The sequence below is a fragment of the Xyrauchen texanus genome, chromosome 21, assembly GCF_025860055.1.
Source record: "Xyrauchen texanus isolate HMW12.3.18 chromosome 21, RBS_HiC_50CHRs, whole genome shotgun sequence".
Classification (NCBI taxonomy): Eukaryota; Metazoa; Chordata; class Actinopteri; order Cypriniformes; family Catostomidae; genus Xyrauchen; species Xyrauchen texanus.
The window spans coordinates 23,567,795-23,695,015 of record NC_068296.1 but is presented as its reverse complement, the minus strand read 5'-3'; the positions used below and the strand labels follow the sequence as shown (position 1 = coordinate 23,695,015).

Sequence of the window (127,221 nt, the reverse complement as noted above, 5' to 3'; positions counted from 1 at the left end):
AAAAACAAATTTGAATAACTGCCTTAGAGTCACTAAAGACCCTAGATATGTAATAGGGTTGTTTTTTGCATTTCCATAAGTCATATGTTTATGATTATGTCATATCTCTCTAGAATTTACTCAGAATGGTGGCAAAAACAAAAAACATCCAGTGAGTGGCAGTTCTGCAGCTGGAAATGCCTTGTTGATGAGAGAGGTCAACGGTGAATGGCCAGACTGATTCAAGCTAACAGAAAAGCTTCGGTATCTCGGATAACCGCTCTGTACAATTGTAGTGAGCAGAATAGCTTCTCAGAATGCACAACACATCGAACCGTGAGGCGGATGAGCTACAACAGCAGAAGACTATGTTGTGCACTTTATTAGGACAGTGTTAATAAATAATAAAGTGCTCAGTGAGTGTATTGTATTCATACTAATGACTACTATATCAAGTTGATTTTCTGTGTGATAGTGGTGTACTATCAGAATTCCACATGCACATATAGAGTACATAGAGTATTATACATGCTACTCAAGGTGGTGCTGATTTGTCCGTAATTTACTTAATTTACATTTGACATGGCAATTTGATGAAGAAACAATGTGGAAGTAAACTACTGCAAGTGTAACACATGAACATGTGTATCTTATGTGTAGATTATGCATTATGTGTAGCTCAGTTTGTGTTTGACAGCCAGTTGTGTGGAAGTAATGAAACCTGTTCTTTACTTGTTGCATCATTTCTTTGATATACAGTATGAAAAATAAAACATCAAAATATATCAGCGTATATTATATTTTATTATTTTCAAATCGTCTTAATTTTTTGGATAATTCATATTATCTGCAGGGGCGAAAATTTCATCAACATGTTGGGGGGGACAATAAACATAACAATTCTCAAGAGCAATTTTTGAAGGGGACACCAAGGTTTTTTGTTGTTGTTGCCCCGTTTGCATTTGTATTATTTTATTTCTTAAACAATTATTTTAAGAATATATCATTATATTATTTACAATACACATATTTTAATTATATTTTAAGGGGGGACAACCCTCAGATGGGGGGGTCCTGACACCCCCGTAATTTCCGCCTATGATTATCTGGGCATTTTATACGTGTCATGTCTCAAATGACCCAAGTCTGTAACAATGTTTGGCGAAACACCCATGCATTAAAGGCCATATTTTGATCTCTCTCTCTCTCTCTGCAGGCGTGTATGAGTTTGTGTGATTTTGTGGTTACAGTGGAAATTCCAGAAAATAACCACACACTGTTAAAGCCAAGGCAAAATGTTTCATTCTTTCCATTACAGCATAAAAACAACTACCAATAATAAAGCTATTTGAAACAAGTTCCAGTTTTATATTACGAGCCATTTATGGCCAGAAATGACAAGAGACTGAGACCAAAACATTTGAACTTGTTGCCAGTGGCACACTTTTAATGAAACAATTATCAGAAATGATCTCCATCGAAGTTCAAAACATCCAGTGTGCTGTGAATGAGTGGTGTGATTATATTGGGAAATATTATAATTTATTTTAATTATAAGTACTTTTTTATATCATATTTTGTCATAATGATAGCTAAAGGCTCTGCGCAGTGTGCCGATTGCTTTAGGCTTACTTACCCGCCCTTGCTTCATCCTACAGTTGTATGCTACAGTACATCATCCTACGTTTGCAAAATGTCAATGAATTTCAGAGAAATGACCCAAGAGAAGCAGCTACTCTCATAACAGCTGTATAATTAATTCACAATGTGTCTGAGGTTGCTCAAGCAGCACAGACTTGAAACAAACCCATTGCGCAGAGGCAAAGATTGTATGTATAACTCATCCCATTCCATCTATATACTACCTCCTCCTAATTTCTAAATACAATTAGAAAACACAAGTGTGTGTGTGTGTGTGTGTGTGTGTGTGTGTGTGTGTGTGTGTGTGTGTGTGTGACGTCTGTGCAAAGTAGACTAATTTAGCATTTCCTCATAGCAACATTATTGCACCAACTGTAATTTGTTCAAGATACATACTAAAAAAATAATTGTAGTTAATAGGCATTTGGGAGAATAAAAGCTGAAAACTACTCACCTCAAAATCATAAGAACAATAATCTGCTTTGTAGGTTATATAACTGGTTGTACTGGTTGCATTATTCTCCGACCGTGTATTCAAGTGAGCATCCATTCTCAATCACAGCGCTTATCGGTCTGCGGTCTGAAGCTCAATCAAGGGTATCATCATATGTACAGATGCATTACGAACCTAATTTTTTTTCAGTGGTTGTTACATTAAATACATAAGAAAATAAAATGTATTGGGTGAGTTATTTGATTAATCGGAAATACAAACTAATGTTTCAGAAACACAATTTTAGCAATAAATCTGTTAAGGACTACATATAGGCTGGCTACCACTCCTGGAGATCAGGGCATGCTGAGTGACTCCAGCCAGGTCTCCTAAGCATCCAAATTGGCCCGGTTGCTACGGAGGGTAGAGTCACATGGGGTAACCTCCTTGTGATCGCTATAATGTGGTTCGATTTCAGAGGGGCACGTGGTGAGTTGTGCATGGATGCTGCAGTGGATGGCCTGAAGCCTCCGCACACGCTATCTCCACGGTAATGTGCTCAACAAGCCACGTGATAAGATGCATGGGTTGGTGGTCTCAGAAGCAGAGGCAGCTGAGATTCATCCTCCGCCACCCGGATTGAGGCGAATCACAATACCACCACGCGGACTTAGAGCACATTGGGATTTGGGCATTCCAAATTGGGAGAAAAAGTGGAGGAAAAAAAAGGACTACTTATAGGCTACAGGTAGACTATCCACAACATTCTCAGTGAGTCAACTGTGACTGTGTCTCGTTTTGGAAGGCATCGCCATCGAGGCTGTCTCGTTAAAGAAAAGCGAGTATGGCACTGTTAGGAACATTTTTGATCTAGTCGCGATCTCCAATTCCCCTGTCTCGTCTTTCTATGTTCGTGCCCAGTGAGGTGCAGTCGTGAGTCTTGAGTCTCTGGAGACTTTGCGAAGGAAGTAGAAAGAAAAACACGCAGTCGGTCTGTATTCAATCTACTCAATGTTTATTAGAGCAAACATGTCATTTATATTTTCATGAGACAATAAGCAGCCAATGGGAAAGCGGTAACAAGGCCTAGGGTCAAGGGGGAGAAAATGGATGTAGAGGCCATATACAGATGTTCCAGCCGTGATAATTTACGGTTGACCTTGTGGACGGGTGTGACCTAAATCAGATCACAGAAATAAGTATGCGGAACATGATAAAGAGGAAAAAACGGTCAGCAGTTGCTAAATATATTGACTCACTATCATGCCCACTGCAGCCTGCATCTGGGGTCAACTGAACACACATGGAAGGCCAGAAACACATACACAGAGCAGAACAGCATGTACAATTTCATATTTCTCACAGGCACTTCAAATGTGACCTTCTTTCATGGGAATTTGGAGGATGCATGAGGTGTATCCTTTGTGGGCACTCATAACCCACAATTCTTTGCTTCAACAGAAATGTCTAAACAATTATGCCAATTTGTCCATAAATAGGACTATGATGTTCAAATGCAAGTAATGTTAATTCCCAAGTTGAAGTAAATGGGTGCAGAGTACATTATATTTATTATTATATTAATATATAATTAAAATAATGTATTAGACTAAATGAACACCTGTAAAATCTATTTTCTTTTCTCTTTACATCGTTATAACTCTCCTAAAATGTACCTCATGCATTCTCTTCCAAAGGGACTTTATTCCCTTCTCACTCAAAGCGCTTGCACTTGCTAAAGTGTGGCGTGCTGTCATAGCAACCATGTTCCGTTCCGTTTATTGTCCACCATTACGGTCGATAGACATCCAGATATGGAGTGCAATGAATAAATGATAGCATTACTGTGCTAACAGGTGTATTTTTCCACATGTTTTGATATGACATTACTGAGTATAAAAAGGAACAGTGTTTTACCTGAACTGTCTGTGAGTGTGATGTTTTCAACTGTTTTCATGCTGTGATGCTACGATCAATTCTGCCGATGAAGAGTGTAATAATTAGATGAGACATATACAGTAGTGAGATGTTTTATCATGTTTGAAAATATGATTTTCCTCTTTCCTGCATTTTTCCTGCCTGCAATTTACTTTCTGAATTTGAAAACAAAATGCTTTGAATAGAAAGAACTGATTTTATGGAAAATGCATTTACCCACAACTTTTCCCCTTACAATTCCACTATTTGGAATAATAGGGCTGTAGTTATCAATAGGAATAAATAAATAATAAATATAGAGTTAGAACTGTTGTTTCTCTGCTTTCCTTGACAATTTGTAATTTGGAAGTACTTGAGAATAAGTGTAACAAACTTATCTATAAAGAGTTTAAGCGTATTATCACTAGTGATTTTCAGTGTTATTTTCTAGGAGATGTTGAAGTTTCAGAAAGGGATAAATCTTTCACCTTTAATTGTGCAATCCCTGTTGCTCCAATGGTCAAGGAAACTCGTTACAAAATCCTACTGAGGATTTATCCTGTACCTGTAGGTGATCTTTTACAGAAAATTTTCATTTTGAGGTTGATCCTTGTGTTTTCTGTGAAAGAACAGAGAAGTTCTTTCTTCCCTGAAACACTTGATCACTTTTTTTTTCAATGTGAATTTACTTCATAATTTTGGCTTGACGTATAACTGGATGTCAGTAAAATTTGAGACAATTCCTTCTATTGTTCTACAAGATATCCTCTTTTTTAAAAGCAGTTTAAATCCCCACATTTCTGATATTGTTAACATGGTACTATTGCAGGGAAAATATCATATTCATATACGTAAATGGACCCTCCTTTAATTTATTTCTCTGTGATTTTGTGAAATAATTCCAGAGCTTCAAATATTTAAAAAAAAAAAAGAAAATAGAAAGATTGAATCCTTATGTTTTTATTTATTTATATGTTTTATATTTATTGTTTTAGTGCACTCTTGTTTAGTGTTTTTATTTTATTTGATCCTATTCTGTCAGGAATCTTGCTCCTTCTTTATGTTTGTTCTTTGTGTGTTCACCCTGGTTATTGTGTGTTATGCTGTTGAATGTTCCCTGTTTTGTGATGTATAATTGCAATAAAATAAATAAATAAAAATCAACAGGATCAGTTGTTCAGTCAACACTAAAACATTTAATGTAGGTTATAGCATTTCGAAACAGAGATTATGTACATAAACTAACAATTATAAAGCTAGATTGAGCTTACTACACATTCATCTCCAGCAAAATAATTGAATTTTATCCGAAAAATGGCAGCATGTCTCATAGCCATAGTCCTGCAATGCACGAGCATCCTGCTGTCTGGACCTCCCCTGTTTCTGCAGTAAGTACATCATCTAGGTACAACAAACTCCTCAGGTTCTGACTAGACTCGATATATGCTTTAAAATAACCATAATTATCTACAGTTCTCAAAAAATTTCCAAATTTACAGATGTGATTGGGCTAATAGGCCACATAGTTTTACAGATTAGTCTGCTCAGTTTCTTCTTTGATGGATAAAGACTCAACAAAATAACTAAAATGCTTCAATATGTGATATTTGGCCATAATCCTCAAATGATAATCATTAATAGATAGGTGGGCAAGAACAATATTGCCTCTCTATAATTTTGTGGTCGTTTGTTCTCACGTTTTTGTCATTTTTAATGCTGCATTAGTACATAAATTATGTATTGTATACACTTAACCGGAAGTTCCGCCCACATCGCCCGCAAAGCGTCATGGGACTCTGGAATATTATGGATTAAAGCGATTGGAGAGAGTGGAATGAGGGGGGTGAGGGGGGTATACCGTGCGCGGTGTTGTCTGAGCCCCAGCACGATATTCTGTACACAGACGGAGTACAAGCAGCATTGTGAGAATTGCATGGTTGCACACTGTCCAAAGGGGCTTAGAGACGATAAAATAAGGGACTGCAGGACAAAATCTCAGTGCACATCTGCCTCTTTTTACAGCGTGTACGCTGGAAACGACCACCGATTTAGAATCTATGTGTTTCATCTAATAATCAGATGAAAGCCAAATGCCGATCATTTAATGCAACAACTGCCTGCAGAAATTTACATTCCAGAGAGGACGTGAACTGTTTCTTTATTTCCAAAAACTGCCCTATCCTAGTTTTACTTAGAACAAAACTGGATGGAGTTTTATGCATTTACAAGGTAAGGAAACATGATCATTATGATAATATGCATGTGTCATTTGTGTGTGCTATAACCTGTTGTGGTACTTGCATGGTTTTCAATCCATCATAGTCTCACCCCTTTTCCTCCTCTTTGTGTGTGTGTGTGTGTGTGTGTGTGTGTGAAGAAGATAGTCCCATATTGTGTAGCTAGAGTGGTCCCTGACCCGCATCATACATAGAGGCACTCAAGAGGGACTCATGGCTTGCCCCTTTGTGTCCAAGCTCATCTTATTTAAGTGAGGGTCTCATTCCACTCTGAACCCACCCTTACTGATCTGCCAGTGTTGCTTAGATACAGGAAAGAAGGAAGGGGTAGTATGGGATTTTCTTGGGGTTGATGTGACAGGGCAACCAAATCAAGTCTTTGTCTGGTCCCTATTCAGTTCAAAGTAAAGGCACAAATGAACTTCAAAAATGTGAGGGCAAACTCAATAAATGGAAATCAAATGACCAGAAAGATGACAAAATTGTATTACACATCCCATTCTTATTCCAAACTAACGGAGACATATATGTGATTCCAGTGAGAAGTTTCCCTTCCTTTCCCTTCCAGAGAGTTTTTAATCACTAGACCTAAACATATTGACCATGGCAAAGCTGGAATTTCAACATCACTTGTGTACATGAATGAACCATGTGCAGTAAATTGTTTCAGCCTGGCAGACCAAGAGTTCATAAATGATAGCAGACAAGCACTTTCCACTCCCTTTTCCGCAAAGTGCCTTTATGTGTTTAGATACATTATCATGTGCTTAATATGCTCTATACGTTTGATAAAACTAGATATAACATGCCCTAAAACTTTTTACCCTAAAAAATGTGCTTCATGTAGAAACTTCTCAATGAAATTGTTTGATTCAAGTCAAAACATATTATTTAAGGTGTCTAAATCACTACATTGATTACTAAGTAATTTTTAATGGTCAGGTAGAAGTAGCTCCGTAACGGGATAGATCACCCAAAAATGAAAATTCTCTCATCATTTACTCATTCTCATACCATCCCAGATGTGTATGACTTTCTATCTTCTGTAGAACACAAGGAAAGATTTTGAGAAGATATCTCAGCTCTGTTGGTCCTTGTAATGCAAGCTCCAAAAGGACATAAAGGCAGCCTAAAAGTAATCCATATGTCTCTTGTGGTTTAATCCATGTCTTCAGAAGTGCTATGATAGGTGTGGGTGAGAAACAGATCAATATTTAAGCCCTTTTTTACTATAAATTCTCCTTCCTGCCCAGTTGATGAGGCAGTATGCACAAAAAATGTGAATTGCCAAAAACAAAAGAAGAATGTGGAAATGGAGATCTCCACTTTCAGTTCACATTTTTTTAATGTTTTGTGCATTCCGCCACCTACTGGGCAGGAAGACGAATTTATAGTAAAAAAAAGACTTGAATATTGATCTGTTTCTCACCCACACCTATCATATCACCTCTGAAGATATGGATTTTACTCTGCCTTTATGTGCATTTTAGACATTCTGAGTTCTAGCCACCTTTCACTTGCATTGTATGGACGAACAGAGCTGAAATATTCTTCAACAAATCTTTGTGTTCAGCAGAAGAAAGAAAGTCATGCACACCCGAGATGTCATGAGGGGAGTAAATGATGAGAACATTTTCATTTTTGAGTGAACTATTCCTTTAAAGCAACAATTACATTTTTTATTTTTGTCTTAGTTTATTAATATGTTATATCAAGGCAACAACACAAAACATTTATATATTTTACGATTTTTCAAGTGCTGCAGATTTTTTTAGATTAACAATTAGATATGCAAGTATTGTGTCTCTAAATTAATGTGAGTTCCTTGATCATTTTTGTTTCATAACATTTTTATTTAAAATTTAATTTCCTAGAATTTGAATTGCATACAAGTAGCTATGAAACAACAGAAGGAACCTGGTAGAGCATGGGATTTTCTTTGTGTAACATTTAGACCATTTTGCTGTGCAATAACTGCCAATATAAGAGGCCTGTCAAAAAAAGATGTAACTGTAAAACAGTAAACACATCATTGATCAACTATGCGGCAACACAGGACACAAAGACATTAATTCTGGAATATGTAAGCACATAAATCATTGCTAATTATATGTGACATTCATTTACCATTTCTTAATTGGTTACACCCTTTTCAGTGACAGAATCGCAAAGGACATTTGCTGTTGGGTTTAATAGCATGGCTCTGGTTATATGACTCTTTTTCAGTCCACGATTTATTTGCAGAAATATCACATATCGTGGACAAGTAGTCATAATGAATCAGTTTTGTAGCTCAATGTGGATATTAACTCAACTTGAGCATTTAAATGAGAAGCTGTGGACTTCCTAAGGCATAATAGAGGACCATTTATTTCTTATACCAGCTGCAGCATCATTCACAGTGACTCTGAGGTGAAACCCTGTAATGAATAAATCATTGCATTGAATATTTTAATCACTGGATGTGTTGCAGGCATGTCCTTACTTTGAAATTACAATCTAAACATTTCAGAAGTCACTGAGGTGTAAATGAGGATACAAGATGAGAATATAGTTCATTGAAATTAATTTGAAAATTCCAAATGGAAGTCTGTTTGACAGATGTTCATCATCTTCTGTAACTTGGCTAACATAGCACCTGGGGAATTTCAGGAGCCAGGAGAAGTCCTGCTGAATTCGTCCTAACTAGGTTAAAACTCTATACAGATAGAGCATGCTGTTTACGAGTAACACGTGAGAGCTCTTAAATAGGTTACTCTATGGGAAATCTTTTCCAATCTGGCACTTAAACTGGTTGGTTCACAGTGCTCCAACAGCAGGGCCACCTGAAATGAAATTCGAGAGTAGAATATTTTACATTTAAATTTGATTCATATTCTTTATTTAGAGACCACATGGATTGTACAGAAATAACAAATAGGGCACCTTCACCAGAACACAGTAGAGCAGTTGTATATGAAGGTATGTAAACCTGTATGTGTGTGTGCACGTGTCCTCCTTTCCCTGCTCTCTGCTCCCAAACAGATGGAAGACTTGTCTTTCACAGAGATCAGATCAACTAAAATTTAATGGTTGCATATCAGTAATACATCAGAAATGTATTTCCTTAGTTCAGCCTACACTGTAAAAAGTGAAAATGTGCAGGGATCAGTTCAGAATTTTCATCTTTGAGTGAAATATTCCTCAATGGAACATATGAGAAAACACAGAACATTGTCTCAATGTAGATGTGGCAGGGCGGAGGGCGGGGCCGGGTCGTGATCATACACACCCGGTCCCATATTAGGCTAATCAAGCCTTCGAGAGGGATAAAGGTCGAGTACAGAGGATCGTGCGGGAGAGAGAGATCGTTAACGGACATGTCCGTCATATGTGTGTTTGAGTTTAAAATTAAACTATTATTTGTGTCATCAAGCCGGTTCTCGCCTCTTTCTGTACCTGCCAATTTGAAAAGGATACTGTAGAAAGAAAGAGGGAGTATGTAAGAGACAGGGATATGAGAGACGGCGTATCCCTCCTCCTTCCCGGGTTTCCGGCACCAGTGTAAAGTGATCAATGGAAAGGAGGAGGCTAGAAACGGCTTTTCAACATGAATAATATTTTAATAATAAACTGAAATGAAGGACAAACACACACATGACAGACTTGTCCGTTAACGATTTCTCTTTCCCGCACGATCCTCTGCAGTCGGCCTTTATCCCTCTCGAAGGCTTGATTAGCCTAATACAGGACCGGGTGTGTATGATCACGACCCGGCCCAGCCCTCCGCCCTGCCACAGTAGACAACCTTCTAACAACGTTGTGACAAGATGGTCAACATTTCTACATTGTTGCAATGTGAAGAACACCAAGCGAACAACGTTGCAATAGTAAAAATGGAACGTGGCAACAACATTGCCACAATGCTAATGTGTCTAGCTTGACCCTTAAAGTTACTTCTGCTGGTGTAAACAAATGTAGTCAGGTTTATTCAGTTGTATTAAATAATATTTGTGACTTAAATAAAATCAAGTAATTTATGTTACCACATAAAGCATATTTTTACCTAACAAAACATTTTACAATTAAGACAGGAAGTAAACATGGCACTCTTTGCTTTCCTCCCAAGCCCTCAGTATTTAAACACATTAGTTAGATTAGATTGCATTGTGATATTGAACTGTAACCTCCGTCATTTACTAATTGTATGTTAATCCAAATTAAATGTTAATGGAATAGCTCTAGGGCTTATTTTAATTTTGGAAATTGAAAGATTTAATAAAGGTATGGCAACCTTTCAATCCGTCATTGCAATGCTTTCATAACATCAAAACCTTCCTCTGTAGTGTGAGGATTTATCTGTAAACCCAGTGTGTGGTGGTGCATTTGCTGTGGCGTTTCAGAGCTCCATTGCCCCTGGTTTTCCTCTCGATCGATGGGCTCTGCGACAGGTCTTGGCACCAGGCCCCTGTCTAGGTGGCCTGAGAGGATCTCTAATGGATGAGCGAGCGAGGGAGAGGGACATTTTCGAACAGAGGAGAAGAAACATAGTGTCATGCTGAAAACGTGATGAAAAGCATAATAAAAAAGAGAACGGCACAGAAAGAATGACTAAGAGAATGGAGACATAGAATATGGGGTATAGTAGGCTGCAAAAGTGTCTTCTTTCTGTACCTGCCAATTTGAAAAGGATACTGTAGAAAGAAAGAGGGAGTAGGTAAGCGACAGGGATATGAGAGAGTTCTGCCACAGAAGCATTGATAATTCATGAAAATGCTACAGGGAAAAACTGAGGAGATGTTAGGCGTCAACTCGTTGCAAAGGAGACAAGGTCAGTAAGGTGTGAGGAGTGGCTCAAGAGTGGGTAGCTGAGGGCATGGTGACCTGTGTTTGATAAAATTTGATTTGTGGACTTGTAACTCAAATCCAAGGTCTCCTTTATTATTATTATTATTATTATTATTATTATTATTGTTGCAAAAATCCTTGTTAATCCTTAATCCCAGTCATTTTTCCATTATAAATATATAAGCATCTGTAGAACACATCCATTTTCCAGAGAATCAGAACTGCATAAGATATTAAGGCTTATTTTTGAAAAATGAATCTTGAATAGTCTGTTTTGTTTTATTCTAATGACAGATTTATTTCCCATTTGATTTAATCATAAAACCAAACGTGTTAGTTTATTTCTAATTTACTAAAAGCCTTTTTTTGGAGTGTTCGAATTGAGTCACTAAAGCTTGACCTGTCCTAATCCCTGAAAGTCCCTGAATAGGAACTTTTCAGAGAACAGTTTTAGAGCCTTGAGCTGTGATGGGGTCGCTGAGTCAGGCACTTGGGCAGCTGCAGCTGTTAAGAGCACCTAGGGTACACAAACTCATTTCTTGTGAAGCTATTTATGCAAGAATAAGACATTGTGGCTGTTAAATCCATTGGTGGTGTGCTTTAGTTTAGATTACAATGGTTTAATATAAACTGTTTTTCAGATTTTTCCTTTTTCCTTGTCACACTTCTAACTCCACTGACTGTTTCTCAGGGTAGTTTTGTTTTTGACATTCAGTTTCTGTAACATTCTGGCAGGCTGAAGACAGGAACAGATGGGAGATGAAGTAGCTGATGTGTGAACCCATGTGCAGATTCATTTACAGTGCTGATATCCAAAACATGAATCCAAAACAAACCAAACGATTTGAACCGGATAAACTGGACAAGGAAACAGGGTTACAATCAACAATCTCGACAAGGGACTAATGCAAACAAAAGGGCTTAAATACACTGACAAGTAGGGTTGCCATCTGTCCCATAAAATACGGGATCGTCCCGGATGTAAAGATAAAATTATGTGTCCCGTATCGAATCAATATGGGACGCGATTTATCCCGTATTTAAGCTGGTCAGATGGCGTCACGGTGAAATTGTTCCAGATCGCTAATTTAACATTGATATAAGTTGGAAAATGTGCCTATGGTGGGTAAAGGACCATCCAAAAAGTCTACAAATGGTGGTAAAACTGTGTATTTTTTTTCTATATAAATGTTCAGTAAGATGAAACAATATATGAATACAATCACTGAGTCATTGTGGCAGGGCGGAGGGCAAACCCGGGTCGTGATCCTACACACCCGGTCCCATATTAGGCTAAACAAGCCTTCGAGAGGGATAAAGGTCGACTGCAGAGGTCGTTAGAAAGGGTAAACAATTGTTATGAATAACGCATATTAACTGCATTTATTGCTAAAACTGTGGAGGATGTGGTTGGGTCCGTGACCCCCCACCCCCCATTGATGTGTCCCTTGTTTTAAAACTTAAAAAGTGGCAACCCTACTGACAAGGGAAATACCTGACAAAGACAACCAATGACAAGACTTCACTAATAATAAGATAATAAGACTACTAAACAGGAACCAATAACAAAACAGAACTGATAACAAATTAACAAGAAAATAAACCAGTGAAAACAAAACACATGAACATGAGTGAAACAGGATATCACAAGACTAGGGCAAGTGTTACATTTTCTGTTTACACAGTAAAAAATGTTAACCTGCAATTGTTACCTTAAGGAGCTACTGTATTTCTACCTGATCTAACCAACCAATTAGATTTGTCATTGTAACCTGATTAATTCAGGTTGATTCCAGTGTTTCCGACAGGATTTTGTGAGACTATGGGTTGTGGACTTCCAACCCTCTAGGGGGGTCTGGGGGGCATGCTCCCCCGTAAGAACATTTTGTGCATTTTAAAGTTAAATACGTTCATCTGGTGCACTTTGAGAGCATAATTAAGAGGCTAGTGTTGTGCTCTAGTAAACAATTTTGAAATCAATTGAATTGTGAGAAACAGCACCCCCAATTCTTCCCCATATACATATTTGATGCTCTTCACCCCCAGACAGCTGTTCATAAACAGAGCCAAGGCCTGCCTCGCCAAAAGTGATAGACTAAAATCTCCACTGGGGTTTGACGTCTCTTAAAATATTTTTTATGCTCATTCTGAAAAGCAGGGTACAAACTAGGGATGTCAGCTTCAGCTTTTATCAACATTACCTCTGACTGCTAACGATAGCTAGCTAGTGAAGCCGTAAGCAGTGTAACATTATGCCAATTAACCTAGTAATGTTAACGTTAATTTACGACGTTAATCATCATGATTCTAAATTCGGCAGTAATATTATCTTTCGCTCTTGTACACTGATGATGATAAATTGTGTGTGGAGTTGTGTATAAATGCAGTGGATACATTTAATGTTAGGTAACTTTACTTACCTCAACGATTTGTTGTCCAACGTTAGATGGATCCAGGAATACTCCAGTGTATGTGACCTCCAAAACATGACCTTTTATTTTATGTTATTATGAGACTGAGAAGTGCAAAAATATTTTAGATGAGAAGTGTAAAAATGTTTCGGTTCATTATGAGACCGTGGCGGGCCGCCAGTGTCAAGTCAATTAATGGGAAACACTGGATTCAGTGATGTTAAATATATATTTTGACTTGAATATAACCAGTTAATTTACATGTTACCATATGAAGCATATTTTTAGGTTAACATACTTGAAAGTTTTGGCTACAGATACAGAAAAGATATGAACATTTCCATCAATATTGCGCAGTAAAAATGCTACAATTGAACAAACGTTGACTTTTTGTTACAACACGTACCAATAGCAGTAATACTGTATCTTCGTAGGGGTATATGCTGTATATTGGGTGTGTTGTCTCAATGGAGCCTGCAATTAAACGTTCTACTAAAAATGTGTTTCATGTGATAACATCTAAATCAACTTCACTTAATAACATTATTTTATGGTTTCAGTAGTTTGCAAGTTGTAATCCTGTCATGAGGATTGGATAAACTTATTTGGCTCACTGTCCCTGGAGGAGGGTTTGAGGCCCGAGACTTGACCCAAACTCGAATACCCCCCACCTCGGACCTGTTGAGTTATTAATGAATAGATGGGAGGAGTTGGGGTGGTGGAGGGATGCTGGAGGAATCATCGCAGCATAGATGTAAGAAGCTGTTAATATATGCTTACTCTGGCAATGTGAAACATTGTTATGAAAATCCATTAAGTAAATATACAGTAAAAGTACTTTATACACTGAATAAGTTAGTTTAAATGTGAACTTTAAAATATTAAGTAAATTCTACATTTATTCTCAATTCAAGCACGTAAAAATGAGTACTGTAGCTTATAATTAAATATTATTTATGATTGTTTTATCTTTACAATTTTTCATCGATACCAATCCTAAAGTAGAAAACCTTGTCATATGTATTTGCTAATTTGAGTAAATTTCACTGTTCAAATAAATAAGTACATTTTATTGAACTTTTCAAAGCTGGTGTTCCCAGCATGCACCGGGCTTGCAGGTTTATACATCATTTTTATCGTTGATTGTGTTATGTTTGGTTGTTTTGTGAAGTCTGAAGTTAATTTTCTACTCAAAATTAGCTGTTTATGATAAAATATTATCTGTTGATTATTACCATCATCGTGTTTTGTACACCATGTGTTGAGGTATGCATGTTCAGCTATGGATTTTGTTTCTGTCACCATTAAAGTGAAGGGATATTGTCTAATAGACTATATAGTATGCATTAAGCTTTCCTGAGGATGGCTTCTGTGTGTCATGTGGTACAAGACTAAGTATGTTAAAAAAGCATTGAACTGTTAGTACACTTTTAAAACATGACTTAATTCAGTGCTACGTTGCTTGAGTAAAATGTACAAACAAAGAGTGAGATTTACTTGAGTATTTCAAGTAAACTTTACTTGAAGCCATCAGGAATTGTGTGTAGCTTTTACTTGGTCTGTTAAATTTGCTAGCCTTTCTGCATGGAAATTGTTTCCTAGTTTTTTTTTATTATTTAATTTTTTTTTTATAAACCCCACTCTAAAAATAAAATTTTCATTGCAAGTTGCAGGTTACCACTTTTTACACTGTGCAAATTTTTTTATGGGCTTGCCAAGGAAAATCCTTAAGTGCCTTTGAGGTCTGTGAATGTTCTTTTATACTCAGTACATTGATGGCCAGCACTACATAGCAGAAAATTGTGAGTGGTTTATCATAGTTTAACATAATAGACCAGCTTCCATGGGCTGAGCACAGAGGACCTGACTGGTGGCTTCTGCTGTGGATAGCTGTAGCCTGGTCTCTCAAGCAAGGCATGATGAAGGGTCAACAGTTGCCCCCAGGAGAACATGACTCAATGAAAGAGAGCATAATAACTCATTGCCCTTGGGCACTGATAGTTGAGCTGTGTATGTTGTTAACTGATTCAGTGCTTCCTCTGGGCAGTGTCCCAATTAGCACAGATTTGCCGGACATTCACTGAGCAAAAATAACAAGAATAAGTGTTTTGCAAGTGCAATGCAAACTTAGTCAAAAGCGATGCCATAAAATGGGCTTTTGTTTAAGTGAGACTATTGTCAATTTGGTGTGCAAGAATGATTTCTCTTAGATGAGAAGTTCACTTTTCTCATCTATTCCCAAGATAATTGTGACATTCAGGCAGAAACTTGTTTGGATGAGTCAGAATACACCTAAGGTTATATCTAGTTCTACTTTTATATTGGGTGCACAAGACAAATGGATTGTCCTTTTGAGAGGGTATTAAAAGAAGAAACAGCTGATCAAAAAGAATAATACAGAAATCAGAAAGCCTTTAATATCTGAGAAAACAAAGATGAATGAGCCTGAAGGCTAAATAAAATGAAAAGACTTAATTGAGGAAAAAACTGGTACTTCTGAATTTAATTAGAGATGTTGGCATTGTTTACTTGTTTTCCAGTGGTAGCATACCTGTCAACATTTCGGTACCAAAATCTAGGATACCTCTGAGTGGGAGGGGGGTGGTGGTGCTGGAAGGCTGAGGCATGCTAAATACATACAAATTGTGCCGTTTTGATTTAATATGCTGAGTAACGTCATTTTCCCCACCTTGTCCGATATTAAAATCAGTGCGACACACTTTGCAAAAGGTGTGCGCTTTGTTGATATGGCTTTCAGATATAAAATTAAATTCGTCCGTCAAGCTGTTGTTAAATGTACATGTATATTTAGTTTTTTTCACCGGAGCACCAGCTGAGTCTTCTCCTCCCATCTACCAGTGATGCTTGTTTCAACTTCTCGTGTCTACTGCGTAGATATCAACAGCACAACTGGGTTGTAGGTTGCCAGGTTGAAGTCACAAATGGGTTGAAATTTGTATGATGTGTCGATTGTGTGAGTAGGATGCATTTCATACAAGATCTGGCAACTGAACAACCTAATATATTTATGTAATTATTCATATGACGAGGTTTGGGCCATACAAATTATGGGAGATTCCCGGGAGAATTAACAAAACGGAGGGGGGGGGGAGTTAAATACAGGAGACTCCTGGGAAAAACAGGAGTGTTGACAGGTATGAGTGGTAGCCTCAAGGCAGAGATATGGGCCATCATTCATTGAGTTTGGGGCTTGAATTTCAAGGCTAAAAATAGTTTTTTTGTTTGTTTTGTTTTTGCCATTATTGTGACTGAGCAATGTCATTCATGTGACATTATGATGCAAACACTGGTGTAGGCACTGTGAAGTTTCTTCCATTTTGCAAATCATCTTCCACTTATGAAGTGAATTTATGTGAATTCTGCAACTATTGTCATGACCACAGTTATTATGTGGAAAATGATTTATTGGTTATGTATACTGGCACCAAAGACGTCAGAGCTTTTAATTTAAAGGAATATTGCGGGTTCAAGACAAGTTGAGCTCAGTCAACAACATTTGTGGCATAATGTTGATTACCATAAAAATTAATTAAGACTAATCTCTCCTTTTCTTTAAAAAATTTAATAAAAGCAAAAATCAAGGTTACAGTGAGGCACTTACACAGAAAGTTAATGGGGCCAATTTTTGAAAAGTTGAAAGGCAGACTTGTGAAGCTTATAATTTTATTAAAGCACTTAATTCATTCTTCTGTTAAAACTTTGTGTATTATTTGAGCTGTAAAGTAGTTTAAATCATTGTTTTTGCGGTGGACTGCTTTTCTAGGTGGAGGACCTTTTAAGTTTTTTTTTTACGTTGTCGTGGCAGCAAAGTTGTAAAATTGGATGTAACTATAATCAGAAAAGCTTCTGTAAGCAATTTTATCGCACTAAAATCATGTCTTGTGGCTTTTGAAACGGTAAGTATTTTAACATTTATGGAATGTCCCCATTCACTTCCATTTTAAGTGCCTCACTTTTAGTAATCCACTTTTTCAGATTTAGTTTAGATAATTGTTCCTTTGCTTGGCAATGAATGGTAAAAAATACTGCAACATTTTTTGGAAATACTACAATAAAAACATCCAATATTTTTGGCCCAATTCTCAAGAATGTACTATACTCATTAGATTTCGTAATTTAGACATCTGAACAAAGAATCTTTTGAGGCTTGTGACTGTGGAAAACACATCACACCAGAAAAGAACATCACACTGGAAGCAAATGTTTATTAAATTCAGTCAGCATTATGAATGTAAAAATATGACAACATAATCACACTTTTTTCCCAGGAGACACCTAACAAGCAATAATGTATCCAGCTTTAAAAGGGTTTAATCCATTAAACATGAAATTAAATTAAGCTTTTGGGCCAAACTCTTGAAAATTACTATTTTATGATTAGATTAATCCTCATCCGGGAGAGATTTAACCCTACAGTTACTGGACAGCCGTAATTTCCCCTCCCTGCTTTCAACTTATAGTAAGATAGACAGACAACATTCAATTTGAGCTGGTGAATTGGTGATAGCACACTGACCTGCAGCGAGTCAGAACGTTCAAGCCCACCCAGTAAGTGAATGTCTGCTCTTCTCTTTCTATTACATTTCCATTGCAGCCAGCTGTGAGGTTTAGTTGCCAAGGCAACACAGACACCCACTCTATAGTGTTCGGCTCACCCTTGCTGAGCAGGCACATTGGTAAAGACCTGCAAAAGCAACTGGACAGCAAAAGGGAAAAAGTAAGATAAGGTCAGTGGATGTTGAATTTTTCCTAGACCATTTATTTCTAAAGCATGAATTGTATGGAATGATTAAAAGGACTGTGAAAATGAGCACAGCGAGAGGAAGTTCTGTACAGGCACTTTTTGTGTGTCCGTAGCATGTTGTCATTAGATGTGTTGACCGAGAGAGAATAATGACCAATACGTGTCTCATTTGCCTGCTAGATGTTGTGGGTCGAGCATACTGTAACTGCTTTTGCTATTATGAATGGGAAGAATGGGAGTTGAGATTGGAGGGACGTAGGAGGATGGGATCATTGGTGAGGAAATTAAGCATGAGTATGAATAGAACCAACTGGGAACATCATTCAGCTTTAAGAGGATTTTGCATTTCAAGATTATATATATATGGCACACATCCACACATTTGTTTAGACAGTGCTATAAAAGGTAATGTCTGTGCATTTGTGTTTCACACAGATAACAATATTTATGAGATGTATATATATTTTTTTATATATATAATAAATATTTTGGAGAGCGCAAGATGCTTTTTTGAGGAACAAATTAAGATATTGTTTATTCAAAATAACCACTTCAGAAAAGGGGCATTTCATAACATGAAATATTCAATAAAAAATGAATTTCCATTGTGATTGGATCAGTCAGTGTGAGCCCACTTTGAACACATTTCTTAACAAATCTATTCACCACTTAAAAGGATAGTTCACCCAAAAATGTTCTCATCATTTACTCACCCTCATGCCATCCCAGATGTGTATGACTTTCTTTTTCTGCTGAACATAAACAACGATTTTTTAGAAGAATATTTCGGCTCTATTTGTCCATACAAGGAAAGTGAATGGTGACCAGACATTTGAAGATGCAAAGATTACATAAAGGCAGCATAAAAGTAATCCAGTGGTTAAATCCATATACTCACAAGTTACATGATAAGTGTGGGTGAGAAACAGATTAATATTTAAGTCCTTTTTTTTTTACTATAAATCTCCACTTTCACTTACAATTTTAAAATGTGAATGTGGAGATTTATAATAAAAAAGGACTTAAATAGTGATCTGTTTCTCACCCACACTTATCGTTTCTGAAGACATGGATTAAACCACTGGAGTCAAATGGATTACTTTTATGCTGCCTTTGTGTGATTTTTGGAGCTTCAAAATTCTGATCACCATTCACTTGAATTGTATGGACCTACAGAGTTGAGATATTATTTTTGTTCAGCAGAAGAAAGAAAGTCATACACATCTGAGATGGCATGAGGGTGAATAAATAATGATAATAATATATAATGATTTTTGGGTAAACTATCCCTTTAAGAAAAACAATGTGTTTTATGGGGGCCTTTAGCTCCTGCAACAGGGGTTTTTTTTTTTTTACCACAAATACTATCCTTTCACTTATTGAAAAGTTAAGTTATTAAAAAAACTTAATTTATTCACCTTGAAAAAACTGAAAATTACAAATAATTATTTTGTCTTAAAATACATTTGATAACTTAAGGGATTCTCAGTAGCTATTATCTATTTACAAAATGAAAAAAATATATATATATTAGATCAAATTACCTCAAAATAAAATGTATAGACATTGCACGTGATGACCTTGTGGATCAGTAATGTTTTACAGTATAGTGACATACAGGAATTAAGAAACTAAACACTTAAAAAACGAATAGGATAAAAATAAATAAATAAAGGAATATATATTATTAGCAATTATACATTGTAAAAGGTTAAATAAGACTAAAACAAGAGATAAAATTACATTTATAATTAATAGAAGCTATTAATATAATTTATTAAAGTGTGAATTGGACTATTTGGAAAACAAAATACTGGTAAGAGAAGCAAGCAGCCATATAAACACTGTATTAGAAAATTGACGCTATTAAATGGGAATTGTTGTAGCAAAATTAGATGATGGGTCCAGTGGCGTCTTTTGCCTTTTCATATTGTGTGTCTGAAAGATATCATCTTTTATCATCTTGAAACTTTTCAAACTCGTAGGCAAGGGTTTTGCTGCTGCCAGAGTAAATTAAATCTGGATATAATTTGTCCAAATTGAAAGGAAGGAGAGCATTATGCGATCTCGAGCAGCTCACCCACGCACACAATCACAATCTCCTGATTTAATCAGCCTCAGCAGCAGCAGTGAAAGCAGCAAGGACACCTGTTTGCTTGATTTCTCACAATAGTCCTCCAAAGCTATTGGCAACACAAGTACGGATGTTTAGCATTGCAATAGCTTTTACTGTCAAAAATGCCTGTGCATATTTGTTATAAACTTAAAATACAGTTAAGCTTGTTGTGATTTTTAAAAACATTTTAATCGGTTCTTCTACTATTTTACCAGGTCCAAATCTTCAGCTTTGGTAATTTACTCAGTAGATTAATGTGTACAGAGAATGTGTGTCTCTTTCAACAGAAATCTACAGTCAAAGTCTGGAAGAGGTGTTAGTGAGGCAAGCAGGGTGTGCTCGCCCTGTGGTCTGTGTGGGTCCTAACACCCCATTATACACTATACTGTGAAAAGGAACCATCTTTTGGATGAGACTTTAAACCGAGGTCCTGACCCTCTGTGGTCATTAAAAATTCCAGGGCAATTCTCAAAAAGCGTAGGGGTGTAACCCCAGTGTCCTGGCCAAATTCCCCCCATTGGCCCTTATCCATCATGGCCTCCTAATAGTCCCCATCCATTAATTGGCTGTTTCAGACCATCTCTCTCCTCTCCACTAATAGCTGGTGTGTGGTTAGCGTACTGGTGCACTATGGCTGCTGTCGCGTTGCACACTGGTGGAGGTTGAGGAGAGTCCCCTGTTTACTGTGTGGAGTGCTCTGAGTGTAATATCAAAAAAGCACTATATAAATGCAACATTCATTCATTCATTCATTCATTCATTCATTCATACATTCACACAAGAGAAATTCAAAGAAAGAAGCACTTCAACTTAGGTGCTTGCAAAAAATGTGTGTGAGAGACGGACTTCCATTAAGATTATGAAATGGAAGTCTTTGAACAAAAATGAGGGGAAAGAAGGTTTGAGAAATGAAATGAGAAAAGGAAAAATACAGATAGATGGCAGAAAAGAGAGAGTGTCTGCTTTATTAGAAGTGCTATTTTATAATGTACCACACACCAAAAAGATAAAATATTTAGTGCAATTAAAAACAAAAAGCTTGTTATTCCTCCTCATGGGGTGCTGTATAGAGAGTAGGCAGATAGAGCTTTAAGTCAACTTGTTTAATGCCTATTTTTATTGCTTTGTTCCTCAGTTTCTTTTATTTCTCAAAATGCTATATACAGTGGGGTCCACTAGTGAAAATCCCTTTATTCTGCATTCTTTTCTAATTTCTAAATTAATACAGTTCTAATTTAATGCAATTTCTTTTGGTGCACATTATATTGTCAACATAACAAAGTAAAAAGTTTAATTGAAAAATGGACAATGTTTTTCTTTGTATTTTATCCCCATTTTGCTTTTAATCACAGCATGCACTCAAGGTAGTTGAGCTTAACTACAAAGTTTGTGCAGAACCTGATGATCTGTTATCCCAGCATGATTTGAGCATCTTGTATGCTTTAATGCAGTGGTTCTCAACCTTTTTTTGATTAATTCCCCCCTACTTCAACCCCCCCCCCCCCCCCCCATACCCTCAATATTTGTATTATTTGCTTAATTTGCGATGCATTGCATAATTTTTTATTAATAAATTCAGCATGAATGTGAGACCAAACCTTGCATGTCTTGAATACAAGCAGATGGAGGGCTATATCTAGGGCCTATAAAATGAAAATGTGAAGGCAGAAACTAATAATAAAAGTTATATTGTTCATATATTTAGTTTTTACAGTAGTATTTGTAACAAGGCTGTAGTAAGCACATGGAAGCATGGATCTTCTTCACTACCATGGTTAGATAACATGATTTCTATTAAACTAAATTTGTCATTTTTGTAATATATATATATATATATATATATATATATATATAATTTGTAATGAAAATTTATTATATTCCCTCACTCCCCTAATGTAGCCTATGACAAATTGAATTGAGCTGAAGTACTGATATGTTAATATTTATTATCAATATATTTCTGCATATAGTACAGATATTGTTACTATAGCAAATTCAATGTTGGTGATTTAGAATTCGGTGCCGAATTCAAATGGTTTCCACTTCTTGCGCCTTGCTTCTCACTGATTCTCACAAAGCTTCATGTTTAAGAGCTCGAGACCGGTCTGCGAGTAAAAACGCACCTGCTTTGCACTCGTGCTGCTCTATCCATTGAGCAGTATCCATCTACAGATCCATAAAGTTGCATTAGCCCACTCCGTTGAGAATCCCTGCTTTAATGGATGCAAGGAAATCAGATTGTTGGTTTTTTTTTTCACAAAGAAGGTACAGCTTTTCTTTGTCTTAAAGATTTCTAATTCCTTTCAATATGGAATCAGAATTTTGTACCTCACTGTATGTTCGCCAGTGTGGTACATGGAAACAAGATAATATAAATGTTGAATCTGTTTTTTTTGTTTTCTTCTGCATTCCAAAGTTTAATTATTACTTGAATTTGGGTTCAAATGCATGAAGTCTTTTGAGAGTGAGACTTAATTAATTAGTATTTTAATTATGTATGGCGATATTGTGTGCCTTTTTTGTCATAGTGGTAAACAAATTATAATTGTGTTCCATTTTACAGTTTCACAATAGAAAAGTACTGTGCCTATTTTCTGACCATTTGAATGAGACCTAATCAGGTAAAGCATTAGCTTAGTATTTGGGCATAATAAAAAGGATCATCACAATTCTGATTTTTTTTTTTTTTTCAATTAAATAAAATAATGAACATTAATAACTATATCACTGTCTTTTTATGCAGTATGTAATTGTACTCTTGTCTCCCTGTAGTTTGGAAAGTCGCCTTGAATTAAATAGAGCAACTGTAGAAACCAACAGCTGGATGTCACCATGACTCTGATCCTGATGCACGTCACCCTCTCTGACTGACAGGTCTCTCTGGCAGCAAACTGGCAAAGGTGGACCAGCAGCAGCGTCCCATAAATTATAGATTTGGAGATTACAAAACGACAACAAGCCAGGGCACACAGCTTTGATGAAATCAGAGTTCCCCACCTGACCCACCTTACCAATTCAGTTAAGAGCTGTAATTGTGAATCTGGCTTAGGTACTGCGACAGAACGTGCATGTACTCCGCTACTGGACAGATGTTAGAAGGAAATCAGATGGAGTGCTGACATATTTTTGGTTGTGTTTTTCATAAATCCAGCTTCTTTTAGGTCATTACTTTCTAAAGCATTTCTCTCCTGAGACCACCCAAACCCTTTTTTTGTGCTTTCTATCGTTAAATACGTTTCTTAAATTTTTTTGTATTGAATTTTTATCCAGTTTTTATTATGCAGTGAGCTGGAAAGGGTCAAAGTGATCAAACTATCAAACCAACTTTTTGACTGTTAAATGTCCTAAATTGGAACGTACAGAGAGCGAAGAGCATTAAAGAGAGAACACTAAAGGCTGGATACCTACTGGATAAGTAAATACAGAGGATGAGAGTGGAGAGAATGTTTGGAAAGAGTTGTAGAATTTAAATGAAAGCTTTATTCAAGATGCGTAGAAAAGTCCTTAACCACAAGCCATCGAGGCAACTCCACCCTTTTCCTCCAGTGTCCGCAGAGTTTCATCTCGGCACAGTTGCTAGCTAGACGGAATGTACGGAAGCAGACAAACAGGATTACAGAGTCACACTCCAACAAACCTCAACTCATAGAGAACCGTAATGGCACAGGCACGGATGACAGCCTTGCTTGTCTGGCACTGAGATGTCAAAACCACAGAGGGGGCTATTCCTCCAACTGTCACTGCATGGAGAGTAGAACACATCACAAGTACGCCTACAAGCAGACAGATTTTTAGAGGTGAAAGACTGGTGTGTTTCAACTGTGGCAGTTCCAAGATGTACCAATCTGGAGGTGATCCCACTGGGTATCACGGAGAGAACTAAAATTGAGAGCTGTAAAAGGATCCACGGTAGACTTGTGACACATTGAAAGGAGGAGACTGACATATGGAGATAGCAGCAGTGGTGCTTCACAGACACTAGTTTTTGTGTGATTCACAGAAAGATTAAGTTGTTTTGTTTCTTTTGAAGCCTCTGTCTTCAAAGTCCAGACTCCAGACTGAGCAAGGTGGCAGGGGCAGGTTTATGGCAGTGGGGCGGGCGCATGCCGTCTGTGCCTCAGCAGCGAGAGGGACGCTTGGGGTTTGGCTTGGGTTGGGTCTGGGCTGCAGGGTCTCAGAGGACAGGCGAGCCGAGGCCCTGGGTACCAGCTGGAGCTGGAGCTATGGCTGTTGCTGCTGCAGGTGAACGAGGAGCTCGACGATGCTCCATGCGGGTCTGTGTGCTCTTGGGATCCCTGGCCCTCCTCTTTATCACCTCACTCTTTTTCTCCTTCTCACTGAGAGGAGGAGCTGGCCTGCCTTACCTGGAATCCATGGGATGGGAAGAGTCACACAGGGTTAAGCTTGTGCCCAGCTACACTGGTTCCCACCGGGTGAATCCTGCCGAGAGCACCCAACAGAAGACATGTGCCTGTGCGCGGTGTGTGGGCGACCCGGGTGTCTCCGACTGGTTCGATGAGAGCTATGACCCAGATGTCTTGCCTGTGTGGACACGGGACAACATTCAGCTGCCTTCAGATGTATATTACTGGTGGGTGGTAAGTAATCCCTTAGTAATACTCAATATTACTTTTAGCATTACATTGTGTCCACACCAGAAGCAGTAATGTGACATATAGAAATCTGATTTATGGCCATATATGAACTTATACAGTACTATGTGAAATTCTAAGGCACATAAAAAGTTTCTCAAAAACAATTGACTTAAGATGGCTATTTTATATCTTCTGCTTTAGTGTAATGAGCAGTGCAATGCATAAAATCAACCAGATATGTGCCAGGAGCTTCAGTTGATGTTCACATCAACCATCAGAATAGGGAAAAATTTGATCGTTTGTTTGATTGTTGGTGCCAGAATGGTTGGTTTGAGTATTTCTGTAGCTGCTGATCTCCTGGGATTTTCACACACAACAGTCTCTAGAATTTACTCCGAATGGTGCCAAAAACAAAAAACATACAGTGAGCGGCAGTTCTGCAGACGGAAACACATTGTTGATGAGAGAGGTCAATGGAGAATGGCCAGACTGGTTTGAGCAGACAGAAAGTCTACGGTAACTCAGATAATCACTCTGTACAATTGAAATGAGCAGAATAGAATCTCAGAATGCACAACACGCCGGACCTTGAGGCGGATGGGCTACAACAGCAGAAGACCACGTCGGGCACTTTATTAGGACCATAGTGTTTTTAATAAAGTGCTCAGTGAGTGTAGTTACAGTACACTTTTCAAATTCCACTATTATCTGGGGAAATAGGTTACTATATGAAAACAGCCCTTTTTGTAATATTTAGCTTTGATTATAGCGCGCATTCATCGTGGTATTGTTTCGACAACCTTATGCAACATCACATCATTTATTTCCATTCAGAGTTAATATATGTCCGAGATCTTGTATTGATGACGGGAGAGTTGAACCACTCTGAAAAGTCTTCTCCAGCACATACCAAAGACTTTCAATGGGGTTAAGGTCAGGACTGTATGGTGGCCAATTAATGTGTGAAAATGATTCCTCATGGTTCATGAAACACTCTTCACAAATTGATGAATCTTGGCATTGTTGTCTTGGTATATGCCCGTGCCGTCAGGGAAGAAAAAATCCATTGATGGGATAACCTGGTCATTCAGTACATTCAGGTAGTCAGCTGACTTTGTTTTATTGCCACATAATGTTTCTGAGCCTAGACCAGACCAAGCAAAGATACCCCAGATCATAACACTGACTCCAGAGGCTTGTACAGTGGGCACTATGCATGACGGGTGCATCACTTCATGGGCTTCCCTTCTTACCTTGATGTGCCCATCACTTTGGGATAGGGTAAATCTGGACTCATCAGACCACATGACCTTTTTCCATTGCTCCACAGTCTAATCTTTATGCTCCTTAGCAAATTGAAGTCGTTTTTTCCATTTGGCCTCACTAACTAAGTTCTCGTCACATTGTGCGTGTAAAAATGCTCTTACTCTCACTAATAAACATCACTGTGAGATCTACTGTTGATTTTTTTTTTTATGTGACTTCACCAAACCTTTTATTGTTCTCCGGTCACAATCATTCATCATTTTTCAGAATACATTTCTTCCACGAAGCTGACGGTTCACCACTATCCTTCCAGGTTTTAATAATGCGTTGGACAGTTCTTAACCCAATTCCAGTGATTTCAGCAATCGCCTTAGTTGTTTTCTTTGCTTGATGCAGGTCAATAATTTGCCCCTTTTGAAACATAGTAACATCTTTTCCACGACCACAAGATATGTTTTCTGACATGTTTGTTTAAGAAATGAGAAGCTACACGCCGCATCAGTTAGGGTTAAAAGAATTGTTGCCAGCTGAAACATATTAATCACTGCAATAATGATCCAATCATAGGCTCTTAAATATCTGGTTATTTAAATCCAATTCTTTTGGCCAGGCAGTGTATATTGCCTTGTATCAGATTTCTTAATTGTAAGGTGTCTTTCAATGTAAATCTGAGTTTTTGTCATAATCAAACATGACCTTGATAAGCAACAAATGGCAGGACATTTTGTCATTGTTTCACTTGGTTTCCATTTCTGTAGCATTGCTCTGGGTAGCCCGCCTACTGTGACATCTCATTTGTCCAAAATCCCACTCATAACTGTAAATTAATCATCAAATTTCTCTGACTGGCTGTGATTGTGTCACATTGTGCAACAGTATCATGCTCAGCTTGGATAGACAATTTGCTTATCCTTGTAAACATGTTTTGAACCTGGTTTGGGCAAAGTGTGAGGAATCCTTTTACTTGTGGTTGTGGTTATACTATTATTAGACTTTGTTGTGGTTAGATTTTATGAAATGCTTTTTGCTTCACATAGAACAATTTAAGTATACTTTTAAAATAAAATACACAAAGCACTTTGCAGTGGCTGTAAAATCATAGCATGTGAGATCCTGCTGTACTTTATTAAAAGAGACCTCAGTTTGGGGTGTGTCTCTCCTTTAAAAAATAAAGATTAGGGCTCTGCGAATGTGCTTATGCATCATATTTATGTGACAGGAAGCCAAGAGGCTGTTTTATTAAAGAGAATGTAAGTAATGTCTGAGGAAAAACTAAAACGAATGTGTCAGCTGAAAAGTGTATGTCTGTATTTCTGCCTCAGAGTGAGTTAAATCCAGAGAGGGTGCCTTAGTGTATCAAGCAATGGAAGTGGACAGATTTAAGGAAGAGGTTTGAGGGGATGGTTGCTAGATACAACCACGATGCTAGGGTGTTGTGAGTGGTTGCCTGACTGATCTGAGAGTCATTAGTGCATTGCTATGTGGTTGCTTGTTGATTCCTTACTGTCCCAAGTCAAAAGAGCCCATCCAACTCTCTATGATATTCTGGTCCCTAGATATGGTTCGGGTCCTTATTTCAATGTCTTTCAAAGCCTGTTTAATTTTCAACTGGGTGAAAGCTGATGTTGCTGTATTTCATCAACACTGAACCAAAGCAGAATCAGCACTGCCTTTGATACTAATGCTGAGGTGGGTCAGAGCAGACATAATTCAGTCTAGCTTTTATCCAGCTTTGCGTATTTACACAGAATTTTGAGGAAGCGCAGAGCAAAGCGACTGTGTAAAGACTCCTTTTAGGAACCTTGGTTAGACATTGTAATGCATGTATAGTTCTGCCCTGTGATTGGATGGTGTGGAAGAAACAGCACAAACTCTTATTATATTTCAGGACTTCTGCCAGGATGGAGTAAATAACGTCCACTAAATGAGCAAATGTAAAGTGCATTAGCGAAGTAGCACCAACCAAGAATTTGTTTTAATTAGACATACAAACACAATGGCTCCCTCCCTCGATTAGTCTTTGTGTACTGGACTTAGATGGGGCACAGAGTAAAATCACCAGCTGGCATTTGTACAGCCGGTGGGAACATCTGCCAAGAATTATTGAGTCCAGCAGAGAGCTTGTGAACTCTGCCAACCACTGGCTGAGGGGATAGTAAGAGGTAGATAGGAGGGAGATAAATAATAATAAATTATTCATAAATAATATTGTATGTTTATAATCTTATGATAAACACTTTTTTTTTTTTTGTTCTAACTTTGTAAACATGTAATTCTGCTTCTGTTCACTCAACCTCACTTTAAAAAGTCACATTTTATTCCACTAGGTGGTAGAAAGCACTAGATTTTTTTTTTTTCCTCATCACATTCCATCAAAATATACAGATCTGAAATTTAGGTGGCGCTCTGTAGGTGGTCCTCACAGATGTGCTCGTCCATAGACATAATATGTTATAATTTGTTCTTTCATTTAATATCTTAGTAAATGGTAGAAAATTGTAAAAATGTCTTATATATATATATATATATATATATATATATATATATATATATATATATATATATGTATATATATATATGTACACCTATTTAAATATATGTGTACCCACCCATTTTCTGGCTATGCCATTGCTTGACGAGCATGGTTTTCTTTGGTCTGTTTACGTATTTGCAACTGATACTGAAAAGTGATCTCAATACAGAGTTTGATTGCTTTTACACTAACGTGAGAATAGAACGATGATCTACTAACTGATCACTGACCCTAACCCCTAACCCTTTAATTTGTATTTTATGGTTAATGGTTAATTTTTGGTTATTAACCTGTGGCAGGGCGGAGGGCGGGGCCGGGTCGTGATCCTACACACCCGGTCCCGTATTAGGCTAATTGAGCCTCCGTGAGGGATAAGGGTCGACTGCAGAGGATCGTGCGGAGAGAGAGATCGTTTACGGACATGTCCGTCATGTGTGTGTTTGTGTTTTAGTTTATCATTAAACTATTATTTATATTGAAAAGCCGGTTCTCGCCTCCTCCTTTCCATTGATCACTTTACACACTCTTATCGAGTTTTTCAAATCAACAAATCCTATCTCCCTACTCTAAACCTAAACCAATACTGTCATAAAAAGCAAATGTTAGATGAAAAACAGATGAGGTTTTGGAGGTTAATGCTCTGTCGATTTTTAAATCAACAAAACCTACTTGCATACCCTAAGCCCTAAACCTACTGATTGTGTCATAAAAAGCAAATGTGAGAAGAAAAATGCAATTACTGAAGCAACCAGATTATTTTGTGGTGCTTTATAACACTTTTGGCTTTCGGGCAGTATTGCTTAAAATGCTCAAATACGCACATGTTTTTAGAATGTCTTTTTTTTTTTTTTTAGCAGAGAGCTTTGGTGGCTAATTGGCTGCCTGGATGTTTATTTTAGTATGCATATGTGCACAGGCAGGTGTGCAGATGGCTAAAAGTCAGAAGGTAACTGCCGAACATTATGTTAATTTCTTTCTTTCCCTCTCTCTTTTTCCCTCTCTCCCCATCCCTCTGGGCACCATGCAGATGTTGCAGCCTCAATTCAAACCCCACAATATCCAGCAAGTTCTACAGAAGCTATTCCAGGTAATTCCAGGCCGTTCCCCATATGGTTCGTGGGACCCTGCTCGCTGTCTACGCTGTGCCGTGGTGGGAAACTCGGGCAACCTTCGTGGGGCAGGTTATGGTCCAATGATTGATGGCCATGACTTCATCATGAGGTGAAAGAAAGTCTTGAAATTGTACTGGGAAAATAAAGTAGGGAAAGAAAATGGTCATTTGTGGTAGTGTTCCAAATTCATACAGCATTTCCACAGTCATTGAAAAACAGATATTCAGAAAGAGTGTTGGGTAAAAATTTCTCTATAAGACATGATGTATGTTTTATGAGCCAACAGTCCTTTAGAGTCAATTATGTTGCATTAATTAGGCAAACCAGTTCACAAATTGTTCCAAATGATTCTTTTGCACATTGATCTGAACCATAAGGATATTTAAAAATCCTTGAAGTCATATACATTCGTTGATGAAAATGTGTGGGAACCCAGTTCATATATGAGATTATATAAATGGTATATAAAAAAAATATTGAATCCGAATCTATTGTTGTTTTGAAACGGCTAAGAAACATGAATTAAATGCCCTTTTCTTCAGAATGAGTTTTATTTTCTGGGGTACAAGTCACCGTCAGAGATGGTTGATCGACATTTACAATTGCAGGTTTCAGTTGAATGAACATTGCAAAGGGCAAATTGTGCATATCGCAGCTAAAAGAAAGAAGTACAGTAATGACCTGGGGGAGACACCGAAGGATGGTGTATGTTTCGGTGAGATCAGAGACCGAGAAACCGAAAGAGATGAAGGCATAAATTGAGGTGCTATTTTTAGTGAAGCCTTTATTGATTCAGCTTAGAACTGTTAAAATAATCCCCGTCCTTCTCCGTATCCATCTCTTTGCCCTACAGCAGCTGTCTCTTTATTTGTGTTTAACTGCTGTCAGCTCTCATTTTGGCACTGTTTAATAGATGGGTTAAGTGCTCTCTCTCAGTCAAATGAAGTTGCGAAGACTGTTTATTGGTAAATTGAAATTCGTATTCATTGAAAACATTTCAATACAATATTTTAAATCAGCTAGCATCTTTGTGTTATACCCACTGCCATGCGGCAATGCTTTGGTATAGCATATTGGTGTGAATTTTTTATTAGGAATGAACACGTTCGGTACTGCTAAATGTAAATCATTTAATTTGTCATTCTCTATGCATTTGTTTTTTGCCATTTATTTCACTATTGATTTTGTGTTGAGTATAGTGGACATTTTTTAGACAAACAATGGGGTCCAAAAGTCTGAGACCACTAGTGAATGTTTCTATTTTGCATTTTTGTAACGTTATATAAACATTTGAAGACAAATAATATTATCAGCATAACAATTAGTGTGTCCCCCATTTACCTTAATGACCGAATGCACTCTAACTGGCATTACTTGTACAAAGGAATTAAAATAGAGCAGAATCTTACATATTTCTTCTTTTTTTTCATATTTTCCTGTTATTTATATATATATATATATATGTACCCAGAGAGTGCCAAGAACCTGGCGGCCAATGTTATATATATATATATATAATCCTGAAACAGTATTTCCAGGTTTAAATTGAAAAAAAAAAAAATCACATTTTCAATGCTGTCTCAGACTTTTGGACTCTACTGCATGTATATTATGTTGTTTCCAACTGTGCTAAATGCTACAAGAGAGCTGCCTTACTTGCAGTTTTATAAACAAAGTTTTCATTATAAATCTGAGGATTGTGCCATGTTCTTTGGTCAGTTTATTAGACATTGATGATATTGGGGGGCGACACTGGTTTGTTTTGAGATTTGATTGGTAAATCTTTTCCCTTGCTTTAAGAGAAGCTTTGAATCTTAAGAAGATAAAGAGAGAGATGCATGTACATTTGATTTTGTGCATTTAAATCTCTAGGACTATTAGATCTAAAGCGTTGTTAAATCCTGATGCCTGAGACACTTACATAAACATAATTTCTTAGAGATGTAAGGTACTGTAGTTCTCTGGGTTTGAGTGAATAGATGCAAAATATAGGTAGAGAATGAGAGCGTTTTGTTGAGAGAACATGAGTGGGTGAAATCTGACATTCATCAAAGCAACAGATGTATATTTTCGATAGAAAGCCATACATGAAGTTGAATGCCATTTTTCTATTGGTTCAGGGTTTGTTTCAGTGGAATGCATGTCATGCTCTCAGAACTTGTTTCCAAGAAGTGAGGGAATATGCTCACTGTCTAAATCACTCGGGGTCTGTGTGTTCCAGGATAAATCTGGCTCCTACTGTAGGCTATGAAGAAGATGCAGGCAGTCGAACCACACACCACTTCATGTACCCAGAGAGTGCCAAGAACCTGGCGGCCAATGTTAGCTTTGTGCTGGTGCCATTCAAGACTCTTGACCTATTGTGGATCACCAGTGCCCTCTCCACCGGCCAGATCCGCTTGTGAGAAGAGTAACACTGACACAAAGATGAAAGAAAAACAGCTACACATAGATTTTTTTCCTTACCCACAATCTCTCTCATCTTTTGTCACCTTGACGTGGTCAAAATTGCATAACTGGTGATTTGTTGTAGAGCAAATTTGGGCCCACATATAAGATTCTACCTTCTGAAATGCACACAGTGACAATGGCCATTTTTGTGAGTGTCAGTTGTGGGAGTGAATCCCCAATATTATCGTTCCATGCATGTACAGAATACAGAAGTTGCTCCTAAAACTGCAGTGGTTGACGGTGATAACTAGAGCATATCACTGGCGTCTCACAACTATTAAGGAGAAACATGGATGCCAACAGCTTAAAGGGAAAGTTCACCCAAAAATGAAAATTCTCTCATCATTTACATTTATGCATTTGGCAGATGCTTTTATCCAAAGCAACTTACAGTGCACTTATTACAGGGACAATCCCCCCGGAGCAACCTGGAGTTAAGTGCCTTGCTCAAGGACACAATGGTGGTGGCTGTGGGGTTTGAACCAGTGTCCTTCTGATTACAAGATTACCAGTTATGTGCTTAGACCACTACACCACCACCACTCCCATTTACTCACTCTCATGCCATTCCAGATGTGTATGACTTTATTTCTTCTGCAGAACATGAAGATTTCTTCATACATTTCTTGCTGAACACAAATGAAGATTTTTAGAAATAATCTCTGGAGGTTCATAAAATGAAAGTGAATGGTGGCCAGAACTTTGAAGCTCCAAATAGCACATAAAGGCAGCATAATATCCAGTGGTTAAATCTATATCTTCATAAGTGATATGGATTTAACCAATGGAATTGTGTGGATTAAGTTTTAATGCTGTCTTCGTGTTTTTTGGGACTTCAAAGTTCTGGCCACCATTTACTTGCATTGTATGGACCTACAGAGATTAGATATATTTCTAAAAATCTTAATTTGTGTTCATACACATCTTGGATGGCATGAGGGTGAGTAACTGATGAGAGATTTTTCATTTTTGAGGGAACTATTCCTTTAACCTGTTGGGTTCTAGATACAAACCAAAGTTATATTAGTGGCTGGCAGAGTTTTGTGTTTTATGCTGATTGGGATCACTGCTTTAACAAATAGTTAATATCAATTCAGTACACATTAATTTTTCACTTTATTTGGAATGCTTCCAATACGGTGCAGTCTTTAAATGTCAGTATTGCTTATATTTAACATATACTAAATAATAGGATTAAATCAAAATAATAATAGAAATACAATAATAGATACTGGATTTAATAATTCACTTTCAGTAGTGAATTCTGTTATAGAATGTCACTCTTGCAAATAACTGAACTCTTTGTGATACAGAATAGGATAGTGACAAACACAAAAGAGGAGTGGTAATTAAACATTCCTTCATTCTGTCCATAAACACACTGCAGTGTTCAACTATATTCTCCGCTTCACTAAGAAACATTTGAAAGTCAGTAACAGTTCAGCTCACAGGTCTTTAAGAAAAGAAAAATAGTAGTCTGAAATGGGAATACTTATTCTTCCTGTCTCACTCTTTCTCAGTACTTACGCTCCAGTGAAGCAGTTTCTGCGCGTGGACAAAGACAAGGTAATATATTGTATTCTCATCCCATCTCACACCTTAGTTTCCCCCAAAATAAAAACTTTTATCCACTCACCCTCATGTTGTTCCAAACCCTCTGTTGTACACAAATGATGTTAGGCAGAATGTTAGCCTCATTCACCATTCACTTTCATTGTATGGAAAAAAGATGCAATGAAAGTGAATGGTGACTAATATTGTGCCTAAGATTTCATTTTTTGTTCCACAGAAGAAAGTAATATGGCTTTGGAACAACATGAGGTTGAGTAAGTGATAACAGAAGTTGAATTTGTGTATTACCTGGGAACAATCTTGTATTAAATCTTTAACTGTGCCTCTGCAAATCTCCTCGTGTATTAAAGGATGTTAATTGGATCCTCATATAATGTCTTGTAGGTGCAGATCTTCAATCCAGCTTTCTTTAAATACATCCATGACCGGTGGACACGCCATCATGGCCGCTACCCTTCCACTGGCATGCTAGTCTTGTTCTTTGCTCTACATGTATGTGATGAGGTAAAATCCAAGGGCAGGATAGCACAATACACTCATATATTCCCAGTCCTTATATGCAAAGAAGTTATTAAATCAGTTTATTGATCCACGCATAATGAAAATGCTATATTTTTATTTTATGTCCTGTAACTGTTGGTCACCATTTCTTTCAAGTTTTTCACTATTTTTAATCTCCATTTTACACTCACTAGTTCATGGTCCTACAGCATGACCAATAAATTTTTTAAATATGTATTCTTTCTATTAATATTTGGTCATAAAAGTTGTTCCTATCTGGCAAAATGTTGTTGAAAATAATTTTAGATGTGCGTCACTGCAGGATGAACTACCTTCACGTACACTCACTGAACACTTTATTAGGAACACCTACTTATTCATGTGATTATCTAATCCGCCAATCATGTGGCAGCAGTGCAGTGCATAAAATCATGCAGATACGGGTCAGGCGCTTCAGTTAATGTTCACATCAACCATCAGAATGGGGAAATTTGAAGCATGGCATGATTGTTGGTGCCAGACGGGATGTTTTGAGTATTTCTGTAACTGCTGAACTCCTGGGATTTTCACGCACAACAGTCTCTAGAATTTACTCAGAATGGTGCCAGTAACAAAAAACAACCAGCGGCAATTCTGTGGACGAAAATGCCTTGTTGATGAGAGAGGTCAATGGAGAATGGCCAGACTGGTTTGAGCTGACAGAAAGGCTACGGTAACTCAGATAACCACTCTGTACAATTGAAGTGAGCAGAATAGAATCTCAGAATGCACAACATGTCGAACCTGAGGCAGATGGGCTACAACAGTAGAAGAACATGTCTGGAATGTATTTATCGTTTGTGAACGAATCTGTCTTTTTGAACTAATCTTTTAAGTGAACAAATCGTTCTCGTTTACCTTCATACTGTGACTCATATTTTTCGTTCATTGACGTCTCTCCCTTTCGAAGTCAATGAGCTCTGCTGCTTTTCATGCCTTTAAAGACTGACTATAGCATGTACCAATAGCATTCGTATACATGCTGTGAAGAAGCGTTTAACCCGCTGAATGACTATGCCCCTTCACTAAAATAGTCATTCATTTGAGTCTGAAGGAGATGAGAGGTGATTCGTGAACAAACTGAATATACTGGTAAGCTCATTTGCGAATGATTAGTGAATAAAGATCTGCTAAACGACTGTATGAGATGAGGCGTGTGGTTTGTTCAGTTCGGCATGAGTCAATAGCGTTCAGCAAGGAGAGACGGGTGAAATAAGTTTATACAGGTATACGAAAAACACAATCCCCAATTTTTTTATGTATAAAAATGACTGAAGATCATACTGTAAAAATAACATGAATTACAGATGGAAATGTTGTGCTTTGATGCACAGTATAAGATATTTAGGCTTTTCTTAAACTTTTTATTCATCTTATGAGAAGTATGTGTCTAGTAATAATTAAGCCCAGCATTTGACAAAACATAGGTAAAGTAAGACCTGCCATTTGTGGTTTAAAAACTCTATTTTTAAAGTGTCTTTGTACATTTGTACAGATACAAATTCCATCTATCTTCCTAATAAAGTGCTCAGTGAGTGTATGCAATGAAATTCAAAGTAAATATAATCCATACTTGACATTCATTAAAAATATCTTCCAGAGCTTGTTCGTCTGAATGAATTTCCAAGCTCTGTTATTAGTGGTGAATGTTTCTTGGTCTGTCCCCACAGGTGAATGTATTTGGTTTCGGAGCGGACAGCCGGGGAAACTGGCACCACTATTGGGAGCAGAACCGCTATTCTGGAGAGTTCCGTAAAACAGGTGTCCATGATGCAGACTACGAAGCCCAGATCATCGACAAGCTGTCCAAGGCTGGCAAGATCTCAGTCTTTCCTGGAAAATGAATATGGGTACCACTTGTGAAGAGACTGACCAAATGATGAACTAAAACAAACAAAACCACCCATTATCCACTTGACACATTCTGAGTACCTGTTCAGAGTGATCAAGAAGTGATTTTTCATGATCTTATTCCCATTCTGGGCTATCCCGATTGGACAGAAATCGGCAGCATTCCCCATGATGGGGTGGTTTTGAGAGGAGATACCACTAATTTCCGCTGTTCTACCGCAGGCCTACCTCAACCAGGAAAAGTAACTTGACTAGCAAGGGATGCCAATATCTCCTCACCACTAAAGAGCATGTTAGGTATATGTGTTGGGAATAGAATTAACTTGCATTTGACATTTGTTGATTAGTGATGACACAGGAAGTAAAATGCATCAGCCTGTTTGTCGGTTAGCTACTGTATGTGCTTAACGGCATGGCCGGGTAGATAAGTGAGACCAGCTGTATCATAGTACTCTTGTTGTCCTCTGTGGTTCATTAACTAAAAGCTTGGACACAGTGGTGGGTTGTTTCACTTCCGTTATATTATAATGCTCTGCACTGCAGCAGTTAATGCCTCACATCACCAGGTGCATGTGGCTGAGTGGAAGTTTACACGTTCCTACTGTTAAACCAAGCTTTTTGTCTTATTGAATAATTTATGCTTTGGTTGTTAGTGTTTATGAGATGATCATGCTAACAGTTTGCTATGACTCTGCATCACTATGCGCTAGCAGCAATCTGAACATGGATCACTTTTGCTAGTTATGTTGAGCAGGGGTGTAGATTCCAGGGGGGATGGGGGGGGGAGTAACCCCCCACCCCCAACACTAGAATGTTAACTGAACTGAAACCACTGACACAGTCTGATATGAACACATATGAACAAAATATTATGAAATATACGTGGCATAGATTTAGAAACATTCAGAATGATAAATCATGCTGTGGTGATTGTTCTAGAGATAGTAGAGCTTCAATAAAACAAAATGTAACTGTTAATATGCTGGAACAAAGGTTTTAGTGATGGAAAATGAAATGAATATCATATGGCAAAAGCATTGGATGTAGCTGCACTGCAAAAAATGATTTTCTAGACAAGTATTTTTGTCTTGTATTCCTGTCAAATTATCTAAACTTTCTTAAAACACGATTTATTTACTTGTCAAGCAAAATGGGATAAGATATTAAGTCTTGTTTTAAGATAAATCTAACTAAATTTAGTGAACTTTAGACTCAAAACAAGAAAAAAAATCTGCCAATGGGATAAGCAAAATAAACTTGTTTTCCTTTTAAATTAAGTTTATTTTGCTTACCACATTGGCAGATTTTTTTTCTTGTTTTGAGTCTAAAGTTCACTAAATTTAGTCAGATTTATCTTAAAACAAGACTTAATATCTTATCCCATTTTGCTTGACAAGTAAATAAATCGTGTTTTAAGAAAGTTTAGATAATTTGACAGGAATACAAGACAAAAATACTTGTCAAGAAAATCATTTTTTGCAGTGTGAAATGTAATAGATTTCATCTGTGAAGCCCAGTGCATTACATTTAGGGCAACTTATGTGTCTTGTCCTGCTACGTAATGTATCGCCATGTCAAATTCCTGGATATACATGTATAGCCTGTAGTATTTTACCTCGAGATACTCCTTTGCTGCTCTTTAGCCATTTACATCAAGGTAATCTTTTGACATTTCAGCACAAGAATTTGTTTTTTCTAGTATAGTTTGCTACATTTATAGAAGTTGAAGACGGAACAAAGCGTTAAGCAGAGAGAACTGTGACAACGCCAAATCCTAGTTCAAGTTTTTATTCAGGTGCCGTACACATACATGCTTGCGTGCCTTGTCCTTGCTTCTGGACACATTCTCTTTCCAGTGCACAGCTAACCTCATTAGAACATGCATAAACACGTGCTATCATTTCTTTTCCCCTTCAGTCTACTTACAGAGCATTTATTGACACGCAAACAAATCTTCACCCTAAAATAGGGCACAGATAGTCCAACAACCAGCTGTCCTCCACCCACACATGCTCTGAACATAATTCAGAGCTTCTCCTGGGCACCACCATCTCATCCTCATGTCTGTTCTATTTAGTGCTAAGCTGAGTGTCGTGCCTTTGGGATCAGGGAGGGAAAAGCTCTCTCACCTGAAGATCTTCCCCGCTTCTGATTTTAGAGCTACTTGCTTGCATTTGCGGTTGCTTTTGAAGTCCCCTGAAATCCTTAGAAAATCCAGACCCGTGGCACACGATGAAGCCAATAATGTTTTGATTTTATACACTTTATCAATAACACGTAATTGTTTTTTTGATGGTTACTAGTTGGATGAATCTGAACTGTGCAGTTAAGCCTGCAGTGGCTTTATTATATTTAAGCCTATTCTGAAGGATTACTATTGCGTGTTTCACAGTGAAATACTAATGTCACGGATGCACAGGATGACTGCCTTCTCCTAGGTAGAATTTTGAAATGTACAGATTGTCACAAAAGAGTTTTATCCCATAACAAATCTTACTTTTGTTAGAAATTTAGGTGGTGTTTGGAAAATTTGGATCAATTAAAATGAGTTGCATCTTGAAGTTCATTTGACTGTCTTGAACTAGAAGGTTCTCAAATGTACCATTCTTGCAAATGTATTCAGTAGAATTCAGTATTATTTGGCTTGGAGGGCTTTTGTTTCTAGGTTTTTTTTCCCACAAGAACATCATACTGCAGAAAGATATTTAGGAAGTCCTCAGACATTTTCTGAAAGAACTACATTATGTCCACCTACTTTCTCTTCATTTGTAAAGATCTGTGGTCAAATGGCATGATCTGATCTTTTCCATATTGGGATGACAGCTTCCAAGCCAGTAAAGACTTAAAAGGGATAGTTCACCCAAAATGTTTAATTCTCTCATCATTTACCTACCCTCATACATCACATATGCGCATGACTTTCTTCTGCTGCACACAAATATAGATTTTTAGAAAAATCTATCTCTGGCTCTGTAGGTCCATTCAATGCAAGTAAATGGTGGCCAGAATTTTTAAGCTCCAAAGAGCATATAAAAGGCAACATAACAGTAATCCATGATTCCAGTGGTTAAATCCATATCTTTAGAAGGGATATGATAGGCGTGGGTGAGAAACAGATCAATAGTAAAGTCCTTTTTCCACTATAAATTCTCCTCCCTGTCCAGCTGGTGATGATATGCACGAAAAATGCAAATAGCAAAAAACTAAAGAATGTGAAAGTGAATGTGGAGATTGACTGAACAGAGCAGAGCTAATTTTCAAAAAATCTTTGGGTTCAGCAGAAGACAGAAAGTCATACATATCTGTGAGTAAACGGTGAGAAAGTTTCTTTTGGGTCAACAATTCATTTAAATGCTGCGTATCTATCGCTTTTTGTGATCACATGATTCTCCTTCAGGATAGAGTTGTTATTGAGTGAGTGATGCAAGTTTAAGGCTTCAAAATCGATGACCCTTTCTCTTCTAAGAAAGAGCAGTGAAAGGCACAAACTAAAAAATTGAGAATAAACAAAAAATGAGGTAATGGTATTAAGATATTTCCCTTTAGAACAGAATTCCACTATCAAGTTAATTGATCTTGAATCCTGTTCCTAATGTGAAGGCACCCCCGAACAAAGCAGTATACTCTCATTACAGACTCTACATATCCTCACTGTGCCACTGTGTATGCTGTCATTAACTTCTCATTAGTGTTGATATAGTGACTATTTGGTCAGTGCTCTCTTCTTTTCCCAATCTCAGTCTCTGTGTTATTATGGACTGTTTTAATCTTTATGCTAAAAGAAATAAATACAGTTTAAAATGGTTTTGTCCTTTGTTGTGATTACATTGATTTTAAATTCATGTTGACTTTTTTTTCTCTTTAAATGTTCCTTTTAGATATTTTGACCTGCTAGTAGTGTTAACTGGATGGTGGACTAGTTCAAATGTAAGATGTCCACATGGTTAAGCACCTGTAAGAGTATTTACTACTGGAACCTCAACTTTCAACCATGTAATTGCTATGAATTTTCCAGTTGATTTTTTTAATTAATTTTAAGATTGCATTTACAAATTGCAATGAATAGCCTTTGAAAATATTTTAGAACTAGTCAAAAACACTAGAGTTCATTTGAAATGTGTACGATTTTTTACCATGACTTTCCAGGCCTGTAAAGGCACTGTCACCTATCACCATTGGAACAGTCTCTAGGTTGTGGCATACAACAAAGAATCCAACATACTGGATTTGATGAATCAATGAAGATGCATTTGCACAAGATACTGTGCGCAACTGAATTAACAGTTTGACATGCAATTCCGTTACTAATTTTATCCCCAAATGCAACATCCCAGCCTGCAGTAAGTGTAAATATACACCATTCCAATGCACAAAGAACGCAAGCCATCCTTGCATAAATCATTATGATTTATTATTACCATTGACCAGTGATACATTTCGTGTGACCTGTGATTGATGCCTGATTTCCCTAAAACAAGCTAGAAGAACTAGTGAAAATGTACGCATTTATTTAGTTTGAACCTTTAGTTTACTTAAAACATTACAACCTCCCTTTCGTTTAACAGAAAGATCTCCATAATGCTAAAAGTATTATGGCAATCGTTATGATAAAAAGTTCTACTAGGATGAAAATGACAATGATTTTCTTCCTCAAAATATATTCAGAAAGACAACAATGGCCATGAGAGAGCTTGTAGCTAGCAGCACAACACTTAACTTTGTTGATCTAAACTTAATATTCCAATCAAAGAGCATGCATAGCCCCTGCGTGCCTTGCAGAGAGACTGGACGGTTTGATGGATCAGTTACACTCATGTGTTGCACAGTTGCATTCCCCACTGAACAGAGAGAGGGCGCCAATAATTTCCCTTCCTTTCCATAATACACAAATGAGACATTTCTATACAAATTTCACATTTTCCAGCCTGGAATGTCCAGTTTGAAAACTCAACAGGCAATGCTGGAGCAGGTAAAGCACTCATCTCTAGATTAAACCCCACCTACATCTCTCTCCTTCCTTAATTTTCACCCAATTTAAGTTTGGCAAACTGATTGGCCAGCTGCAGAGCCTCCTGTATGCATTGTGTGTTTCTACCCGTGGCCTGGGCAGACATGTCTTTGCCACCTCCTTTTCCGTCCAGCAGAGGGCAAACTTCCTGAACCCATTCACTGGCCTTCAGGCCACGGTTTGCAACGTCCTGGGAAACACACAAATAGCAAGTGATGAAAAATACTGCTATAGCTATTTTTAGGTGATTACTTATGCAAGTATGTCACTAATATATAACCAGCGCTACATTTTAAAGAAGGGGCTGGTTAAATATTTTAACAGAACTATCAGCCCTCATTTAAGATAGGGTTCTCTTCTTACCTGGGGTACTTGGCACAAGCAGATAATTTTGCCAGCATCGTTGTCCACAGCAAACAACATAGCAGCAGTCTGGGGAGAATTTGTCTTGAGCAACTTCAGAGACTCGTTTAAAGCCTAGAGGAGACATTAAACCAACATTAATTGGTATTCAATACAAATTTTAATTCTGTATTTTTGAGAGAAACCGGACATTAAATTAAAAATAAATAAATACAAAAATTGGGCGGACTGATTTTTTCCATCAGGAATTGATTGGACCATGAAAAGTGGGCTTTTTCTTCCAGAATGAAGTCAGACCTGAATGCAAGCTCACATTCAGTTGCATATCCAACATTAAATTACTCCATTATTCTTGGTAAGATTTTAGAGAGGCTGCATTTTCTACAACAGTAGCCTAAAGCAATGCCAGAAATCTATTTGGCTATCGATGAACATTAACCAATAGCCAAGTAGCTTTGGTGATGTCAGCCGAAAAGGAAAGTTGTTTCAGAGGCAAAGATAATACATTTTGATAAGACAGGGAACAAGTCTTGTAAAATTTGATTTCACATTAACTAAGTTGAAGTTTCTTTTTCAGTTGAACTATTCTAATTTGAAAGGACAGGTGGGAATGTTACCTTTGCAGATGCGCCACTCTCCATCTCCATGATGATCAGAGGTTGGTTAGGGTTGCTATCGATGATCTCCTTTGTCTTCTCCAGGACCTAAATAAAGACCATGATGTTGTTTACAGTCAGTCATTCACCTTCCAAAAATCTCTGAGTAATTGAAACCTGACAGATAGCTCTTTCATTATATCTAGAGCTCATACCCTCTTCTGTACATCAGCCTTGCTGGTACGGTCCAGGTCATCCATGACTTTCTTAAGACCCTTCAGGGATTCCCTCATCTCATCCTTCTGCCACTGAGAGATCACTGCAGTGCCTAGGGACTGAATATACACACACAAACACACATTTGGTACAATTAAATGGTGGAAAGCAGTAATTTATACAGTCTTCATTCCAAACACACAGGAGCTTATTTCTTACCTCTGTCATATCAGCTATCTCCTTCTGAATGTCTTTATTGGGGGCAGTCTGAACTTTCACTTTCTCTGCCATGGCATCTAGGCCCAGCTTGAGGGAATCAGCTTTCCTCTGTGCCTGAAAACATAAACATTCCTCTGTCAATAACAACAGGAATCTCATACTACTAAGACAAAGTTTGAATGTAAGCCCGGCCCCTTCCAACCTTCTGAGCCTCAGCTCCGGTGACTGCCACAATCCTCCTGATTCCTTTAGCGATGGCCTCCTCTGATACAATCACAAATGGTGCAGCATGACTCGAGTTCTGCAGGTGCCTATGGGTAAAAAAAAAAAAAAAGAGCAATCTAAGGTTTATGTTACACAGAGGAGTTCACACAATTTGTACTTAAGGGTTTTATGTCTTTCTTATAAGTAGGGCTATGAAATAATCAACATAATGAATGTTGCAATGATATTTAATGCACTTTTTAATTGGTCTTAATGTCTGTGTCATTCCTTAAGACCTGTTTCATGCCCACATCTTTTTAATGACTCAAGCAAAGTGCTGAAACAGAGGCTTAAATAGCATCTTTGATTTAAACCTCAGTAGCAAAAATGCCTAAAGAGTTTGCGAACCAGGGCAAAGTTCAAACCAGTTTCTTTGAATTGTAAGTTTTAGGGAATAGATTAAAAACACTGATTCAACTTTTTTTTGCATCTTTACTGAAAATTGAGGTGTGGTTTTTCACATGCTTTAAAATATTTGTAAATATATTAATGTTCATTACTAGTTGATGTTATATTGGTGGATATAGACCAACATTATTAAATATTATTCTTGTGTTCATGTTGTAAAAAAGTGCAAAAAACATTGCTGTTATTTTTTACTTAACTTTTTGTAATCTTAATAGCTACAAAAGCTGTTTGGTAGAAATGGTTCCTCTGATTTGAAGAAAAAACAAAATTTTAAGTAATTTCAAAATGAATACATAGATCAAGACACTGTCTTAATATTCTATATACAGTATATATTGTCACAATACACACTCAACGACCACTTTATTAGGTACACCTACTTATTCATGTGATTATCTAATCAACCAATCGTGTGGCAGCAGTGCAATGCATAAAATCATGCAGATACAGGTCAGGATCTTCAGTTAATGTTCACATCAACCATCAGAATGGGGAAGAAATGTGATCTCAGTGATTTCAACTATGGCATGATTGTTGGTGCCAGACCGGTTGGTTTGAGTATTTCTGTAACTACTGATCTCCTGGGATTTTCACCCACAACAGTCTCTAAAGTTAACTAAGAATGGTGCCAATAACAAAAAACATCCAGTGAGCAGCTGTTCTGCAGTTGGAAACGCTTTGTTGATGAGAGAGGTCAATGGAGAATGGCCAGACTGATTTGAGCTGACAGAAAGGCTACGGTAACTCAGATAACCACTCTGTACAATTGTAGTGAGCAGAATAGAATCTCAGAATGCACAACACACTGAGGCGATGGGCTACAACAGCAGAAGACCAGGTTGGACACTTTATTAGGACCATAGTGTTCCTAATAAAGTGCTCAGTGAGTGTGTGTGTGTATATATATATATATATATATATCCCAGTGAAAATATTAACACGATGTCAGTTTTGCGCACCCACAGTGAGAAGCTTCTAACTTCAGAATCACATTAAAATAGCCTTGCGTTTTGTGAATCTCAAGTTGTAGTGAAACACTATTTGACATTGATTTGTGCACTAAAGTGTCTTGCTGCCAAAGTGGAGGAAAAGTTATAAAATAAAGAGCAAAGGAAATTAGCCATGGTGAGTAATGATGACATAACCTAACAATTTGTTATTTTAATATTTATATATAAACAAAAAGATGGTTGGCTTTTTTAAAATTAGACGGCAATTCAATTATTATAATTTTTTTTTTTTTAAGGAAAAGCAGCTATAATGAACAAACGTTTATCATTCATTTTACTTTATTGTGTCATTATTAACCTATATCGCATTATTATGTATAGCCCATAATGTTTACATTGCAAAATAAACACCAAAATGAAATGGACGGATTATATTCCAATTTGTGCGGTAAACTTTATTCCTGGACAGGGAAGGAGGTATTGCCCCAAGTGAAGGAGTTAAAGTACCTCGGGGTCTTGTTCACGAGTGAGGGGACAATGGAGCGGGAGGTTGGCCGGAGAATCGGGCCAGCGGGGGCGGTATTGCATTTGCTCTATCGCACCGTTGTCACGAAAAGAGAGCTGAGTCGGAAGGCAAAGCTCTCGATCTACTGGTCAATTTTTGTTCCTACCCTCACCTATGGTCATGAAGGCTGGGTCATGACCGAAAGAACTAGGTCGCGAGTACAAGCGGCCAAAATGGGCTTCCTCAGAAGGGTGGCGGGCTTCTCCCTTAGAGATAGGGTGAGGAGCTCAGTCATCTGTGAGGAGCTCTGAGTAGAGCCGCTGCTCCTTTGCATCGAAAGGAGTCAGTTGAGGTGGTTTGGGCATTCAGGCACGTCCAGCTGGGAGGAGGCCTCGGGGAAGACCCAGGATTAGGTGGAGAGATTACATCTCCACACTGGCCTGGGAACGCCTCAGGGTCCCCCAGTCAGAGCTGGTTAATGTGGCTCGGGATAGGGAAGTTTGGGGGCCCCTGCTGGAGCAGCTGCCCCCGCGACCCGACTTCGGATAAGTGGTTGAAGATGGATGGATGGACATTGGCTGGCAGCAAAATTTCTTAGCGCGCACATGCATGTATATATACACACTCACGTATACACATTATAGGTGTATACACATACGTATGTATATATACATACACATATGTATGTATATTATATATACATACACATATGCATGTATATTATATATATATATATACACACACACACACACACACACACACACACACACACACACACACACACACACACACACACACACACACACACACACACACACACACACACACACACATCCCAGCCCTACTTATGACACATTTGAAATGTATATCAAAGCCTGCTGTTCATACGTTCCACCACAGAACTCGATGGAGGTGAGGGAGCCTGCAGGGCTGTTTGGGTCAGCCAGCAGCTCCTCAACAGGTATGCCGATAGACACCACTCTGACAGGATCAGGGTACGTCTCATCAAACACTGCCCGCAGACCCTGGATGGCTTTAGCTGCAGCAAGGGGAGCATCCAGAGCATAAACTGGCTAAAGGAAGAGATACACGGATGCAACTCAGTAAGTTGAGAAGATACAAAAGAATACGGAGTACTCTTGCTCTTAGCGACAAGAAAACTTTGATACTGCATTCAATAAAAATAACAAAAGGTTGACTAGAGCAAAAATGCAAAGTTCTGTTTTCATAATATCTGCAGAGTGAATACATGTGGAGAAAGACTGCCTTTAAAGAAATATGAATGCATAGCATTTGATTGAAAAGTGACTGCCTTGGTAGTTTGAGGCTGCTGAATGGTCTGACCTTGGCATCACGAATCATAGTGCCGGCGATCTCCTCTGTGCGCCGCACTTCATCTGTGCTCATAGCTCCTTTAGCTGTGAAGTCAAACCGCAGACGGTCAGGAGCAACCAGTGAGCCCCGCTGGTCTGCCTCACCCAGCACTGAACGCAAGGCAAAGTTAAGGATGTGTGTGGAGGTATGGTTACTCATGATGGGCCTACGACGAGCCTGAGAGAGAGAGAGAGAGAGAGAGAGAGAGAGAGAGAGAGAGAGAGAGAGAGAAAGAGAGAGATACAGAGAGTGTAATTAGGTTGTATTTTGTGTATCTTGGATCTTTACCTTTAAACATTAATTCTAACACTAGGTCCTAACCAGGCTCGAAAAAACTATTTCCCAGTCTTTAAATGTAGTAGTAAAACCTCATTGGTCCAAATTCCAACTCCACATAGCTGTTAAAGGGACAGTTTACCCAAAATGAAACTTCTGTCATTAATTATCCACCCTTGTGTAACTAAACTTGTACGACTATTTCTTCCGTGGAACACAAAAGGAGATATTAAGCAGAATGACAGCGTTAGTCACCATTCACTTGTGAATGTGACTAAAGCTGTCATTCTGCCTAACATCTCGTTTTGTATTCCAATAGAGAAATAATGTAATTCGGGTTTGGAACAACACAAAGGTGAGTAAATGATGACAGAATTTTCATTTTGGGGTAAACTATCCTTTTAAACATCAGTTATGGTCTAATTTGCTGCGATTTTGTCTTTTCGCAGCAGCATTTCCCCTGTGAGGTCAGACAAATCACTAGATGCACCTGGTTAGAAAAGTGTAAGATGATTCTCACGACACAGCAAAGAAGATTCTCACAACACAGCAAAGAAATTACAAAAAGTATGAAATAAAATCAGTGACAAAAGTTGTTTTTACCTCATCAACATGAAATGTTAGGCGGTCTCCAACCTTCAGTGTACCGTACACTGTACCAATATGCAGCACATATCCACCCCGCACCTGAGTATTCTTCACTGTGAACTCCATTCTCTAAAAGAACACAACCAAACGTGACAAGCAAAATTAAACCCCTCTGGACAGTTCAACTCCTTTGCAAAACTGTTTTAAAAACAATTTCTTACATCATCAGCAGAGTCGTTGTCTCGGAGCAGGTAGCCTTCATCAAAGCTCTGTCCACCCTGCTCGGCGTAGAAAGAGGTCTGATCAAGCAGCACTCCGCATTCTTGACCTGTGGTTACCTCATCAACAAATGCACGCTCCCTCCTCAGTGCCAACACTGTGCCCACCACATGTTCAAACTCTGTATGAGAAGGACATACCAGTCATAAAGGCACAAAACCTACAGAACATGCACAAATACTGAATTGTGATTATCAACAAGAATAGCATTGGTATGACGTTTACCATAGTTCCCCTTATCATCTGAAGTGTAGTGGTACTTGGGGCCATCATCAGTGGCAGGGACGCCCTTGTTCCTCAGCTCCTCAATGGCATAAATGTCCAGCATGATGTGGTCCTCGTCCCCAGAGCCTTTGCCCTGAGACTTCAACTGTGTGCACAGATGGAGAAACTTTAATTAAACCTGTTTATATTAGGGATGTGAATCAGTTCAAAATGTCAACTAATTAACTGCACATTTTCTGTTTAATCACGATTAATCATGGAACATGCAACATTAAAACTAACATTAAAATCTAATCATAAATTCATTTATTTCATACCATCTCAAGAACTTTCAAGAACCACATTCAGAGGTGGTCTGGAACGGATTCTGACTACATTCAAAGATGTAAATGAGCATGGGTTTTCATCTGGATACAACTACGTAAGTATTAATTATGTGATGAGGTTACGCTGCAGTCAATCCGTTTTTTATTATCTTCCCTGAAGTCCACTAATAATTTTAGTTTAGTTTTCTTTTCACAAAATCATATTAGTCCTATTAGTTATACATCATCATTTTTCACACAGTCTCTGGCCCTCTGTCTGAAACAATTTGTTTTAAGCTGTCTGGCCCTTTAAGACTAGCCCAATAAACGGCCAATGCTGTGATTTGCTAACATCATGCAGCCCCATCCAATACAGCAGCATTTGAAATAAAATCCAAAGAAAATGAACAAACTTCAAACTACATTTCAGGGTAAATGCATAAAGTACACCCAACATATTTCATCTGAATATATTAAACTGTTCACTCAAGCAGCACCAAAAAATTGAATATTCGTGAATAAAATTATGCAATTATGAATTTGCAGTCCAATAGTATATTAACGGCCCCATCCTTCAATAACAGATCCTTTGCAAAGTTTGAATCATATTGTGACTGTAATACAATTCATGATGTTCAACAGACCAAAGCATAGATTCTGGTCCAAACATCTCAAATCTTCCTTGTTTGTTTACACACAGGACTGCATGCGTTTCGCCCAGTCAGTGGCAGCAGCAGAATGAGATGCATTTTTAAAAGTTGCGCTTTTACCACTCTTAAAACGTGGCGTACATTGCCAGAAATGTTAAAAATTATAAAAGACATCCAACAAGTGAATATTTACAAAAGACCAACAATTAAAAATAGCACAGATGAGTGCAAAAAACGGTCCAGGACACTTTCATAACCGCATGACAGCACAGCTGAATGGAACACAGTTGCCATTTTAGACTTATAACTTGACATTGCGTCTTTTAAAAGTGGCGCGAGATGTATGTTAAGTGCAAAAGCCAGGCACGTTTATGTACAAAAACATTTAAATCCAGATAGGCACACAAAGGTGTCCTGTGCAAGTTCACTTTGGCTGACTCTCCTATGACAGGCCCATCTCTCTGTTCTTCACCTGGGCGGGGCCAAGGGTGCAATGACAAAAAATAGGTTGATGTCTTGCTGAAGAGGCAGTCATATGCAGATGTATTTGGTCCTCATGACGTCACAAGTTCCACAGATTCCAAATGAGCCATTTTTGCAGCTTGGTTTAAATAAATGCTCTTTTTAAATTGAGGAAGTTTTCAGTTCTGAAACTTACAGTACGTTTTATAGTACGATGACCTCTTATATGTCAAATGATCAGGGAAAATGTTATTCCTCATGTCATGACCGTTTAAAGCGCTGTGTTGCGGGTTCTTGTCTTTTACTGTTAATTCAGCCATTACAATGTCAAGAACAAAACAGACACTGCCGTCTTGCAATATTATTACATGAACAATATCCCATGAATCCTTCCATTGGAATACACTTGGAATATCATGTCTCTCTGTTACATGAAGGAAAAACCCTGACTGTTTAAGTGATAGCAAGAATAAGAATTATCCACCATTAGTGTTTTTAAAAATCACTATAAGACAGTTACCACAAGCTCTAATGTAATATGCAAGTAGTGTTTTACATTTTGCGCAGTTAACTTTGATTGGATCAGATTCAGGTACTATCTGAAAATATAAAACGCACGTTAAAGCAAGGTCTAAATGGATCCTATAAATGAATTAATTTATTCAAACCTGAGCAGCTTTCTTCTCCTCCTCAAAGGCCAGTATGTCTACTCCCATCCCTCTCTCCTCAGCGATCAGGGCAGTGAGGTCCAGAGGAAAACCATAGGTGTCATAAAGCAACCAGGCTGTGTCACCTAAACAACAATTTTAATATTTATATTAAATGTATACTAGAGATGCTAAAATCAGGATTTTTACAGCTGATACCAATCACCGTTCTTCTTATCACCTGATCGGTCGATATCAATCCCAATCATTTCACCTTTTATCAAGATCTCTGTCATAACTGGCTATATATTAAGTGGTCTATACACTGACACTATTAATTACATTTTCTTCTCCCCAGTAATATCACATTGCCTAGTTTTTGCTGACAATTATTACATTTTTTTTTTATATTTAAAAGGCTTATTAAATGTATTTCTTTATTTTTTAAATAACACTTTAAAAAAAAAGTATAAGCAGCCAAAATATTCTCTATATTAAGATAGATAACCCTATAAATTGAAGACAAAATGATAACTCATAGGTGCAATTAAACAATGTGACATTTTTGGTTATTGATTCATTGTCATTATTTCATGCCTATGCCTGGCGAAGACTTAGAAGCTGCCAACATGAACGTTAGTAAGGACCGTTTCACAGCTTGCGTGCGCTATTTGCCATTTGCCGTGTTGCGTATGAAACGCCACATTAACAGTACACAAAATTTTCATATCCGCCATACCTCTCCCACTGCATCGTTCTTAACTGCTGAGTCATAGGACATGAATATCGGCTGATACTGATCGGCGGCTGATTGATCAGAGCATCCCTAATGTAAACCATAAAATCAGCTCATCTATGAAGTAGTCATGGGTCTTTGTGGTAGTATGTGCTTGGACCTGGAATGGTCTTGCTGTCTCCTAGACTCTGGATCTTGCGGTCCAAAATGCGGCGTCCCCTGCTAAGTGTTTTGAGGAACTGTACTTCTTCCTCATTAATGATGTCCTTCACCATATCAGGGTCTTTCTTCAATTCAGGGAAGGCATCACCCTATAGAGAGTTAAACCGTTAAAAGACCATTAGAGAAATGGAGTATGAACACAACACGCTGCTCTATATGATGAAAAGTTTATCTAATGAAAGTGTATTTCAATGGTGCAGTGCGGGCCAAAGGGAGGACTCTTAATGTGCATAGAGTGGGGAGAAAAAAATTAGCATGTCTGAGAGGTAGAGGCATTACCAGTGATTCAACAACAACATCCACTAGGGAGGCAAAGAAGCCCCTCTGTGCACCCAGCTTCTCATGAGAGTATCGCACTGCACGACGCAGAATCCTCCTCAGCACATAGCTGCACACATAGAAACAGGGTCACATACACATATATTAATGTGTATCAAAAGACAGCCACACACTATGTGGATAAAGTAAACCATAACATAATCTCACCCCCTGCCCGTGTTGTCAGGTCTGCCGCCATCAGACAAGGCAATAGTAATAGTGCGGGCGTGATCAGCCAGGACACGGTATGCCATGTCAATACCATCTGTGTCTTCAGCACCAACCTTTCCTGTGTATGGCCTGGCACCTGTGCCCTAAGCAAGAAAGAATATTCTTAAAGTCTAAATGGCAATACATTTCTATATGCTTTTCTAATATTCAGCCCATACCTTCTGAATGGCCTCGAAATAAGGGATGAAAAGGTCAGTGTCATAGTTGGACATCTTGTTTTGCAGTACAGAGACCAGACGCTCCAGTCCCATTCCTGTGTCAATGCTCTTCTTGGGCAAAGGCTTTAGTAAAGTCTCTGACTCCCTGTGTACAGAGGTCAAGCCACACACATTTAAGAAGTATGTGCATGCAAAGAATTATATGTGGTAATCAGTGTTATAATAGTTAATTTGATTTTAATTAGAGTTAGCAGTGCATTGAATAAATGAGCTGTAACGTACCTGTTAAACTGGATGAACACCAGGTTCCAGATTTCAAGCACATTTGGGTCATCCATGTTGACAAGGTGGGCAGCATCTCTGCCTCCAATACGGTCAAAGTGGATCTCACTGCAGGGTCCACATGGACCTGTGTCCCCCATCTCCCAGAAATTATCCTTCATACTGCCTGGCAGGATACGACTCTCCTCCATCCTGAGACACAGACAATCAATAAACATTTATAAATCTCATCAAAATTCATGTCTAAATTGATTATATTAAAGGAGCATTAGCCTTGGTCTCTCTATTCACTTTCATTGCATCTTTTTTCCCATATAATGAAAGTGAATGGTGAGTCACTGAGGCTAACATTGTGTCTAACATCACCCTTTGTGTTCCATGGAAGAAAGAAAACTATACGGGTTCCCAATTACATGAGGGTGAGTATTAAAGACCCCCTCCAGTGCAAATCAAGTTTTTAACCTTGTTTACATGTCCATATGGTGTTTTTTTATATGGTAGAAGACATACCATGATGAAATTAGCAGTCAGCTGAAATTGGCTGAGCATTTTCGCCAAGACAAGTCTCAAAAACACGGATTCACGGACAGCCAGGGTTTTATATGTCACGAAACTAAGGAACCAATCCAGTCAACTTGCGGAGTGGAGCTTTCCATATCAATAGCATATGCTGCGGCAAAACAAGTGGTAACAGGAGAAGCCAGGTGTTGCTATGTATCGGTATTTAGCAAGACATGTTCCGTTTTATCATGCAAAGTTGAGTAAGGATAAATGGTGAGCCTTCGTGTTTTACCAAAGGATCTGAAAATCCGAGATAATTTAGTGCCGTAAATTTGTAAAAAACGTATTTTCCAGAGAACTGTTTTGAAAATGTTACCAAAAAACAGATGGGTTTTTCCACTAAACTTATATTGAAGCCAAACATGGTTCCATCAATTTATCCTGGGGACATAGCGAATATGAGCCAACATGTTGGTCAATCGGTAAATGTATTTTTCTTGTGTTTTATCCGTTTTCTTGCGTTTTATCCGACAAATCTCCAGTGTACTAGATAAAGTTAGCCAAAGTTAGCATGCCAAGTTACATGATGATTCATGTCAAATGCTGACAGGAAATGTTATATGGCTTGGGTATGTTGACGAAGAAAGTTACGGCAAACGTTACTCAAAACATATACATATTGTATATTACAATGTTAGTAATGATGAACTATATGCCTTTCTATGCTGTTCAAGGCGTTTCTTCCTAACAGCAATTCTGGATGTTTATCTTCACAAGGTAGCCAACTTGTCAGAGGTGGCAAATTGGAACAAGGTTTGTCTATCATTAGCAACACATTATTAGCGGTTTGATAACATAGTCAAGCCAAAGGATAATTTTATCTATTACCATTACATACCGGTAACTTATATTTCTAACATTGTAGAGAGTGATACATAAAATACATTACCATTGTGATACATCGACCAGTAGGTGACCCTGTACAATTTGCTCTTCTTCTTCAGAATCAGTTTCCGGTTCAAACATTTATGGCTGAATTACTCCAATTTTTCCACTTGCCATTGTGTAGCATTTTGTACTTTTACATTGATAAGAGTTAAAGGTTAGCAGGTAGCTCGAGCTGCAGGGGAGTGATGCAGGCGTGAGTGGAGATGGAGGCAGGGACTAATCTGCATATTCATAGATCTGTGCATACTAAATAAGGCAAAGGTGTAGAGTTATATCTAAGCCATTTTAAGGCATGAAGGGATTATTTTCATGGAATGAAAATTATTTTCATTAAATAAGTAATTTTTATCAACAAATATTAGTTTTTATGGGTTAAACCAGTGACTGTAGAGGGACTTTAAAGGGATGGCTCACCCACAAATGAATATTCTCTCATCATATAGGTCCTTAAAATGCAAGTGAATGGTGACCAGATCTTTTAAGTTCTTAAAAGCATATAAAAGGTAGCATAAAATAATCCATATGATTCCAGTGGTAAAATTAATATCTTCAGAAGCGATATGATAGGTGTGAGTGAGAAAAAGATAAATATTTAAGCCTAGTTTTTTTTTCTCTTTCACTTTTTGTTTTTGGATATTTGCAAATTCAAGCATTTCGCTACCTACTGGGAATTTAGAGAATTTACAGTAAAAAAGGACTTAAATCTTGATCCGTTTCTCACCCGTATCATATCGCTTCTGAAGATATGCATTTATCCCCTGGAGTTGTATGGATAACGTTTATGCTCCCTTAACGTCCTTTTTGGACCTTCAAAGTTCTGTCGACTATTCTCATGCATTGCATGGACCACAGAGCTCAGATTTTCTTCTAAAAATCTTTGTTTGTGTTCAGCAAAAGAGAGAAATTCATACACATCTGGGATGGCAAGAGGGTGAGTAAATTATGAGAGAATTTTCATTTTTGGGTGAACTAACCCTTTAAGTGGTTAACAGATTTTGTACTCACCCCAAGTCCAGCCAGATCTGCTTACATTCCAGGTCAGGCTCTAGGCCTGCGTCATCATGACCACCAAAGTATGTGACGTAGAGGCGTTCAATAGGAATTCCAAACTCCTGTGTCAGCAATACCAGTGCCATCTTGCAGGCCAGATGCTAGAAACGGAGAGAGCAAGGGAGAATGAAATTATGGTACACAGGGGGAAAAAGGCCATATTTAGCTGTTTCAATTATAATTTTAGCAGCACATAAATAGAAAACATCACAACCATAAAAAAAACGGGCATCAGTACAAGGAAAAGAAACAGGCTACGATATTATAATGTATACCTAATGCTAAAACACTCTACTCTCTTACTTTGAAATAGTCTCCAAAGGACCAAGAGCCCAACATCTCGAAGAAAGTGTGATGGTACACATCTTTGCCCACATCATCCAGGTCATTATGTTTGCCACCTGCACGAATGCACTTCTGTGTATTTGCAGCACGTCGAAGTCTGGCCATAGGGTGAGACGGGTCGATGGTGTTCAAGAAGATAGGCTTGAACTATAGAGAAGGTGGAGATTTAATCAAGTGTCCTATCCTTTATGTTCTTATGTAACACCTAATTTTTAACTAGACTCAGATATCTTTACCTGGTTCATGCCAGCATTGGCAAACAGCAGAGTGGGGTCATCCAGAGGAATCGTGGACGAGGAATGGACGTAATTGTGCTCATGACGGCGGAAGAAGTCGATGAACTTCTCACGGATCTGTGCACCAGTCAGTGAAGTGTCCATGCTGGTTGTATTTTTTTCAGGAGGCTACAGAAACACGGAAACATGGAAACACACACACACACGTCAAGAAAACGATTTTGTCAAAACACAGGGTGGAGAAAACATGTAGGTGTTTTGTAATGCGGTTAACGGACAACAATTAATATAATCTCTTATGGCCACCTGTGGCCTGTAAGAACACCAAGTGCAAACACACCTCATGATCACGGAAACTGCAAGTGATGAATCCTGTTAAATGATGAAGCAAAGCTTGCAAACCCACCAAAGAAGCACCAAAGTGTCAACAACTAAATGCAGAAAAAAACATGCTGGTATAACACGATTATCGTACTTCTTTATGGGAATAAAAGTGACCACAAACATTATTGTGAATACGCCCCAAAAAAAAAACACTTAAATTATTAACACTACCAAAACAGCAAACCACACAAAATATCTCCAGAACAAAATTATCAATAAAACATTCTGTCCACAAATTAGACTATTTGACACATGCTCTGATGCTGGAATAATGCAGGAAACATTTCAGTAGATGGAGTTAGTCCTCAACAGTGTGTTTAACAACAATCAGCTGAAATCCCTGCATTAACTGCAGCACCACTCCCATACTGTCCCGAAAGATCAAGGCATTTTCCAAATAACACCACAACTCATAGCTTCTCAACCAATCATGCATGCCAGAAACCTATCCATTATGGAACAGCGGACTAAATTGCAAACACATAGCACACTGGTCTGAGAACCAGTACTATCCAGTGTACCAAACCTTTTTAATAAAATTACAGAGACCAAATGGACACATATTTGATTTGAAATATAGCTGGACTTTCAATATTTAATAATTTGTATTTTGCAATATGATGCAAGTATCTGCAGCAAAAATGCTATTTAACAATGTCAAATGGCAGTTCTCTATGAAAAACTCTTGTGAAGAATCATCAGAATCAGACCTTCAACAGCAAAGGCCATGATGCTGTCACACAAGCAAAACCAAGACCTGCACACGGAGATGTTCACCTGACAAAAGAAGAAAGCTTTGGCACAGAAGAAAGTGAGATGAAGAGCCATAGATAATGTAACTCTATGCTCCTAGAAGAGGTTCAGAGGATTTAGAGAAGTTATTCATACTAAAACAACAAGATTACATTCCCTGAAGAATTACAGAAGCAGATCTCAGATTTCATGCATACTAAACAATACTAGACATAAGAAGTGAAACAAATGAAAGGTATATTAAAAGATAATAACATAAATGCAAAAACTAAAGCATGCTAGCATGCTTTATACTGCACTGCAATGACCTGTCATAGGTCAGATCCCATGCTAGTGCACATCAACATCTCCTTCCTGATTTATATTATCAGAAAAGTTTACTATATATGTAATGCAGTTTTTATGTATAGGTAACTTATAAAGTGCGGTGTCTTTAGAGAGTCTTTCAGATTTATTGTTACAATTGTCTGTTTCCCTAATCATGAGACATGGCTGGAGACAAGTCTAAGCTGACAATTCAGTCATTCACTTAACCTAGCATAATTTCATTCACACCGTCTCGTGTTAAAGACATAATATTACATGATGAAATACTGCTTGACGAAACAAGTACAACGAAAGTAATACTTACGAATAATATTCTTTAAACCGTTTTAGCAACCAGTCACACTACTCCCCACGCCGGTTGAAACCAAAAGGAGTTTTTAAGTCCCTCCCATAACATAAATGATTGGTTGAGGAAAGGCGAGCTTTCAGTTTGCGTATATTCTATTGGTTTAGCATGCTGTCGATCAATCCAAAGACGCGACTGGATTTGCCAGTGTGGGCAGTAAGCGGAATTGTATGATGCAATGATAAAGAAACAGTTGAGTCATATTTACGTTATATATATTCATCTTTATTTTAACATCTCAAGAACATTTAACATCTCTCATCTCAATAATGCCAATGTCAATAGGCTTCCACCCGCCTCTGGGCCCCCTAAATTTGGAATCCTATCACACCAAACAATTTTGGGTGCAATGCACAGTTTGTCCTGTGGGTGACAGTAGTGAGAAAAGTAATTTATTGTGCCATAATTTTTATGTCAAGAGGGAATTACTCAGAAAAGTGCCTAGATGTGTTATATGCCTATATTTGTCATATAGTTTACAGATGCAGAAAAGTGCCTAGATGTCACTGAGTCGCTGAGACAGGCAAAAGCTGAATCCAGATCATCCGTTCTGATTCTGCTGGACCTTTCTGCTGCCTTTGACACAGTCAACCATCAGATCCTACTCTCCACCCTCTCTAAACTGGGCATCACTGGAACTGTGCTTGACTGGTTCAACTCTTATCTCTCAGAAAGGTCCTTTGAGGTAGCCTGGAGAGGGGAGGTATCCAAGCCACACTAGTTACTTACTGGGGTACCTCAGGGATCAGTGCTTGGGCCACTTCTCTTCTCCATACACAACATCACTGGGACCCATCATCCAGTCACATGGTTTCTCTTACCACTGCTACGCTGATGACATGCAACTCTACTTGTCTTTCCAGCCCAACGACACCACAGTGACCACTCGAATCGCTGCCTGTCTGGCAGACATCTCAGCCTGGATGAAGGAACACCACCTTCAACTCAACCCAGCCAAGACCGAACTCCTTTTCTTTCCAGCCAACCCTGCTGTTGAACACAACATCACTGTGCAGCTGGGTCCAACTACAGTTTCACCTTCCAAAACGGTCAGAAATCTAGGGGTAACCATCGATAACAAGCAAAATTTCACAGACCACATTTCAAAGACTGCAAGATCATGTAGATTTACACTCTACAATATCAGGAAGATAAGACCCTTCCTCTCTGTACATGCCACACAACTGCTCGTTCAGTCCCTTGTCATAACTAGACTGGACTACTGTAACGCTCTCATTGCAGGCCTTCCTGCATGTGCTATTAGACCTCTCCAAATGATCCAGAATGCAGCAGCACGTCTGGTCTTTAATGAACCTAAGAGAGCACATGTTACACCACTCTTTGTCTCTCTCCACTGGCTCATGCTCATGCCGGTTCATGCACGTACTAAATTCAAGGCCCTGATGCTGGCATACAAAACAGTCACTGGGTCTGCTCCAGCATACCTAAAATCATTTATGCAGAGCTACGTTCCCACCAGAAGCCTGCGGTCGGCTAAGGAACATCACCTTGTCATACCAAAACAAAGAGGCACCAAAACACTTTCCCGGACTTTCAGTTTCATCATACCACGGTGGTGGAATGACCTTCCCAACTCAATCCGGGAAGCTAACTCACTCTCTATCTTCAAGAAACGGCTAAAAACACATCTTTTCCAAAAGCACTTAACCGGTCACTAAAAATAAATAAATAAATAAATAAATAATATTTACATTTCTTGTTGCACTTAAATCTGTTTTGTATACTATTCTGATGATAGTGAAACTTTGTAATATGGCACTTTTTGTACCACTGTCTCACTAAGATGATTCGCTGATGTTTTTCCTCTTTTGTAAGTCGCTTTGGATAAAAGCGTCTGCCAAATGAATAAATGTAAATGTAAATGTGTTATATGCCTATATTTGTCATAGCGTTTACAGATGCAGAAAAGTGCCTATAGATGTGTTATAAGCCTATATTTGTCATATAGTTTACAGATGCAGAAAAGTGCCTATAGATGTGTTATATGCCTATATTTGTCATATAGTTTACAGATGCAGAAAAGTGCCTATAGATGTGTTATATGCCTATATTTGTCATATAGTTTACAGATGCAGAAAAGTGCCTATAGATGTGTTATATGCCTATATTTGTCATATAGTTTACAGATGCAGAAAAGTGCCTATAGATGTGTTATATGCCTATAATTGTCATATAGTTTACAGATGCAGAAAAGTGCCTATAGACGTGTTATATGCCTATATTTGTCATATAGTTTACAGATGCAGAAAAGTGCCTATAGACGTGTTATATGCCTATATTTGTCATATAGTTTACAGATGCAGAAAAGTGCCTATAGATGTGTTATATGCCTATATTTGTCATATAGTTTACAGATGCAGAAAAGTGCCTATAGATGTGTTATATGCCTATATTTGTCATATAGTTTACAGATGCAGAAAAGTGCCTAGATGTGTTATATGCCTATATTTGTCATATAGTTTACAGATGCAGAAAAGTGCCTATAGATGTGTTATATGCCTATAATTGTCATATAGTTTACAGATGCAGAAAAGTGCCTATAGATGTGTTATATGCCTATATTTGTCATATAGTTTACAGATGCAGAAAAGTGCCTAGATGTGTTATATGCCTATATTTGTCATATAGTTTACAGATGCAGAAAAGTGCCTATAGATGTGTTATATGCCTATAATTGTCATATAGTTTACAGATGCAGAAAAGTGCCTATATATGTGTTATATGCCTATATTTGTCATATAGTTTACAGATGCAGAAAAGTGCCTATAGATGTGTTATATGCCTATATTTGTCATATAGTTTACAGATGCAGAAAAGTGCCTATATATGTGTTATAAGCCTATATTTGTCATATAGTTTACAGATGCAGAAAAGTGCCTATAGATGTGTTATATGCCTATATTTGTCATATAGTTTACAGATGCAGAAAAGTGCCTATATATGTGTTATAAGCCTATATTTGTCATATAGTTTACAGATGCAGAAAAGTGCCTATAGATGTGTTATATGCCTATATTTGTCATATAGTTTACAGATGCAGAAAAGTGCCTATAGATGTGTTATATGCCTATATTTGTCATATAGTTTACAGATGCAGAAAAGTGCCTATAGATGTGTTATATGCCTATAATTGTCATAAAGTTTACAGATGCAGAAAAGTGCCTAGATGTGTTATATGCCTATATTTGTAATATAGTTTACAGATGCAGAAAAGTGCCTAGATGTGTTATATGCCTATATTTGTCATATAGTTTACAGATGCAGAAAAGTGCCTAGATGTGTTATATGCCTATAATTGTCATATAGTTTACAGATGCAGATGTGCTTAGATGCTAAAAATGTGATATCATTATTGATCAGTATCACACTACAAAACAAAATTACTTGTCAAATAAATGAACATGAAACATTAATTTGAGTTGAAATTGTTTTATTATTTTACTTCTAGAGATTGCAGTGATACATGAAATGGTGAAAAATTACTTGAAATAATCCTAAAAGTAGGTTAAGATAAATGTTAAAAGTGTGTCCCCTAAAAGTACAAGTGATGGAAGAAACATACCTATGATGGAAGGCTCAGGCAAGACAGATATTTTGCATAAAATGTCATTAAAAACAATAATGATAATATTTTCAATATTGCATTGATTATGTGTCATAGGGTTTGTAGTAAGCATTTTCTCACAGCAGGTGGGGATCAAATACAAAAATGCTTTATAGACACACAACCCTACAACTAAGGACAAGTTTTGAAACCAGCTGTAAACCATGTCATTTTAGACCTTATGAGTTGATAATCCATATGACAATAATGGCATAACACTGAAAAGAAAAATCCCCTGAATTTACAAGATTTAATCATGTACATCGGTTCCAGTTAAGTTACAACAACATATTTTTTCCTCTTGGTTTAGCTTATTAATTCTTTGTCAGAAAGCATACATAATTTCAACATAATGAAATTAAGTTATTTTTAAATTACCCAATTAAGTAGACTTAATGTGATTTTACTTGCATGATTTAGTGTTCCTAACATGATTAACTTTATCAGTTTGACATAATAATTGCATGTCATATTACTCAGTTAGGTTGTTTGGTTTCCTACATAGCTATTGGGTAAATAGAAGAACCACTTATCAACATCTTAAATACTAAGTAGTAAATGCTTCTTGAGTAAAGTAACATAAAAATACTTTATACTATTTGTGTACCCGTTCTCAACCTGACCAAAAGCTCCACTTGTCACCACAGTAGTAACCCAGCAAAACTAAATTGGTTTTAAATCCCAAAATGACAACATTAAACACTATTAAGTCTCCCTCGTCTCATCTTGCTCAAAAATGTATAATGTAAATGCATAAAATAACACTTAATTTCAATATTTTACTCTTAGCATCAAGTCCCATGAAAAGCATGCTGGGAACAACAAATCCCCTGCCCATGGTGTTGAACATATTGGATTGGTTCACATTCACCCTACATGATTCAGTCTAGTAGAGTGCACATTTTAGAAAATTGCATTAATCGAAAGCAAAGAAAACAAGTTTAGAAGAGGAACACAATTTTGTTGTGTATATCACAAATAATATGGTTTACTAAATCGAACAACCTGCATTTACCGTAACCCCCCAAGTGTATTATTTACAGACAAATGTAACTGTAATAAATGTCACCTGCTCGCTTATGAGGTTACTCTTTAGCAATCACAGAGGAATCTGTGATTGTTGAAGAGTAACTAAAAAGTCTAAAATGTTAGGCTTAGCTTCTAAAATCTTGGTGTTGCCTTTAGCTGATTATATATAAATTTATATTTATATTTATATTGATATGGATAAATCATACATATTTAGAGCAACATATTCTTATTTCAGAAAATTAAACATTAAGTACAATAAGCCTTACACACTATAAAAATAAATAGCAAACAAACATATTGTTATTAAAGGGATAGTTCAATCAAAACGTTAAAATTATTTCACAATTTACTCAGCTTTATGTTGTTCCAAACCCTTATACCTGTCTTTTTTTCATGACAGTATGTTGGGACTAACAGCCAAAGTAACCATTTGTTTTTATAGTATAGAAAAAATATATGAAATAAAAAAAACAGTAAACAGTGACTGAGGCTATTAATCTGCCTATCTCCTTTTGTGTTCCACAGAGGAAAGAAAATCATACAGGTTTGGAACAACATTAGGGCAAGTAAATGATGACCGATTTTTCATTTTTGAGTAAACTAACACAACTTTAAGCAAGTGAAGTTTTTCACTTTCATTTTATCTTTTAAAACTGTGTGAACTACACTGAATATTATATTGCTCTCTTAATTGACATGCTTGCCTATATTTCTGGGAGAGCATTCGTGTTTTTCTTTTTATGCCGAACAATAATAGTGGCTTCTCCTTTGACATCTCTCAGTCTGTCTGAGTCAAAGTCGACGAGAAGTTTCCTCAATCCAACACGGGTAGGTTTGAAATAGAATTTCACCATCACATTCTGACCAGGTTCAATATTACCTCTATAGGAGAAAGAGATACACAATAATTTAACATAAGTCAACTATAGCTTGCATGTCTTTTTGACAACTGAATTCAGTGACCTGGAACTGCAGCTAATAGCTCTTATCTGAGAAACTGCAGTAGGATCATAAGGCTAAATAAGCCTTTTCTTGATGTCCTGCCAGGCAATTTATGTGAAGTTTATTGGTTGGATTACACACTGAAATATAGCATAGTCAGGTCAGTAGAATTCTTATCAAGGCAGAACATTTCTGACGGATTGGGTAACAATGTGACATTACTCTGTCATGTTTATTACCCAAAAATGACAAAAGATGCAGTCCAAACTTCTAACTTTTGTCATTAGTTTTTATACATTTTTGTATTGTCTCCACTTATCTGAATTCTTGCTGAGCTCAACAATTCTTTCTACTATGTTTATTTCCCAAAAAGAAATTTATATAACATAAGTGATATTTTCCCAGTAATATTCCACACCAGTAGTCCCCACTTTAATACTGTTGTAAAACTTTCTTTTTTTAAATGCTAAAACCAGTACATACTGTGTTTTTATTTCCTTTGCTTCTGTTAGTCCTGCCCCTTCTACAGTAAACACACCTCCTTTAAGACTAACAGGCAGTGGATTGGTGAAGGAGATGTGTGCTGTGAGTTTACGTGATACAATCGCTGTTCCAACAATCTAGAATGTAGAAAAATGTCAGTTATTAGGGAATGTGTTCTGCACTAAGAGCCAAGGATGTTGTGCTAGAATCTGTGGAACAGTTCGTTACCTTGATATAAAGTGTTGGCATTTTCAAGGGTATGTTGATTTCTTGCAGGATGACGTTGTCCTGTGCACTGGGTTGTTGAAGTAGCGCTGTGACCCTTATCATATGGTCCTCAGACACACATGCTCCATAATGGTCATATTGAAGTCGCAGCACCTCTGTATGAGCTAAAAGTGATGCAGATATATTATTGAATTTACTGTCAAAGACTGTAAATGAGAGGTGAATATTTAAATATATAAGCTATATAAATACATATTGTTCGAATTTATGATTATTTCTGTTTACAAAACTAGGTGGAATAACATGGTATTTAAATTATATTTTTATTTCCAAAAATGTAAATTCCTCATCATTTACTCACCCTCATGCCATATATAAAATAGTTTACAGTATCTCTCTACAATTTCATGAACCTAAATGAATAGAATGTGGAACTTTAGATCGCTAAAATGTGAAGTAAATCGGTACACTTTTTACTATTCTGTGTGTTTAAGCATCAAGTTGTATGGGGTGATGCCCCATCTGGGTTTGCAAAGTATTCTTTATTTATTTTTTGACTCTCTTTCTTATGCTGAACACAAACAAAGAATTTTAGAAGAATATCTCAGCTCTGTAGGTCCATACAATGCAAGTGAATGGTTTCTAAAACGTTGAAGGTCCAAAAAGCATAAAGGTAGCATAAAAGTAATTCATACAACTCCAGTGGTTAAATCATTATGTTCAGGAGCAATATTAAAGGTGTGGGTGAGAAACAGATACATATGTAATTCCTTTTTTACTATAAATTATTTTCCCTACCCAGTATGTGGTGATCTGCCCAACAAGTGTAAATCGCCAAAAACAAAAGAAGAATGTGAAAGTAAAAGTGAATGTGGATATTTATACAAAAAAAAGACTTAAATATTGATCTGGTTCTAACCCACACCTATCATATCTCTTCTGAAGGTATTTATTTAAACACTGAACACAGTCTTATTAATTACTTTTATGCTGCCTTTATACACTTTTTAGAGCTTCAAATATCTAGCCACTTGCATTGTATGGACCTACAGAGCTGAGATATTTTTCTAAAAATCTTTGTTTGTGTTCAGCAGAAGAAAGAAAGTCATACACATCTGGGATGGCATGAGGGTGAGAAAATGATGAGAGAATTTTCATTTTTGGGTGAACTATCCCTTTCATGTGCTACACAACTATGTTTATTCTGGTAAGACACCTGTGTGAACTTGAGAGGATAGTGGATTTATTTTATATATCCACTAAAAATAACCATGGAACAACAAAAGTGACGAAGAAAAGTGCAGCTAAGTGAATAAAAGTGAGAAAATCACTTGTTTGTAGATGCCACTTGATTTGATATTTTTTCACTTAATGCAAGGACATTCTCCCAAAGTGTCAGAGTACTTTTTTGGTATGTTTCCTGGTCATACCTTTGTGAGCTGGCACTATGAGAGATGTTGTCTTTCTCTGGCACTCTCCCCTGTGTATGCTATTATAGGTGACTGCGTTCGATGTGACTGTGAGCTGTGCATCTGTGTCCTCCCCACCAGCATTATACACCTCTATAATCACATCAAAGTCTGTGCCGTGGATAGCTGGGGCATGCTTGATGAAGAGCTCGAGCTGTCCTGCATCTTCATTCTGTTGAGCCACTTGTCTTCCTGCCTTTTTATAAACCTCTCGCTCCTTCATTGAGCCTGTCGAGGGACAGGAGATTCAGATGTGATACTTGTCAGTTGGCATGTACAAATACACTTTAAATCCAACATGAAATCAAAATTGACCCTATTTAATTTCTTAATACACATTGCTGGTCTAACTGTGAATGGTTCATCTATACATATTATTCAAAAAACAAAAGTGAAGTGACTTTCCATTATGGCTGATATCATCAAGCCCTCTTATTTTTCAACCACCTGACATATAGACCACTTTTCACAATCCAGTCAATTCCCAATTGATAAGTCCCCCCAACATTTCTTTTCTCATTGAATAACATTTTACTCTGAAAAATGTCACGTATGTAATATGTTGTTATCATCGCTTCATGTTGATGATAGGAGAATAGGAGGAGACAGATAAAAAATGAATTTAGTTTTTGTTCATGCAGCTCAATACATGTGAATGAAATGAGTGCATACTACAGGCAGTCTGGTTGATGTATGTTACCTTCAGGATATTTGTAGTTTGAAGTAATGTCTTCTCTGAAGTCTCCATACACACTCTTAGTGCTGATGTTCCGCCCTATGGTTATGCTGTTCTGGGACACTTGAGTTCTCTCCCCATCTGGATGAACAATCCAGACAACAAGATCTGCGTTTACCTCAGAGAACACAAATGGGGTGTCGTATTTTAACCCAACCTCGCCATCTTTCACTGCCCGGACTGGGCAAGGCCCACAGCAGAACACCCCTGTGAGAACATGGGAGAAAAGGCAGAGTAGAGCTAGTTTACATTGTAGTCTACAGAGGGATGTGACAGAGGAGAAGTACTCTGGAAGCTTTTTTTTAATAAATTAAGAAGAAGCTTACCAATAATAATATAACTACTAATCATTCACAGTATTGTAGTCTAAAGCCTACCGTCACTCCTTTCTTGAGGGGTTGGATCAAGCACCTGCCATCCATCGTAACCTTCCGGGAGATCATCACGTTTCATCCAGGACTCAATCCAACAGTGGTAATTCCTGAAAAAGTAGATGAAACTCACAGGTCAGGGGCTACCCAGAGGAAAATATTATTGCACAGTGGTTGCTCTGTACAGGAATAGTTCACCAAAAAATAAAGATTCTCTGTGACTCCAGTGGTTAAATCTATATCTGCAGAAGCGATATGATATGTGTGGGTGAGAAAAAGATCAATATTTAAGTACTTTTTTTATTATAAATATCCACTTTATAATATATAGATTTATAGTAAAGAAGGAGTTAAATATTGATCTGTTTCTCACCCAAAGTGATTGCATCGCTTCAGAAAACATACAGTCTATTTGTCATGATTCACCGTCGTGTGCATTGTGTTTCTCCCCTGTCATCTGTTACTCCCGGACCACACTTCCCATAATTCCCTGCCCTCATCACTGCCAGCTGTCCTCGATTGTTTTCACCTGTCTTTTCATTTCATTACCCATTGTGTGTATATAATGCCCTGTTGTTTTCATAGTCTTTCATAGTCTTTGTCAGTTGTCATGTGTTTTGACCTCCTGTGTATGATCAGTGCCCTTTGTTTGTTTGTTTGTTTGTTTGTTTGTTTGTTTGTTTGTTTGCTTGCTTGCTTGCTCGCTCTTGTTTCTCATCTTGGATGTTTTATTTGTTCCTGTGTTTACCCATTAGTTGGTACTTGTTTATTTCTCATTAAACCCCTTAGCCGCACCTAGATCCAGCTCTTGTGACTTCCTTCCTTACATTACAGAACAACTGACTACAAAATGGATCTAGTGGCATACTTTGTACAGCTGAGCCAGGCAGACCTATCAATAAGAAAGTTCTCCCATTTCTTCTCCACCATTGCCGTCCACACTGGTTTTGATTATGATACCCTGAAATCCATCTACCAAATCGGACTAACAACACAATGGTGGAGGGAATTGCTGGAGACCGGAGATTTCACGTGGGAGGAATATGTGAGCCTAATCTTAGAGACACTCGCTGCAGAGGATCCTCCTCTCTCAATCCCGGTTCCGGCTTCCGAGTCTTCCAAGCCTGAGTTTGCTCCACGCCATGTCACAGCCACGCCTCCTTCTGCTCCACGCCATGTCACATCCACGTCTGAGTCTGCTCCATGCTATGTCACAGTCATGCCACAGTCAGCTCCACGCTATTTCTCAGACCCAGCCGTGGCTGTGGCATGGCGTGGAGCAGACCCAGCCGTGGAGTCTGCTCCACGCCATGCCACAGTCAAATCTGAGATTGATCCGTCACATCCACGTCTACCTCACAAATTTTCAGTGCCACCGAGCCGACTACCACGTTTGCCCCGGCCACCGACGCCCATGCTTGCCACGGCCAATGAGCCGATGGCCACGCTTGCCACGGCCAACAAGTCGATTCCCACGCCTGCCATGGCCAACAAGCCGATTCTACTAATTAGAATGTCCATTTTATCTCATTTCTGTCTAGGAGAAATTCTGAGATTTTAAAGAGATCTCATTTGTGAGTTTTCCTTAACTGAACAAAAAAATTACATTTTGTCAGGTACCTAAAAATGTCTTGGTTGTGTGACATTTGCTAAATTAATAAACTGGTTGTATGCCCAGTATGTAAGTCAAAAGTTGTAATTAACATGACTGAGTCAACCTGACAATATTAGGTTAGTCCAACTAATTTTTTAGGTTAGTACTAATAATTTTCAAGAGGTTAGGAAATAAATAGAAACTGCACATTTTTACAGTGTGGGTACACATTAAAGTGGAAATGTGAATTATATGACTTGATTAAAAGCAGTTAATTTAGATGTGTCACGAACACGGGTGAAGGCGCCTCCTCCTCGAGCCTCCGGAGATCGCATTCACCCGAGTACTGATTACTCGCCCAGCTGTTGCTTATTACCTCACTCTATTTAACCACGTCTGTTTGTTCCCTCCTTGCGAAGTCTTGTTTAGCCCCGGCGACATTTCCAAGCAACTTTAGATACCTCTCTAGTTTATCTGTGTACCGACCTAGCTATTCCCCGTTCCAGCCGGCGCGCAACGCTATATCCTTTACTGCAAGCGCTCGCCCCTGCGACGCTTTTGATTAGTAAAAGAGCAGAGTTGTTGCATATGCCTTCAGCCTGCGCCTCGTGCAGAGGCCCTCTTCCTGATGGGGATCGTCACATCATTTGCACTCGCTGCCTGGGACTGGACCACGCAGAAGCTGCTCTCATTCAGGGCGGATGCCCCGAATGTGACTCCCTGGGCCTCGCCGGAGCTGCGCTCGCTTTGCCGCTTCGCGCAATCGAGCCTGCTTCCACCGTGCTGCCGCCCCTCCGTTCGAGCAGCGCAAGAAAAGCGCCGCTCACAGAGGCTGCCAGAGCACATAGACTTCGGTGATGTCACGCTGGCCCAGTCCCCGCGTGCTTCACCGCTGCCTGAGATCTCCCGCCGCCAGTCCATTTTATGAAGACGGACCAGCACCCCTCCAGCAGAGCGGTGGGTCTCGTCTCGCTCGGGCGTCAGGGGACGACGATGAAAAGGATGACAGCCTCTCTATTGACGCTGCATCCGACGACTGGCCGGGCTCGAGTTTCGACCCCGCGCCATCGACATCAGCGGACACGAGCACGGGCACCAGCATGGACTCTGAGATCGTCCGCATCCTGTCCAAAGCCGTAGAAGACCTCGGGCTCGACTGGTCTTCTCCGGAAGAACCCGCCCGCAGCCGGCTGGACGAGTGGTTCCTGCAGGGGCACCGGCAGGCCACTCGACAGAGACCCTCTCCTTTCTTCCCCGAAGTGCACGACAAACTCACAAAGTCATGGAAAGCCCCGCACTCTGCTCGCCTGAAGCCTTCTTTTTCTTCCTCGCTCTCCCGTCTCCCAAAAGCCGAAGAGCAGACCTGAAACGGACGCTCGACGCCGCTCGCGTTCCGCTGGCCGAAGAAAGCCGCCTGAGCAACGAGGTCCTCGGCCCAAGATCTTGCTGAACCCGGAGCCTCGTTAGTCTTCCTAGCAATAGGAAGAAAAAGAGAGAGTACGTGTCTCGCAAAGGCCGGACCACTCTCTCTAAAACATGTAAAACATTACCCAGTCCCCTTACAGGCGGTAGGAAATGTCTGTACAGCAGTCAATGGGCCAGTCACAGAACTCGCTCACCTGCAATCAAACGCCGTTTTAACGGCGACACACAGAAATCACGAAAAGAGTCATTTTCTGTCTGTGTCACTAAGGGTTCACATGTCCACACTAAAGTGCGCATTCCCACATACCAATACTGTCCAAACAGTGCCAAATACTTCCCCAGCTCAGGCTGGACGTCCAATAAATGTAGATCGTGTGCCTATTGTCATGTATGCACCACTACACACAAGCACTGTTCCCACAGTTATAAACACTTCCCCAGTAAAAGCGGGAAATACTATAAAGGTAGCGCGTGTGCCTGCTGTCCTGCATGCACCCCTACACACAAACACTGTATGCATAGCCAAAAAACCCCCGCCGCGAGCGGAAGACTTTATGGGAAGACTTTATGTGCCTACTACAGTATATGCACCCCCACCCATAAGTGCTGCCCATACAGTTTCAAACAGTTCTCTGTCTCATGCCGCAAACATCACAGATGCGATGCGCGAGCCAAGAGACGCCCCGCTAAAAGCGGGAAGCTTTATGAATGTGGCGCGTGTGCCTATTACGATGTATGCACCCCCACCCGAAAACTCTGTTCATACAGTTTCAAGCATTTCTCCGACTCATGCTGCAAGCATTTCGGAGATAGCGCGCGTGCCTGTACTCTCACACGCACCTCTGCACTCGGCACTCAATACGGCTGCTCTGAGAGCTGTAAACTCAGTGTTAGCACAAGGCAATTTGACGGTGGGGCCCATACGTCACAGCGACATGCCCCCAGCCAGCATTCAGCCCATATCTGTGCGAGCAAAAGCCTGGGAAAAATCCTCGACATGCCGAAATGGGTTTTGAACATAATAAAACACGGTTACTCACTTCAATTCGCCAGAGACCGCCCGCTTTTCAGCGGTGGTCGAGACGAAAGTGAGGAAAGATGTGTCACATGTTCTACACACCGAGGTGCTCAAACTGATAGAGAAGGGCTATAGAAACTGTTCCTCCCTCTATGAGCGTAGGCGGTTTTTACAGCCGCTATTTTCTCGTCCGAAAAGGACGGTGGCCTCCGCCCCATCCTAGATCTCAGACATCTGAACAAAGCTTTAATGATTCGCTCGTTCAGAATGTTAACAACCAAACATATCCTCGCGCAAGTTCGCCCGGGATTGGTTTCTATCAGTGAATTTGAAAGACGCTTACTTTCACATTCCGATAGCGCCTCATCACAGGCCTTTTCTGAGATTCGCTTCGAGGGACAGTCATACCAGTACACAGTACTACCATTCGGCCTATCATTGGCCCCCGTACATTCACGTAAATGTATGGACGCGGCACTTTCCCCTGAGACAGCGGGAGTGCGAATACTGAATTACCTCGAAGATTGGCTAATCATAGCACAATCAGAGGGTCAGTTAACGACGCACAGATCTTGGATTATCAGCCATCTAGAATGCCTGGGTCTGAGAATCAATTTTGCAAAGAGCGTGCTATCCCCCAGCCAGAATATCTCTTTTCTGGGAATAGTGCTAGACTCAGTGCAGATGACAGCGCGCCTCTCATCAGAGCGCGCTCTCTATTCGACGCCTTGCAACATCATTCAGAACGGGCGCATACGCTCCGCCAAACGATTTCAAAGAATGCTTGGTCACATGGCCTCGGCATCAGCGGTACTCCAGCTAGGATTGTTGCACATGCGTCCTCTCCAGCGCTGGCTCAAGAGCCGTGTCCCCACTCACGCCGTGGCGCTCGGGCCACTTTTTGATCAGAGCGAATCACGGCTGTATAAAAGCCCTGACGCCCTGGAAAGCCGTCAACTGGTATCAAACCGGCGTGAGTCTGGGCGTAAATACGCGGAGAAAAATGATCACGACAGATGCCTCCAAAATAGGACGGGGGCCCTTTACGAGGGCAGGCCTGTATCCGGCTTTTGGTCAAACCCGGAAAAGCGCCTACATATAAACTGTCTGGAAATGAAAGCGGTCGCCTTGGCTCTCAGAGCCCTGCTTCCGTACCTGAAAAACGAACACGTCCTGGTCCGAACGGACAACATGACGGTAGTTTCGTATATAAATCGCCAGGGTGGACTCAGGTCGAGCTCCCTGCACTCTATGGCCAGGGAGCTCATCTTATGGTCACAACACCACCTGCGCCGCTGAGAGCAGCGCAGGTGCCAGGCGCCCTGAACCAGGGACATGCTGTCCAGAGACAAGGTTCTCCCAGGAGAATGGTCTCTCCACCCCCTGAAGGTTCAGTGGTTATGGCAAAACTTTGGCGAGGCAGAGGTCGACCTCTTCGCCTCCAGGGAAAACGCGCAATGCCCCCTTTTCTTCTCAAAGAGCACGGACGTGCTCGCCCAAGTCTGGCCGAGCCGCCCCTTGTATGCTTTTCCCCCGATCACGATGCTACCTCAGGTCATCAGTCGGATCAGGGAAGTGAGATGTGCAGTGCTCCTTGTAGCCCCACTCTGGAACAACCAAACGTGGTTTCCAGAACTGATGCAGATGATGCAATCTGCCCCATGGCCGATTCCGTTGAGGCTAGACCTCCTCAGGCAGGCCAACGGGATGATTCTTCATCCCCGCCCGATCTGTGGGCCCTCCATGCATGGCCCCTCAACGGGTTCCCGAGAACCTCCCCAGTGGAGTTTTGAGAACCATCACTGAGGCGCGAGCACCCTCTACGAGGCTTATATGCCCAAAAGTGGAAAGTGTTCAGTGACTGGTGTGATACCAAGAGCTTGAACCCCAAATTGTGCGAGATACCAAGTGTACTCGCCTTTTGCAAGAGCTGCTGGAGGCGGCCGCACACCCTCCACGCTCAAAGTCTATGTGGCTGCCATAGCGGCGTCACACAATCCTGATAAAGGACGCTCATTAGGGAAAAACGACCTAATCATTCGCTTTCCTAAGAGGCGCTAGGAGGATGAACCCTCCTCGCCCCCCTGGTGCCGATCTGGGACCTGGCCACGGTCCTGGACGCACTCAAGAGTGCCCCGTTCGAACCTCTCCGAACCGTGCACCTTAAACAGCTCTCGCTCAAAACTGCGCTCTTGCTGGCGCCGCCTCAGTCAAGAGAGTGGGCGACCTGCACGCGCTATCATCAAGCTGCTTGCCTGGAATTTGGACCTAACGACTGCAGAGTTGTCCTTAGGCCAAAGCACGGGTATATTCCTAAAGTGCTCTCCACACCCTTCAGAGCACAGGTGATATCTCTGGCAGCCTATCGTCCCCAGCAGACTAAAGCGACGCTTAATTTACTCTGCCCGGTCAGGGCGCTCAGAGTATATTTGGAACGTTCTGCCCTGTTCAGACAGACGGAACAATTATTCGTATGCTTTGGTGGCCGCACTAAAGGTCTCGCAGTCTCAAAGCAAAGAATATCGCGCTGGATAGTGGATGCTATAGCGCTAGCTTATGAAGCCAAGGGCCTTCAATGCCCCTTAGGCGTCAGAGCTCACTCTACGAGGAGCATGGCCTCCTCGTGGGCTTGGTCGAGTCGGATACCCATTGAAGATATTTGTGCGGCGGTGGGCTGGGCCTCGCCTTCGACATTTATCAGGTTTTATAACCTACAGGTCCCCTCATTGCATTCCAACATTTATGCATATCAGTACATAAAAAAAAAAAAAAAAAATGCATTCCAACATTCTATCAGCCTGACTGTAGAATGGACTGGAGTATGTATATGCTGAGCATTACCTCCTCCCTTACAAGGTCCGTCTCTGACTGACTTAAAGGATTTTTTATGCATATCAGTACATAGAAAACTCAGTACATAAGATATGTGCTTGTGTTTGTGCAATGAGCGCCCCACCTTGGGGCAAAGGCACTCTGTGTTATCCCGGTATATAGCTCGCCGTTGGCCGGCTCGTGGAATAATCACTTTGCTTTAAGGCTCAGGCATCTGCCTTTGGCTTTATAGAGCGAAGTCAGCACGCACGGTGTTTTGCAGTGTGTTCCCATAGCGTAAGCTACTTACGCAATAGGAGAGACCTCTCGATAGGGAACGACTCGGTTACTAAAGTAACCTCGGTTCCCTGAGAGGAGGGAACGAGTATTGCGTAAGCTGCCGTGCTTGTGCTTGGTCACTTCGCTTCAGTCGATTGAACCTAAAGGAACTCGCATGACGGGGTGCCCATTATATAGCCTGGCTACGCTAATTTCGGCGGGCTCTGAGCGCGCGAACGCGAGGCGCGCGCCCATTGGTCGCGCGTTCAGAGTCGCCCCGTCATTGGTTCGAGCAGTTGCCGCAGCACAGCCAATGACCGAGCTGCCTCGCTCATTACTGTCTGCTGTGCAGCTGCAATGCGTTTTACATAAAGACTTCAATATTTCTCGAGAAACGGAGTTTTCCCATAGCGTAAGCTACTTACGCAATACTCGTTCCATCCTCTCAGGGAACCGAGGTTACGTTAGTAACCGAGTCGTTTGTTAGCCTCCTGCCCAGTTACTCTAGCCTGTTTACCTACCACGACTGTTTGCTGCCAGCCCCAGTCTCTAGCCTGTACTTGTTTACGCCTCAGCCTCTCTGCCTCACTCCGTTTGCCTGTCCGAGACCATTGCCTGTATGACCTGAGTTTACAGCCTCAATAAAGCCGCATATGGATCCAAACCAACCTGAGTCTTCATTACAAGATGATACCACATGAAGCACATTCTTGGGTTACCTGATAAATGTTTTTACAGTGTACAACTATGACATTTTTGTGTGAAATCTTTTTTCCACGTCTCACCAGATTGTGTCCTTCTTGCCTTCAGACACACTTTCCAGCTGTTCGTTGAAAAGATAATCCACGGCAATGTTTGCGTTAGTGTCATGAGCAGATGAGTAATTAGTGATGCATCTGGTTGGAATGCCAAGACAGCGAATTACTGTGGAAAAGGCAGAACATAGACCCAGGAATTATTAAAGGGATAGGTCCACCCAAAAATGAAAATTCTGTCATTGTCATAATGACATTTTGTCATAATTGCGTCAATATAATCATGTTATTCCAAACCATTATGACTTGTAGCATCAGTCACCATTCACATTCTTTAAAGGGGTCATGACATTAGGAATACGATTTCCTTGATCTTTTGACATATAAGAAGTCACATACATACTATAAAACCATAGGCCTACAGTATGGTTTTACTTTTCTGACCTTTGAGTGAGGAGGGATTAAAGAACATAATAATAGAAACGGATAGATCGATAGAGATGATCAGTAGAGAAATAGTACAAGCAATTCAAATAGCAGCAAATAAATATATACCAAAAAGTAAAGGGGGTAGAAATATTAAGATAGTTCCATGGTGGAATGAAGAGTGTGCATGTGCCATAAGAAGAAAAAAGAAAGCATTTAGCAGAGTCAGGAAATCACATAATTTTCAAAATTTGATAGAGTATAAACAAGCACAAGCATTTGTAAGAAGAACAGTTAGGAAAGCCAAGTAGGTGTGTAGGATGTCATACTGTAGTGAAATAGGTCAAAATACATCAGTAGAGGAGATGTGGGGCATGATTTAGAAAATGAAGGGAATTCAAAAGAATAATGTATATCCAGTTTTAAGCATGAGTGGAGAAACAGCTGTGGAGGATGGAGAGAAAGGGGAAATGTTTCTAAAGGCGTTTATTAAAGTAAATAGTTCAGAAAATTTGACTGAGCAGAGTAAATAAGAGAGGATGTGTTGAAAGAATATCCAGATTTAAGGGGGAAAAAAGAGACAGTTAATCATCTGTTGGATTCCCCATTCTCTATGAGTGAATTAAAGAGGTAGGCAAACATCCAGCGGGTCTATGTGAAATATACTGTTGAAAGGAATGAGTGGAAGGATGAACTAGTAAATAAGGGTGAGCAGTTTACAATTAAAAATGTAAATCTTGGTAGAAACATAACTCCATTATTGTTACAGTATTTGTGAAGTACAGGTTTGCACAAATGTATATAAGTATGTAAGTAAAATTATTATTATTATTATTATTATTTTATTATTATTAATTTATTTATGTCTGCAATCCGTCATAAAACAAGATGTTTCAGACCTCTAAACTTCCTCCTCACTGCAAAAAAAAACTTCCTCCACATGGTGACATCACACTGTGGTAGACATTTGTATCTGACCACCTCTACAACAACACATCAGTGCCTAATATACCTTAAATCCCCTCTGTATCCCCACCCAGTAGGGGGTGAGCAGTGAGATGGCAAGTAGAGAGCAGATCAGTCAAGAGTACAGAGCCACTTTAAACAGTGGGCATTTACTGTCAAGTCTTAAAGTAGAAGCAGAACCAACATTTGTAATTTTTTCCAGAGGGTCAGAATGAATGTAAAACATTATCATGTTTTACAAATACTGTATATGACTGTTTTTTGTGCAAAACTCTTTACTTGTATTATAAGTAAACCTCCGAGAGGGATAAAGGCCGACTGCGGACGGTGGTGCAGGGGAGAAAGCGAGAGCGTTTATCCCTCTCGGAGGCTTGATTAGCCTGATAAGGGGCCGGGTGTGTAAAATCATGACCCGGCCCCGCTCTCTGCCCTTTCACAGGAATGTCATGACCTGTTTAAATGCAAAAAGGATGCAATGAAAGTGAATAGTGACTGAGGCAGTCATTCTGCCTAACATCTCCTTTAGTGTTCCATGGAGGAAAGAAAGTGATATAGGTAAGGAGCAACATAAGGGTGAGTAAAGATGACAGAATTTCATTTTTGGGTGAACTAGCCATTTAACAGCCTCTGATTATCTTTGGAAACTATAAAATTGTTTATTGAAAACTGCCCTGAATTTGCTTTTTTTTTTTTTACCTGTGCAGGCCACCCCAGTGAATACCCAACACTGGCCATAGCGCACCTTCTGTCCCCCACCCTTACTCCAGTGCCTCAAGATAGGTACACTGCCGGTCCAATGTGTGGGTGCCACCCCATCACTGTACTCTCCATCCCAGCGCCCAGATACCACTCCCCGATCATCATTAGCATTCACCTGTCAAATATACAGTTTGTATACAAATGTGCATAAATTTACCTGTTGTTCAACACAGTGCAAATTTAATTATGCTTAAACACACAATATTATAATGGGGCCGAGAGAGCAAATAACCATCTTTATATGTCTTACCATGGCAGTAACAGTCCTGCTAACATAAACTGGGCTCGCTCTGTTGGCGATGTCCATCTCTGAATTCTTCATGGCTGCAGGTGAATTGTCCAGTATTTCAAAGCAAATATCCAACACGTCATTTTCAAACTGTTTGAAAAGAGATTACCAGGGAATTACATATTTTACTGTTAAGTTCAGCACATTCTGGTGAATCTAGATTCCCTTTACCACCTCAGGACTCCAATTTCTCTCTGACTGAAAGGGGAGCAAGCACTTGTTTGTGAGACAGACATTTGTGGCAGAAAATTTCCGACATCTACCGAGAGATGATTACCCTGCAGACAAGCTCTCTGTAGCTCTTCTGCCACCAATCTGTCACAATTCACACACTGCCTCCTCTGGATTCCACCATCATGCAACACTGACCATAAATCCTGATCTTATGTCAGTCATCTTTGGCCATGACACTTTCTCAGAGAGGGTACATACCACAAGACTGAATAAACAGACAGATGGGATTTGTAAAAATTTGAATCTCATGTGAATGCATGTATATATTACCTGTCCGAAGTTCCAGGGCACGGTGGTAACGTCATCCCATGAGCCCTGGTACAAAATCCCATTTTCATTTAAAATGTACTCCTGCAACAGTTCATCACTAGGGAGGTACACTGCATCCTCTACAGGAAATAAATATCATTGCGATTTATAAGGCCAAAATGACCATGTATGTTATAATTCTGTAATTTCATTTGAATATTTCTATCTTCATGTCAAATATGACTTGCCAAAACATAAAACTTAGACCATGAAACACGAAAGTTGATGTTAGACAGAATTTTATTCTCCGTAACCATTTTTTTCCATTGTATGGAAAAAGTATGCAATGAAATTGAATAGTGACCAATGCTAACATTCTGACTAACATCATTTGTGTTCCATGGAAAAAATAAATACTGACACCGTCAAGCTCCAAAATCAATGAGTATGTGAGTATCATAAGTTATCCATCCAACTTTTGTGCTATTAAAACTTGGTAACACTTTACAATAAGGTAATATTCATTAACATTGGTTAATGAGTTCAGTATCACAAACTAATCATGAACAACAATTTTTAAGCATTTATTATACTTGATTAATGTTAATTTTTTACATTGTTAGTTCATGTTCATGTTAGTTAGCATTAACCCTTTTTAAGCCATAGAAACAGACCAAATTTTAAGTTATTATGTAAAATATCGCCCTCCGTTGTAGATTTCATATCAAATATTGCGTCTTTAGATGCAATGCACCAGGTTTGATATATTTGACATCAAACCCAGGGACGAAAATTTCATCAAAATGTTGGGGGGGACAATAAACATAACAATTCTCAAGAGCAATTTTTGAAGGGGACACCAAGGGGTTTTTTGTTGTTGCCCCGTTTGCATTTGTATTATTTTATTTCTTAAACAATTATTTTAAGAATATATCATTATATTATTTACAATACACATATTTTAATGATCTATGATCAAACCTGATTGGTTCTCAAGATCAAACCTTAAACCACATGCAATTAGTCTACATCCAATTCATTATATGGAAAAGAGCAGTCAGGATCATCTTCACCTTTTGTGTTTCACAGAAGAAAGAAAGGGGGGTTTGGAACATCATGAAGGGGAGTAAACAATTACAGAGGAACTTTCATTTTTGGGTGAACCATTCCTTTCATTTTCTGCTCACCTTTGCACCATGGATTGAAAAGCAGGTAGAAAGTCTGAGGCTTGGTTTGCTCCATGATCTGTCCATCAGCTGAGAGGAGAACCACAGCCATACTGTATAGACCCACAGGAGCATCGGCAGGGCTGTGAAGGGTCAGCATCACTTCACTCTGGGCATTACGCCGGCTGAACCACCATTTCTCATGGTCTTGCTCTGAATCTGACACCTTCAAAACCACCTCATTATTCTTACCTATAACACAAACATGAGAGGATAATTATGGTTTAACATTGTGCAAAATCATTTTAATACCATCTTTACAATAATTTAGATAATATTTTTCCCCAAAACAACTTGTACGCTGTAATTATAAGCCTCATACAAACTGTTATATCACTTTTAGTAGGTTTGTTGTTATAACACAAAAACTTGTTCAGTGGGTCCCCCTTGTCACAGGGCCTGGGACAGCGTCCCCTGTTGCTGAAAATAAAATAACTGGTCATCTAACTTGGTTCTCAAAATAAGTGATGAACTTGGTTTATTTGTCACCCACACTGTTTAATCTATTACACTCTCCATTACCCATGATTTTGGCCTGTAAGTTTACTCACCCAGGTGCAGGATCAGGTTGAGATGGTGTTCTGGAGGCTGCGGGATGCGTTCATTACACTGCAGCACCACAGAGAAGGGCTGACCTCTGCGCACCAGCAGACGCTCAGTGTCCATCTCTTCTGTGCGGTGAGCATGGTTATTCTCATAACACTGCAGATCTATTACACTCAGTATGGCTGGGCACAAAAGAGAACGGAAAGCAATTTATAAACAAAATTCTAAATATCCATTTTGTAATTCTTTAATATTATAAAATGTTAACAGGACTTGGGTTCTTTCTAATCTCTGGTATCATCAGAGGCTATTTAGCAGAGATGAGCCACTTCTAATAAAATGAATAGGAGGAACTGGAACTCCCAACGGTTAGCGGGTGTAGAAAGGTAGTCCCGCCTTACAGGTAAAAGAGCCAATCATCTTTTAGATACAGACATCGCCTGTCAATAAACATGAGAACGCTCATGCACAATAGCTATACAAGTTGGGAAAATTGGAAATGTTCGTAGAATCTGTAGTAAATATGCACAATGTATGATTCCAGTATCATCTGATTTTTCTGCAGATTTGAAATATGTTGTTTGATCGTAACCTTGACCAACCGTTTTGGTCCAGAGAGCATTCCAATGATGGCCGACATTGGACTGGTTTTTGGGAAAGACTATTTAAATGCTCAAAAATAAATAAATAAATAAAGAAATAAATAAATAAATAAATAACTCTGAAGTGTTTTAATCTTTAAATCATTGCTTGGACCTCTATTACTTCTCATAGTGGGTTTATTTTTCTTAATATTCATCCTTTTTTAATCAACTATAACTTTTAAACTTTGCATGCAGTTTATTTCAGTGGTTAAATTAATCAATTTAATTTCTAATCAAATGATGGGATGGATAGGTGACATGGTTGCCTATCAACAGGTATGTCGTTTTTTTAAAGCCCAGCCTTGCAAACCATTTAGGATACAGACTTCACATTTCACACTTAAGAAGTGTGACTCATAAAGAACAGATTTGCCATCCCAATAAACCATGACGTCCATGTTTGGATTTTCCACTGTTTTGGTGAAATGTCTAGAAATCTTCTGCTCACTGATATACTGATTTACATAACATTTTGCATTCATATTCTTTGGACATCCATATTTCCAAAAATTGGCAGAATTATAAAAAACATTATTGTTTTACTTTTTAGGATTTTATCTTAACATGCATACGAGATGACAAGCATACGAGATGGGACCAAACAGCGTGACAAATTCTTAGGAAGACAGAGCATATAATACACTGTTTATGATGTATAAAGTTGTATGTTGTGGCTGCAAGGGTGTAACTTCTTTATTTAAAGAATTTTTGAATATGCAGAATGTGATGTGAACCTGAAGATTAATTCTATCCTCTGATAAGACAATCATATATTGCGGCTTGCTGCTATATTTACTTTTAATTTTGCTGTTACAACACTCTTGATCTAAGTCAAAGCTGAGGTTAGAAAGCTCATACCACACAAGAAGGTTTTATATCAGACCAAACAATATATCACAGTCAGCCAATAAGCCTACAACCTGCTTCCATACTTGTACAAACAATGCAGGGTATTTCTAACCTTCTCCTACCTGTCCATCATGAAACAGAACTAAAATAAGTATTGCAACCAGGAGTATTTCAACAGGACTTTTGTCTCATGCTGCCACTTTTTGAGTAGGTTATGATTTAATGGAAAGAGGTAATATCTTTGTAATTTGAACCAGGGTGAAAAGACCACATAGTGGATTAGATCATTGATGATCTGCAGATGTTTGGTGGGCAAATGTTTTTCATGAAACCTACAGTCAAGAGTGGCAATGGAAAAGTACTGTATATTGCCAGCCCTATTTGTGCCACTGTTGACTATACACTGTAAAAAACAAATCCTGTTTAAAACTTGCAGCTGTGGTTGCCAGAATAATTATGCAAAAAAAACACAGTAGCACTTTAAACAACTTTACAGAACAACCTGTACATTTTACATTTTAAAACTGTTGTAATTTACATGACCAAGATGGCACTGTAAAAAAATATATTTAATTAAACTGTTAAATTTACAGTAAAAAAAGGAATTACATTTAGCTTCTGAAACTGTAAAAATCTGCTTTTTACTTTACAAGGTATTGTTAATCACCGTAAAAATATCAAAAGATCACATGATGACATGAAGTTCATCAATAGTGTCTCTTCAAGTAGCAATGACCAAGAAACATGCAGAGACAGTGCTCAGTGTCTCTCACACAAACACCATCAGAGTAACACATGTGAACAATACAGTAAACATTAACTAAACTACAATAAATATAAAACAGAACACCCCAGTGTACATAACTGATATTAAAAATAAGAAGAAACATATCTATTCACATAAAAAAATAAATAAATGTAATGTGTCATGCAGGGACTTGTGGGAAATTATTGTAAAACTGTTTGTATATAAAAATATATTTTAAAATGTTACTGTAAATTTTACAGTTAATATTTGTTAATCAATTAAGATTTTATTTCTGTAGCATTTTGACAGTCTTTTACAGTTAAAATTACAGACATTTTTTTACAGTGTACACTACTTCTTTATGTAATATCTTTATGTAATAATATATGTGAGTTTACATAAACAACTTTTTTACTGGATAGCATGTGCCATAACACTAGAAGACTTTGCAATATCTAATTAAAATAACATTAAAAAAATACTAATTTGAATTCAGCAACTCTACAGAAAACAAGGGCATCTTTTTAATGTTGTGTGTGTAAAGTATGTGTAATATGTGGATGTACAAAATAGCTTACAGTATTGTTACTCTCAGTCATGTGACTATCCTCAATTCTGACTTTGATAGTATCTGACAATACCAAGTATATAGAGCTGCAAACACATTAATTAACAGAGCTTTTTAAAGTGATTCCTTACCATTATGGTTGGCCATTGATGGATACTTCTCTTAAGTAACTTTTTCGTAAAACCCTCCTCTTGATTCTTGCTGTAAATCTCAGTAGTTGTTACACTGTCCAGGAGAACTGTCTTCTTTCTTTGCGTTTGAGGGGTTCCTTTTATAATGAAAGAGAGTCCACGCCTTTGACACCCCATGCCATCATTTACTTCCCCCTTTTCTGTCTCTTTCAAGCTTTCGGTATAAGATACTCTGACTCACGCATCCTCTGTGTGACCTTTATGACCTCTAACATCACACACACATACAAGATTCTCAAGCAGCCAGAGGTGTGAGTGTGTGCACACAGACTGATCGCTGACTGTATGTATACACACACAGAGAGACAGACTGTTCGAGCTCTGACTTGGTCAGTGTTTCCCCCTATGGAAAGAGAATCAAGGTTTGAGAATTTACTACAACTTGCGTCATTCCTTTTGCTGGAACAGTTGCCACTTTTCCGTAAGGGCCTGGGTCACACACAGGGGCCTTTGTTTAAAAGAGAGAAGTTTTGATGGATAGTGAATACGTCCACAGTATTTGTAAATGCACTCCATCCCTGTTTTTTTGACCAATGGTTTGTTACTTTCTATTTTTAAGTAAAGCACTAATTTTAGCAGTGGGAGAAAGTAAAGCCAAATGAATGCTTCAGCGTGTTTGAGGCAACATGAGTCAAACTACAAATGTTGGATTCAAATACACCTTTTCCTGGCATAAACAAGCAAAAGTAACACATTTCACTCCTCCCCAAACCTTCTCTGTAAAATTCTGAAGAAATCTGTCCATCAGGACAAATAAAGTTTACTGGTAGTATTGTGCAAAAACAAATTGTAATTTGGTGCTTGGAAATTTCTGACATGTTAGTGTAAGTCAAAGGGATCAATGGGTGAGAACAAAGAGGAACAGCTAAAACTTCTGACGTTATTTAGTGAGATATTTCCCTGCACTTTGTGGAGTTAATTAAATTCCAGTAGGCTTCCTCATTGATATTATGACTTTTAACAAATGGGAGTCACATAGGTCATTAGAATTCTAGTTCCTAAAATAAAGTCATGTGTCTACTGTATTGTCTGGGGCAGAAATAGAAAAGAACAATGACCTCTGTAGCCACAAACCCGGCAGTGGATTCTCACCATGCTGTCACATTACTACTGTGGTGTTTGTCCACACAGAAGGATCTCTATCTAGCTGATATGGTGGGAGGCAACACCCTTCCACACCTACATATGGAAAAAACATAATTTTGTGCTTGTGAGTGTAACACTTAGATGAGGACTGCTGGAACAGTCAGGTTTCGTGAAAAATATGGATTCTCCACCAAACCCGCCTCTTCTGCAAAATAAACAAGCGTGTGACAAAATGATGAGAAATCTTGATAAATTTCGCCTTGCTCTCTCAATGGCTCTCTTACAAGGATTTTTTATTTATTCAAAGGGAGAAACCTGTATAACCATTGGAATAATATGGAAAGTGGGGGAGATGAATGTGATTGTGTATAATTACTGTAGACATTTCTAAAATGTTTACTACACCCTTGATTGAAAAAAAATATTGTTTCCTCCCTGTAAACCACTATGCAGTTCCAAGCATTGATTTAAAGTTATTATAATTGCCACAAACACATCATTTCCTGTTTTCTGTATTTAGTCAGAGCTTTCCATTCTATAGTGGTACTGAACATAACCCTTGATGTCAGTAGAAAGCATAAAGTATTAACACAGGCAGTGCAAAAACAAATACCCTGGGGTTTATGAAGGTTCTGGAGGGCCACGTCCTGAAGAGTTTAGCTCCAACTCTAATTAAATACACCTGAATAAATTAATTGAAAGGATAGTTTGCCCCAAAATGACAATTATATAATTTACTCAACCTCATGCCATCTCAGATGTGTATGACTTTCTTTCTTCTACAGAACACAAACAAAGATTTTTAGAAAAATATCTCAGCTCTGTAGGTCCATAAAATGAAAGTGAATGGCCAGAACTTTGAAGCTCCAAAAATCTCTTAAAGGCAGCACAAACGTTATCCATAAGACTCCAGCTTAACCGATCGCTTTGGTGTTTGAAACAGATCAATATTTCAATCCTTCTTTACTTTGAATTTCCACTTTTACTATGTGAAAGAATGTGAAAGTGAATGTGAAGATTTATAGTATACAAGTACTTAAATATTGATCTGTTTCTCACCCACACTTATCACATAGCTTCTGAAGACATAGATTTAAGGACTGAAATCGTTTGGATTACTTTTATGCTGCTTTTAGGTGATTTTTGGACCTTCTAAATTCTGGCCTCATTCACTTTCATTGTATGGATCTACAGAGCTGAGATATTTTTCTAAAACTCTTTGTTTGTGTTCTGTAAAAGAAAGAAAGTCATACACATCTTGGATGGCATAAGGGTGAGAAAATTATGAGAGAATTTTCTTTATTGAGTGAACTATACCTTCAAGGTCTTCAGTAGCCTATTACCTGAAAGTAAAAGTAGGTGTGTTAGTGTAGGGTTAGAAGTAAACTTTGCAGGAGGAGACCCTCCAGAAAAGGAACTGAATATCACTTGTCTTAAAAGAGATGTTTTTATATCTCAAATGTATTTAATATGTTTGTCTAGTTCAACCGGCTTGACTTTAAACGTTATGTGTTTTATTTGTCTTCATATTTTCACAGGTTTAAACAGTCTTTTTAGCATATCACAACATACAACACGTTTATTGGCTATCTGAAGCTTCATTATGACGCCAAAGTATTCTTATTTCTGTATGTCAGGATGGCCGAGCGGTCTAAGGCGCTGCGTTCAGGTCGCAGTCTCCTCTGGAGGCGTGGGTTCGAATCCCACTTCTGACAAAAGTTTTTTCTTCACGAAGTAAAAATGTGAACTGATGTGTTCTCGGCTGGTACATTCTTAATACGACTAATGACAGTTGCATTTCTTTGCAAGTGGCCAAGTTCAATACAGGAGTGCTGTAGAAAAATCATTGCAGTGCAGGATGTATGAAGTGATGAAGGTATTTAGAGTGATTTTACTAGCATAGTACCACGTCAATGAACTAAACGCGATGTTAAAAATAGATATTACTAGAAATTATCGACCTGTGTGCGCTTAAAGTAAATAAGATATTTAAAGAATTTGTAAAAGTATTAACTAAGTTTTACAAGTATTGTTGCATACCTGTAAAAAAAAGATTTCGACTTCTAATGTTTGTGATGGCAATGCTATGCAAAAACATAATTTTGAAATAAGTTACATCGTTTAACTTTTTTATTTATTTATTTAGTAAGTGATCATGCTGCTCTATTCTTTATAAGAGAGGGGGTGAGGGTTCACACTTTATTACAGCTTAGCCTGCTTATTAAGTTATTTATTACACAACGTAAACAGAAGTAACAGCATGACATATTATATGAACACACTGTAAATACTGCAGTTACACACAGGTGTGTAGAGGGAGGAGGAGGGAGAGAGAGGAACAGAAAGAAAAACATTATCTGTGTAGGCTGAGTTTCGAGTGTAGTGACTGCACTGGTATTACCTGGTTCAGTGTGTTTCCGCTGAGGTGCATGTCTTCTTTGCTCCAAGTGCCTTGTTAAAATCAAGTCTTTCATACAGAGAAGAAATGGCAGATTTTCCTGGGAAGGTTAACACACAGACAAGCTCACATGAACCTCAAAGAAGCTTTGGATTCCCTTCAATCGGTGATGCAAACTTCATCAAGACCATTCCTGGTATCCTTCTTCTGGCTGAGATTGTAAGTTGGATAATATATATACTGTATTGTGTTGTTTTCATGCTTGATCACAGCTTTATTATACATTTGAGTTTTTTCATTTAGCCTCTTGTAAACTACTCTTTCTCCCTTTGTAAAACACTCACACCCATTTTTCTTTGTTATTTCTCTGTGCATTTAAAAACCAATTATGGAGGTGCAACTGAAGCCTGTGTGACTGTGGCAGAATGCCAATATTAATGAGAAACGTAGTTTGCCTCTGGATCATAACTAGGACAATGTAGGTGTTGGTTGATAAAACTAGCCAGACGTGTGTACTATTGATTACAGTCATAATGATTCATCCAACTATTATTCCAATATTCAATTTATTACAAAAGTCAGTACTGCATGCTTACACAGGGTTTGCCTGGGTGTGGCTTTAGTGTTTATATTGTGTTACATATTTAGCATAAGGTGTATTTCTTCATGGAGCCAAGATAAGCATGTTGATAAAGCACAAGACTAAGGCTCTGTTCCTGAGGAAGTTTATTACTAGATTCAGCTGTATTAACAATAAACCAGTCTGTAATAACTATTGTATATGACTATGAGCAAATAATTTGCCTTTTGAATTGTACATACTGGAAATCATTTATGCACATCAGTAGTTTTGAAGATCATTATCTGTCTTCTCACTGGGCAATGGCTCAATACCCATATTACAACAAAACTAAGGAAATCATAAAACAGTTGTAACACAGTAAATATAAATGTAGCAGGTTTGTGTAGTTGACGTTTCAGTGTATCTTTGACCTGAGATGATACTGTTTTGTGACATTGTACTCTAATAGCTATCTTAGGAGCAAGTCTGTTGTATCATGTGTCAGAAACATAGAATGAAATCTGAGACCTTTATCAGTTGAATAATAGATTATGAACTTTTGATATTCATTGTATAAATGGCCTGCCTATAAAAAATATTCTCTTATTTGTTCTTATTTATTATAACTATGCTAAAACATTCTTTAAGGTACTTGCAGTAACAGTAAATATGGTTCTACAAATAGAAGAAATTGTTGACTAATACACAATAGATGTTTGTAGGGTTATGTCTCTGGTGAGTATAATCAGAATGATTCACATTTATGTCACTATCATTTGAAAGCTTATCATGCAAATAGTGACAACAAATAATTCAGACTGATCACACTGTGAATTCGGTGACAGGAGGTCGAAAGTTCTGATGCAAAAAACTGGTTTGTGCTGTAGAAGTCTGCAACCTGAGCCCAACGAGACCCCACAAACCTTTGGGTTTCGGTCCATGTTCGAGTCAGTTTTTCAAGTATGACTTCGGGATTTAATTAATGAAAAAAATTAATAGACCTACCTTACTTGTTTCACATACACGCCCTCTCTCACAGACATGTGCAAACTGACGATTTAGGAGTTGTTCACACCGAACATGTTTTTGCAAATTTCAAATGTTTTCCTATGCAAACATATGCAGGAAGGATGTTTTTGAAAGTTGCACCTTGTCTCACTGTTTTTCCATCATCTTTTGCAGGACCTCCACATTTTTTAGACACCCTGTCAAGCTAAAAGAACTTACAGCTTTTAAAATGCATCTCGAGACACCTGATTTCAGTTTTATTTGTTGTGCTACGTCTAGCTTGTTTTTAGTGCAGGTGTCACAAAATTGGATGTTCTGAAGATTGTTCTGAACCAAGCTATGTTCCAGGGCTTGATAAAATGGTAGGAATTTTTTCCCCCTTCTGCTCTGGTGTGCTGAGGGGTTGCAGTGCCTTGTTAAAACTGTGTATGTTTACGGTAACTATACTGTTACACATTTTGCCTATGATGCTTACATAAAATACAGCCTATTGTAACAAATGTACTTGCTTGGAGAATACATTATAAAGAGAGTCAGTGATTTTGAGTTTGGGTCGAGTTTGAGCTTAATATTTGATGTTACGGGTTGGGTTTGGGCTTACAATCTGACAGTATCGGTCGGGTCACACGGTCTTGGGTAGGGTTGGGGTTCGGTCTTCATTTTAAAGCCTGCGTAGACCTCTACTGTGCTTACCGAAATTTGAACCACTTCCCCCAGTGGCTGAAGCTGAAAGTGTTGTTGACAAGTTTATGTGTGAAATGTCCACAAGGTGGTGCCAAAAATGAGTTGTAATTGCAATTGATTTAATGACGAAACTGACGTGCATCATTCAGGAGCAACTTCCAATGAGAGTGAAGACAGTAGAGCTCACGTCATCCGTCTCCAGGCAGTGAGTATATGAGGTACTGGAGTTGAGAGAAGGCAAGACGGCGAAGTTAAAGGGGAAGTGCTATTTTTTATAATTTTCCCTTCGGTCCAATGATAATGTTATTAAAGTTGTTTTAGACAAAATCTTTACAAATTTAGTAATATATAATCGTTTTCCACCCTGTTTTTGGACCTCTGTTGGATTTTAAGCACCTCCTTATAACTTCAATGTAAACGCCCACTGTTATGATTGGCTAACATCATGCAGCCCCTCAAATTCAGCAAACTCAGTCGGAACAGAATGAACAAGCCCCTCAACACGGTTTACACATAACGCACATTGTGTGGGGGCCAAGGGTGTGATGATGCATGTTGTGGGATGTATAAATACAAATGAGCAATGTGTCATGACGTCATGAACAGACAGATTTCAAAACTATGTTTCAGCAGGGTGGCAACTATAAATGCTCTTTTTAGACGGTGGAGGAAGTTTTGAGTTCTGAAATTTACAGTGTGTTTTTACAGTACCGTTACCTCTTATATGTCTAAATATCAAGGAAGATTTGATTCTCCATCAGTGGAGCAAAAATGTAAGTTAAGAGCCAAAAGGCATCCTCCGAACTGTGCTAACCATTGTTTATGTGAATGTGAATACTTCTGGTTTCTTTGAGTAAATGTGCTTACTTCCTGGTTTCATTATTCATCATTATTACATCATTACTATTGGTTTGTAATTAGGAAGAATGGAGTCAATTTCAGGGAATATACAAATTCAGAAGTAGCATGTTGATTTCCTGTGTAATCATGTTGAAAGATTTTGTCATTATGCCAGACATATAGACCTCATATGTTTTTATGGTCTGCTCTAACTCATAGAAGGTCAAAGACTGTATTTATTTTTTTGATCATTAACACACACTCATCTCCATCCCATGTTCAGGTTGTTGGATTACTGGTGTGGGCACTGATTTCCAGTACTACCTACGTCACATTTACTGCCTATGGCTGGGTGATGTTTGTCAGCGTGACACTGTGGTTTCTAAGTATTGCCCTGTTCATCATGCTATTGCTGAGTTTGGATGAGAAGCTTCTGTCAGTGCCCTGGCCTTTAGTGGTAAGACACACTGTCATAGAGGAGACTGTTTCAGTAAAGGGATAGTTCACACAAAATTTTCATAATTTATTCACCCACGTTGTTACAAACTTGTTTGACTTTCATACTTCCGTGGAACACATAAGGAAGGCAAAATGTTGGATTCAGTCACCATTTACTTTCATTGCATCTTTTTCTCATCTTTATCTCCTTTTAGTGTTTAAATGTAAGAAAGTCATACAAGTTTAAAACAATATGAAGGCGAGTAAATAATTATTATTTTGGATGAACTATTGAATTCAAACCCATTTAATTAGTTTTTTGTTGCAAAGCCATGATTCATTGACTGTTTTTCCCCTCCTTGCAGCTCTTTGTGTTCTATGCAGTTGCAACTGTTCTGTACTTAACTGCCTTTTTGACTGATGCAATATCAGTTCCACCCAATTGGCATTTTTTCCATGGTCACCTGGGAGCTTCTGCAGTGAGTAAAAGCATTTCTTGGACACACACTACACATACATACACAAACAAACACCATGAGCTGACAGAGTAGCTCTGAGGTGTGTCTTACTCTACACTTCCTACCTCAATCCTAAAGCAAAGACTATCTGTGAAACACCCACTGATAACAGCATAACATCACACTGCTTACCCAGGTCACGTGCTTCAAGCGTTAACAACACCCTGCATCTCCAAGACCTAAATTAGGATGACAAACCTAACTTCCTTAGGTTTCTAACTTCCTAAGAAATATTGATTAAAGTGAAAATTCACCCAGACTTCTTTCTTCTGCAGAACACAAAAGGAGATAACTTTTTCATTATGTTCTTTCTATGGTGTTAATGCATTTTGAGGAATCTGTGTTTTTATGCGAATGAGATGAGTAAAGAGCGCTGTTAGATATTTATTTGCATGTGTATTTTGCTACTAGATATTCCAAATGGACTCCCTAAGGGAACTTCTCTTTTTATAATGCCTGGATTATAAAACACAAGGTAAAGTGATATAAATACACAAAGAATGATGTGCATTACGAATAACAGGAATATTATAAAATTTGATGCATAATATAATAATAATAATAAAACACCATAAGCAGACTTTCAAAAACAGAGTTTATGTTTGCAGTAGCCTATATAGGGTTCATGAACTACAACAATTTAAGTATTTAATTTCCGGGACGTTTATCAGCTGTGCGTCCGGTTTATATTGATTAGCGCCACCAACGTGCTGGATTGAGCAGCTGCAGCGACTCTGGAAAAACGACAAAAATATATTTTCTTATTGGTCAGTCAGTTTTCATAGCCGTCTTAAGAGAAAATCCCCGTAAAAAATTCGTATTGTCGGCTGACGATTGGTCGGACCTGATGTGAATAGCGTTATAGGAATGCATTGTTCCAGTTCAAAAGGTTGTTTGGAACGATCAATGCATGGCAAAAACATACTTGGTATGAACAGGCCTTTATTCATAAAAAAATATTGTAAAACATATAATATATGTGTAAAACAAGCCATTTTTTTGTGAACTGCATACTTAGGCCTACTACACCCAAAAAGTCTTTCATAATTTGCTCTCCGTTGTGCCATTCTTTCATCTGCTGAACACAAACAAAATTATTTTTAGAAGAATATTTAAGCTCTGTAGGTCCATATGATGCAAGTGAATGGTGGCCAGAACTTTGAAGGTCCAAAAATCACATAAAAGCACCATAAAGGTAATCCATATGACTCCAGTGGTTAAATTAATATCTTCAGAAACAATATTATAAATGTGGTTGTGAAACAGATCAATATTTATGTACATTTTTACTATAAATCTGCACTTTCACATTCTTCTGTTTTTGGTGATTCACATTATTTGTGCACATCACCACCTACTGGGTAGGGAGGAGAATCAAGAGTAAAAAGGGACTAAAATATGAATCTGTTTCTCACCCACACCTATCATATTGCTTCTGAAGATATGGATTTAACCAATGGAGTCATAACATTTATGGTACCTTTGTATGCTTTTTGGACCTTTAAAGTTCTCGCCACCATTCACTTGCATTGTATGGACCTACAGAGCTGAGATATTCTTCTAACAATCTTTTTTTGTGTTCAGCAGATTTTTAAATATTTAAAAATTGAAGGGTTGAACTAACCCTTTAAATATAATACATTGTAGTATGATATGGGTCTTATTTATTTTTATTTATATACTGTATTTCTTCTTGCAGTTTTTTGCCATAGTGGTGACACTATTATATACAGCCAGCAGCTTCTTTGCCTACTTGGGTTGGAGGCGTCATAGCCAAAACGCAGCTGCAACCACAGTGCCTGTGTAGACGTTTTATGCTCAACACACTCTCATTGTGGATCCACACATTTCCTGTGTAAGGACACTTCTAGGATTTTATTCTGATCATGTAAAATCACTAAAAGTCCTTTTCAGGTATGACAGAGTGAAGAAGCCACACAATATTGGCAAATGTGCAATAACTTGTGTTAACTATCTCCAGCAGTATTGATAAATGGTTTATAACGTGGAGATTATGTGTACCAAGACTGTCAACAACAAATCAACACATACAGCTTATCATATTTTTGTAAATGACATGAGAAAATATGTATTTAATGGTGAGGTTCCTACATTACTATAAAATCATACTTCAGTGTGCATTACTTGATTATTCATTTTCAGCAAGTGTGATCATTTTTAAATATTATTAAAGAACCATTGCATTTCTTTCTTTCATACAACACTAACATTTCTATATAAACACACATCATAAAACAAATATACACAACCACACATTCTAAGTAAAGAGGAGAGTAAAAAGGCTGAAACATGTACTGTACACAACAACATTAAGTATTATTTGGATAGATAATATAGTTTGGAAGTTATTTCATCCCCATTTTTACTTCCAATGCCATAGAGAAATATCAACTTAGAAATAAAAGATTATTTGACCACTAGATCATTTTTCTTTAAAAGCAGTAGGTAGTGTCATCAGTGCCATCCTGTTTCAAAACAATTTAGAAACTGTCATCATACAAAGCACATTTTACAATACTTAATGATTCAGAATTTTTTATTGCAAAAGCCCTTTTTACTAATCAAGTGAAATTAATTATTTTGGTAATATTAAAAAGGTATTAAAATAGAGAGTGGGAGTGAAGGGAGGCTCACAGACTTCAGGCAGAGGACAAATCATTACAGCTTACTATATTAATGAGGTCAGCAAAAGCAATGTTTTGCTGCAAGGACTGACACCTAAGAAAGGATTTCTTGTCAGATCACATAAATACTGTTAGAATACTCATACCAGATAAGCTGACAGTTCACCAGTTCAGAATGTTAAGTTTAAACATTAAACTAAATTAAACTTGGATTCCCTTCTGGCCAGTTAGTATAACAGTATTTTACTCTGGGATTTGTCAGAAAGGAATTTACAATAAACGGGGGGAGGGGGGCTTTTGCGTGAACTCATTAAGTTAATTTACATACGATGCGGTCTCCATTTTCATTGGTTCAGCTAGATTGTGAGGCCATGCTGCAGTGCAAAGGGGAACAGGAAGCATGATTTAAAGACTTCACCACCAGTCCGGTACTAAGGTCTAATCCTCGACCCTCCTTTTCCTATAAACAGAAGATCGGGCGAATAAGTTTCTGTCACAGACTATATGCAAGTTTACATCTTTTGTTAATGCTAGTAGGAAATAAAATATGAACCAAAGTTTTATCTTAGAATGTTATTTTATTGTAGCCAAGAATTACATTTGAACTGGGTAGAACAGCTTTCTTCTAAATAGTAGAAGAACCATTCACAATTCTGAATATACACATTACTGTTTACATTTTGAATTTTGCTTTGTGCAGCAATGTAAAGAATTGGAACAGATTTTTACTTACTGCTCTGTAATCAATGAACATCTCTTTAAAGGCCATAAAGTCAGTGAAGGTCAAAAGTATGTCAAGTATGTCACCTGAGACATCATCATTGTGCTGCCTGAGGATGACACATCCATAGGGAAAAGTGAGACAAAGGTATGTTCGCCGCTGTTACATGTTATGGTGTTGAGTACAAAGCAATTTCTGTCACCATTACAGTCAAATACCTCTATCTAGTGGTAAATGATGTGTATTACAAAATGAAGACCTTATTTAGACTGACTGGGATGGTAGTAAAAAAAAGTTTTGAACGGCCAAGAAGCATTATGAAACCTTAACAAATCAACAGTCAATATGTTTATCTAGCATAAAGGACGCAATCACATCATAGTTTATTAATCATCCATTGAAAAACCCAGGTTGGTCTACCACTAATTTGAACATTGAAAGGAAACTGCCCAATGTCTTTGGTGGTTATGACCCTGTCTATCCATTTAAGGCAGATAAAATCATGTAGCATACTTAAGTGAATGGGTGAAGTTATCTATTTTGAAACCAGGTATTCGTTCCATCAACTGCTGTTCCAAATGATTTTCTAGGATTTTAATCTAAGAAAGCAAAATGTAAAAAATCACAGTGAAACATTTTCATCTTAACGTAATCATAAATGTATGGTAAAAAGTGCAACGTACATATTCATTAAATATAGGAGTATAGCTGAGCTTGTTCTCCTCTGAATTGTCAAACTCAAGATAATATTTCTCCATGAAAGACTGCTGAAGATGTTGGAATTCATCCTCTGGGAAGGAAATTGCATGTGTCAGTTTACCACAGGGAATATTGTAGTTTGGTCACATTTTACCCCAATATAAAAAGAAAAGGAAAACTATATATATATAGTTTGCATAAATATATATATATTTGAAATATATATTTGCATAAAGAAAATTAGGCCTATTTTTTAGGACAGCATTTATTTTTGCATTGAGATTATATTTTTAAAGGAATAGTACACCCAAAAATGACAATTCTCTCATCATTTTAGATCACATAAAGGCAGCATACAAGTAATCCATATGACTCCAGTTGTTAAATCCATATCTTCAGAAGCGATATGACAGGTGTGGGTGAGAAACAGATCAATATTGAAGTCCTTTTTAACTAGTAAAAAAGGATTTAAATATTGATCTGTTGCTCACCCAAAATGTATTAATTGCTTCCGAAGACACTGGAGTTGCACGAATTACTTTTATGCTGCCATTATGTAATTTTTGGAGCTTCAAAAGGTCTGGTCACCATTCACGTGCATTGTATGGACCTACAGAGCAGAGATATTCTTCTAAAAATCTTAATTTATGTTCTGCAGAAGAAAGAAAGTCATACACATCTGGGATGACATGAGGATGAGGAAATTATGAGCGAATTTTCATTTTTGGGTAAACTATTCCTTTATAACAAGCACATTCCCCCATAAGTGGACTGTAACATGTTCTTGAAATGTTTCATGACATTCAGCAAGTTATACAAAAGGAAAGAGAATGGATTTATCATAGGAGTAGGGTACTGGTTGAGGGTCTCGTTTATTGAATGATTAGTAAAGAATATTAATATTTAGATGGTTTAATAGAAAAATTTATATATAAATACCCATTATAATATCTTCAATGTTCCCAATTACCATGTCAAATTCTGCATCAGCATCTGATGACCTGTAGAGACAAAATACTATGGATTAAAAGGAGAATTGCTGATAAAGTTACACATAAGTTGACCCGAAAAGCACAAAGTGTATACCACTCACTTTGAAACTGCAAATTCCTCTTCCTCCAAATTCTGCGTTTCAACTATGTTCTCGTTTCCGCCCAGCAAATCTTATGAGTTTAATAAAAAGTTAAGACAATAGAATTAGAATTTTAGATGTTAGAGACACAAAATACATCCACGAACGAACTAATCTGATGACAAACTGGTCCGCCAACATTCAATATACTAGCTGGCCCCCGATTGAAGCGTTATATTAAACAGCAGGACGGTGACACACAACAGGATGGTTGATTTTGGTGTTTGAAAAACACCCTTGATAATTTTCAGTTCAAAGGTTTATAATAATTTACAAAGAGATTACTTGTCTCTCGAGCATCCATCATAAATCTTCCAGAAGTCGCTGCTGCCACGGCAACGGTTGAACGCGTACTTATTTTAAACGTGTCCGGTAGAAACAACATTGGTTTATTCTAGTTCCGCCCTTTCAACCACAGGACGACACCGCCAAACCAGAAAAAGGAATTTCCGGACTTAACTCGGCTTTAATAGCCAAAGTGGTCTCTTCTTTTTAATTTTCTTTGAGCAAGTGAGACGGTAAGTGTTTATTTAATGTTTATACAATGAAATGTCTTGACAGATTATATCGAAGCGAGAAGCACCTCAGTAAAAAACAGGTTAGATTTCGATTATTTTGTCTTGCACTTAAAATTAGCCTGTTATTATTTTGAACATGAACACTGACCTGATTTATTATTATAGAGAGGCAGGACATGTCTATTAATATATGTGTTGCCATAACCTATATTTGGGTTTGCATTATTTCGAAACTTGGGCAATGCATATTGTGTTTTTTAATTAATAACATGCTTTGAAACTTCAATATAAAGGTACGTGCTCTGTTAACTCATGTCCTGACATATATGGAGTGGCACTTGTTTCCTCTTTTTGTATTTTTATTTTATTATTGCCACTTTTTTACCTGTTGTATTGTTCTAGGTTACATGGTGTTCTTTGTAGACAACGAATATAACATTTTAAACAACTCTTGTTCATAAGCATATACTAAAAAACAAACACACATTTATCTTTTTGCCCTAACTTTATGGTAAACAGTTCACATATACAAGCAACATATGCATATTTGAAGATTCATGTTTTTATTTTTACTTACATTGATGAACAAAAAGAGGACACACACAAAGAAAATAATAGTAAGACAAGAAAGGGAGGTACAGACATGTCATTTATATTTTATCATCATCTCCCCTTTCTCTAAACTCGATTTTGAAGGAACTTCATTTGACATAAGTCTTGTTTTAGTGGCACGCACATGACGTCATTGAGCGTCGGTCCGTGACGCTGTGTCTCTTTGTTGGCCCAGCAGCAGCGTCGCTTCTCTGTTGTTGTTTTCTCTGCTGCTGTAATGCTAGCAAGCTAAAGAAGGATTTGCCACTTGTTTTGCTCCATCTGTCAAAAGATACACTATCAACTTGTGTCACTTGTCGTGTCTTAATATTGACCGGAACCCAGTCATGGATTCGGACGAGGGTTACAATTACGAATTCGACGACGAGGAAGAGGAATGCAGCGAAGACAGCGGCGAAGAGGATCCCACGGATGACACCCTGGAGCTCGGGGAGGTGGAGCTGGTCGATCCCGTAGTGGCCGGGGGAGACCGAGACGACTGCGGGGAGACCGGAGGCAGTGGCCTGGGGCCCGGACAGGATGAGGAAGACTACCGTTTTGAAGTTCTCACCGCCGAGCAAATCCTGCAGCATATGGTGGAGTGTATCCGGGAGGTCAACGAGGTCATCCAGGTAAGTGTTTTCCGGGCACATCTTTGGGTCAGATCGCCCTGGATAAACAAATGTTGTTAATGAGAAAAAAAATCCCCCTTAAGACTTTGCCCCCTCTAGCAGCACTAAAGTGAAGGGAAAAAATGGGGTCAAAAGCATCAGCTGCGCTTTGAAGCAAACAGAAATTTAAAACGTCATAATTATAAATATATCGTCATGATCAGTGTTGAACGAGCATGTGTGCAACGTCCAGCTTTTTTCCTGTCCTTAAAAGTCCTTCAAAGCCCTGGTCGTCTACACAGCAAGTAATGGCATAAGGTGCCGTACCAGCTTTCAGTTTACCTGCACCCAAAATCATAGTCATACCCCTTTTCGGGTCATACTAGTTTAGGAAGCTAATCACAAGCAAACCTGTTCCAGATTACATTAAATATAATATTGGCTTGTCGACATATGTTTCATGTCTTTATGGCTTGTTGTTAATAGTCTGATGAAGAAGAGCTCATCATAGCTGGAATGTGGGTTAGGTTATGCTAGCATTTGAACTTTACTTATCTAGCTTAGTAGGTCCCGATACAACATGGTGAAACCGATGCATCATCATGGCTGGTTATATTAGATTAAAAAGTTCAAAAATATCACATCAAGGTGAAATTAGATTTGCGTACGCACGCAGTAGTAATGAGCTTACTCTGTTTGGACTATCGAGAGGAGGTATTTTGACATGGCATTCTGATTGTTTTGCTTACCCTTCTCACCAGTATTTATAAATCAGGCCTAGTTCATGATGAATTTAACATGACTATATATTCTGTGTAGGATATATTATAGTGTGTGTGTGTATGTATGATATATATATATATATATATATATATATATATATATATATATATATATATATATATATATATATATACACTCACCTAAAGGATTATTAGGAACTCCATACTAATACTGTGTTTGACCCCCTTTCGCCTTCAGAACTGCCTTAATTCTACGTGGCTCAACAAGGTGCTGAAAGCATTCTTGAGAAATGTTGGCCCATATTGATAGGATAGCATCTTGCAGTTGATGGAGATTTGTGGGATGCACATCCAGGGCACGAAGCTCCCGTTCCACCACATCCCAAAGATGCTCTATTGGGTTGAGATCTGGTGACTGTGGGGGCCATTTTAGTACAGTGAACTCATTGTCATGTTCAAGAAACCAATTTGAAATGATTCGAACTTTGTGACATGGTGCATTATCCTGCTGGAAGTAGCCATCAGAGGATGGGTACATGGTGGCCATAAAGGGATGGACATGGTCAGAAACAATGCTCAGGTAGGCTGTGGCATTTAAACGATGCCCAATTGGCACTAAGGGGCCTAAAGTGTGCCAAGAAAACATCCCCCGCACCATTACACCACCACCACCAGCCTGCACAGTGGAAACAAGGCATGATGGATCCATGTTCTCATTCTGTTTATGCCAAATTCTGACTCTACCATCTGAATGTCTCAACAGAAATCGAGACTCATCAGACCAGGCAACATTTTTCCAGTCTTCAACTGTCCAATTTTGGTGAGCTCTTGCAAATTGTAGCCTCTTTTTCCTATTTGTAGTGGAGATGAGTGGTACCCGGTGGGGTCTTCTGCTGTTGTAGCCCATCCGCCTCAAGGTTGTGCGTGTTGTGGCTTCACAAATGCTTTGCTTTATACCTCGGTTGTAACGAGTGGTTATTTCAGGCAAAGTTGCTCTTCTATCAGCTTGAATCAGTCGGCCCATTCTCCTCTGACCTCTAGCATCAACAAGGCATTTTCGCCCACAGGACTGCCGCATACTGGATATTTTTCCCTTTTCACACCATTCTTTGTAAACCCTAGAAATGGCTGTGCGTGACAATCCCAGTAACTGAGCAGATTGTGAAATACTCAGACCAGCCCGTCTGGCACCAACAACCATGCCACGCTCAAAATTGCTTAAATCACCTTTCTTTCCCATTCTGACATTCAGTTTGGAGTTCAGGAGATTGTCTTGACCAGGACCACACCCCTAAATGCATTGAAGCAACGGCCATGTGATTGGTTGATTAGATAATTGCATTGATGAGAAATTGAACAGGTGTTCCTAATAATCCTTTAGGTGAGCGATATGTATATGTATATGTATGTATATATATATATATATATATATATATATTAGTACTACAATATATTATAGTACTATAGTTCTGTGCTATAGGGTCAGTCATCATCAGCTCTATTCGTTCAATGTAGTCAGGAATTGTCTAATATGTTTACGTCGTTACTGTAACAAGCTGAACATGTGCAAGATGACATATAACTCGCTTTCACACATAGTGTTTTCCAGAAATTACCTAAAATTTCCATTTTAGAGGACATGACCCTTTTGATAATACTAGTAAATTTTGCTCTGGCAATTAATTTTCCTGTGAAGATTTATGATTACCTATACTTTTCCTTATTTATGGTGAAGTTGAAATCAGAAGTTTACATACACCTTTGTCAAATACACAAACATTTTCTCTTAGGTCAGTTAGGATCAATACTTTCTTTTATGAATGTGAAATGTCGGGGCCTGGGAAGCTCAGCATGTAAAGACGGAGTCACAAGTTTGAATCCAGGGCGTGCTGAGTGACTTCAGTCAGGCTTTCTTAGCAACCAGTTGCTTAGATTGCTAGGGTGGGTAGAGTCACGTTGGGTTAACCTCCTCGTGGGCACATTAATGTGGTTCTCTCTCTCGGTGGGGCACATGGTGAGTTGTGCATTGATACTGCGGAGAATAGCGTGAGCCTCCACACATGCTAGGTCTCCGCAGTAACACGCTCAACAAGCCACATGAAAAGCTGCACAGATTGACGGTCTCAGACGTGGAGGCAACTAAGATTCATCCTCCACCACACAGAGTCACTACATCACCACGAGGACCTAGAGCATATTGGGAATTGGGCATTGCAAATTTGGGAGGAAAAGGCAGAGAAAAAGATTTTTTTTTAAAAAATAATGTGAAATGTCAGAATAATAGTAGAGAGAATTATTTCTTTCAGCTTTTATTTCTTTCATCACATTCCCTGTGGCTCAGAAGTTTACATACACTTTGTTAGTATTTGGTAGCAATGCCTTTAAAACGTTTTGGGTAGACTTCCACAAGCTTCTCACAAGAAGTTTCTGTAATTTTGGCCCATTCCTCCAGACAGAACAGGTGTAACTGAGTCAGGTTTGTAGGCCTCCTTGCTCCCACACACTTTTTCAGTTCTGCCCACTAATTTTCTATTGGATTGACGTCAGATCTTTGTGATGGCCACTACAATACCTTGACTTTGTTGTCCTTAAGCCATTTTTCCACAACTTTGGAGGTATGTTTGGGGTCATTGTCCATTTGGAAGACCAAGCTTTAACTTCCTGGCTAATGTCTTGAGATGTTGCTTCAATATATCCACATTATTTTCCTTCCTCATTATGCCATCCATTTTGTTAAGTGCACCAGTCCATCCAGCAGCAATCACACCAAACTACGTTCATCTCTAGGAGACAGAATGCGTTTCCTTGAGCGGTATGATGGCTGTGTGGTCTCATGGTGTTTATACTTGCGTACTATTGTTTGTACAGATGAATGTGGTACCTTCAGTCATTTGGAAATTGCTCCCAAGGATGAACCAGACTTGTGGAGGACCACAATTCTTTTCTGAGGTCTTGGCTGATTTCTTTATATTTTCCCATGATGTCAAACAAAGAGGCACTGAGTTTGAAGGTAGGCCTTAAAATACATCCACGGGTACACCTCCAATTCAGTACACCACCTATCAGAAGCTAATTGTATAAGGCAGTGTTTCCCAACTGGTGTGCTGTGGAAAATTATCAAATTCCACAAAATAAATAAATGCATAAAATTATTTTTTATTTCAGGCATCCAAACACCTCTCCTTTCAGAGAAATTTGCCATTTTGAAACCATAATTGGACACTTTTGTGATTGTGAAATCCAATGATTAATGTGCAAAGGTGACTGATATTTATACGCTTTAAGGGTCTTACACATGACTCGTGTCAGCGGTGCAGAATACATTGAAGTCTATGAAGTGACTTTACACCAAAGTGTTTTTCACGCTCTCGACTCAACTCATGTGAAATGCACTTTACAATGACGAAAGAACATTATTGAAACTCAAAATTATTATTATTATTTGTCTGTTATTGTGGTCTTTTCTGATAAAAGTCATGCTCAGCAGTTTAAATGGTCTACTGTAGGAAATGATACCGTAGATCTGCTTTGTGTTAATAATTCTTATACTGAAGTCAGTACATTTGTAACCATGCAAGTTTTAATAAAGGAGAAGGTAAGGACGTTATTGAAACTCACTATTATTGTTGTTTTTTTGGATGAAAAATAATGCTCAGACTGAAGGAAGATTATAGATCTGCTTTGTCCTTTAATGCTTAAACACTATAAAATCTCTTGGTAGATTTCGGTCATGAACAACTCTGAGTGACTAGCTAAATTTCAAACATTAAAAGTAAACACAATACTAAGACAGACAGAAAACATGGACACGTTCTTGAAAAGGAAAAATACTGACGATGGTTAGCCTATGTGCGATAGTAGTGTGCCATAGAAATGTTTAGTCCTAAAAACTGTGCTGTGGCAGAAAAAAGGTTGGGAAACACTGGTCTAAATGCTTGACATAATTTTCTGGAATTTTCCAAGCTGCTAAAAGGCACAGGAAACTTGGTGTATGTAAACTTCTGACCCACTGGAATTGTGATATAGTCAATTAAAAGTGAAACAATCTGTCTGTAAAAAATTGTTGGACAAATTACTTGTCATGTACAAAGTAGATGTCCAAAACAACTTGTCAAAACTATAGATTGCTAATATGAATTCTGTGGAGTGGTTAAAAAAATAAGAGTTTTAGTGATATCAACCTGTGCCTGTGATTCACTTCGTACAGTTTAAGTTCTATGATATCCGTTCAGGAATTAAAGGAATATTCCGGGTTCAATACAAGTTAAGCTCAATCGACAGAATTTGTGTCATAATGTTGATTATCACAAAAATAAATTTCCACTCGTCCCTCCGTTTCTTTAAAAAAAAGCTAAATTCAGCCCAGAATTTAGGAAGTGAATGGGGACCAATCCATAAATGTTCAAATACTCACTATTTAAAAAGTATAGTAACAAGGCTTAAACAATATGTGTGTTAACATGATTTTAGTGTGATGAAATCGCTTACTAACCTTTTCTGTGTAAAGTTATATCATATTTTACAACTTCGTTGCCATGACAATGTAAAAACCCTAAAATGACTGTAAAAAATTATGATTTCACTTCCATTTTAAGTGATACAATGTAATTTTGAATTTATTAATTTTTTTTAAAGAAAAGTACAAAGAAGTTAAAATATTTCATTTATATATATTTTTTGTGGTAATCAACATTATGTCACAGAGTATGTATTGTTTTCAAATAAACCAGTGCTTGCTTGCTTGCTCTGTTTGATTGTCCTAATACAGGGAACTATCTTTCTGCAGAGTTTAGTTTCTTCCCTGCGGTAAAACACCTGTTGACATTTTTAAGTCAATCTGAAGACCTTGGCTTGCTGGTTCAGGAGTGCTTGATTCAGGTTTTGAAATGAACTCTGTTGGAAGGTTGATCTCCAAGAGCTGGAATGAGAACAGCTAAGTGTGGTTGCAAATCAGAAAGTTCTGCTGGTCATGTCCCCCCATATCCTTTAGATCCTTTTAGGAGTCTGGATGACCTGTCAATATTATGCACTTTGACATGTTTGCCCAGATAAACCTTTTGATGGAGTGTTGCAGATCAGGCTTTGTCTTTCTAACAATACAGAAGTATGAGGTCCATTCAAACAACCAATAAATTAATCTGGAATGCATTACTATTGACCTGTTCCCATTAAGTTGTGTACACAGAAGAAGAGTAATTGAATTATAAAACATCAGCACTATAGCCTAAATTAATTTGATTATGTTGTCTTAACAGAGCCATCATGCTGTTTTTGTTCAAATGTGTGTTAGGGACACCCCCCCCACACACATTTTTTTTAAATGTGTGTTTAAGCTACATTCACCAAACTCATCTCAGACCTTCACCCTGTTCTGACTTACTCTGGCTTTATTTCTAACTGATTAGACCTACATTTTTTGCCTAGAGGATCATCAAACATCTAAAAAAATATTAGTCTGGCTTGGAATGTTTGTGATTTCTTCAACTTCAGCTGTCAAGCAGTTCAAATGTAAAGCTTGTTTTTCTGTGTAATCCAGTGCCTAATGCTGAACGCATATCTCTCTCATTACAGAATCCTGCTACAATTACTAGAATACTACTTAGTCATTTCAACTGGGACAAAGAAAAGCTGATGGAGAGGTATATATTCTCCAGTGCCATTTCATGATTTCTTTTCAGGACCAGCAACATTTTTGAAGAATTTTACCTTTATCTCTCTGCAGGTACTTTGACGGTAACCTGGACAAGCTGTTTTCAGAGTGTCATGTTATAAACCCCAGCAAAAAGTCTCGGACGCGCCTCATGAACACAAGATCGTCGGCACAGGACATGCCATGTCAGATTTGTTATCTCAACTATCCTAACTCGGTGAGTGTCCCCCAGTGGAATCACTTTTTGATTTTCTCTGATTAGTCTGTTTCCACATACTGCTGATAGATTATAAACAGGTCCACAGAATTTTCACCAGCAGAACTCTGCAGAAAGTGGCTTTGGAGAATTCCTCAATTTGAACACTCTTCATTCACACAATTCTGTGCATCCCCTTCCCCTTGGGTCTTTTTATGGGAAATTTTGGCTAATTTGATAATGCTTTCAGCTATATTAAGTGTTATTTAATAACACCAATAAGTGTAATACTCAGTTGCGTTTTAACCAGCGTATGAAATTAGCACCCGTTACCCCCCAAATTGCATGCAGAGTGGTGGGAATTTTGGTCACATACCCAGCACTGTGGCAGGCAACCTGTAAAACATCACAGAGTGACAAATGACAAGAATTGCCATTAGACACAAAGTTGCACTTCGTTGCGCTTTTCTTATTCGCCATGTTTTCACAAGTTTATTTGCTCTCACGTGTGAAACATGAGCATATGACGAGTTTTCACTATTTCTTCTCTGTCATTCATCTGGGAACAATTTGCAAGAATATTGTCATCTATGAGAACGGTATATGATATCAGACCATCTCAGGATGTAACTACATTGGGACTACAGGTGAATTGTCATATGTGTCATCCCCCCCGAAATGGTTCTTGAACAAGAAGTTTCTCTTCTCTGCTTGTCTACTTTTTAGCCTCCATTTAAATGTTGCAAAATGATCATTATGATACTAATAATGGCCTGGTATTATGTTAGATTTATATTATAAAATAACATAAAAAAATAAGTTACATAAATATATATTCAAGTAATATCACATGAGCAAGAGTGCGATATGGCCCTACATCAGCACTGCTGTGATTCGACCACAGGTAGGTAATTACAGCAGTGCTGATGTAGGGCCATATCGCACTCTTGCTCATGTGATATTACTTGAATATATATTTAACTTATTTACAGATGAATGACTGAGAAGAAATAGTGAAAACTCGATTGTGAGTGTTATATTGCTTATATACAACAGTTCAACGAACAAGTACATTTAAAAAAATTAGGAACCTGCCGTTGCTGCTTCAAAACAAATGATGCGTCCAAGCCTTCATTAATAATTCAAAAAGTTCACTTCAGAAATAAGAACAAGTTATTGGATAAACAAGGATGGATTGATGGGTTTGTGCATGTCTTTGTGTGTGTGTGTGTGTGTGTGTGTGTTAGAGAGAGATAGAGAGAGAGCGCGCGCGCGTGTGTGTGTGAGCGCGCGCGCGTGTGTGTGTGTGTCACCTGTTGCCACTCCCAAGCAGATATGCTCTCAGGGTTCTGTTGGTAAGCTTTCTCAGGTTTCTTAGCGTCGGTATTTCTCCCTATTTCGTGGTAGCCATGCAAGAGTCGATCACTATAGAAACAGCTGATGTCCTCTGCCATTTTTAAACAGTATGTATCCAATGTGGAAACTCGGTAAGCGCCTCGAGTTCTGTAATCAAACAGTCCTTTGTGTCTCTCAGCTGCAATGAGCCTTAATCCTAAAATTGTTCATTTAAAGCCATTTAAAACAATGTCCTAGCTTAAGTAATGTAGTGGTAATACGAGCGATCATGGAGCGCTGTTCTATGTAAACAATGACTAATGGATTTGCTTTACGTCACCAACTGGCTCATATTACACACAAAAATGATCTTTTGCCACAACCTACTGGCTAACATATGTAATTTCACTCCTAACAGATATATACTGCTCTTACACCTTAGTTTAGAATGGCACGAATACAAGCGGAGTGATACACACACACACACAGTGAAGCGTCCGAGTGCTGATCCTGTCAACATCAGTGCTCATGGAACATCTCTCGGCCAATCAGATTTGAGGACCGGAACTAACTGTTGGTTATGTGTGTGTATATACATATATACACACAGGATGTCTTCAAAAATAATGCAATTTTTTTCAATTAACATCATACAAAGTCCAGTAAACATAATATTTGGTGTGATCAATTTTGCCTTCAGAATGGCACCAATTCTCCTAGGTACACCTGGACACAGTCTTTCTTGGTTGTTGGCAGATAGGATGTTCCGAGCTTCTTAGAGAATTTGCCACAGTTCTTCTATCTATTTAGGTCTCAATTGCTTCAGTCTCTTCTTGTAATCCCAGTCTGACTCAGTATTCAGTGGGGGGCTTTTTTGGGGGACCATGACATCTGTCGCAGGGCTCCCTGTTCTTCTATTCTATTTGCAAAATGAATGTTTGTGAGTCTAAAATGTATTTCCTATTGACACACTAAAGCTGAAAATATAAATAACAATCTTAAGGCAAATGTTTTTGTGAAGACTTTTGCACAGTACTGTATATACGCACTTTATTAGGAACAACTGTACACCTACTTGTTCATGGAATTATCTAATCAGCCAATCGTGTGGCAGCAGGGCAATGCATTAATCCATGCATAGATGGGTCAGGAGCTTCAGTTAATGTTCACATCAACCATCAAAATAGGAAAAAAATGTGAGCTCAGTGATTTGGACCATGGTATGATTGTTGGTTTCAGATGAGTATTTCTGTAAATGGTGATCTCCTGGGATTTTCACACACAGCAGTCTCTAGAGTTTACTCAGAATGATGCCAAGCAAAAAAGTGAGTGGCAGTCCTGTGGACAGAAAAACCTTGTTGATTATATAGGTCATGGAGAATGGCCAGACTGGTTTGAGCTGACTGAAAGCCATGTAACTCAGATAACCACACAGTAAAAGTTTAGTGAGCAGAATAGAATAAAAAAAATTGCCATTTACCCGCAACTGTGGCTGGTTGGCAAAAAAGTTAATTTCATGCACTGGTTTTAACACATTTACCTTTATATATATATATATATATATATATATATATATATATATATATATATATATATACACGCTTATATACTTCAGGGTTCACACAGTCATGGCAATATCAAGGAATTAAAAAATTGCCCATTTAAAAAAACTAACAAATAAATTACTCTCTTAACTCTTTAACATTTCTAAAATGAATAGGCTCTATACATTAATTATGCTAGTTATTCTTGGCTCTAAAATACAGTGCATTCGGAAAGTATTCAGACCCCTTCATTGTTAACTGAGCAATTGGGGGAGAAGGGCCTTGGTAAGAGAGGTGACCAAGAACCTGATGGTTGCGCTCCAGAGATCATGTGTGGAGATGGAAGAAACTTCGAGAAGGACAACCATCACTGCAACACTCCACCGATCTGGACTTTATGGCAGACAGAAGCCTCTCATCAGTGTAAGACACACATAAAAAAAAAGAAAAAAAAGAAACAAAATTCTCTGGTTTGATGTAATGAAGATTGAACTGTTTGGCCTCAGTTCCAAGCATCGTGTCTGGAGGAAACCAGGCACTGCTCATCACCTATGCAATAGCATCCCAATAGTGAAGCATGGTGGTAGCATCATGCTGTGGTGGTGTTTTTCAGCGGCAGGAACTGGGGGACTGGGGAACTGGGGTCTGGTCAGGGTTGAAGGAAAGCAGAATGCAGTAAAATACAGAGATATCCTTAATGAAAACCTGGTCCAGAGTGCTCAGGACCTAAGATTGGACACTGAAATTGGCTGTCCACCGATGGTCCCCATCCAACCTGACAGAGCTTGAGAGGATCTGCAGAGAAGAATGGCAGAAAATCCCTAAATACAGGTGTGCATAGCTTATCGCATCATTCCCAAAAAGACTTGAGGCTGTAATCACTGCCAAAGGTGCTTCAACTAAGAAATGAGTTAAGGGTCTGAATACTTATGTCATTGTAGTATTTCCGTTTTTTCTTTTTAATAAATTTGCTTTTAATAAAAGTTATCAAAAATATTTTTTTGCTTTGTCATTATGGGGTATGGAGTGTAGATTGATGTGAAAAACAATAATTAAAAGCATTTTAGCATAAGGCTGTAACATAACAAAATGTGAAACAAATGAATTGGTCTGAATACTTTCTGAATGCAATGTATGTCTGTGGCTAAAATATTGCTAAACAAACAAGTAAACTTGCTTGCAAGCCATAATGATGTTTGATTTGTGAGCACATAATTAGTTAGTCCTTTTTAATGAATCGGTCAAATTGGTTTACAAAATTGTCTGAATGAGTCTTAAAAATCCTTATACAATAATCACAAATAAGTGGAAAGTTCATGGAAAAGTCCTTGAAATTCATAGCTCAACAAACGTAAGAACCCTGACATTCAAAACTATTTCACAGAATATTGCAGATTTCCTCCCAAAATCAGTGCAGAACATAACAATGCCCGCAGATATCATCTGTGCCTACTTTTAGGAAACCCATTCAGTGGTCCAAGATTTCATTGGGTGTTGTGAATTGCTTAGCATTGTGCACCGGTTGTTTTCCAAATGGACTTAATGCTGTTGCATTGTGAGATAAGCATGAGGTGATGTGCTCCGCATTTATACATATCTGTGTTTGCATGTTAGGCCACTCTGTGCTACACACTACAGTTTCTCAGCTGGGAAGAAGGATTTCTACTAATCTCTTCACCACTAATCTCTTCATTGGATTACTCATTGTATACAAAGCAACAGAGCAGAGGAACAAGCTGGTCTTGGGATGTGCAGGGAACCCTGAGAAATGGTTTGTGTGTTTGAGTGAAAGAGAGAGGATAGATTTAGTGTGTGCATGGATGCATGTATTGTTTTGATCATATTTTTTATGAGAGACAGCAGCTATCTGAAAGAAACTCTGGATTAATCTGCAGCTGGGATTTGGGAGCTGTTCATTCTATTCAATCTTTGAATCGTGACTATGAAGTATTAAACGGTAGCAGCAACCAGTGGAAGTTCATGTCACACTGCTTGTGTGCTTAAAATAAACTGTGAGGTTTTCAAGGTTAATTTGGGGTTACACAATGCAACTTAAAGGTACACTCAGTCATTTTTGTGTTGCATTGGCCAATATGTCTCTGATTTATACTCATGCAAAAGCAAGATTTGCCATTACTATTGTAAAAAATTTATATACTCTGTCAGCCATGATTAATTTATCCTGTGATCGAAAATGTTTAATAATAGTGGGGATTCTGAGATTAAATGAGTAGTGTTTGGCTGATCATGTGATCTCAATACTATGGCCCTAATGAGGCAGCCCAGCTTGTAGTAAAAATAAAACAGATTTTATAAGGCTACTGACATGGATCTTGGCTTTGAAAAATGGATAAATGTATATATTTTTGAGTAAAACTTTTTATGAGGACAAATTTTACTGAATGCATCTTTTATTCCAGGCATCATGTAACTGTCCAAGGTTTGATATTGATAGTTCTGCGTAACAGAGTTGTAATTAGATTGTGGGAATATGTAATATATTGTTTTATTAGGCCATTTAATTGTACTTGATGTCAAATTCTCATTTTGATCTTCATGTATTCATTCATTTGAAGCTGACCACCACTCAGTTCTCATGAGATGTTCTCTACATACCATTAGTGCCTGTGATGTTGTTGTTAGCAATGCTCTGCTTGCATCAGACCTATCACAAATATTAAGCTGATTTATCCTCATTAACACATCTTATGTTCCCCTTGAGAGAGAATCTGGCCTTTACTACACAGGAGCCAGAGACAATAAACACATGACAAAGGGATACTTTGTTAGAGTAGTAGATAAGCAGTATAGCTGACTCTTTTGTATCCTGTTCAGAACTGCTTTGTAAGATTTGTATCTGAGCCAAAGCAACAAAACAGTCTTGTTGGCTGTATCGATCTGTTGAAGGGAACAAAGCTCATTGTGTTTCACACACAAGTTGCACTCATTATTTTTTTTATTTTATTTTTTAATTTTTACATGTTATGGGCAGTGTAGTGCAGTGTTTGTCATTTACTATTATGTTATTGAGTTAAATTTGCTAAGATTGTTGACCACCTTAAAAACAGGAAAGACATTTGTTGATGTGGTCTGGTGGACGGTGCAGGTCCTCACCCTCATGCCATCCCAGATGTGTATGACTTTCTTCAGCAGAACACAAACGAAGATTTATAGAAGAATATCTCAGCTCTCTACGTACATACAATGCAAGTGGGTGGTGATCAGCACTTTAAAGCTTCAAAAAGCACATAAAATCATTGTAAAATTAATCCAAACCACTCCAGTAGTTAAATTAATGTCTTCTAAAGCAATACGATCAGTTTGTGTGAGAACAAATATCAATATTTAAATCCTTTTTTGCTATAATTATTTATAGCAAGCCCATTCATGAGAAGACTCTGTTCTGCCTCTCACGTGACACAAGCACACTGTCATGTTTAAGTGAAAGCAAAAACAATGATGCTTGTGAACCGCATTCTCTTGTAAAAAATCGACTTCCGGTTTAATCGTGTCAGTTCCGTAGACTGTTTATGGGAGAAATTGGAACGCTTAACCAAGAGCTCTAAGCGCCCAACGGTCATGTGTAAAAAGGAAGTCCCGCCTCACAGATAAAAGAGCCAATCACATTTTAGATAGACATCAGCTATAAATCAACTCTAGAATGCACATGCGCATTAGCTATACGAGCCGGGAATGTTGCATGTTTTAGTGTAAAATGAGGTAAAGAAGCACAATTTATGATTACATTTTTTATTGCTGATTTGAAATATGTTTTTTGATTGAGATTTCAGTCTTTCCCATTCAAGTTTAGGAGCTGCACTATCATGACTGAAAATAGTCTCCTGGGAGTGTTCCAAAAATGGCTGACAGTGGACTGACTTGCTAGAAAGACTTTGGTCAGTTCTCACATGACCAAATGAACATGCTTGCGTCACGCAAGAGGAATTGCATCACCAAACGGAATTGCATTAATAAACACTGTTTTCTAACAGATTCCAGAAAACTCTGGTTTTCTATTTGATTGTACAAACAAATTGTTCTGTCCCAAACTTGCTATTGGTAGTGCTAGTGCTGCTGTTTGGCTGGACAGGTCGCTATGTCGAACAGATATTTCCTTATATCGCCTTTAAGTTTTTAGGTGAAATCAACCTACAAAATAAAGTATAGAATTTTAATATTGAAAAAATGACACGTCAGCTTTAAGTACAAGCAATCTAGATTTGAGTCTGCCCTGTCACGCCTATTGTTTACTGTAACAACTTCACTGTCCTGTTAAGTTAAAATGATGTAAAAAAAAAAAAAAAGATTTCTCAATGTTGAGAAAAATAATCACTATTTTTACTAATGTCAGAGCTTGCTTGATTCATTATTTGTAACTTTCCCAATCTAAATTTGTGTTGTGGTTGTTCTTTTGCAGTACTTCACCGGTCTGGAATGTGGGCACAAGTTTTGCATGCAGTGCTGGGGAGATTACTTAACCACCAAAATCATAGAGGAAGGAATGGGACAGGTACATATTCCAAGTCTTAGTAAATATAGCACAAATGCCTTCAGACCTTCGACTAACTCCGAGGTACTAAACCATCAACAGTCTCTTGGTCTAGAATTTGCATTAATGTCTGGAATATGCCTTAATGTCATAAAAATCTTTCCAGAAATATCCTGTGTATTATTTTTTTGTTTTGTTTAGTATGCTGAATTTGCAGATTTTCGTTTCTTGCAGCTTGTATGAGTACATAGTGTCTGTCAGTGGAGCCTGACAGTCTCAGCGAAGCTGATAGGCTTGTGTAAATCCTGCAGCTATTTAGTTCTTATCTATTCATGCTTGCTATAAAAGCTTTTCTCTGCATGCCAACTGACATTTTGCCTGTTCTTCTGACCTATTGTAACACAAGCTTGTTGTTTCCATTCTAGACTATTTCCTGTCCTGCTCATAGCTGTGATATTCTGGTGGATGACAACACGGTCATGTAAGTGTTTGAGAAAATAATCTCAAATATCATTGCTTGTGATATCTGAAAACCTCATTGAATGAGCTGTCTAGTTCCTTTAATGTGTTATAGAGTTTACTGAAGGCTTAACTAGGACACCTTGCTAAAGGTGTGTCACAACATGCCACCTCCTGTCGATTCAATTAGATTATTCTTGATCTGCACAGTTGTCTTAACCTACATATGATCTCCCTGCTTATTTTGTTATGCAGGAACAGAGTGTGATCCTTTAGTGTGCACTTGCCTTTGGTGTGTAATAAATATAGGCTAGTATTAAGAAGTATGCATGACTGTTTTTTCCATGATCTAAATATTTTTATATTCTTTCTCCAGGCGACTGATTACAGATTCAAAAGTGAAGTTGAAGTACCAGCATTTAATAACCAATAGTTTTGTAGAGGTAGGAATTTGTTTCACCTTAAAGTCACTATTATACATGGTGGCCCCATGAAGTATTTGGACACTTAAAAATATCCAAATGCCAATGCATTAGATGACAAAATATCAAATGGTGACATCTGCAAGTCAATCTCCCTCAGGTTCATATACAGGTCCTTCTCAAAAAATTAGCATATTGTGATAAAGGTCATTATTTTCCATAATGTAATGATAAAAATTAAACTTTCATATATTTTAGATTCATTGCACACCAACTGAAATATTTCAGGTCTTTTATTGTTTTAATACTGATGATTTTGGCATACAGCTCATGAAAACCCAAAATTCCTATCTCAAAAAATTAGCATATTTCATCCGACCAATAAAAGAAGTGTTTTTAATACAAAAAAGTCAACCTTCAAATAATTATGTTCAGTTAAATGCACTCAATACTTGGTCGGGAATCCTTTTGCAGAAATGACTGCTTCAATGCGGCGTGGCATGGAGGCAATCAGCCTGTGGCACTGCTGAGGTGTTATGGAGGCCCAGGATGCTTCGATAGCGGCCTTAAGCTCATCCAGAGTGTTGGGTCTTACGTCTCTCAACTTTCTCTTCACAATATCCCACAGATTCTCTATGGGGTTCAGGTCAGGAGAGTTGGCAGGCCAATTGAGCACAGTAATACCATGGTCAGTAAACCATTTACCAGTGGTTTTGGCACTGTGAGCAGGTGCCAGGTCGTGCTGAAAAATGAAATCTTCATCTCCATAAAGCTTTTCAGCAGATGGAAGCATGAAGTGCTCCAAAATCTCCTGATAGCTAGCTGCATTGACCCTGCCCTTGATAAAACACAGTGGACCAACACCAGCAGCTAACATGGCACCCCAGACCATCACTGACTGTGGGTACTTGACACTGGACTTCAGGCATTTTGGCATTTCCTTCTCCCCAGTCTTCCTCCAGACTCTGGCACCTTGATTTCGAATGACATGCAAAATTTGCTTTCATCCGAAAAAGTACTTTGGACCACTGAGCAACAGTCCAGTGCTGCTTCTCTGTAGCCACTGGTTCAAAAGTGGCTTGACCTGGTGAATGCGGCACCTGTAACCCATTTCCTGCACACGCCTGTGCACGGTGGCTCTGGATGTTTCTACTCCAGACTCAGTCCACTGCTTCCATGAGGTCCCCAAGGTCTGGAATCGGTCCTTCTCCACAATCTTCCTCAGGGTCCGGTCACCTCTTCTCGTTGTGCAGCGTTTTTGCCACACTTTTTCCTTCCCACAGACTTCCCACTGAGGTGCCTTGATACAGCACTCTGGGAACAGCCTATTTGTTCAGAAATTTCTTTCTGTGTCTTACCCTCTTGCTTGAGGGTGTCAATGATGGCCTTCTGGACAGCAGTCAGGTCGGCAGTCTTACCCATGATTGCGGTTTTGAGTAATGCAACAGGCTGGGAGTTTTTAAAAGCCTCAGGAATCTTTTGCAGGTGTTTAGAGTTAATTAGTTGATTCAGATGATTAGGTTAATAGCTCATTTAGAGACCCTTTTCATGATATGCTAATTTTTTGAGATAGGAATTTTGGGTTTTCATGAGCTGTATGCCAAAATCATCAGTATTAAAACAATAAAAGACCTGAAATATTTCAGTTGGTGTGCAATGAATCTAAAATATATGAAAGTTTAATTTTTATCAATACATTATGGAAAATAATGAACTTTATCACAATATGCTAATTTTTTGAGAAGGACCTGTAGCTGTCCTAATAGAGTAACCACAGGTGTAGTTCATCATAATAGACACGTTCTAACAATGTAAAAGTGTCCACATACTTTTTTGTCTTAATTTTTTAATAGATTTTGTTTTATCATGCAAAACCAAACAAAAAAGTTATACAGAATTATGTACTGTACTGTACTGTATCAATTGAGACTTCTTTGGTGAAAAGTTTGTTTACTGTTATCCCTCTTCCTCTGCAGTGCAACCGACTGTTAAAATGGTGTCCGGCACCTGACTGTCATCACGTTGTCAAAGTACAGTACCCAGATGCCAAACCTGTACGATGCAAGTGTGGTCGGCAGTTTTGGTAAGACACTGAACAGCTGATGAGATCAGATACTTCTGGAGCTTGACCTCAGATCAGGTTTAGGGCTTCCACCAGCTCAGAGATGTTCTATCAGGCCAATGACACACTAGAACACAGGACACTGCTTCCCTAGATGACACTGGTTAACCATATCCAGTTATTACAGCAACCTGTTTGAAGACCTTTACTTGTCCTTTTAAAGGTGAAATGTGTAATTGATGTGCTACTACCGTCACCAAACTCAATTGCAACAATAGTAACTGTTTTCAAATATGTTTCTTGTTTGCCATTGGTCAAACCAACAGATGCTTCCACTCCCACTTTATGCCATTGGTTGAGCCATTATTGGTATGTTGGGCTGTTCGGAGAGCTCAAATAAACAGGGAAATTATTTGATGGCACCACAGTGTTTACACTTTTTAGGGTTATCAACTTATGAATTGCTTACTTAAAGTTTCAATAGGTGAAAGTATTTTAAGATCGGAAGAATATCATACATCATGTTTAATTTTGTGAAGCAGAGTAAGATTGGGAATTGGAAGGTATTTAATGATGCTGGTCTTTATTCCAATTCCACTTACAGATTCTGGGGCCTGATTAACGAAACATCTTGAGAAGAAAATTCTTCTTAACTACAATTTTCTTCTTGATTTCTAACTTATGACAAAAGTTAATAATATGTTTTTGGAGTTCTCCAAAAACACGTATTAAGAAAGTTATCTGTTTCTTAAGATTGTTCTTAATACATTTTTTAAGAAGAATTCAAATAAAAATATTTGTCTTAAAAACTTTTTTTTAAAGATAGGATAACCTCACAGTTGTCTTAATCCCAAAAGTAAGATGTTTAATGAATTTACTGAGTTCATGTTGAGTTAGAAGTTTCGATTATTGATTTTAGACCAAAAGTTTGATTTTTTTATTTTCAGCTTTCAAACCATGTAAATGTTATCACGAAATTCAAACAGTACATTTTGTTTCGAAGCTTCTATTGTGGTAACCAATCATGCTAGTCAATTCAAACGGATGAGTGGAATAGCACGCTCTCTCTTTCCAAGGTCTTTAGAGACCATAGAAACATTAATTATATCATTAGAAAGTTGAGACTGTCCACCACCAATTTTCCATGCCCACCTCTTACTTTCCGATGTGATATAATTCTGGAGAAGAACTATTTTCCTTGCAGTAATTTCTTCAATGAGAACCCTAAGCTCTTGTCTACAGAAGTTTGGCTCTTCTTTTCCTCAATGTTAAATTAAAAGTTGTCAAATGGTTACTTACAGCAAGTACATTTTCCTATGAAGGTTAATGTCACTAAAATTAACACATCTCACACTTCATAAAATAAAATAAAAAAGGCTGAGATGTGTTTGCTAGTTAAAAAAAAGATGAATAGATACATTTATTGTTACGATTTACCATTGTTTAAGCATTCAATTTGTTTTATTAGACAAGGCAAATTCATTAGCGGCTAGATGTTCTAAAGAAAATATTTGATAACATCAAGATTTCTTCCCCCCCAATAATTGCACCTAGGAACATTCTTCCGAACTTCTTATAATTGATCTTCAGTATTTTCGTATTTATTTTTTCTCACATTCACAAATATTTCCGTGATCCCAGGCTCCTTAGCAATTCTCCTTAAAAATGATTTTAGTACTTTTGAAGAAGGTTCTGTACTATATATTGCATATCATGGTGACAACCAGTCAGTATTTACACTCATTTAAGTCTCACAAGCTTTAGGTACAAATTAGTGTTGTAATACTTTTTGGTTCTTTTTGGAGTGAGTTTGTCATTAGACTGATTCAAACCAAAAACATGAGTTCAAGACTAATTAAAGAGTCTTTCTAAATTAAAGAACCAGCTCATAAAAGTTAATTATTCTTTATAAAATTAGACTACACTGGTGTCACAGTATGTTTGTTGTAGACAGTATAGTCTCATATTATTTCACGGAACCCAGTCTTCTCATCACATTCGGTTCAGATTTAGCTCAAATAGAATGTCTTTTTCTGTGGCACTGTAGCTACTGTTAGAGTATTTTAGTACTGTGTTCTGTCCACATCAGCATGAACGGAACCAAATGTCATAATTCAGTTTCAGTTTTAAAATTTGTTTTTTTATTAAAGCCGGTTCTATAAGAACCAGCTGTTGATTCCAGCTTATTTTTATTTTACTTTTTACAATACACACCGTTTGAAAGCAGCTTTACAGAAAATCATGCTGTAATGTCTGTAATGTCTTAAAGTCCTAATTGAGCAGTTTCATTTGAAAACGTGATTGAAACTTATGCCTTAAAAATTATTTGTCTTTAGGCCCCCAGTGAGCAAGCCAAAGTTAACTGTGGCAAGGAACACAAAACTCCACAAGATGTTTGTGGAGAAAAAAAAAAACCTTTGGAGAAACCAGGGTCAGCTGGGGGAGCCAGTTCCCCTCTGACTAACTTGTTCCAAAACTGAATACCTGTTATGTTATACCCCTCCTCACACACAGATTACGTCCAGTGGGCAGAGAATTCTTTAATTTTTGCCCCAAACACATTTTCTTATCAACAATGCTGTGTGTTTTATGCAATGTCCGGACATACCTGTATTTCTTTGAACGTTTTTGTCGGCCTAAATTATTTATTGTCCAAAAATACCTACTTTTGTGTTTTTCTTAATTTTAAAATTGAGGGAAATACAAGACAAAGACTTGGCAAAGTGTTCATGAATTGTTCAGAAGCTTTTGTACAAAGATGATTTACATGTTCATGAGAGAGAGATTGCTAACGTGCTCTCAATTAATGTCCCAATGCAGCTTCAACTGTGGAGAAAATTGGCATGATCCAGTAAAGTGTAAGGTATGTTCAGGCCATATATTTGATTTTTAAAGCCGGTTAGATTTGCACAAAGGGGGTGTGAGTGTTTAAATCTATCGGGCAATTTTTTTGTCATTGTACGTTTATTGCCTGCAGTGGCTTGTGTTTTTCATATGTTAGCACAGTTTTGGTTGTTATTGTGTTTCTCGCAACAAACATGGATCATACTTTTCCATAACTACACCCTTATTTAATTTCTCCTCGTTACGTGAACTCTGAAAGCCTACATGAAGTTTGTGACTAAATGGTAGGCACTGCGGTGATTTAATGGACTTGTGTTCTGAAGTATACAAAAGACAGCACTTAAAACTAATGCACATGTTAAATGTAGAAATTGCTGTGGAAAGCAGGGTGGGGGAGGGATCTAGATATGGTATGGCAAGTGTTTATCTGTCTGAACAAAGAAAGTGAACAGGCTGCCACCTCTCCTACTCTCAGCATCAAGAGGCTCTTCAGAGACTTGCCTTGTTGGCAAAAACAAAGGAAGCTTCGAATCCCTTGTGCTTCTCATATGGGGATTACAATCATTTTCCACTCAGAGGAAAAATTTAACCCTTCATAAGTGTTGCCACAATTTCCTGCTCTTGTACAGGCTGTTTTGATATAATATTCCATAGCATGAATCCATCTTGTTCACCCAAAACTGAAAATTCTGTCATCATTTACTCACCCTCATTTTATTGTAAACCTTTAAGACTTTCTTTTTTCTATGGAACACAAATGGAGAGGTTAGACAGAATGTTGACTTCAGTCACCATTCACTTTCGTCACATCTTTTTTATTAATTGAAAGTGAATGGTGACTGAATAATGACGTAATTTTCATTTTCGGATGAACTGTCCCTTTAATTATCCTGATATTGTTAAACGAATACTGTCCTCTGGTGTTATTTTCCCTTCTCAGTGGCTCAGGAAATGGATTAAGAAATGTGACGATGACAGCGAAACATCAAACTGGATTGCTGCAAATACAAAGGTCAGTGGTTTGGCTTTGATGTTGCCAATCTTTCCCATCATGATGGTCCAGAGAGATAACGGCCATGTAATGTGACAGGAATGCCCGAAATGCCACGTCACTATAGAGAAAGATGGTGGCTGCAACCACATGGTATGTCGGAACCAGAACTGCAAAGCAGAATTCTGCTGGGTTTGCCTGGGACCCTGGGAGCCACATGGATCTGCTTGGTAAGTCCAGATCCTTTGCTAACCTCAACTCAACTCTCTCTTCCCTGATGAGCTTTCAAGTCTGACAGTAACATTAATACTGAATTCATTCAGTTGTTTTAGGCAGTAAGGCATCAAAGTGCATTCCTGTTTGGCTATTACTTTAGAACGCACCAACTCTCATGTTTTTGGACTTTACAGCTTGATTTAATGTGGGTTGCCAATTAATCATAACGCTGGACAGATTCTGGAGGGAATATGGTTATATAGATAAAAATGTTTGTTTTAAATATTTGTGTAATTAGTGGATTTCAAAGAGCTATGTATTGCTAAAGCAATGTGGGAGACTGCCCAAAAACTCTGAAACCTCATTCATGTCAACTTATTACAGCCTGGCATGTTGCTGATACATGTGAGAACCGATGAAGTTTGTTAGCAGTTTCTTCTCCTCTTTCTTCTTATATGGCGTTGAGTGCATGCTGTGCCTCCACCATATGAACAAAGATGCAAGTATCATTAACGGGACAGATTTTAAGGCAGAGGAAGATTTTCAGTGAATGACAACATACGTTTTGGTCTGTTCCTTACACAAAGCTATCAAATGGTTTTTGAAGACTTGGATGCAAGAGATTATTTTTACAAAACAGTCACAATCCCCACCACCTTATTCACAAAAGACATAGGTGTGGAATGGAATTTCAATTGTGGGTGAACTATACCTTCAATATTGCTTGTGTATTTATTTTTTTATTTCAATAGCAATTTTCTATAATTACAATGTTTTGTGGGTATTTTTTAGGGATGCACTGAAATTTTGTCTGAAAGAGAAAAAAGCCAAAAAATGTAAACCGAAACAGTTGCTTTAATATACCGGATTTGAAACTGACAGTCGCTTTGGATAAAAGCATCTGCTATATGACAGTGTAAATGTGAGTTGCACACCATGGCCCTTCAGAGTGGTGGTGGTGTAGTGGGCTAAATCACATAACTGGTAATCAGAAGGTCATTGGTTTGATCCCCACAGCCACCACCATTGTGTCCTTGAGCAAGGCACTTAACTCCAGGTTGCTCCGGGGGTGTTTGTCCCTGTAATAAGTGGACTGTAAGTTGCTTTGGATAAAGGCGTCTGCCAAATGCATAAATGTAAATGTTCAGAATGTTGACACTGTGCGTTTGCGGTATGTTCGTACCTTTTGTTGAAAATTATTGTTTCTAATTTTAGAGGGTGCTGTCATTCACCAGAGGTATCCGGTGTGCGACCCCATTTAACTATGCCGCTCACACTTTACCAAAGTTGTCTTGAGAAATATGTCTGAAGAGAAAAATACTATTGTGCAACGAGCAGCCCTATTTATATCTGAAAAAAATCCTGATATATATCGATAATCATCGTGAAAATCTTCTGATTATAGATGCGTGAAAAAGGCATAGATTTCAAGCCTATGTTATTACCACATTAATAAAGAGCATTTCCCATGCTTGTGCCGATGTTGGGAGGCTGTTTTGTACACACACTCAACGCAGTGCTCAAATAGCCTCCCTTACTGTTCATGTCTACATCAGTGATGTCAAACACACGGAAGTGTCCAATACAAGCCACTAGACATCCCACACTTGCAGTCTCGCGCATACCCACAAATTAATTCTTTCCATTGAAAACTGGATCTGTGAGTGACACTGTCAGAAACCCAGTTTATTTTCCCCCCACTAACCTGCAATAATGATAGATAAAGGAAACTATTAGAAATGGAAAATATGCATTTGTCCTTTTATTGTATATTTTTAAGCAATTTATTATCACTTTGTGCTTATAAAGATGTGCTTATATTTGCCAAAAGTCCATTTTTACATTTATAGAATGCAATATTTATAAAATATTATCCAATATTTTAAAGTTGTTTGAGCCTAGATTTTATGGTAGTTTAAGTTAATTATTTATAATTATTATTATTTATAATACACATGTTAAATTATATTATAATTATGTAATATATCGAAACGTACTATTTAGAATTTATTTAATTAAATACAATTATTATTTTCAGTTTTGCGGTGTGTCCAGAATTTTCAGTTTCAGCTAAGTATTTTTATTTCAGTCCATCACTAGTATTTTGTAGTAGCCATTTTCTATAATTACAATGTTTTTTTATTTTTTAATTTTTTATCTCAAAAATATATTTTTCTTTTCTTAAAAAAAAAAAAAAAAAAAAGCATTTTATCCAGTATTCAACAGTGTTATGTGCCCACATTAAGCAACAATAGTGATGAGCATTTATAGAAAGACTACTCCAAAGACATTAAATGACATGGCATATGATTACTCCGTAAACTCAGATGACCAAAAATGCTCCTCTACCTTCTCCCAAGTCAGCGATTACATCCTTGATCAACAGGTCTCACTTTTACTCAAGAACTCACAGATTATCTTGCCCCTCCTCATTGTTCCATATAGTCATCTGTGCACTTCTTTTTACCCATCACATATAGATATCACTTAGGAAAACCTAGAGAGTGACACATTAAACTGTGGATCACTGAGATTCAGAAGTAGAATCCCAGTGATGAGGCCAGTGTGTTTTTTCACTATGCCACCAGAGTGTTTCACAGCATGTTTGGAAACAACTTCTGATTGTTTTGAAGACATGTTTCTAATGATGACATAAGTAGCAAATAAAACTAATGCTTGGAATATGTTTTTACCCAAAGGTACAACTGTAATCGCTATAACGAGGATGATGCCAAGGCAGCAAGGGATGCTCAAGAGGTAAATAATATCAATAGGGGTTTCCACAGTCATGGATAAACTGGAAAATCAGAGAATTCTACAACTTGAACAATAGAAATTTCAATAGTGAATATTTTTAAGTTTTTAGTTTTTTGGAGCTTTAAACTATTTTAGGCTAGAGATTACTTTGTTATAAGATGATATTTAAAAACCCTTATACTGTATTACAAACGACTGGGAAAGTCATGGAAATTCATTGGGCAAATTGTGGGAACCCTGTGTCCATTTGTGCTGGTATCCAAACATGCAAATTGTGGGCTTGTTATTAAACATTTGCATGATCAAATGGTACAGTTGCCATTTTTAATTTTTTATTTAAACATTATTTAAAGCTAAAGTATGTAATTTCTGTGCCACTAGTGCCACCAAACGGAATTGCAAAAATAAACATAGCTTTCAAAACAGATTTCTGAATACACCCTCCTTCTGCCGTTGATCCAACAAACAGAAAGTCCCTCCACAACTTATGCCATTGGTCCAGTAAATGTTATTGTCTCTCTTGAGATGGGTCATTCAAAACAAACAGGGCAATATTCATAGCATAACAGAGACACAGTTTTTACAGTTCTCAAGAAAATAAACCTATAAATGGCTTAGGTATCCTAAGCTGGGATAAGAGAAAGAAGTTTTACACAAAAAAGTTACATCCTTCAGTTTTAATATTAATACATTTTAATATTACAATTATATAGTTTCCGACCAAGCAGTATGTGATTGCTCGTATGTGATCTGCAGCGTTCCAGGGCAGCCCTGCAGAGGTACCTGTTCTACTGTAACCGCTACATGAACCACATGCAGAGCTTGCGCTTCGAGCACAAGCTGTACGCGCAGGTCAAGCAGAAGATGGAGGAGATGCAGCAGCACAACATGTCGTGGATCGAGGTGCAGTTCCTGAAGAAAGCCGTGGATGTTCTGTGCCAGTGCCGCTCCACGCTCATGTTCACCTACGTCTTTGCATTCTACCTCAAGAAGAACAACCAGTCCATTATCTTCGAGGTAAACAGGAGATTATAGCCTCTTTTCCACTATCGGGCCTTTGCGAGCCAGAGCTATCAACTGGCCAGCTGGGGCCAATAGCCTTCGGACCTCAAGCCACAAGACCAAAATCGATATGCATTCCCACCATCGGGCCAATAACACATAATAATAGCAGCGTTATCCGAAATCCTGCTGCTGTGCCAACGTCACACACGCCTCCCATTTCACAAGCAAGAGGGAAGCTAGTTATCTAGAATATCGAGATTATAACAAATGTAAACAGCAAGATAAGTTGGTGTTGACATCTCATTGACTTTAACTGCCATGATGTCCCAAGTGGTCTCTCCACTAACAGCGGGACAATGTCCCAGCAGACCATCTATTGCTTTGTCCAATAGGCGTTTTAATGGATTTGTACTGTGCCCGCATTTATTAAATTTTTTTCCCGTACATGTACCATTGTGCACTGGATACACATCCTGGGAATTTTTACTCACCTCAATCTTCAGTTGACCTAGGGTAATCGCCAGGCCAAAGGCACTCTGAAGCCTTAGAAGTGCCAGTGGGAATGTAACTGGCCCTGGCACGCAGTAGCATGCCTTCATTTGGCCCGATAGTGGGAAAGCGGTGAATGGGAGTAAACATCGATACCTGTCATTGCCTGCATGTCATCAGCTTTGATATAGGTCTTGGATGGTATTAAAACATGGTAAATCTGTAGCTTTAAATGTTGGTTGGTTTGTGTGTTTGTGTCCAGAATAACCAGGCAGATCTAGAGAATGCCACCGAGGTGCTGTCTGGATACCTGGAACGAGACATCTCACAGGATTCTTTGCAGGACATTAAGCAGAAAGTACAAGATAAATACAGGCAAGTATACATGTGGCACTGTTATTTGTAACAGCAACACTACATCCATGAATCAACATTAACTTATCGTTGGCATAGTATATATTGAAGTCTGATGACACTTAAACCAAGGGATTTCAAACTTTTTTTTTTATACCAAAGACCTCCAAATATGACGATTCCCTGGTAAATTACCCTCTTGCTAAAGTATAAAGGCAGCTATATGTTGTCATCCTGTTTGCGGAGATTGTTATAATGTACAGATCCATTTACTGTATACTGTGTGTGATAAATCCCATTAGTGGAGTGGTGGTGGCGTAGTGGGCTAAAGCACATAACTGTTAATCAGAAGGTTGCTGGTTCGATCCCCATGGCCACCACCATTGTGTCCTTGAGCAAGGCACTTAACTCCAGGTTGCTCCGGGGGGATTGTCCCTGTAATAAGTGCACTGTAAGTCGCTTTGGATAAAAGCGTCTGCCAAATGTATAAATGTAAATGTAAATAAATGATTGCCATTAATTTGTCATTGTATTTAGGACAAACCAAATTATTAAAGTATAATCTGGAAAATATTTTTTTATGTATACAGCTAATCTTATTTTTCCCACAAAATAAATATTGTTCCAAAGCATCTTTTCAGAAAATAGTTCCATACAACCAGTGAGCAAGACAAAGACGACAGTGGTGATGAAGGAATCGTTCACCAACTCACAATTCTCTCATCATTTACTCACCGCCATGCCATCCAAGAAGTTTATGGCTTTGTTTCTTCTGCAGAACACAAACAAAGATTTTTAAAAGAATATCTCCGCACTGTTGGCTTTTATAATGCAAGTGAATGGTGACCAGACCTTTTGAAGCTCCAGAAATCACATAAAGGCAGCATAAAAGTAATCTAGTGGTTCAATCCATATCTTCAGAAGAGATATGATTGGTGTGGGTAAGAATCAATATTTAAGTCTTTTTTTTAAAACTATAAATCTCTACTTTTACCTTCACATGCTTTCCACATTTTGAAAGTGAAAGTGAAATTGGAGATTTGTAGTAAAAAAACTAAATACGTAAATATTGATCTGTTTCTCTCCCACAGGTCTGGTCACCATTCACTTGGATTGTATGGACCTACAGCGTTGATATATTCTCCTAAAAGTCTATATTCTCCTAAAAGTGTTCTGCAGAAAAAAAGATTCATACACATCTGGGAAATGATGAAATAATGAAACATTTTGGGTGAACTATCCCTTTAAATACAAATTATAAATTTATCAGGGTTCCCATGGTGATGGACAAACATTGAAAATGTAAATTTCTAGGCCTGGAAAACTATAGATTTGGTCTTTATTTCTTTTTGAAAATCCAATGTTATTTGTATGATATATTTGACTGTGAGTAGTAAATACAGATGCATTGTTTCATTTAAAAATGTTGACATGCACAAATTATATGAATAGGCGCTTAGTGCTTGTGATGCTCCTGTGTGCAGATACTGTGAGAGCAGACGAAGAGTGCTGCTGCAACACGTACATGAAGGCTATGATAAAGACCTGTGGGAGTACATCGAGGATTGAGGCTACACCTCCACTCCACAGACTCTTGGAGAGAAACTCCACCCACTAGAGTGCTGATGCAATGAAATCGGAGCAGCACAGAGCCTCTGCTGCCTCCTCCCTTGCAAACCGCCCTGCATTGCATATTTTTTTCAGTCTTTTGTTTCATGTAAAGCATAAAGAGTAAATTATATTTAAATAAAAAAAGTTAGAATATTAAAAATAAAATATTACATGTACAACAGTATTGTTAGCAACGTGAAGCGCAGGACTGAGAAATCCAACAAAAACACAAAATATTTTTATTTTGCTTGCATTGTAAAATCTTGCCCTTGAAAATCTTTTCCCTGCTTTTCAATTGTGTTTGTGGTCGTGTTCTGTTTGACTTTATTTTATATATTCTTTTTGTGTGCGTGTGTGGAAAAAATTATTTTGTTTTCAAAATGGCTTTAATAATTCTGACCGTGTGTGGCTAGATCTGTGTTTGGGTTGCTGAATGTTGATTGTAAGGAAGTTACTTTGGGGTTTCAAACGCTGATATAAACACAAAAAGAAAAAAAGACAACAAATTGGTATTTTTCAATTTGTAAATAATGCATATGCATGGAAGTTAAAGAGTATGAGTGGGAGGTGTTTGCATCATTTTTAAAGATATTTATCTTTACAAATATTAAAAAACAAATGTATATTTGCTGTGTAGATTGAGTGTCTTTCCCTATCTTTTGTCGGCCCTTTTAGGAGGTTTGGACTTGACATATGCTTGATATAAATCAGTAGTCCGTGTCCATCCCTACAATTGTTTCTCTTGCTCTACAAGACTGAGCAGGGCTGTAGTCTGCCAATTCAAGCAGAGCATGCCAAGGTGGCGCATTATGCCTACTATTAAGTCTAAAGCTGTGAGCGCTGCAGCATTCATAGATGGAGGAAATGGGGCTAGAATAATTTCTGCTGCTTTAGAGTTCAAGCTTTTAAAGCAGGACAGTGGTTTCCTCTGCTCTTCCTCTTTTGCTGTCATCCCTTAGATAGATTTAGTATGTATGAATACTTTCTGAGAACCAAATTGAGTGACATTCACTCATATAGACTTTTATATATTTTCTTTGTCTCTCTGAAGTTCATTCTTCTTCCCAGACCCAGCTTGAGGTTGCACATAGATGAAATTGTACTGATAGGCCTGTTGAGCTGCTTTCTTGACAGCGTTTGTCAAGTGTTTTGATGGAGCCATTGACAAACAGGGTTAGGCATTTTCCACATTATCAATTTTTGCACACCGCTGAACTAGTCTCTGCTGTGTCAAAGTGAGACTCCTCATTGCTTTAATTTTGTGTCAAATAATCATGCATTTGCACCTAAAATTGTTTCCAAAGGGCCGTTTGAGTCATGATGTTGTTTGCAGGGAAAATATGGTGTAACCTTTGTACTGTGATGTTGAATTTGTGTACACTTTGTTCAAAACTGGACAAATTGTGTTTGCATACACCGTGACAACCATTAAAGCACCGACTCCCCCTCTGCAGGGGTTCAGGGTTAGACCCAGGTGGGACATGCACACAGTGTTATTGCAGATCAAGTTGCAGTAGTCAGACAACGCCAAAGTGTCAATTTCTATCTCATGACTTTGTTTCCCAGTTTTTTTGGGCCAGGTGGAAGGCTGGATATTTGGCTCACAAACAATGACTTTTTCTTTCACTTTTCACTTTAATTCAGATGAAAATAAATGTACTAATATGCATTCAAGTTTTTGGAATGCTGTCAATTGAGTTATTTTTTTGTTTGCCTATTAATCTTTCTGCATTGTGTACTGATGATTGCAATTGGTTTTCATGTAAATGGAGTGCTGAGATGTTCTTCCAGGTAAACATGCATTATTTGACATTAAATACAGAGCTAGAAGTTTCATACAGGCATAATGCATAAAGAATATTTCGTAAGGCCTCATACAGGCTGCAAAAATAAATGGAATGGCTGTACTACCCCTGTGTGTGTGTAACTCCCCTTCAGACTGGTTTGCTTCTCAGTTATGCCTATTTGATCATGTCTGGTAGTTCTTTAACATCCAAATGTAACATTTACAGTAACAATAAGCATCTACTCTCATTTGAGACATCCAAAAACTTTTAATACTTTTCTACATTTGTCTTTACGCTATTACATTTTTTGATTTCCTATATACATAGTGTACAAATGTGTAAGAAATTAGTTGTTCGTTTTGAAGAAAAATATTAAAGTGCAAAATGTTGCAAATAATCTTCTAGTTTGCATTTTTCTACTTTATGTGGTTTTGTGCTTGTTTAAGCCCGTTTGGCTTATCTAGGTGTTTATTGCCTTGGCTCATTTGTTAGTAGCTACCAGTAGAATTTATTTATGCTTTATATAAAACAGGATATTATATTATATATTATTATATTTTGCAGTCTACAAAAGAAGCTTATAGATGTTGTCTGACACCACAAATAATTTGAGATTCAATAGTAGAGCTTGGTATGATTTCTAAGTTTTCATTGTAAATGTCCACAAGAGGGAGACAAATCTTAACTGATGTGACAAAACAGTTCTAAAAAAGATTCAAAATAATCAGGGTACAGTAGTAGGAAACATGGCTTGTGGAGATATATAGGCCTATATAGGAAATATAGGCTGACATGGTAAAAATAATGTATATTTATAAGGAGAGTGCTACTTGATTTTTAAAATATGGATTTAACCACTTGAGTTTTATGGATTACTTTTATACTAACTTTATGATTTTTGGAGCTTCAAAAGGCCTGATCACCATTCACCTAAATTGTATGAACCTACAGCGCTAATAATCTTCTAAAAATCTTTGTCATACACATCTGGGATGGCATAAGGGTGAGTAGATGCTGAAATAAATTTTTTATTTTTTGGGTGAACTATCCCATTAAAAATGATAAGTTTCTTATATACAGACCCCCCATGCACCCCTTTGAGAAAGCCCAACTTGTGTCCCTTAGGAAATAATTATTATTAGCCATAGAGATATTAATTATAAGCGATCTGGTAAATGGAAAAAAATATTGAAATGTTTTTGGTCACCGATTCCAAATAAAATCTATACAGAATAAATGAACAAATAATAATAATAAAAACAAGGCACTTGAATGAGGGTATATTTGAACAATTAGCCAAATATTTATTTTTATTAAATGCAGTATTAAAAAAAAACAATGGAAGACGAACATAAAACTTGTAACAGCAGACATTATAAAAAAATATTCTGTAAACAGTAAAACATCTTGCTTTACAGCATTCCCTATGATCCCAATCACTCAACTGGAATGTGGATTACTTGGAATGTTTAAACAAGATGACAAACATGATACCTGCCAGTAATATTTGCCGACGAGTTGCCATTATTTAAAGGGACGAAGTTCACAATAACAACTGAAACACTTACACCAGAAACACAGGGGAAAGGGTTGAATCGGCTCACACACAGCTTAGATATAGTTGTTTGGATGCAACTATTTAAGACTTGACTGATTCATAGGTCAATTACATTTAGATTCACATTTTCAAATAAAACATTTTCAAGTCTATGGTGCAAAAAACAGAGTTTCAAAAAAACAAACAACAAAAAAACATTAATACCGTAAAGGTATAGTTCAACCAGAAATTAAAATTCTGTAATTACTTACCCTCATGTTGTTCCAAACCTGGCTTTCTTGCTTCTGAGGAACAGATTTTTTGAAGAAAAAACAAACAATAAAAGTTTCATAAAAGTGGTCCATTTCACTTGCATGTTATATTCCATGTCTTCTGAAGTCATACGATAGCTTTTTTTGTAAGAAACACACCATAATTGAAGTCATTATTCACATAAAATATTGACCTAAATTACTTAAATTTCCTTCTGATCGAAATGCTTCTGCAATAAGGCACAGAATTCTTTTACACTTCTTTGGAGCTTGACAGCCCCAGACTGCACAGTCACTGTCATTTATGGAAGAGTAGCCAGAATACTCTAAAAATGTATCTTTTGTGTTCTATGGAAGCAAGACAGTCATACCGGTTTGGAACAACATGAGAGTAAGTAAACAATGACCAAATTTTCCATTTTGAGAGAAATATCCCTTTATTAGCTTCAAAACAAAGAAGTAGGTATCAAGATTCAGTCCTCCACTTTCAGCCATCCTTTCTTATAATCTAAAAGCAGCTCAAGATAGTACTGCCACTCTGGCTCACTATCATATTTGACCTCAAACACAGTTTTCAGTGGGTTGGTGTGTGGCTCGTGGATACGCACCACCACTCCTCTATACCAAGCTTCTGTTTTGTCATTTTCCTCATACAAGTGGTGGATCCTCTTCCCCACTAGGTCAGGATATCTGTCCTCTATGGCCAAACGTGCAGACTGCATGGCAGAGCGCAAAACCCATCTGCGCCTGCTCTTGGAACTTTGTTTTTTGGAGATGTAGTGACAGTTTTGAGAGAATGAACTGTGCAGGCATGAAGAGAACTTCCTGTTTGTGTGCCTGGATTTTTTGTGCTTCTTTGTCCTGTAAAGGCCGCCGTCAACGCTTCTGAATCTGTCATGTCTAGGTAAATCTCCCTGAGTCTCTAAAGAATCTGTGACCTTCTGATAATGAGTATCTCTGCCCCTGTGGCCCTCATCGTAGAAGACCTTCCTCAGCTTGAGGACAATGCTGGAAGGGCCCTTAGACAAACCCTGAGATTCTGCTGCACTGGACCAGCAACTTTGATAGGACAGCGACGAAGTGCTCTCCATCTCTTCATCACTGATCTCTGAGGAGAGGTCTTCGG

General features: G+C 38.1%; 6 protein-coding genes and 1 non-coding gene across 11 annotated transcripts; 4 read left to right on the top strand and 3 right to left on the bottom strand.

Moving 5' to 3' along the window:
- The first annotated feature begins 23,782 nt into the window (after window positions 1-23,782).
- On the top strand, window positions 23,783-37,288 carry LOC127661615 (CMP-N-acetylneuraminate-beta-galactosamide-alpha-2,3-sialyltransferase 2-like). Its single transcript, XM_052152401.1, has 6 exons — window positions 23,783-24,924; window positions 29,748-29,941; window positions 32,054-32,233; window positions 33,804-33,849; window positions 34,240-34,359; window positions 36,066-37,288. Exons 1-6 carry the CDS (start codon window positions 24,430-24,432, stop codon window positions 36,237-36,239), a joined length of 1,209 nt encoding a protein of 402 aa, XP_052008361.1. The 5' UTR covers window positions 23,783-24,429; the 3' UTR covers window positions 36,240-37,288.
- Window positions 37,289-40,645: 3,357 nt separating this feature from the next.
- LOC127661606 (alanine--tRNA ligase, cytoplasmic-like) lies at window positions 40,646-56,437 on the bottom strand. 2 transcript variants are annotated; one of them, XM_052152374.1, is made up of 22 exons: window positions 56,377-56,436; window positions 55,770-55,841; window positions 54,609-54,776; window positions 54,331-54,519; window positions 53,983-54,128; window positions 51,529-51,720; window positions 51,247-51,391; window positions 51,026-51,171; window positions 50,819-50,927; window positions 50,478-50,628; window positions 49,603-49,727; window positions 47,518-47,662; window positions 47,235-47,413; window positions 47,029-47,142; window positions 46,120-46,326; window positions 45,664-45,848; window positions 42,851-42,959; window positions 42,649-42,762; window positions 42,429-42,548; window positions 42,235-42,321; window positions 41,618-41,731; window positions 40,646-41,444 (listed from the first exon to the last, which is right to left on the bottom strand). In XM_052152374.1, the coding sequence occupies exons 2-22, from the start codon at window positions 55,818-55,820 to the stop codon at window positions 41,265-41,267; spliced, it is 2,976 nt and encodes a 991-aa protein (XP_052008334.1). In that variant the 5' UTR covers window positions 55,821-55,841; window positions 56,377-56,436; the 3' UTR covers window positions 40,646-41,264. The 2 variants fall into 2 exon arrangements, with proteins under 2 accessions (XP_052008334.1, XP_052008335.1); XM_052152375.1 differs by lacking the exon at window positions 55,770-55,841 and having other exon boundaries at window positions 56,377-56,437.
- A 4,632-nt stretch (window positions 56,438-61,069) lies between these two features.
- On the bottom strand, window positions 61,070-81,172 carry tgm2l (transglutaminase 2, like). Its single transcript, XM_052152386.1, has 13 exons — window positions 80,822-81,172; window positions 77,887-78,063; window positions 77,297-77,527; window positions 76,131-76,249; window positions 75,588-75,716; window positions 75,275-75,452; window positions 73,217-73,355; window positions 65,311-65,414; window positions 64,898-65,140; window positions 64,159-64,425; window positions 62,729-62,892; window positions 62,501-62,637; window positions 61,070-61,957 (listed from the first exon to the last, which is right to left on the bottom strand). Exons 1-13 carry the CDS (start codon window positions 80,835-80,837, stop codon window positions 61,780-61,782), a joined length of 2,082 nt encoding a protein of 693 aa, XP_052008346.1. The 5' UTR covers window positions 80,838-81,172; the 3' UTR covers window positions 61,070-61,779.
- A 2,427-nt stretch (window positions 81,173-83,599) lies between these two features.
- On the top strand, window positions 83,600-83,682 carry trnal-cag (transfer RNA leucine (anticodon CAG)). Its single transcript has one exon. It is a non-coding gene; the product is annotated as a tRNA-Leu (tRNA).
- A 609-nt stretch (window positions 83,683-84,291) lies between these two features.
- Window positions 84,292-90,563, top strand: LOC127661621 (plasmolipin-like). Of its 2 annotated transcripts, none has more exons than XM_052152410.1 (4): window positions 84,292-84,584; window positions 87,743-87,916; window positions 88,263-88,376; window positions 88,827-88,890. In XM_052152410.1, the coding sequence occupies exons 1-4, from the start codon at window positions 84,453-84,455 to the stop codon at window positions 88,866-88,868; spliced, it is 462 nt and encodes a 153-aa protein (XP_052008370.1). In that variant the 5' UTR covers window positions 84,292-84,452; the 3' UTR covers window positions 88,869-88,890. The 2 variants fall into 2 exon arrangements, with proteins under 2 accessions (XP_052008370.1, XP_052008369.1); XM_052152409.1 differs by lacking the exon at window positions 88,827-88,890 and adding an exon at window positions 90,115-90,563 and having other exon boundaries at window positions 84,296-84,584.
- Window positions 90,564-90,802: 239 nt separating this feature from the next.
- Window positions 90,803-93,997, bottom strand: LOC127661618 (ADP-ribosylation factor-like protein 2-binding protein). Of its 2 annotated transcripts, XM_052152406.1 has the most exons (7): window positions 93,898-93,997; window positions 93,574-93,643; window positions 93,420-93,481; window positions 92,465-92,571; window positions 92,295-92,380; window positions 91,794-91,890; window positions 90,803-91,520 (listed from the first exon to the last, which is right to left on the bottom strand). In XM_052152406.1, exons 1-7 carry the CDS (start codon window positions 93,995-93,997, stop codon window positions 91,413-91,415), a joined length of 630 nt encoding a protein of 209 aa, XP_052008366.1. In that variant the 3' UTR covers window positions 90,803-91,412. The 2 variants fall into 2 exon arrangements, with proteins under 2 accessions (XP_052008366.1, XP_052008367.1); XM_052152407.1 differs by lacking the exon at window positions 92,295-92,380 and having other exon boundaries at window positions 91,358-91,520; window positions 93,451-93,481.
- LOC127661612 (E3 ubiquitin-protein ligase arih1) lies at window positions 91,818-124,673 on the top strand. 2 transcript variants are annotated; one of them, XM_052152388.1, is made up of 15 exons: window positions 91,818-91,928; window positions 95,067-95,353; window positions 101,647-101,714; window positions 101,798-101,942; window positions 109,218-109,310; window positions 109,715-109,770; window positions 110,125-110,191; window positions 112,147-112,253; window positions 115,053-115,095; window positions 116,017-116,088; window positions 116,167-116,297; window positions 118,983-119,040; window positions 119,797-120,057; window positions 120,797-120,909; window positions 122,373-124,673. In XM_052152388.1, exons 2-15 carry the CDS (start codon window positions 95,069-95,071, stop codon window positions 122,455-122,457), a joined length of 1,584 nt encoding a protein of 527 aa, XP_052008348.1. In that variant the 5' UTR covers window positions 91,818-91,928; window positions 95,067-95,068; the 3' UTR covers window positions 122,458-124,673. The 2 variants fall into 2 exon arrangements, with proteins under 2 accessions (XP_052008348.1, XP_052008347.1); XM_052152387.1 differs by lacking the exon at window positions 91,818-91,928 and adding an exon at window positions 94,030-94,130.
- Window positions 124,674-127,221: the final 2,548 nt, after the last annotated feature.

Bases quoted from the DNA above. Each gene is read 5' to 3' on its own strand.
- LOC127661615 (XM_052152401.1), top strand. From the start codon at position 24,430: ATGCCGTCTGTGCCTCAGCAGCGAGAGGGACGCTTGGGGTTTGGCTTG. The intron at 24,925-29,747 runs GTAAGTAATCCC...GGCACCATGCAG, and splicing joins ATGTATATTACTGGTGGGTG to ATGTTGCAGCCTCAATTCAA. The intron at 34,360-36,065 runs GTAAAATCCAAG...CTGTCCCCACAG, and splicing joins CTCTACATGTATGTGATGAG to GTGAATGTATTTGGTTTCGG.
- LOC127661606 (XM_052152374.1), bottom strand. From the start codon at position 55,820: ATGGCTCTTCATCTCACTTTCTTCTGTGCCAAAGCTTTCTTCTTTTGT. The intron at 45,849-46,119 runs GTCAGACCATTC...CTCTTCCTTTAG, and splicing joins CTATGATTCGTGATGCCAAG to CCAGTTTATGCTCTGGATGC. The intron at 41,445-41,617 runs GTAAGAAGAGAA...TGTGTTTCCCAG, and splicing joins GCTTGTGCCAAGTACCCCAG to GACGTTGCAAACCGTGGCCT.
- tgm2l (XM_052152386.1), bottom strand. The intron at 65,141-65,310 runs GTAGGCTTTAGA...ATGTTCTCACAG, and splicing joins CCCTCAAGAAAGGAGTGACG to GGGTGTTCTGCTGTGGGCCT. The intron at 64,426-64,897 runs GTAACATACATC...GTCCCTCGACAG, and splicing joins AAACTACAAATATCCTGAAG to GCTCAATGAAGGAGCGAGAG.
- LOC127661621 (XM_052152409.1), top strand. From the start codon at position 84,453: ATGGCAGATTTTCCTGGGAAGGTTAACACACAGACAAGCTCACATGAA. The intron at 87,917-88,262 runs GTAAGACACACT...CCCTCCTTGCAG, and splicing joins CAGTGCCCTGGCCTTTAGTG to CTCTTTGTGTTCTATGCAGT. The intron at 88,377-90,114 runs GTGAGTAAAAGC...TTCTTCTTGCAG, and splicing joins GTCACCTGGGAGCTTCTGCA to TTTTTTGCCATAGTGGTGAC.
- LOC127661618 (XM_052152406.1), bottom strand. From the start codon at position 93,997: ATGTTGTTTCTACCGGACACGTTTAAAATAAGTACGCGTTCAACCGTT. The intron at 93,482-93,573 runs GTGAGTGGTATA...TTGTCTCTACAG, and splicing joins GAGGAATTTGCAGTTTCAAA to GTCATCAGATGCTGATGCAG. The intron at 91,521-91,793 runs GTAAGTAAAAAT...TTCTGTTTATAG, and splicing joins TGTTCATTGATTACAGAGCA to GAAAAGGAGGGTCGAGGATT.
- LOC127661612 (XM_052152388.1), top strand. From the start codon at position 95,069: ATGGATTCGGACGAGGGTTACAATTACGAATTCGACGACGAGGAAGAG. The intron at 109,771-110,124 runs GTAAGTGTTTGA...TTCTTTCTCCAG, and splicing joins GTGGATGACAACACGGTCAT to GCGACTGATTACAGATTCAA. The intron at 120,058-120,796 runs GTAAACAGGAGA...GTTTGTGTCCAG, and splicing joins ACCAGTCCATTATCTTCGAG to AATAACCAGGCAGATCTAGA.